Below are 144179 nucleotides of genomic sequence, written 5' to 3'. Positions count from 1 at the left end.
CTTGCATCTATGATGGATGTTTTCTCAAAAATGAAGTGACCCTGTCATTTCAAGGAAAATGACTGAAAGTATTTGTTACCAATAATAAAATTTGACTTTCAACCAAAAGTAGAATTTTGGAAAACTTTATCTACCATCATAAACTTCACAGTTTCTCAATATTTAGGGATTTGTCTAATGAGATTTATGATGATAGAAATTAATGTGGTTTTTGATATTATGTAATGAAATATGTCAACATTTGGAAAATCTTCATAACTCAGTGAACTGATATTCTCCCAATGATTAACGCATGATTTTTAAAAGATCCATTCAGAGTTCAAGATAAATGAATGGAATTCAATATAACAATATGAATGTTAATTTACATGGCTTCAGGCTACATATTATAATTAACATTTAAAAAACTATTAATTGTCAACTTTTGGCATAATATTAAGGAAGCATATCCAAGAGACTTCCAGTAAAGATGGTGGCATAGGTAAACACAGCTTGCCTCCTCACACAACCACATCAAAATTACAACTAAGTATGAAACAATTATCACTCAGAACCATCAGAAATTGAGTTGAATGGAAGCCTGACAACTATGGAATTGAAGAAACCACATCTATCCAGACTGGTAGGAGGGGCAGAGATGCAGAACAGGCTAGGCCCACATCCATGTGTGGTGAATAAAAACTCGGGGGGGGGGGGGAATATTTTAGGAGTGAGGAGTCCTAGCTTCACACCAGTTGCTCAGCCCGAGGTTCCAGCGCCAGGAAGCGCTGGAACCTTAAAATATAAGCCCCCATATTTTCTGGCTGCAAATATCAGTGGAGATTGAACTGGTAGAAGAAATTCTGGAGTCTCAAGAAATTCCTCTTAAAGAACCCACAAATGGACATATTCAGACTCACTCCCTCTGAGCTACAGCCCTGGAGTAACAGCTTGAGATACACCAGTGGCATACAGGGAGAAACTTAAGTGTTTGGCATCAAGGCAAATGCTAGTGGACAGCTTTCTCCCAGACAGAAAGGTAAGCACAGGCCACTGTCCCTTTTCTGAACCCTCCCCATACAGAACCACAGAGCCAGCAGGCAGTTGCCATATCTGAGATTTCATCACCAGAAGCTAATACTGTTTGCCCTGCCCTCAAGATCCCCTGAAGCTCTGTCCCACCCAACTTCTTTTCCCAGGCTTCTTTTCCATATGAATGGCTGGTCTTGGTTCACGCTTCACAAGTTCCTAAATCCTCTCAACAAGCAACAACCACCCTCACTGAACCCCCAGGCCCCATACTTCTTGCTAAGTGGCCAGAAGCCCCACACTAGGTGTAGCTAGTCTAGATTTACAACTTGGCTTCTCCTAGGAATCACTAGGCACAGCACAAGTAGCAGTCATCTCAGATTGCTGTATAGCTTAGGCAGCATGGCCCTGGGAAAAACATAGGTGGAAGCTGACCTTGTCCTGCACCACTGAGGAAACCCCCGAGCCTGTGCACCCAGTAGACAGCAACAGACCACGTTGGAGCACCATCACCATGTCTCCGCACTGCTGATCCTCCACAGAGGGTGGATGTTGGTGGTGACAGCCTGTCCTTGCAGCTGACTGGCCTGGGTAAATCCCTCCCTTTGACCTGTCAGCAGCAATCAAGGCTCAACTACAAAAGGAGGGTATACTCAGCCCACACAAAGGGCACACCTTTAGTACCCAGCTTGAGTAATACCATAATCAATAAAATATAATTAAAAAAAGCACATTCACAATTATATGAAAAAGCAATGGAAATACATCTCCCAGCTTTTAAAAAATGCAGGTATGGACATTAAATGAAGTTAAGAATTGTGATTATTTTTGAATATGTGAGATCACATTTATCTTTAAAATGACACAGATCTTTCTAGTACCTTACTGTGGTCAGAAAGGGGATGAGGCCTAGGGATGAGAGGAACACCATTCACTCTATTTCACCTCCACTGAGTAAATTTTAAAGGCAATAATGAATAATAATAAGTACTTTTTTCAAAACAAAATGCAGGCATGGACTTAAAGGCATTAAATCAAGGTGGAAAACAACACAACTCAAAGGAACAGATTAATACATTTTACAACGTGAGCACACAAAACAATTTAATCACAAAACCATAGATGGCTACCGGCAAGTGGAATAGAAGGTGTTTAATAGTGTTACATATGATACAACATAGATTCCACTAATTCCTTACAATATTTAATCCTTTATCAAATTCTATTTGACCTGGAAGTTACTCTTAGCCAAAAGCTGAGAGGGAAAAGTATCAAAAGAGAAGCAGACAAGGACTGTATAAAGCAGAAACTTGACACACAGAGGCAAAGAAACCATTCCATTAACAAAGTTCCAAGTAGCATTTCAGAGAAAGGCTATTTGTGAGTAATGAGAGAGAGTTACTGTGAAAATCCCCAATAGAGCCTGAAATTCCTCTGGCAGTATCTATGGAGAGGGGATAATAATATTATAACCACTGCTTTTAAGTATGGTAAGCCAAAGTTCACTGAGCAATATCTGCATGTTTCCATGGAGGGAATAATATATGCAAATTCCATGCTTAAAGTCCTCTTGTTTAGAAATCTGGTTTGCTTCATTTTGTCTCCCTAATCTACTTATGTGCAGACCTTTCCTTTTGTTTTAATGTCAAATAGGCTTTAGCATGGACAGGTCTAGTGGGACTTTGCCATTGGTGGAGGCTTAACAGGCCATCAGGAGATTGTAAGTAAATTTCATAAGAAAGCTACAGTCTCTACTTCATGAAAGATCATATATATATATATTTAAATGCAGGGGGTCAGGATATCCCTCCAGTTTGCTAGAGCAATAACCTAGAAATAACCTGCAGGGATTACCTGCAGGTTTCTGATACCCTCTCCATAGTCTACTTCCAGTCATGAGCAAGCCATGTAGACTCAGAGCCCTGGAGTGCTTGGACAACTGAGGTTTTCTGCTCTCAAACAAAGAGTTGAAAATGTTATAGATAAATATGTGTTTGTCTGAACATTGGATTTTATAGAAAAAAAAGTGCATATTAATAATTTTTTACCAGTTTCTGCTTTTTATAGTCCTGAAATTCTCTTTGTGATAGAAGAATAAATTATGAGAGAACAGAAGTATTCCTAATTTGGCAGACTCTAAAAAAAAAAAAAAGAAAAAGGAAAAGAAACCTCTCTAGGTTCAACGCAATTAGAAAACATAGTTAGGACTTAATGAAGACCTGTGTAAAATGTGAGTTTTTGAGTGTTTGCATGTGAATAAGAATAAGAATTACTTCAAATCTTAAAAACCTTGCTGTAAGGAAGCACTATTCTTCCTTGCTGTATTCATGCTTGCTGTAAGGAAGCATGATTTTTAAAAGATCCATTCAGAGTTCAAAATAAATGAATGGACTTTAATACAGCAATACAAATGTTCAATTATATGGTTTCAGATTAAATATTGTAACTAACATTTAAGAAACTATTAATTGTTAAGTTTTGGCATAATATCAAGGAAGCCTATCCAAGAGACTCTGGTCAAGCTCCTCTCACAACCACATTAAAATTACAACTAAGTATAGAACAACCATCACTCAGCACCATCAGATATCGAGTTGAATAGAAGCCTGACAACTACAGAATTAAAGAAACCACACCATTTAGACTGGTAGAAGGGGCACAGACGCAGACCAGGCTAGTTCCACATCCATGTATGGTGGATAAAAATTCAGGAGGGACATCTTGGGAGTGGGGAGTGAGAAGTCCCAGCCTCACACCAATCCCCCAGCCCAGGGCTCCAGTGCCAGGAAGATAAGCCCCCATATTTTCTGGCTGCAACACCTTCAGGGATTGAGTCAGTACAAGAAACTACTGGAGCCCCACCAACAGACTTACTTAGACTCACTCCCTCTGGAGCTCCAGAACCAGAGTAGCAGCTTGAAAGGCACCGATGGCATACAGGGAGGATCTGAATTTTCTGGCATGAATTTTCTGGGGGACAGCTTTCTCCCAGACAGAGAGGAGGGCAGAGGCCATTGTCCCTTTTCTGTACTGCCCAGCCCTCTACACAGCCCAGAGAGAGCATATCTGAGGCTTCATTGACCTGGCTAACACTGTTTTCCCTATGCTGGAGATGCCCTAAGACTCTACCCCACCCAAATTACAGACCCACCCAGGCTGTTAAAGGTAACTTTTCCATATGAATGGCTGGACTTGGCTCATGCTTCACAACTTCCTAAATCCTCTCAAAGAAGCACCAGCTGGCCTCAGTAAGCCTCCAGCCCCCATACCTCTTGCTAAGTAGCCCCAAGCCTAGCACTAGGAGTAGCCAGTTTAGATTCACACAGCTTGGCTTCACCTGGGAATCTCCAGGCCCGGCACAAGTAGCAGCTATCTCAGATTGCATTATAGCTCATGCAGGGTGGCCTCAGGCAGAACACAGGTGGGGGCTGACCTTGCCCCTGCACAGCTCATCCTTCATGAAGGACAGAGGTTGGTAGTCATTAGTCACAGCCAGGCCTTGCAGCTGACTGCCTGAGTAAATCCTTCCACTGACCTGCCAATAGCAATCTAGGCTCAAATACAAAAGGAGGGTGCACTCTAAGGGTTCACCTCTTGTACCCTTCTTGGGTGATAAGGGAGGCTGTGCCACTGGACCTATAAGACACCTACTACATTAAGCCACACTACCAACACATGGACTCAAAACAACTCTACTTAATACATGGAAACAAAAACAAGGAGACTGCCAAAATGAGGACAAAGAAACATGGCCCAAATTAAAGAACAGTTCAAAACTCCAGAAAAAGAACTAAACAAAATGAAGATAAGCAATCTATTAGATGCAAAGTTCAAAACACTGGTTATTAGGATGCTCAAGGAACTTAGTGAGGACCTCAACAGCATAAAATAGATCCAGTCAGAAACAAAAGATACAGTAATTGAAATAAAGAACAATTTACTGGGAAACAACAGGGGAGTGGATGAGGCTGAGAATCAAATCAATGATTTACAGCATATGGAAGCAAAAAAAACAACCAGTCAGAACAACCAGAAAAAAAAAAGAATCCAAAAAATGAGGATAGTATAAGCAGCCTCTGGAACAACTCCAAGAGGTCCAATATTTGCATCATAAGGGTACCAGAAGGAAAGGATAAAAGGCAAGAAATTGGAAATCTCTTTGAAAAAATACTGAAAGAAAGCTTCCCTAATTTGGTGAAGGAAATATATAGGATAGTTCAGGAAGCAAAGAGAATCCCAAAGAAGATGGATGCAAAGAGGCCCACTCCAAGACACATAATAATTAAAATGCCAAAAGTTAAAGATAAAGAGAGAATCTTAAAAGCAGCAACAGAAAAGCTGTTACCTATAGAGGAATTCCCGTAAGATTGTAAGTTGATTTCTCAAAAGAAACATAGACTAGAAGGGACTGGCAAGAAATATCCAAAGTCATGAAAAGCAAGGACCTACAGCCAAGATTGCTTTACCCAGCAAAGCCATCATTTAGAATCAAAAGGCAGATTAAAAGATTCCCAGATTTAAAAACTAAAGGAGTTCATCATCACCAAGCCATTATTATAATGAAATATTAAAGGGACCTAAGAAAAAATGAATCAAAACTATGAACAATAAAGTGGCAATATATACATATCTATCAACTAGAGGGGACCATTCCACATGGCCTGGGAAATGTAGCCCAGCCCCCACTTGGAAAGGCCAGTGGGGAGTGAGGTCTGGCACACAGGACCCATGCCCACGAATAGGTTCTCCTGTGGGGAATCAGGCCTGCATTGTACCTAGGCTGCTATGAGACTTGCTTTTGCTAAATTTCCCTCACCCTGGATTGAGGCAACAAATGTTTACTGTGTATCTCTAAAGTAACTTCCTAAGATCTGTGCTAAACCTCCCAAGTGTGGAGTGTAACCCCTTGATCTGTAATATCCTTCTTTTTGAAGTAATTAGCGACATTCTTTCCTTTGTTTTCTGTAAAAAATAATCACCTACAGTGAACCTGTGCATAGTAAATGAGGACCATCCTCATGTAATATACCCAGAAATGCAACGAAAGCCTGTCCAGGCAGGTGCCAGGGCCCTCTCTCACTTAGAGAGTAGCCATGCTGTTCCTTTTTCTCCACAGGACTTCTGTAGTCCATGTGTATTTGTTCATAGCAGCCACAACACACAGACCCTGCTGGTCAGGGTCTGTGTCAGTCAACAACTGAGTTTAAAAAACAAACTAAGTAAACAAGAACAGAGACAGAATCATGGATACAGAGAGCATTTTGATGGTTGCCAGTTGGGAGGGAGGTATGGGGGAATGGGTGAAGAGTTGAGGGAATTAAGAAGTACAAATAGGTGGTTACAGAATAGTCATGGGGATGTAAAGTACACATAGGAAATGGAGTAGCCAAAGAACTTACATGCATGACCCATGGACATGAACAATGGTGTGGGGATTGCTTGAGGGAGTGGAGTTGCTGCGTGTAGGCAGGCAATGGGAGAAAAATTGGGACAACTATAATAGCATAATCAATAAAATATAATTTAAAAAATAAAATTCCAAAAGTATAAAGTATACAATAATTTCTTTTTAACTCCTATCCAGCCACCTAGTTCCCCTCCTCAGAGGTAACCAATATTACCAGCATCTTATTCTTCAATGTATATGAACAAATGTATATACAGTTTTTATACAAATGATAACATTCCATCTACTCTGTCCTTTTTCTCTAAACTATATCTTGGTAATAATTCCAAGAATTTCAATAACTACATACAGGTTATGCTAATTTATGCTCCTGTTGATAATATATGAAAATACATCTTTAACACTCTCACTAATGCATTGCTACCAAGCCCTGTGACCTTTTCCAATTTTATGAATTAACCATGATATTTCAGTTTAATTTTAATTTTGAGATTGAACAACTTTTCATATATGTTTTAGAGTCATTTATATTTCCCTTTATGTAAACTGTTCATATCCTTTGCCCATTTATCTTCCAGGTTATTGGCTTAGCTATAGGTTTTTTTGTTTGTTAATTTATTTTTTCTTTTTATTCAATTCTCTTTACTTTAGGCCAAATTGAATCTGGAGCTGACGTCTATAACGATAGAATATATTTCGCTGGTCAAGTGAGCCTCTGGCTTGTATTCAGGTGAGTGTTTGAAATTCCTTTTGAATATTCAAGTGGTTCAGTGAGGTTACTTTTTACAGTGCTGCCACTGAAGGAAGAGATATTTATGAGTAGAAAGAGGCTTGAACTCTCTGCTAGTTCAGCCACTAAACTTCATCCTGTATCCTAAAAATGATGTCTGATAAATGATTGAGCCCTGTTGAAAGTAAAGACAGGGATGAGCTTTCGAAAATACATGTATACTGGAAATGGGGATAGTGAGATACTTTTCCCTTTCTCTAAACCAAAACAATCTCAAAATCTTTGGTAGTAGTACTTTCAAACCCCCAAAGCTTTACAATTGTCTCCTCTCCACTCCATTTCCTCACTTTCTGTATCACAATACATTTATTTCCATAAAAACCACAAAGGTGTTCTTTCTCCCTAGCAGAAGTGAGTAGTGGTTTATGGCTGTTCTCTCAGGGCAGCCTCTGCCCCAGACGACGGCCTTCGCACATCAGCATGTGAGCAGCTCGGGCAGAGCTAGTTTTGAGTTGGCCCTTTCAGAACAGCAATAGCTTTTGGTGATGTACGTATTCGAGGTTTTGCTTATTGCCTGTTCTTACAATAAATTTTTTAAATTTTAAATGTTCTCTAATAACATATTGACATGTATTAGTTCTGACTTTTCTCCTGCTTTTCAGAAAAACATATTGTTATAACCACTCATGTTATGTAATGTCATCTTTGTTGGAAGGGTTTTTTTTTTAACAATGCTTCAATATCTTTAATAGTTGCAGGATAATTTAAGCTTTTACTTTCTTATTCAGTCACTTCTTATAAGGTATATATTATATCCTAAGAATCCTGAGTCACCAATTCAAAAGAACCTATGCACACCAATGTTCATAGCAGTGTTATTTATAATAGCCAAGTGCTGGAAACAGCCCAAGTGTCCATCAGTAAATGAGTGGATCAAAAAATTGTGGTATATTTACACAATACAATACTATGCAGCAGAAAGGAGGAAGGAACTCCTATCCTTCATGACAGCATGGATGGAACTGGAGAGCATTATGCTAAGTGAAGTAAGCCAGGCAGTGAAAGACAAATATCACATGATCTCACCTATAAGTGGAACCTAATCAACAAAACAAACAAGTGAGCAAAATAGAACCAGAGACCTGAAAATAAAGAACAAGCTGACAGTGACCAGAGGGGAGGAGGAAGGGAAAAAGGCAAGTCAAGGAACATGAACAGAAGACTCATGGACACGGACAGTGGGGTGGGTTTGACTGTGGGAGTGGGTTGGGGGACAGGGCAGGGGAGAGCAATGGGGAAAAAGGCAGGACAACTCTAACTGAATAACAGTAAAATACAAGAATACAATTGCAAACCTTCAGAGTATACATTTTCATGTGACAATTTACTAGTTAAAACAAAATGGCCAAATTAATAAAAAAAGAGAAATTTTTCTATGTTGTTTAAATTTTCAGAATTGCTATATGGTTGCTGTGTTTATAGTTTGAAAAATAAGAAGCTTTATAGATAAAAATTGGCACTTTGATCATGATATGAATTGCAAGAATTTTCCCATTATTTCCAGAATTCATGTATATTAAAATTTATTTGTTGCCTTTATATTTTGAATGACAATTTGAATGATATAAATTTCTTAGGTTGCACTTCCTCTCCTTGAAGATTTAAAAGGCATTTCTCCAGCCATCTAGATTTGCACATTGTGGTGAAGTCATTAAGTGTGGTATAGATGACTCATTGTTTTTGCCTAATTGTCCAAAGGATTTTTTTTAATTCAAAGTTCAGCAATTGTATTAAGATGTGTGTGTTACCCATTCGTGTCAGTTTTTTGAGACCTGAAATGCCCCTTCTGGGATCTGTAGTGATGTCCCCTTTTCCATTTCTGATATTGGCAATTTGTGTCCTCTCTTTTTTTCTTAGCCTAGCCAGGCCCTATCAACTGTATTGACTTTTTACAAAGAACCAGCTTTTGGTTTCATTGATTTTTCTCTTTCATCCTTTTTAAGTATTTTAAATATACTGTATGTATATATGGGCTTTTATCTTATAAATGAATTGCTTTGTTAACTGTTTAAATCCGTGGCAAAACATTTAGTCAAAATGTTCATCTGTTTCATGGAAATATTGCTTCAGTCATTGTCCATCTGCATTTGTTTTCTTGTTCCTTTTCTCCTCTTCACTTTTAATGATGAATATAGATCCTAGATGGTTTGTTTTTGATTTCTCATGTTGGATGAGTGGGCTTTTCCTAGACCAGTTATTTGCAAATGATTCATATGTTGGAGATACTAGGTCTGTGTCCAAAGTTAGCAGTACCTGTCCCTGAATGGTGTGAGTCCATTTAACTGTTAACGCTATCCAGCCAACAGGGATAGGCAGCTGTAAGATTCACACCATTCAAAGTCTTTCTGATTGGAAAGAGTCTCACCAACAGACTGTTTCTTAAAATATGGCTGGTCATGAGTCTTTTTTTAGTTTTGCCACTCTTCTTCTCAGAACCGAACTAGTGTATGGATGCTTTTGTCAGTACCCCACACCCCCTGTCTCTGTTTGGACATAGGATTTTTGGTTTGTGCTTGGGCATGCTTCTCATCTTGGGGTAGTGTCAGATTTCTCAGGGGTTTGCCTCCCTTTCTGCTTCCTCCCACACACTGTTTGATCTTCGCTGCTTTCAGCAGCCCTTCTATCTATTTGTGGCTTAGGGTTTCATATGGAATCCTAGTTACATTTCTTTAATTATTTTTAATTTTTCAATTATAGTTGACATACTATATTATATTAGTTTCAGGTGTATACCCCAGTGATTATGCATTATATAACTTTGTAAGTGATCATCCTGATAAATCTCATACTTTACATCCCCATGACTATTCTGTAACTAATAATTTGTACTTAATCCCTTCACTTTTTTCACCAAACCCCCCAAACCCCTTCCCATCTGGCAACCATCAAAACTTTTTCTGTATCTATGAGTCCATTTCTGTTCTGCTTGTTTACTTACTTTGGTTTTTAGAGTCAACTGTTAATAGGTATGTATTTACTGTCATTTTATTGTTTATATTTCTTCTCCTTCTCCTTCTCCTTCTCCTTCTCCTTCTCCTTCTCCTTCTCCTTCTCCTTCTCCTTCTCCTTCTCCTTCTCCTTCTCCTTCTCCTTCTCCTTCTTCTTCTTCTTCTTCTTCTTCTTCTTCTTCTTCTTCCTCAAGACCCTTTAACATTTCATGTAGTAGTGGTTTGATGGTGATGAACTCTTAGCTTTTCCTTTCCTGGGAAACTCCATCTGTCCTTAAATTCTAAATGATAGCTTTGCTGGGCAGAGTAATCTTGGTTGTAGGTCTCTGCATTTCATCACTTGGAATATTTCTTGCCAATCCCTTCTGGCCTACCTTTGTTGAGAAATAAACTGACAATCTTATGGGAGCTCCCTTGTAGGTAACTAACTGCCTTTCTCTGACTGCTTTTAAGATTCTCTCTCTATCTTTAACTTTCGGCATTTTAATTGTGATGTGTCTTGGTGTGGGCCTCTTTGGGACTCTCTGTGCTTCCAGAACTTGTATGTCAATTTGCTTCACCAGGTTAGGGTTGTTCTCTGTCACTCTTTTTTCAAATAAGTTTTCAATTTCTTTCTCTCTCTTCTCCTTATGGCACCTCCATGATGTGAATGGGATAACACCTGAAGTTATCCCAAAATTCCCTTACACTAACCTCATTGTTTTTATTCTTCTTGTTGTTTTGAATGGGTGTTTTTTTCTTTCTTATATTTTGATTCTCAGTTTTATCTACCCTATAGTAGGTTCCCTGTAAATTATTCTTCATTTCAGTTAGTGTATCCTTTATTTCTGACTGGTTCTTTTTGTGGTTTCCATGTCCTTTTCTATGCTGTTAAAAATCTCCTAAGTTCACCTACTCTTCCCCCTAAGCTTGTTGAATATCCTTTTATCCAGTGTTTTGAACTCTGCATCTAATTGATTGCTTGCCTCCATTTTGTTTAGTTCTTTCTCTGGAGTTTTGTTCTGTTCTTTCATTTGAGGCAAGTGTCTTTGTCTCCTCATTTTAGCAGCCTCCCTGTGTTTGTTTCCATATATTAGTAGAGATGTTATGTCCCCCAGTCTTGGTAGAGTGGCCTAATGTAGTGGAGTCCTATAGGATCCGGTGGCACAGCATCCCCAATCACCCAGGGTTGGAATTCAGGTGTGTGCTCCCCCCATGTGGGCTGTGTACACCCTCCTGTTATAGTTGAGCCTTAATTGCTGTTAGCACATCAGTGGGAGGGATGTACCTCAGGTAGATGGGTATGAATACTGGCTGGTACCACCATGGAGGATCAGCTGTTCAGGGGTCCGTCCCAGGGAGCAGGATTTACTTCAGCATGGCTCTGGTGCCTGCTGGGTCTGCTCCTTCAATGTGTTGCTTGTAGGTGGGTATTGCTTTGACATGGTCTGAAGCTGTCCACTGGGTGTGCTGGCTCTGGGCCTCCTAAGAAGTACAGGCCAAAGTAATCCACTGCCTGTGTTCTGCCCAGCCCAACCAGAATGAGCTACAAAGAAATCTGCATATGGATGCTACATGTGCTAAGCTTGGAGGTGCCCAGGCTGTCCTGTACACCAAGACTGGCTGCTGCTCATGCCAGGCCTGGAGTCTCCTAGGAAGAGGTATGGGGGACCTAAGGCAAGATGCTGACTGTTTGAGAGATGTTAGGAAAAGTCTGAGCATGACCCTAGATGGGCCATTCATATAGAAAAGATGCTGGAAACAGGTTGGGTAGGCTAGAAAGTTGTGGGGTGGGATCTCAGGGAATCACCAGGGCTAGGTGAACAGTAATTGCCAAGTTGATAGAGACTTAGATATGGAGCCTGCCTGCCAGTAGTGTGGGGGGAGGGCTCAGAAAAGGAACAATGGCCTCTGCCAGCACTTCTGTCTGAGAGTAAGCTGCCCCTCCAGCTCTTGCTCTGATGCATGACACTTGACTTCTTCTATATATGTCCCTGGTATCTTTTAAGCTACTGCCCCAGGGCTAGAACTCAGAGGGAGTAAGTCCAAGTAAACTACCTGGGACTCCAGAAACCCTTTGTTTCACTCAGCCAAAATCCCCACTTGTTTTTACAGCCAGAAGTTATGGAGACTTCTCTTTCTGGCACTGGAACCCTAGGCTGGGTGTGCCTGGTGTGGGGCTAGGACCCCCTCACTCCTCAAGGGAAACTCCATAGCCTAGATATCCTCCTGATTTTTATCTGCCACATGTGAGTGTGGAACCAACCCATTCTGAGTCTCCATCCTTTCTACCAGTCTTGATGTAACTTCTTTATATCTTTGGTTATAGGATTTCTATTCAGCTAGATTTTAGGCAGTTATGAATGATGGTTGTTCTGTGATTTAGTTTTCAAACTGGGACTCTGTATCTAATTCTTCCTCCACAGTTTAGAATGTCATTCTCAAATAAATGTTTTATTGTTTTTATAAACTTGCAACTTAGAGAATGCTCTCAAGTAGTATTATGGCTATTTGAACCATGGAGACTCAGTGGACAATTGTAACCAAGAGCATTATGATGGAAATAGCAGAGCAGGAAGCAGCACCACTTATAAAAAGTTGCCTGAACCAATCCATTCCTAGTTGTGTATGTTGCATGTAACATCTTCACATCCTATGATTCTATGATCAGAATCATCAATGTCTTTTCTACCACCCAATCTTTCCCACAAGTTTCAAATTTGAAGGAAAATAGTTGTTCCTGGCTATTACTGGGATTATAACATAAGAACTCCACTTTCTTTAGCTATTAATTTGGGTGTTGCTTCGAGGTAGTCTGAAGCTGTCCACTGGGTGTGCTGGCTCTGGGCCTCCCAGGAGGTGTAGGCCAAGGTGCATACTCATTACACAGTTCTGCAAGTCAATTATTTTTATGTCTGTACGTCTGTAGCATGGCCTGCTTTACTGTGGAAAAAACAGTGTGAATTCAGGAAGGCCCTGAAATATACCTCTGATCTATGGCTTTTGTAACATTTCATAAGTAAAAATTTATTCCTTCATGTTACTATGGCCTCTTTTAAAATGCATACATTTCTTTGAAGTTAAGGAAGTTGTCATACCATCTTTGTGTATATCACTTCAAAAATGTTTCTAGAGGAACGCTGAGAAAGGAAATAGAGGAAACGGAAATTGAGGAACACCCAAGATAAATATTGAACACCAAGATAAAAATTGTCCACTAACAATTTGATCTAGCTGGACCTGTATAAAAAGAATATAAGTTGTTACATTTTATTAATAGTTAAAATTATATACAGTAGTCCCCCTTATCTGAAGTTTCACTTTCCATGGGTTTTATTACCTCAGTCAATGTCAGTCTGAACATACTAAATGGAAAATTCCAGAAATAAGCAATTCATAAGTTTTATATTGCATGACATTCTCAGCACTGTGATGAAATTTCATGCTGTCCTGCTGTGTCCACCTGTGATGTGAATCATTTCTTTGTCTAGTGTCTCCATGCTGTATAATGCTACCTGCCCATTAGCCATTTAGAAGCTGTCTTGGTATCAAATTGACCATTGTGGTATTGCAGTGCTTGTATTCAAGCAACTCTTATTTTACTTAATAATGGCCCCAAATTGCAAGAATAGTTTAAAGTTTATCATAGGTAGGTATATACAGTAGAAAACATAGTATACAGTTTAGTACTATCCGTGGTTTCAGGCATCCACTGGGGGTCTTGGAATGTATCTGCAGCAGACAAGAAAGGACTACTGTAAACATACCTGTAGGCAAACCAAACCAAAAGTTTAGTATGTGAGCACTTCTTGGTGAGAAGGCAAAATCTTTTCAAATGCTTGTAAGTAAATTCTCACTTTCCTTCCTTATTTTATGGAATTTTTAAGTCTTATATTCCATACTAAATCCAGTTGTCTTTATTGTTTTTTTCCTAGGGCATACTTCTGCTCTCTATAAGCCAAGCCTTTGTGCTTTTTTTGGGGCAGGGGGAGTTGTTTATTTTTTTAATATTCTGTGAAGCAGTACTGGCCATGCCAGCTGGTTAAAGGGTAACTAAAAAGAGCACCACCTTGGGATTTTGCAATATCAACCACACTTAAGTTATGTGAAGTGTGTTGTTAGGATTAGATGTAAGCTTTCCAGTGCTAGGCTGGCATGGATAGTTGTTGCTCAAGGTCAGATTACCCAGTCACTTCATTTTTAGAAATGGATTTATACAAATAAGTTAGCAGGGAAACATGGACATTCAGTATAATCTAAGCCCAGTAAGAATTAATGTAAAAAAGTACATTTTGTATGCTGGCCAGGGTGGCTTGGTTGGTTGGAGTATCTTCCTCTGGACCGAAAGGTCGTGGGTTCAATTCCCAGTTTGATCTGCAGTTAGGGTGTATACAGGAGGCAACCAATCAGTGTTTCTGCTGCACATTGATGTTTTTTTTCTCTCTCTTTCTTTCTCTCTCTCTACCTTCCTCTCTCTCTGAAAGCAATGAAAAAAGTACATTTTGTGCATTAGAAATGCTGTACTTAATCATCCATACATTATGTGTAAATTTACCATCATTACCAAAGCCACAGAGAACATATTGGTTCTCCTTCTCAAAAGTACTCTTAATCCCTTGGTTTATACAACTGGGGTTATGCTGCCAAGACAGTCATTTCAATTTCTTGTCTCATAAACAGAAGCACTTAGGCACAAATACTTGGAATAAGAAGATACCTTGAAATGAATTTAATTAATAGTCATAGCTTTGGAGATGATTAGTTAATAGAAATCATGCCCATACTGAACACTGTTTTCTGAGAACTCATTTACTCAGTGATCGTTCACCTGAGAACATTTCCAGAAATCAATACTTTTTTCTTCTTGTTTGTCTTTTAGTCATTTCACATTTTAGCACTAAAAAACATGAAAAAGAGAAATGATACTAACCAAAGGGTGGAAACAACCCAAATGTCCACCAACTAATGGAATGGATAAATAAAATGTGATATCGCCACACAGTGGAATGCCATTTTACAGTAAGAAGAAATGAAGTACTGATACATGCTAACACATGGACAAGCCTTGAAACACTGTGCTAAGTGAAAGAAGCCAGTCACACATGACTATGTATTGTATGCTTTCTTTTATTTATAATGTCAGAATAGGCAAATCCATAGGGACAAAGGTAGATTAATGTTGATCTAAGGCCGAACAGTGGGAAGCAGGTTGGGAGTGACCGCTAAAAGATGCAGCCTTTTTGGGGGGGGCAATGAAAATATTCTAATTGATTCTAGTGACAGCTGCAGAACACTGTGAATACACTAAAAGTCACTAAATTGTACACATTACATGGCTGACTTGTATGTATTACATCGCAACCCATTAAAAATACAAAAGGAAAATGAAAATTTTCATATTGATGAAATTTTTACAATAACAGGCCTTGTAAGAAAAAAAATGTTGTGTTTTGATATAGAATGTTAATGGAAAATCAATGATAAAATAGAAATTGTTACAAATTTTACAAATGTTTTATCTTGTGAACTGTTTTCACTACTATGATACTTGGTTTAGCGTTTCCCTTGGGGAACCTCAATATTTTTCTCTTAAGGCCTTCAATTGATTGGCTAAGGCTCACCCACATTATTAAGATTATTCTGCTTTACTCAAAATCTACTGATTTTAGCCCTGGCTGGCGTAGCTCAGTGGATTGAGCGCAGGCTGCGAACCAAAGCATCACAGGTTCGATTCCCAGCCAGGGCACATGCCTGGGTTGCAGGCCATGGCCCCCAGCAACCACACATTGATGTTTCTCTCTCTCTCTCTCTCTCTCTCTCTTTCTCCCTCCCTTCCCTCTCTAAAAATAAATAAATAAATCTTTTTAAAAAATCTACTGATTTAAAATTTAATCTCATCTAAAACATACCTGCAAAGCAACTTCTAGACTGGTCTTTGACCAAACATCTGACTACTATGGCCTAGTCAAGGTGATACATAAAATTAACCATTATAGACACTTATGTGAGAAAGTAACTAATTTTAATTTTTTCATTTCATTTTGGCTATAAACAGAATAGGCCAACTCTTGAGGAGAAAGAATCTAGTAATGATACAATCACCATGTTTGCTATTTTGGAACTTGATTCCTTTGCAGAATATAAATTAATGCATGCTTATTACTATAAACTTGAAAAAAGTCAGAAAATAGAATAAATAAACTACTGCCCTCATCATTTTGAGGATTGTTTTTCAAATAGACTTTGTCTAGAATGTTTCATGAATTGGAGAATTAAAGTTTTTATGTAAGAAATACTTAAAATTTATAAAGTGTTTTAAGAAAGCTTATGTTACTGTGATGCAAGTAAATATGTTGTCTACAGCCCATATTGCCACTTCTTATCCAATCTAGGAAGTCAAGGGAAACAAAACAATGACGCTCATGAGGTACTTCTTATGACATCATGGTCCTTATATTTGCAACTGCTGGTCTTGCACTTAACATAAATAATAACAGTGTTTTGCATTTCTTTCCAAAAGTTTTGTAACCTACTCCATTACCCACAAATATTTTCTCCACAAACTTAAACCACTTGGCAGTGAATTTTTGCAATGAAAACATTTTTATCTTAATTATGACTCAAACCACAGCTTACATTTAATCTGGGAACCACATGTGTGCAAGATCAACATTTATTAACTGTGAATACCCTAAATTACAGAGAGTTAGTTAATCTACACTGTTACTGGCATGAGAGTAGTGGAAGGGGAGAGAAGAACACTGAATATCAACACATGATATGTGCTGTGTTCTAAGGCCTACCACATGATTTAATACCCAAAATAATCCTGCAAGGTTCTGCTTTCCCTGTTTTTGATAGATTAGCAAACTGAACCTGGAGAGTTTAACAACATTGTCCAAGGTCACACAGCTAATAAGTAAAGGTAAGTCTTTCTTCGTCCCAGAGATTGTCTTTATCCACAGTAGTCTCTGATCAAAGGAAAAAAGACATTTTTCTGAGCCTCAGCCCTTGGAAGTGATGATCACTTTCCACCTTCCTAGAATCTCCCAAACATGTGTTAGCTCCCGTATTTCAGCCCACATACAAATGCTCCTGTTTCCTGACAGGCATAGCAAAACCTGGGCTGTTGTGCTTCCTTACACAACTTGAAGGTGTTTTGGCAATGGTCCAGAGGCCAGGCTGTCTAGATAGCGAATCTGGTTTCTTTCTCAAAATTCAGTCTTTGTAAAATTCACTGGGTTTTTTAGCAGTAATATCTAAATTTGGCTCTATTTTCAGTCAAAGTTTTTTCATTAGCTGTGATAAGCTATACATAGATTCTTATAATTCCAGACAAGTCCCCATATATCACAAAGCTGGAATAAAACTTTGTGATGGACTTGATGAAGAATCCAATGAATAAAAGATGAGGCCTACATTTTTGTTTTGAGACTGAGTAAATGATGGTGTGATTTCCTGAGTCAGCGACGACTGAGAAGCAGTTTAGTTAAGAGATTACAGAGAAATGTTCCATTTTGAACTTTGAACTGTTCCCTCATACCCCATATGCAATCCCTCCTCACCCTTGTCATTTCCACCTCAAAACATGCCCTGATTCCAACACTTTTCACCAGCCCATCACCACCCTCTGTGTTGGTTCAAGTTCACCCAGGAGAACAGAAATCATTTAAAACAGGGAGGATTTAATGCGGGGAATTGGTTACACAAGTGGTGTAAAAAGTGAGAAGCCAAATGGTCTGGTGAGGCAACTGAGAGATGAACCTTAGGAAGCTGCTGCCATGCCCAGGCTGGAAGCACAAAGGAAGAGGGGTCATGATAGAAGCTGGGGTCATGATAGAAGCTGGATCCCATGGCGATTCCATATTGCAGGAGCTGGAGCCATTCCTCTCCTGACAGAGATGCTGCTGGAGGCAGAGATTGAGAAATTCAGAGATAAAGACAGAGATGGAGAATGACAGAAAGAGAAAGAGAAATGACCTGGCTTCCCTTATCCCCGCTCTCCCTTCTCCAAACAGTGCCGGTAGCCACCCAGAAGTCAGCTGACAAGGAACCTGGAAAAGGCAGAATGTATAGATCAGCCAGCAGAGGAATGGAAGGGAGAGGAGTGGGTCTGAGGGCAAATAGGCCCAGCTGGCACACTCCCTAATCCAAGGCACTATGATCTCTTGACTGGGCTGTTATGATAGCCTTCTCAATCTTCAACCTGCTTTTCACTCTAGTGTCTCTTGCTGTTAGGGTAAGAGTAGGTTACTGTATCAAAGAGGCCCAACAATACTGTGGCTTACTGTGTAAAAAAACAAAACTTTTCTTTCCCTCTCACGGGTTGATGGGGAACTCTGCTATTACAGTGATGCAGAGGCCAGGGTCACTTCTAAGTCATTGTTTCTTCATTTCCTTGAGTATTGCCATCATTTGTAGAGTCAGCTGTTAGGGGTCATTGCTATATCTGGGTGCTGGCTTTCAGGAAGGGAAAAAGTGGACATGCAGGGCAAGGATATCTTTTTTACCTAGTGATTCAAAAATTTCACATATCATTTTATGCACATTCCATTGGCACGTATTAGGCATCTACCAACACACAGCTGCAAAGAAGGCTAAGAAATGTAGTCTTTAGCTGAGCAGTTAATTGTATCCAAGAAGAAAGGGAGATTGAATTTGGAGGATCCAACCTTTCTATAATCTACACTCCAGTCAGCAGCCAGGATATTCTGTTTAAAACATGCCTCTCCTTTGCTCATGACACTTCAAAGGTTTTCTATTGCTGTTATACTTACACCCAAATTCCTTGTCATGGAATACAAAACTCTTCAAGTTCTGACACCTGGCTATCTCTCTGACCTCATTCCTACCACCAGTAGTGGGATTCTTGATTTGTTGCATTTGCCAGTTTCTGGGGGGGTAAATACTCCTACCATGACTGATATCAATCTAATAATGGAAAAGTCACTGAATACAAAGTTGGGAAGAGATGCACGATTTCATATAAGCTGACTTCAGGACATTATTGCCTACCATACTCTCAATTACTTAAATTTCTCCAGCCACATTAGTTTCTTTGTTGTTCTTTTACCACAGTGGTTCTCAAAGTGGGCTTACCAGACCAACATCATCAGTATCACATGGGAACTTGCTAAAAATGCAATTCTTGGGCCCCATCCCAGGCTTCCTGAATTAGACACTCTATATAAGGACCCAGCCATTTGAACAAGCTCTCCAGTTGATACCAATGCATGCTCAGGTCAGAGACCCACTGCGCTAATATACTAAGCTTCCTCCCAACTCAGGGCCTTTATTTCTGCATCCTCTAGTGGACCTAATGTTCTCTTCCTCCAGATTTGTATGTTTTCTAGGTCTCTGGTCAAATATCACTTCCTTGAGGAGGTCTTCCCTCCTGCCAACCACACTCTATTCCCTTCATGAGATATAAGCTGACAGCAGGGAAGTTGCCCCACTTACTTCTGCATCTCTAGCACCAAAAAGAGTGTCTGGCATATAAGTAAAAGGAGATATATGTCAGATGAATTAACATATCATATAATTAACATTAAAATTAATTTTATAGTCTAACTAGCACACAGAAATACAGACGGAAATATGAAAAAGAGAAAAGGTGATTAGAGTCAGAACTTTAGAGGTCATCTACCTTCTTTTTATCAACCCTGTAGCATGAAATTCAACACACATACATATAATAGTTTCATAGTAAGTTATCTAAAAATATTTTAAGAGTGAAAAATCAGCCAGTATTTCTATTTATTAGTTGCTTCTGGTCCTTTCTTTTAGGGGGGTGGGGCGGAGGGGAACAGCCTTACTGAGCTATAACTCATATACCACACAACTCACCCATTTAGAAAGTATACAATTCAGTTGTCTTTAGTATTTTCACAGAATTATGCATCTAGCAATGCAATCAATTTTTGAATATTCTCATCACCTTCAAAGGAAGCCCTATGTCCCTTAGTGGTAACCCACTCTCCCATTTTTTCTCAACCATCCCAGCTCTCAACAACCACTCAATTTTCTGTCTCTCTGAGTTTGCCTACTTTAGACATTTCATATGAATGGAATCATAAAATATGTGGTCTTTTGTGACTGGCTTCCTTCACATAGCATATTTTCAAGGATTATCCAATGTCTTAGCATGGATCATTACTTCATTTCTTTCTATTCCCAAATAATGTTCCATGTATGGATAAACCACAATTTATATGTCCATTCTATCAGTTGATGGGTATTAGGTTGTTCCTAATCAATAATGTTGCTGTGAACATTCATGTACAAGTGTTTGTGTGGTCATCTTTTCATTTTTTTCTTGGGTATATATTCAGTAGTGGAATCAATGGGCCTTGTAGTTGTATGGTTAACTCTACATTTAAACTTTTGAAGAATGATCAGATTGTTTTCTTTTAAAAACACTACACCATTTTGCATTCTTACCAACATTGTGTAAGGGGTCCAATGTAACTGCACCTTTGCCAACAATTGCTATTATCTGCATTTGTATAGGTTTTTGAGTTTTTATTTGAATTTTTTATTGTGGTAAAATTGGTATTTTATAGATCTATATATTGATACATATTCATTATGAATAAATAAATGAATTTAATAATATATTCATTAATAATAAAGTTAGCCCCTTTGCAAATTAATAAATAAAAATAAATATATTATTTATATATTTATAGATATTTATATAAATATATGTTATATATGAATATATATTATATATATTTTAAGTATATGTATAAAATACATATATCAAGTATACAATGTTATCATTTGATATTTGTATAACTACATAGTAATCACCATTGTAAGTCTAGTGACCGTGCATCTTGTACAATTGATCCCTTTCATCCATTTGCCCTTTCCCCTCTAGTAACTGCCAATCTGTTGTCTGTATCTGTGAGTTTATTTTTGCTTCATTTGTACTTTTTTTGTTTTTTAGATTCCACATTTATGTGATATCATGTTTATTCTAACTTATTTCACTTAGCATAATACCCTCAAGGTCCATCCATGGTTTTGTAAATGAGAAGATTTCCTTCTTTTTAATGGCTGAGTAGTATTCCACTGTGTGTGTGAGTGTGTACATGCACACACACACAGGGTGGGGCAAAAGTAGGTTTACAGTTGTGAGTACACAAAACACAGAGTTTATTCTTGTTATTATTTTTTAATTATTGTATTATTTTCCATACAAACAATTGTAAACCTACTTTTGTCCTACCCTGTATATATCACATCTTCTTTATCCATTCATCCATTAATGGGCCCTTAGGTTGTTTCTATATTTTAGCTATGAATACAGGCATGCATATATCTTTACTTTTTATTGATTTGAGAGAGAGAGAAAGAAACATGGAATATCAATTTGTTGTTCCACTTACTGATGCATTCATTGGTTGATTCCTGTGTGTGCCCTGATCAGAGCTTGAACCTGCAAACTTGGTATATCAAAATGATGCTTGGTATATCAAAATGAAACCAACTGAGCTACCCACCAGGACCATACAGCTTTTCAAACTAGTGTTTTTAAATTCTTCACAAAAATACTCAGAAGTGTGATAGCTGGGTCATATGATAGTTCTATTTGTAACTTTTTGAGGAATCTCAATAACATATTCCATAGTGGCTATACCACTTTATATTCACACCATCAGTGCACATGGGTTCCCCTTTCTCCACATCCTTATCAATATTTTTTATTTCTTGTCTTTTTATAATAGCCATTCTAATAAATGTGAGGTGATACCTCATTGTGGTTTTGATTTGCATTTCCCTGATAACTAGCGATATTGTACAACATATGCATGTTGGTCATCTGTATGTCTTCTTTGGAAAGACACCTATTCAGACCCTCTGCCTATTTTTAAATTGAACTGTTTGGTGTTTTCTTTTTGTTGACTTGTGTGAGTTCTTTATATATTTTGGATGTTAGCCCCTTTGCAAATATCTTCTCCCACTCAGTAAATTGCCTTTTCAGTTGGTTTATGGTTTCATTCACTGTGCAGAAGGTTTTTAGTTTGATGTAGTTCCATTTGTTTATTTTTGCTTTTGTTTCCCTTAACTTTGGAGTCATATCCACAAAAGCATCGCTAAATCCAATGTCAAGGAGTTTACCGCCTATGTTTTCTTCTAGCAGTTTTATCGTGTCAGGTCTTACATTCAAGTATTCAATACATTTTGAGTTAATTTTTGTGTATAGTGTAATATAGTGATCTAGTTTCATTCTTTTACACATAACAGTCCAGTTTTCCCAACACCATTTATTAAAGAAACCATCCTTTCCCCATTAGTGTTCTTGGCTCCTTGGTAATAAATTAATTGCCCATATATATGTGGGTTTATTTATGGGTTCTCTATTCTATTCCATTGGTCTGTGTGTCTGTTTTTGCCAATATCATACTGTTTTGATTACTATAACTTTGGAATATAGTTTGAAGTCAGAGCATATGATACTTCCAGCATTGTTCTTCCTCAAGATTGTTTTGACTACTCAGGGTCTTCAGTGGTTCCATAGACATTTCAAAATTCTTTGTTCAAGTTCTGTGGAAATGCCATTGGAATTTTGATAAGAAATGCAATTGTTATCTATACTTTTATTACAGCCATTCTAGTAGTTATAACTTGTATATCATTGTGGTTTGGATTTGCATTTCCCTGATGACCGATGACTTTGAGCAGCTTTTTATGTGCTTATTGGCCATTTGCATATTGTCTTTGAAAAAAATATCTATTTGGATCCTTTGCCAATTTTTAAGTTGGGTTGCTTATCCTTTAAATATTGAATGTAATAATTCTTTATATATTTTAAATAGTTCTTTATCAGACATGATTTGCAAATTTTCCTCCTATTTTGTGCTTTCTCTTTTTACTTTCTTGGTGGTGTTCTTTGAAGCACAAAAGTTTTTAATATTGATAAAGTCCACTTTATTTTTTTTCTCTTTTGCTTGTATTTTTCATGTCATATCTAAGAAACCATCACTAAATCTAAGGTCACACAGATTTATTCTTATGTTTTCTGCTAGTAGTTTTATAGTTTAGCTTTGATTCATTTGAGTTGGTCTTTGATCTATTTAGGTCCTTAATCTGTTTCAAGTTAAATTTTTTGTGGTATAAGGTAGGAGTCTAACTTCATTCTTTCACATGTAGATATTCCAGCATCAGCATCATTTTTTGAAAAGACAGTCCCTTCCCCATGGGATTGTTTTGACACACTTGTTGAAAAATGATTACATGTATAAGTTGAGGATTTATTTCTGGACTCTCAACTTCATTACATTGATCTACATGTCTGCCCTCTGTCAGTTCTTCTGTTCCTTTTAATCAGTGTCTGTTTAGTCATCTACTGGGATCCATGCAGTACACAAAAATATACTTTATTCCAAAGCAATTTTATCTGCATGCTTTTCATTCTATAGTTAACAAAACATAGTCAGTTTCACCATTGTAGGGGAGAGGAGGACTTTAGATTGTAAAAAGCAATGTTCAACTTCAAATGAGTGGAAATGTCTAAATCCAAAAGAAGGAATTAAGTGGTTTCATACAGAAGAACAATAATATTAAAACTATGATTTCTTCATCTGGATCTTAAATGTGTAGCTATCTTTTTCTTAGAGGAAAGAGAGAGAAAGAGAGAGTGTGGAAGCTATATGCAGAATATAGCTAGAATATTTGGAGACACCTATATTCTTGGCATTGTTAGTAAAATGTTTTAATATTTTGATGAGAATTTAGCTGATTAGTGTAGGGAGCCATTTCAGGTGGCGTGGGAATGTAGCCCAGCCCTCACTCAGAAAGGCCAGTGGGGAAGAAGGTTCCGACACACAGGAGCCATGCCCACAGATAGGTTCTCCCATGGGGAATCAGGCCTGCATTGTACCTAGGCTGCTATGAGACTTGCTTCTGCTAAAACTTCCTCATCTTGGATTGAGGCACCAAATGCTTACTGTAACTTCCTAAGATGTGTGCTAAACCTCCCAAGTGTGGAGTGTAACCAGTTCAACCACTTTTTCCCTTGGTCTGCAACATCCTTCTCTTTGAAGTAATTAGCAATATTATTTCCTTTGTTATCTGTAAAAGGTAATCACCTGCAGCAAACCTGTGCATAGTAAATGAGGACCATCCTCAAGGTAATGTACCCAGAAAAGCAACAAAAGCCTGTCCAGGCAGGGGACAGGGGGACCTCTCTCTCACTTAGAGAGTGTCCATGCCGTCCCTTTTTCTCCACAGGACTTCTGTTGTCCATGTGTATTTGTTCATTGCAGCCACAACACACATGGATCCTGCCAGCCAGGGTCCATATCAGATTAGTTCTCCCAACTTTCTGACAAAATAAACTATTCTTCTTCAGAAATTATGATGCCACATTCTTCCACTCACTCCCACCGACTGTTCTCATGTCTGAGGTCCTAGAGTTGCCCCCATATAAATAATTTAGGTTGATGAAAATAACTGCCTTTCTTTTTTCAAAAAAAAGAAAGTGGTTTAATTCTACTCACTGTGAAAATGGAATTAGTCAAGAAGTCTCCGCAGATGTAGTAGGCTTGGACACTATCCTAAAGCGATTTTATCTCAACAAAATCAAACGTGTAAGATATGCTATGGTCAATATTTTCTTTCTGAACAGAGAGAACTTTAAGTGGTAGTGCTCTAGAATCCATCTGTGGGACATTATTTTTCAATAATTTTAATTCAATATTACACAGAAGACTTTTTTTCCAAGTACATTTTCAGTTTTCAAAAGCATGTGTTATTTATAGAAAATAGAATTCATGTTTTTTTTTATTCATTTACACTTAACTCATTAAAAAATTCCTGTTAAACCACTTGGTATTCAAGGACTTTTCAGCTTTCTGAATAAGTTTCCAGAAACTTTCTTAAAGATGTGAAATGGTGTTAAATAAATATGTACATGAGTTTCCAAACCATGTTTATAATCTTTCTTTAGAATGCTGTGACTTTAATTAGTAAAGTGTGCTTTTCTACTATCCATAAAGAGATGAATATGAGAAAATTTATCATTTCTCAATGCAAAAAACTCTAAATTTACAACTAAAAAGTTTTAAATATCTCTAGACAATTCAAAATTATTTAAATATAAATAATATATCTTATAAAAATGTCAGAAAAACATCAGAAATTAAGGAAGAAGAAGTGAATGGATAATTACCAAGCACTTCTTGGGTGTTAAGTACTGGGCTTATCACTTTATATACAAAAAATTTAGGAAATTAATATTTTCATCACATTTTCAAAGATGAGAAAATTGAGGCTCAGACAAGCTAAATAATCTTCCTAGAACCACATAGCGAGAAAGACAAAGCCAGGATTCAAACAAAGGTCTAGTGATTCCTAAGTCCATGTTACTTGTGCTATCCATGAATCCCAGTGGATCTGAGGTTAAGAGGTCTGCTTTCAAATTACTGTACTTTTACCATATAGTGGTACTGTGAATGTGAATAGTCCTTAACTTTGCTAACTATACAATGGGGTTAATAATACCCATCTCATAAAGCTGCTTTTGGAGGAAATAAGAAAATACACACCTAAACATACCTGAGCTAAGTTGAGCTGACTCTTATCTTTAGCCTTGCCCTCGCTTCAATAAATTTCTCATACAATACAGCTTAACACTAAGTTTTAGATTTCATGTCTATTACATCTTCCAAAATTTTCAATGATTCCCCAATCCCTTATACTACAATTAAAAGTTCATACTGATTATGTTCTAAGTCAACATATCCAACTTTATCACCTTTTATTCCCTCAATAAAACATTAACTTCAGTCAGATTAATTTACTCCTACACTCATGAACCAACATGTACACTACACTTTTAAATTTTTTCAGTAAAGTATGCATAATATAAAATTTACTATTTTGACTATTTTTAAGTTTACAATTCATTGGCATTAAGCAATTCACATTGCTATGCAGCCATCTCCACTATCCCACACTATACTTTTGCAAGAAGTGTATCATCACTATACCTTAGATTGCAAGTTTCTTTCCACTTCTACTTATCCAACCTTTAGTCTTCTAAGATTAGATTCAAACCCCATCATCTGTGAAATCTTCCCTGACTGTGTTTACCTGTCTTGTATCACATGTTGAAAGGTAGTTTAGCATAGTGGTTAAGCGTACAGATTCTGGATCAGATTGAGCTAAAATTCTAGTTATGTTACTCTCTACCTATATGACCCTGGACAAGTAAATCAAATTCTTAGCTCCATGTATTTATCCAAGTGATTAAAAAACTTGTCCACACAAATGCCTGAACATGAATACTTACAGCAGCTTTAACCATAGTTGCCCAAAACTAGGGGCAACCAAATGAATGGTGAATAAATTGTTGTACATTCATAAAATAGAATATTTTTCAATAATAGGAAATGATCTATTAAGCCATGACATGGAGGAATCTTAACTGAATATTGCTGAGGAAAACAAACCATCCTGAAAAGATTACACACTCTAGGATTTCAACTATATGATATTTCAAAAAAGGGAAAATGATAGAGACAGTAAAAAGATCCATGGTTTCCAAGGGTTTGCAATGAGAGGGGGAAGGACTCAATAGGTGCAGCAAAGGGCATTTTTAGGGCAGTGAAACTGTTCTGTGTGATACCATAATAATGGATACAAAACATTATACATTTGTCAAAACTCCTAAAACTGTACAACGTAGAATGGACCCAAATATAAACTGAAGACAATGCCACAAATGTATCATAATACATGCAAGATGTTTAAAATTGGATAAACTGGGATTAGGTGAGGGAGAGAAGGAGTATATAGGAGAAACTCTGTACTTCCTGCCCAGTTTTTCTGAAAACCTAAAACTCTTTTAAAAAATAGTCTATTAAATTAAAAAAAAACTAACAAAAAATTAGAAACCAATGATACCTGGGTAACCATAAAATACTTGGAAATTAAATACAATACTTTTAAATAACCTACATGTCAAAGAAGAAATTTAAAGGGATTGATCTGAAGGAGAGTATTTTGAACTGAATGAAAATAAAAACACAACAAATCAAAGTTATTAGATGCAGCTAACTCTATATGTAGAAATTTACAGCACAAAATGCCTATGTTAGAAAATAAGGAAGGTCTCAATTCAGTGACCTCAGCTTTTACCATAAGAAACTGTAAAAAGAGAAAGATGAACCCCAAATAAGCAGAAGAAAAGAAATAATACAGAAATAATAGCAGAAACCAGTGAAATAGAAAATGAGAAAACAATAGTAGAAATCCATGAAAAGTATTTTGGGTGGGGGACATTAAAAAAAGAATTAATAAACCTCTAGCCAGACTAATTAGAAAAAGAAAAAATAGAAAAGACAGAAATTAACAGTATCTGGAAGGAGAGAAGAGACATTAGTACAGAATCTTAAGATAGTAAAAGCATAAAAAGAATACTATGAACAACTTTGTGCCAATAAAGTCTGACAACTTACATGGAATAGGACTGAGACTATTGAAGGACTGAGACTGCCAAAGCTCATCCTAGAAGAAATAGATAACATAAATATAGGTACATCTATTACAGATATTGAATTTATAATTAAAAGCTACCCCACAAAGAAAAATCCAGGCCCAGAAGCCTTCCCTGGTGAGTTCTACAAAACATTTAAGAAAGAAAATCAATATCAATTTTACAAAAACTCTTCCAAAAAGTTGAAGAGAAGGAAATACTTCCCAACTCTAGCATTAGTCTGTCGCAAAACCCAGACACTGATATTAGAAGAAAAGAAAACTTTTCATCCTTTTAAAGTTATGTTTTCTATTTCTATTCTCAGTCCTACAAAAAAAACTCCTTAAAAATCTTGGAAAAATTATTTTTTCTTTAAAAGTATTGTAGAGCTGTAAGGTAGCAAGGAAATTATGAGCCAATATCTAAGAAAACACTAGAATTTGGAGACATAAGCAGAGCACTGATGCACTGACACTACTTTTATTCTGAGGGACCCTGTTGATCTTGGCACATTTGGGCTTTGGTTTTTAGCAGTCTCATCCATGGAGGAATCAAGTTGATACCCAGGGCCTACCCAAGGTGGAAACTTAACAGATGACCCCTTCTCCACTGAACTAAAAAGAAACCTGAAATATGCTTACCCTCTCATAACCAGGGGAATGAAGGGAATGTTGCTTTGGTACTAAGAAAAGAAGGGAGAAATGCTCCTTCCTGAGAGGTTGTGACTGTGGGCTTGCCCTCTCCAAGAATTATAGACCTGGACTGGATTATTCCAGGGAACTCAAAGCCATGAATGTGGACAATTTGGTCCTAAACTGGTGGATGGAAATCCTCACTGAAAGAAGGTACATTCATCCTAGACCTCAAAGAATCCTTTCACATAATATTTTAGTGACAGTAAATAGTGCATAGTAAAACATACACATGTGCACACACACAGAAAAGATCCCATGAGAAAACTGCAGACACAAAAGACATAACAAGCATTCGAATGATCAGATAGAGATTATTTTTAAAACCTGGCTTACTATATTTAGATAAATTTAAAAAACAAATTTAAAACATCAGAATACTCCAAAAAGGGAGTGATCAGATTTGAAAAAGATCGGATGATATTGTAGAGAAATTAATACAATGTATAAATATTAAGGATATGTAAATATAACAGCAAACTAGAAGATATTTTAGAAGAAAGTATGCATAACGCAGCACAGATAGACAAAAAATATGAAAAATATAGAAGAAAAGTTAGGAAACTTGGAGGAGACCCGAAAACCTAATATTCATTTAGAGTTCCAAAAGGAGATGAAGAGCAATACTTGAAGAAATAATGACCAATGATGTTCCAGAACTGATGAAGAGCCTTACTTTAAATGACTTGGCTATCTCACTATAGCTCTCAAATATTTGCAACATGAGCTATTCTGTTTTTAAAATACTACTCCTTTTGCGTTATGACAATTAGAAGCTTCACTTATGTGTTGTTGTTGTTTTTTACCAGATACGTCATTTAAAATACAACTTTCATACTTGATGAATTGCAATTCTTGTCATTTTGGACTAATATTTAAAAAGCATACAAGTTTCAGGTGGGCTATTCCATAATGAGTAATTAACAGTACTTACATCTTGATGATCTGTGGATACGTTAGTGTAAAAAATTTAATGGCAAAGTATGGTGGTGGTATTCAACATTTTCCAGACCAAAATTATGGCAGCCATACTTTATGGCGTAGAATTCTACAATATCGGTTACCCATTTGTTTGTGGTTTAGAGTGAACACAAATTTCTGAAGACAACCTCATGCTTATTCATAGTATTTTATTTCTTTGGCACAACTCCAAGTACCAGGTGGAGTGACTTTCTATACAGGCAGCTTTTTGCATGTTTTAATATTCACTAGAAAATGTCGATGCTAATCCTGGCTCTGTTAATTATTAAAACATAAGGCTCTGTACTTTATTAGTGGCAATGAATAGCTGTATTCCAGGTATTTCTCAGGGGGATTAATCTCAAATTCAGAGCTATTTACTATTTTTTTAAAGGTCAGAGGAAAGAAACACTAAGGAGAGCTACCTAAGACATCTGTAATTGATCCATTTCTCTGGGTACACTGAAATTCACTGCCAAATTAAGGCATACCATACATAGAATCTTGCCTGTGATGACCCAATAGAGAACTTAAATTCTGGTTTTAATAATAACATAGATTTGCTTTCCTAAGAAACTGATTTGCTTTTTGCATTAGGACATGAAATTTATCTAACCTTCCTTCCCTTTTGACTTATGTTCTTATTTTTAACTTATTTGATTTTTGCCATATTGTTTGTATCTTTACATACTTTCTTTTTGGAAACACCATTACATAGATATGTTTGGAAACATTAATTACCTAAATACACACCCAACATCAGACCACCTAAATGTATAAAGCAAATACTACCAGGACCAAAAGGAGAAATAAACAAAAATACAATAGTAGTTAGGACTTTAATACTTCATTATCAACAATGGATAGATTAGACAGAGAATTACTAAGAAAACGTTGTATTTGAATAACAGTATAGATAAAATGATTTGACAGAAATATATAAAATATTTCATCCAATAGCATCAGAATACACATTCTTCTCAAGTATCCAGAGATCATTCTCCCGGGCATATCATGTGTTATGCCACAAAACAAGACAGCACATTTAGGAGGACTGAAATCATACCAAGTATCTTTTCTGATTACAATGGTATAAACAAGAAGTTAATAACAGGAGGAAAGCTAGAAAATTCATAAATACATGGAAATTAAACAATACACTCCTGAGCAAACAATGGATCAAAGAAAAAAATCAAAGGAAAATAAAAATATCTTGAGACAAATTTAAAAGGAAACACATATTAAAAACTTATGGGATCCAACAAAAGCAGTTCTAAGAGGGAAGAAGTTTATAGTGAAAAATGTTAAGTGAAATAAACCAGTTGGAGAAAGACAAATACCATCTGTTCTCACTTACATGAGGAATCTAATGAACAAAATAATCTGACAAACAAAATAGAAACAGAGTCATGGATACATGGAAAGGGCTGAGCTATCAGAAGGGAGGGGAGTTGGGGGGACTGGATGAAAGAAAGTGAAGGGATACACACACACACACACACACACACACACACCATGGAGACCCAGACAACATTGTAGTGACTGCCAGATGGAAAGGGAGCTGGAGGGTAAATGGAGGTGGGCAAAAGGGGGTAGGGAATAGGGATGGAAAGAGACTTTGCTTGAGGTGATGAGTACATGATGCAGTGTGCAGATGATGTTTTATTGAGTTGTACAATTGAAACCTGTACCCCAATAAATTCAATTTAAAAAAAGAAAAAAGAAAGCTCTCAAGTAAACACTCTAACTTTACACCTCAGGAAGTAGAAAAAGAGCACACTAAGTTTAAAGTTAGCAGAAGACAGGAAATAAAGATTAGAACAAAAATAAATTAAATACAAAACAGGAAAACAATAAAAAAGAACAGCAAAATAAGAATTGGTTCTTTGAGCGCTGACTTGTATGGCTCAGTTAGTTGGGCATCATCCTGCAAAGCAAAAGGCCACTGGTTCGATTCCTGTTTAGGGCACATGCCTGGGTTGCAGGCCTGGTTCTAGTTGGGGCACGGATGAGAGGCAACTGATTGATGTTTCTCTCTCACATGGATGCTTTTCTCCCTTTCTTTCTCCCTCCCTTCCCCTCTGTCTAAAAATAAATAAATAAAATATTGTAAAAAAGAATTGGTTCTTTGAAAATATGAACAAAACTGACAATCTTTTAGCTAGACTAACAAGGAAAAAAGAAAAGAGTTGAATATAAAGTTATAAATAAAAAGGGACATTATAACTGATACAATATAAAGGATCATAAGAGACTACAATGAACAATTAATGATATGCCGATAAATTAGACAACCTGGAAGTAATAGATAAATTCCTAGAAACATCCAACCAGGGCTGAATCATGGAGAAATAGAAAATCTGAACTGACCAACAAACAACCTTCGAACAAAGAAATCCCCAGTACCAGATGGTTTTACTGATGAATTTTACTAAACATTTAAGTAAAAATAAAACCAATCCTCAAACTCTTCCAAAAAGTAAAGTGGTGGGAACACTCTCAGATTCATTTCATGAGACTAGCATTACCCTGATAATGAGGCCAGATACAGAAACTACAAGAAGACTATGAGACAGTACCACTGATTAATACAAATGCAAAAGTTCTCAACAAAATACTAGAAGCCTGAATTCAGTAGCATATTAAAAAGATCATATACCATGACCAAATAGAATTCATCTCTGGGATGGTAAGATGATTCAACATACACAAGTCAATAAATCTGAGATACCACATTAAGAGAATGAAGACTAAAAATAATACAATCATTTCAATAAATGCCAAAAGAGCATTTGACAAAATTCAACATCCATTCATATTAAAAGCTATAAAAAAATTGGGTATAGTAGGAGCATAATTCAATATAATAAATGCCATATATGAAAAACCCAAAGCTCACATAATACTCAATGGTGAAAAATTGAAACCTTTTTTTCTAAGGTCAGAAGCAAGATAAGGGTGCCTGTTGGGAACTGCCTGCCTGGTTTCAGAAGCTGTCAACCACCCACCCCCCCATGGCTAAGGCTGAGTGAGTGACCTTCGGACTATAAGCCACTAGGGAGACAAAGCTTATCTGCCTGGCAGGAGCGCCTGGCTTCTGCTCCTTTTACTTCACCCCAATGCTTGATCGGTTAGCCAATGACAGGTAAGATTCCCCAATGGGGGAATGACCTAAGACAAGCACAATCATGTGGAGGCCCCAGGGAAGGACTTGCGGGAATATAGCAAAAGGGGGTGACGGACCCTTGCCCTCTGCTTTGACATAGCCTGAGTCCTCATTCTGTCTGCAAGAAGTCTCCTAATCTCTTGGCTGCCTTACTTTTCCTGCCTGACTTAAGCCTAAAACAACGCCTTAAGCCTGAAACAATGCTGGTGGTGGGTGTTGCCCTGTGCTGGAAAGAGTGGGTTCCCTAGGGTGTTCAGACCTAAGAAAGAATATGTAAAATCCTGTGAAACCTGCTTTGTTTAGAATGCCCTCAATTAAATGATAAAGGTCCAAGCAAGAAGTGAGTTTGTTCCTCAAAGTTTTATGGCTCTTTAGCTATCTGACCCTGACTCAAAATAGGCCCTCAGAGTTCTTTGTCTGTTTGAGTCTTACTGCCTGCTAATGATTAATGAGCTTTACCTGTATTCTTGTGCAAAACAAATCCAATAAAAGCTTGTCAAGGCAAGGATCGGGGCTCTCTCCTCTTGAGAGAGTGGCTAGGCCACTCTGAGGCACTCTCCCCTTGAGAGGGTAGACATGCCATCCTTTTCCTCCACAGGACTCAGCAGTCAGTGTGAATGTATCTCGTCTCATCCATAAAACACCATGGACACTGCGGGCAGTGTCTGTGTCAGGTGCTCACCCTCAGCACTCCTAATCAACATAGTGCTAGTAGTCCTAGACAAAGCAATAAGGTAAGAAAAATAAGTAAAAGGCATCCTAACTGGAAAGAAAGAAGTAAAATGATCAGTTTGCATATGACACGATTTAAACAGAGAAAATCTTAGACTCCATGAAAAAACTTTTAGATGAACTCAATGATTCAGTAAAGTTGTAAGATAAAACTTTACTATATCTAAACATTAACAATGAAGGACCTAAAAAAAATCATGTTTACAGTGGTATCAAAACCAATAAAATACTTCAGGATAAATTTAACCAAGGAGGTGAAATGTCTGTATACTGAAAACTGTAACACATTGATGAAAGAAATTGCAGAAGACACAAATAAATGGAATGATATCCTGTGTTCATGTATTTGAAGAATTGATATTGCTAATATGTCCATGCTACCCAAAGCCATCTATAGAGTCAATGCAATCTTGTCTAGATTCCAATGGCATTTTTCACAGAAAAAAAATTTCCTAATGTTCATTTGGAACCACAAAAGACCCTGAATAGTACAAGCAATTTGAGGAAGAACAAAGGTGAAGACATCATGTTTCCTAAGTCAAACTATATTATCAAACTATACTAATCTAAATAGTATGATACTTTCATAAAAATAGAGACTTAGACCAATGGAACAGAATTGAGAGGCCAGAAATAAACCCATGCATGTACAGTCAACTAATAATAGGGAGCAAAGAATACTTAATGAAGCAAAGATAGTCACTTTAATAAATGGTGCTGGGAAAATTGGATATTAACATGCAAGAATGAAGCTAGAACCCTATATTACACCACTCACTAAAAACAAAACAAAAAAAATGGATTAAAGACTTGAATGTAAGACCTGAGAAAATAGGGAAAAAGCTCTTGGACATTGGCCTTGGCAATGTTTTTTGTTTTGTTTTTGTTGTTGCTTTTTTTGTCTATGGCACCTAAAGCATAAGCAATAAAGCAAATATAAACAAGTGGAACTACATCACTTTAAAAAGCTTCTTCACAGTAAAATGATCAACAAAATGAGGAGGCAACTTACAGAATGAGAGAAAATATTTTCAAACCAGATATCTAATAAGGGGTTAATATCCAAAATATATAGAGAACTCTTACAACTCCATAATGAAAAAACAAACAAACAAACAAACAAACAATTCAATTAGAAAATGGGGCAAAGGACCTGAACAGACATTTTTTCAAAGAAGATATTCAAATAACTAACAGGTATATGAAAAGGTATTTGATATCACTAAACATCAGGGAAATGTAAATCAAAATCACAGTGAGAGTCCTGGCTGGTTTGGCTCAGTGGGTTGGAGTGTCATCCCATAGACCAAAAGGTTGCAGGTTTGATCCCCTGTCAAGGTGCATATGAAAAGGCAACCAGTCATTGTTTCTCTCTCACATCGATGTTTCCATCTCTCTCTTTCTCTCTCCCTCTCTCTCTTTGCCTCTCTCTCTCTCTAAAAACAATGACAAACATGTCCTCAGATGAGAAAAAAATTAAAAAAAAAACCCACAGTAAGATATTACCTCATACCTGTTGAGATGGCTTTTATGAAAAAAGAAAAAAAAATTATGGCTTCCAGTCAAGATGGAGGTGAAGGTAGACACACTTCACCTCCTCACACAATCATAGAAAGAATTACAACCAGATTTAAAAAACAAATAACACCCAGAACCATCAGAAAATGGTAGGAAGTTTGTATGGAAGACCAACAGCAAAGGATTTAAAGAAGCTACATTCATCCAGACTGGTAGGAAGGGTGGAGTCACGGAGCCAGGGTGGAGAGGATGTGGTGCATCACAGAGGTGGTGGTGGTGGCAGCAATGGAACAGATGGTCCCACATTCAGATATGGTGGATAAAAATCAGGGAGGATAACTTGGGAGCAAATGATCCTGGCCCCAGGCCAGACCACACAACCTGGGGTTCCAGCACTGGGAAAATAAACCCCCATTACCTCTGGCTGTAAAAACCAGTAGGGCTTGGGGTGAAGAAACTACTCGATTATCACCATTTAAAGGGTCTGCAAGGGCTTATAACATATGCAAACCCATGGCAGCAGCTGGAAGGATGCCAACCATGTACAGGAGGTAGTTGAGGTGACTAAGAAGCAGGGCAAGTGCCTGGCAGGCCTCCAGAAGCGAGGCAGCGGCATTAGTCCTTCTCCAAGCTCCCCCTCATACACACACAGAGCCACAAAGCAGTGAAGTGGGTTGCTCTACCCTGGCAATTACCTAAGGCTCCACCCTACATAGGCCTTCTCTACATTGGCCATGCTACTAAGATAAGGAGTAAAAGCAGCTGTACCTAATACACAGAAACAAACACAGGGTGTCCACTAAATTGAGGAGGCAAAGAAAAGAAATATGGCCCAAATGAAAGAATAGAACCATACGACAGAAAAAGAACTAAACAAAATGGAGATAGCCAACCTATTAGATGCAGAGTTCAAAACACTGGTGATCAGGATGCCCAGGGAACTCAATGAGTAAGGTCACAAAATAAAGGAAGGAATAAAGGATATGCTAAGTAAAATAAAGAAAAATATACAGGGAAGCAATTGTGGAGGTAAGGAAACCAGGTTTCAAATCAACAATTTTGAACATAAAGAAGAAATAAACATTCAACCAGAACAGAAAGAAGAAATAATAATTAAAAAAAAAAAGAAAACGAGGAGAGACTTAGGAACCTATGTAACAACTTTAAACATACCAATATACAAATCACAGGGGCTCCAGAAAGAGAAGAGGTAGAACAAGAAATTGAAAACTTACTCGAAAAAATAATGAAAGAAAACTTCCCTAATTTGGCAAAGAAAATAGACATACAAATCCAGGAAGCACAGAGAGTCCCAAACAAGTGGGACCCAAAGAGGACCACACCAAGACACATCATAATTAAAATGACAAAGGTTAAAATAAAGAAAGAATCTTAAAAGCAGCAAGAGAAAAGTAGAGAGTTACCTACAAAGAAGTTCCCATAAGACTATCTGCTGATTTCTCAAAAGAAATTTTGCAGGCAAGAAGGGACTGGCAAGAAGTATTTAAAGTGATGAAAAGCAAGGACCTGTAGCCAAGATTATTCTACCCAGCAAAGCTATCATTTAGAATGGAAGGGCAGATAAAGTGCTTCCCAGACAAGGTCAAGTTAAAGGAGTTCATCATCACCAAGCCCTTATTATATGAAATGTTAAAGGGACTTATCTAAGAAAAAGATCAAAATTATGAATATTAAAATGACAACAAGCTCACAACTATCAACTGAATCTAAAAAACAAAACCAAAAACCAAATCAAGCAATCAGAACAAGAAGAAAACCATAGATACGGAGATCATTTGAAGGGTTATCAGCTGGCAGGGGGCATGAGGAAAATAGGGGAAAAGGTGTAGGGGTTAAGAAGCATAACTGGTAGGTACAAATAAATGGGGGGTGGGGCATTAAAAATAGCATGGGAAATGGAGAAGCCAAAGAACTTATATGCATGACCCATGGACACGAACTAAGGGGGAGGTGATTGCTAGAGGAAAATGGGTACTGTGTAGAGTGGGTCAAAGAAGGAAATATTGGGACAACTGTAATGGCATAATCAATAAAATATAATAATAAAAAAGACAAGTGATAACATGCGGAGAAAAGAGAACCCTAGTGCACTGTTAATGGGAATGCAGACTGGTGTAGCCACTATGGAAAGCAGTATGGAGGTTCTTCAAAAAATTAAAGATACAACTACTAGATGATCCAGAGATTTTACTTCTAGGTACATATCTGAAGGAAATTATATCATTGTCTCAAAGAGATATCTGTACCCCCTGTGGTCACTGCAGCATTATTTACAATAGCCAAGACATGGAAACAACCTAAGTGTTCATCATTGGATGGATGAATACAGGAAATGTCACACACACACGTGGTATATTATTCAGCCATAAAATTAAGGAAATCCCGCCATTTGTGCAATGTCGATGAAACTCGAGGGTGTTATGCCAAGCAAAGTAAGTCAGACAAAGAAAGATGAAACTATATGATCTCATTTCTATATGGAATCTACAAAAAATCAAAACTCAGAAACAGAATAGATTGCCAGATATGGGAAGGGGGAGTGAAGGAAATGTGTGAGAGTACAAACTCCTGGTTATAAGTTCTGGGGATGTAATGTACAATGATGTACATGGTGACTATAACAAGACTGTATTATATACTTGAAAATTGCTAAGAGAGTCTATCTTAAAAGTTATCATCACAAGAAAAAAGTAACTATTGAGGTAATGAATGTTAAGTAGAATAATTGTGGTAATCGTTTTACAATATATACATATATGAAATCTTTATGTATAAATCTTAAACTTATACAATGTTATGTGTCAATTATATCTCAGTGAACTGGGAATAACACTGATTATCATTTTGTGAACTCTGTCATTTATGTTTTATTATGATGCATAAATGTGATTATGTATATTTTTTAACAGTAACATGTTCTTTATTATGTTGAGACAAATTCCTTTTATAACTCTCATAGGTTGAGAGTTTTTATTATGAAAGGATGTTGAAATTTGTCAAATGCTTTTTCTGCACCTATTGAGACGATCATGTGATTTTTATCCATCATTCTATTAGTGTGTGGTGTATCATGTTAATTAAGTTGTTATGTGTTGAGTCATCTTTTCATTCTGGGGATAAATCCTACTTGGTAAGAGTACATGGTACTTTTGCAGTGCTGTTGAATAGTTTGCTAGTATTTTGTTGAGGATTTTGCATTTGTGTTCACCAGGGATATTGACCTGTAGTTTTCTTTTCTTGTATTGTCTTTGTCTAGAGTTGGTCTCAGGATAAGACTGGGCTCATAACATGAGTTGGAAATGTTCCTTCTTCTTCAGTATTTTTGAAGAGTTGAAGGATTGCTGTTAATTCTTTAAATGTTCAGAAGAAGTTGTGAGTTAACCCATCTCGTCCTGGGCTTTTTTTTTTATTTGATTACTGAGTCAATATCCTTACTCATCACTGGTTTGTTCAGATATTCTACTTCTCCACAATTCAGTTTAGTAGGTTGCATGTTTCTAGAAATTTACTGATTTCTTCTAGGTATCCAGTTTTTTGGCATGTAACTATTCATAACAGTCACTCATAATCCTTTATATTTCTGTGGCATCAGTTGTAGTGGCCTCTTCTTTCAGTTCTTATTTTGTTTACATGTCTTTCTCTTTTTCTTATTTAGACTAGCAACAAGATTGTTAATTTGTTTATCATTTCAAAAGCACTGAGATTTTTCTATTGTATTTCTATTCTGTATTTATTTATACCTGTTCTAATCATTATTTCCTTGCTTTTGCTAACTTTGGGATTAGTTTATTCTTTTTCTGGTTCCTTGCTTTATTTAAGATCTTTCTTTTTTTAAAGATTTTATTTATTTTTAGAGAGGGAGAAGGGAGGAAGCAACAAAAGGAAAGAAACAATAATGTGAGAGAGAAACATTAATCGGTTGATCACTTGCCTCTTATATGTGCCCCAGCCAGGGACCAAGTTGGCAACCTGGGCATGTGCCCTGCCTAGGAATCCAATCAGCAACTTTTCGCTTTGCAAGACAATGCCCAACCGAGCCACACCAATCAGGACTTTAAGATCTTTCTTTATATAGGAATTCATTGTGAAAAACTTCCATGTTATTACTAGTTTGCTCTATCTTGTAAGTTTTGGTATATTGTGTTTTCCTTTCCATTTGTCTCAATAAAATTATAATAAAGGTCATATATTGCAAACCCACAGCTAACATGATATTCAATGGTGAAAAACTTAAAGATTTTCCTTTAAGATCAGGAACAAAACAGAGATGCCCACTTTCATCACTTCTATTAATACTGTACTTGAAGTTCTAGCCAAAGTCATTAGGCATAAAAATAAATAAAAATAAAAAGTATCCAAATTGGAAAGGAAGAAGTAAAATTATCTGATTTTAGGTGACATCATCATGTATGTAGAAAACTCTAAAGAATCCACAAAAAACTAGATTACCATTTTTTAAAAAAGATTTTATTTATCCATTTCTAGACAGAAGAGAAGGGAGAGAGAAAGAGAGGGAAAGAAATGTCAAGGTGTGGTTACTTCTTGCACGCCCCCATTGGGAACCTGTCCTGCAACCCAGGCATGTGCCCTGACTAGGAATTGAACCAGTGCCCCTTCAGTTCACAGTCCAGCGCTCAATCCACTGAGCAACACCAACCAGGGTACAATTTTATTTTTTATTTTGAGAGTACATTTATCAAAGCTGGGGCAGTGAAATAAGGAAAGGCTTAGGTAGAAGAAGAAATAGGAAAGAGACTAGGTGGGGCTGTTTTGGCTCTCTAGAAATGTTATAGGAAAGAAGTGAGCCAAGTGGGACTGCTGTCAGTTGACTGCATAGTCAATGAAAAGGGGACTTTAGGGACAGGTTTGGGGGATTTGCCTGCGTTGAGCTGCCGCTGTCTATTGCTTTCCTGGTTTCAAGTCTCATTGGTTCCCTTAGAGTTTAGAAGATGCATGCCTCTGTGGGGAAAAAGCGGGGGAAGGGAAAGGCATGGGAGTGCACCTGGGGGGGCGGGAGAGTGCACCAGGCTACCATTTTTAAAATAAAAGATGTAACAGCCAGATGGAAGAGATGCAAAGGGCACAGAGCTTCCATGCCCTCTCTGAGCCACTCTCCCGAAATCTCCATGTGTTCACTACCTGGAAGCTCTTGACTATATTATTAAATGTCTTAAATAAAATGTGTTATTTGATGAGTAAATGCTCGTGTGTACCAATTGGCATATTTATGTATTGTTATATAGTTCCACATACTTATTACTTACAAGTATTATCACATAATAATTACAGAACTACATCGGTCTATATGATCTAGTATCCTACCACTGGTTTAGAGCTTTAACTGAGACATAAAGACAGGAAATACATACAAATTTTTTAATTCTCTTTTTTTGCGATAGCTATTTTGCTGCAGTTGTTACAAAATCATTAAAATGGTCATGGTCATGGGAAAATACAAATCCTTTTGCTGTTTATACTCATTTCTTATACTCAAATCATCTTTGAGCCTCATCACAAATTCCTGATCATTACATCAACTGAAGACATCAGCAATGTCTGACACTTAGGAGCATGTTGAGGACAATTATGTTGCATATTTTCTCAAAATGAAAAGAAGTATGAGTTTCTACTAAGTCTCTACTGAAATGCCTCTAGTTAAAATGATTGTATCAAAATTTCACATACTCAGGAAACAACGTAACAAGTGCCAAATTCATTTAATAAATTTTATTGTCTTAGCTATGGGTTAGGTATTTAGTGAGAGTGAGATACCACCAAATAAGCTCTAATTTGAAAACAAAAATATTAGCTTAATATTTGAAAATGAAACTAGTAAAATCCACACATAATGGAAGTAACAACCTCCTACGGAAATAGAGGAAGAGTCTGTGTAAATCAGTAACTAAGGAGTTTTCTAAAGAAAGTTGAAATGAAATTCATTGAATATATTTATTATGAGTTGCTCCTGGTATTAACCTCATTGAGAAACACAAAACCCCAGGTATGAAAAAAAAGGGACTGGTATTGGGAAAAGAAGGTCATATTGCCATGCAATTATTCAATCCAGCTTAATCTAATCAATTCTACTACTGTTCAACTGAAGAAGGATGTCCTTTAATAAAGAAATGTTTTGCAAGGCTTCTATAGTGGTACAGTAGGCCAAAACATGCAGTTTTCTTAGAATGCTTTCCATCATTCATTAAACATTCATTGAGATTTAGTGTAGGTTTTGTGATAAGCACTGAAAATGTAAAGACCAATAAGACAGTCTCCAACTTCAACAAGCTTACAGTCTAAGAGAGGGCAACAGACAAAACGATAATTGTAATGTAGGTTGTCTTTTGCTATAACAGTGTTTACATACTGGATTAGTCACCAATATACGGAATGCTGCATAAGACTGGAGTGACTTACAATGGGAGAAAATGTGTGTAAATCATATATCTGATAAAGGTAATATCCAAAATATATAAAGAATTCATACAACTTAATAGCAAAAACCCCCAACAATCCAGTTAAAAAATGGGCAAAGGATCTGAATAGACATTTTTTTTTCCAAAGAGAACATACAGAAGGTCACTAGCTACATGAAAAGATTTTACACATCACTACTCATTAGGGAAATGTAAATCAAAAACACAATGAGGTATCACCTCACACCTGTCAGAATGGCTAGTGTCAAAAAGACAAGAAATAAGTGTTGTTGAGGATGTGGGGAAAAGGGAACCCTTGTGCATTAGGTGGGAATGTAAATTGGTGCAGCCACTATGGAAAACAGTATGGAAGCTCCTCAAAAAATTAGAAATAGAACTGCCATATGATCCAGAAATTCCACCTCTGGGTATCTATTCAAAGATAACAAAAACACTAACTCAAAGAAGATATATGCATCCCCATGTTTATTACAGCATTACTGACACAAGCCAAGAAATGAAAACAACCTAAGTGTCCATTGTCAGATGAATGAATAAAAAAGACATTTTATTTATATTTTAAAATATACATATATTATACATATATAGAATAGAATATTATTTAGACATAAAAAGGAATAAGATTGTGATAACAGGGATGACACTTGAGGGCATAATGATAAGTGAAATAAATCAGAAGGAGAGAAACGAATACTGTATTATCTCACTGATATGGGAAATCTAAAATAAACAAAACTCATACAGAACAGATTGGTGGTTGGCAGAGGCAGGAGGTGGGGCATGATGGGTATAGGGGGTCAAAAAGTACAAACTTCCAGTTATAAAATAAATAAGTTATGAAGATTAAATGTACAGATAGTGACTATAGTGAATAATACTGTATTACATATATGAAAGTTGCTAAGAGTATAAATCTTAAAAGTTCTCATCACAAGAAAACAATTTTTGTAAATATTTATAATGACAGATGTTAACTAGACCTATTGTGGTGGTCATTTTGCAATATATACAAGTGTTGAATCATTATATTATATATCTGTAACTAAGATAATGTTTTGTGTCAATTCCACCTCAATTTAACAAAATGAAAAGGAATGCAATGACTTAAAATAGCAAGCTTACTTATTCCCTTGTTCATAGCTCTGTGAGAGACTCTAGGCTCCACCTTCTAAGCTTGACAATGAAGATCAGGTTCAGGGTGGCTCCAGGTGTCCCTTGTCTTTAAATCAGTGGCTGCTTGAAGTATGTGGTTTGCTTCTTATGTCTCACTCTGGGGCCCAGGCTGAATAATCACCAGCCACCTGGGGTATGCTCTACTCATCACTGGAGTACAGGAGAGAAAGCTCAAACTGCCAAGCATATTTTAAGCCTCTATTTGAATTACAAATGCTCACATCTCATTGGCTAAAGCAAAACTTATCAAGCCCAACATGAATAGGGCAGGAAAGTATACTTGGAATATATAGGAGGAAATATTTGCTGAACAATAACCCAAATGCACACATGAGAGGCTCAATGGGAGAGAAAGGAGAGTATTATACTTGTGTATATCAAAATTCTTGGTGTGAGCAATAGAAACAGACTCTGGCTTATTCAAGCAGAAAGTAAATTTATTTAGGAGCTCCTGGTTAGACCATGAAGTCTCTTGGAAGTCTTAAAAACCAATCTTAGAGACCAAGCAGCCAGGAATAAATTCCACAATCATGCAGAACTAGGCTAGAGAGGACACTGTTGTTACTGCCAGTAGCGTCACCCCAAGCTCAAACTGCTCTCACCACTGTTGCTGATGTAAGAGAGATCTGATTAAGATCTCTCAGATAACTCAGATCACTAGGGGGTGAAGTAGGGAGGGTCCACAAGAGGGGTTTGCCAAGGCAATTGTGGGCAGTTTAGGACAGGATTGGCTGAGAAGCTGAATGCCTCCAGAGCCAACAGAAGTAAAAAGAGGACGGGCTCTCTTGCTCAGGAACAGCTCTCTGGCTCTGGCTCTGGCTCTGGTTCTGGTTCTCAGGCTCTTCTTCCTCGAGGACGCCTGGATGATCACACCGCAGCTGCCTGCGTTTCCCAAAGGATGGTATTTTGGATGGAAAGGAACTCTGGGCACAACCTAGGATTGGTCTGGCCTGGCAGAGGGTGGCAGGTTTACTCTTTGGGTGTTCTTGAGGGAACAGGCTCTGAGACAGAAACCTGCCATCCTTCCAAAATTTGTGTAGTTTTTGTATATTATATTGTTTTTAGTGTGTAAACTAACCCTATAGAAACAAGATAACTGAAAACTAACAGAAAAGATAGGAGAATTCAGGAATTAGAGTGTAGCCTTAGTTGATGGTCTTAATTAAAACTATGACTTGATAGACTTAAGTAACTGCTTTTGAATAAAGACCCCTTTCCTTTATCACCAAACCTTTGTCTCTGGAATTTTTGCCTACAGGTCAGTGGTGGGCAGCAGTATCCCAGGGGCTGTTCGGTGAACATTGCTACAACTGCTGGCACTGCTGACTCTAGAAACTGATTAAGGTGCCTTCTCTATTGCCATGCGTTGTCAAAGTTATGCAACAAACAAACCAATCAACCTGAGCCTTTTCATGCCATTAGCTTCTAATTCATAACACGGTATAGATGTCTTATTGGTAGATCCTAGATCACATGCATACTCCTAACTACAGTGGAGGTGGGAAAGCAAGTAGCTTTAGATTTTGCAAACTGTAAACATAACGAGGCAATACTCAGAGTGTTCCGAAGAAGAAAGAAAAGCTGAGTTCTTTTAGTAAAAAGTATATTCTTTAGATAAATCAGTTCTGCCTATTGATCCTCTAGGTTGGACCAAGATGGCAATCCTCTATATGACCAGCAGTCTGGATATATGTCCCTTCTTTCCTTGGTCCTTTAGGGGAGGTTTGATGTATACCCAGGCATTGACGCAGGACTGGAAAGTTCAAAAGTTTAAGTTTCCAGGCTGGTTAAAACAAGAATCAAATTGTTTCCTCATGCCTCAACTTACTTGATTTTAGTAATTCAGCAGATTTATTATAGTGACGTCATTTTATGTCTTCACTATTCCTCATTAAAAACATAAACCAATTAGAAGTAAACAGGAAGAAGCAACCCTTTTTCCCCTCTTTCAGCCTTGCAGTCTCCCTTTTGTATTCTCTATTAGTGGAACATAACAGGGAGCAGCTGGCAAAACAAAAAATTGGTTTGAAGATTCCCAGACACAAGCATCACAAAGCTAAGTTATGAAGGGTGGCTTTGGAGCTGGGGCAATAGCTTAATATTCACACGAGCACACATACAACTTTAGACAGAACCCAGAGGGTAGCTTCAACCTGACCCTGTAGAGGAATTCTGCAGTGTAAATTATGCCTCATAGTTGTTCTCACCTAAGTCAGGAGGATTAGGACTGTCACACTCCTGCATTTATCAGTCCTTGGTTAAAAGCTGGCCCTAAGGGCACATATAATAAATTCCCAGATACTTCCAGTATTTGTGAAGGCTGGCAAAGTGACTCCACTAGTGTAGAGTCCTCTGAAAAAGAGCTGCACATCCTGGTTCTTGGATGTAAAAGCAGAATGAAATTTGGTGTAACGGAAGCACCAAAAAAAAGTTGTAAAAATAGCCAAAAGTACTGGATGAAGCACCAACAATATTCCCTCTGCAGATACAGTGCTAAAAGCTGCCTTATTTCTTTACTTTCTCTACCAAATCTGTCTTTCAATTTAACAGCTGCTTCTTTGGGGAGATGCTGGTCAAAAGGTACAAGCTTTCAATTCTAAGATGGCTAAGTTCTGAGGATCTGAGGCATAATACTGTACTGTTTACTTGAAATTTGCTAAGAGAGTGGATTTTAAGCTTTCTCACGACGCAGAGACAGACAAGGACTCACACAGTAACTACTGTATGTGAAATAATTAACCTGATTGTGGTAGTCATTTCACAGTGGATATGTATATCAAATCATCAAGGTGTACACTTTAAGTGTGTACAAATTTATTGGTCAGTTATAGCTCAATAAAGCTGGGGGGAAAATAATAGCTGCTACTCTGAGGCTACCTGATACATTTGTAATCTGATCTTTTCCTAAGGGCAAAGTCATTTTGTTCAAGTCTTACTATGGCTTTAAAAAAAAATTCTCACCTGAGGATATGGTTTTTAAATTGATTTTTAGAGAAAAAGGAAGGAAGAGAGAGAGAGAAACATTGATCTGAGAGAGGAACATTGATCGGTTGCCTCCTGTACACACTCTGACTAGGGATCGAACCTGCAACCTTTTGCTGTACAGGATGACGCTTCAGCCAACTGAGCCACCCGGCCAGGGTCCTCCTTGGGCCTTTTTATTTTCCCCTCAAAGCCTTTTCTCTTTCTCTTTAGAATTAATATATTTTCCAACACTACAAAGCTACCAAATGTGGGACTTTCTCTATTTCCTTTTCATTCTTTTTGTAAACCAGTTAATTTTATTCTATGCTAATCTCTTTCTGGTAATACCTTGCTAATCACATAAAAAAATCACCAATACCCACTATTAATATTGCTTTCTGAATTCTTCCCTTCCCTTAAAAGTACAAATTATGTACTTGTACTGATATGCCTTTTAATGTATTATAGGCAACAGTATAGTCAAATCTTCAATTTGATTTGAATACAAATCTTCAATTATCCCGCCTACTATGTTTCCTTAATTTCTACATGACTGTGTTAAACCAATGCCACATATTTTAGATTTTTTTGTTCTAATAGGCCACTACTTCTATTATTAATCAGGGTTAGTGATTGTAGCTATTATAACTGTGGATGAAAAAAGGAAAATAACTTCACAGCACAATCTGGTCATAAATTCCTAACTGGGCAGGTGATGGTGGGTGGTCACGCTCCAGGCACATAACTTCTTTAGTAAAAAGTTTATCTTTGCCTTAAGCAAGCCTTCTGCATTGTTTCTGTGCCTATAGGTTAACACACCTTTGAAATAACCGCCCTAAAGAAAGCACATAATCATGTTAACTATCCTATAATGTGAGCCTTGCCTTGCGTTTTCCCACCTCCATGTAATCCTCCATAGTTCCCTTCTAAAATTCAAATGCATAAAAAAAGCTGCAAAACTGTTTTTCTCTGGAGCCTTTCAGATCTTGTTCCCCAGCATTGGTCAGGTTGGCTCAAATAAGCTTATAAAAATTCTCGACTTCTGGCCAAGATAGAGGCATAGGTGGACGCACTGTGCCTCCTTGCACAACCAAGATAGGGACAACAACAATTTAGAAACAGAATAACAATCAGAACTGACAGAAAATTGATCTGAATGGAAGTCAGACAACCAAGAAGTTGAAATAGATCCGTGCATCCAGACTGGTAGAGGGGTGGAGTCAGGCAGCTGGGTGTGCGGCACGGCACGGAGAGCAGAGCATTGGGACTGGGCCCGTAAGGCATCCGGGGCGCGCAAAACTGCAGTGGGTGGACCCTGAGTGCACAAGCGGCAGCTGCCAGACCCCAGGCATGGGGTGGCAACCGGCAGACCCAGTGAGGAGGCAATTGCAAAGCAAGGCACTGCACGCAACCCAGGATCCCAGCACTGGGAAATAGAGCCTTGGGGCACTGATTGAGGACACCTGTGGGAGTTGAGGCGCACGGAGAGACACCCAGCCTCACAGGAGAGGTCCTTGGAGGGTCCCATGGCGTGCACAAGCCCACCCACATAGGAATTGGCACCAGAGGGGCCCAGTTTGCTTGGGGGAAGTGGCAGAAGGGACTGAGGTCCCACAGAGAACAGAGCAAGCGCCATCATTCCCTCTCAACCCCGCCCCCACATACAACGTCACAACCCAGACACTAGGGTGCCCTGCCCTGGTTAACACCAAAGGCTCCTCCCCTTACAGCCAAAGGCGCTACCAGACAAAAAAAGAGAGAGAGAGAGAGAGAGAGAGAGAGAGAGAGAGAGAGAGAGAGAGCGAGCGCTGGCTCAAACAGAAGACCAAATAAAAGCCCCAGAACCCATCCTTTTTAGCCACCAAGAGATAGCCAACCTATCAGATGCACAGTTCAAAACACTGGTGATCAGGATGCTCGCAGAATTGGTTGATTTTGGTCACAAATTAGATGAAAAAATGAAGGCTACAATAAGTGAAATGAAGAAAAAGTGATGGAAAGAAAGCTGGGTCTCACATCAATGGAGTGGACCAGAAGGGAGAAAAAAACAACCACACAGAAAAGAATGAACAAATAAGAATTCAAAAAAATGAGGAGAGGCTTACGAATCTCTAGGACATCTTTAAATGTTCCAACATCCGAATTATAGGGGTACCAGAAGGAGAAGAGGAAGAGAAACAAGTGGAAAACTTATTTGAACAAATAATAAAGAACTTCCCCATTCTGGCAAAGGAAATGGACTTCCAGGAAGTCCAGGAAGCTCAGAGAGTCCCAAAGAAGTTGGACTCAAGAAAGAACACAACAAGGCACATCATAATTACATTAGCCAAGGTAAAAATGAAGGAGAGAATCCTAGAAGCAGCAAGAGATAAGGAGACAGTAACCTACAAAGGAGTTCCCATCAGACTGTCAGCTGATCTCTCAAAAGAGACATTACAGGCAAGAAGGGGCTGGAAAGAAGTATTCCAAGTCATGAAAGGCAAGGACCTACATCCCAGATTGCTCTATCCAGCAAAGCTTTCATTTAGGATGGAAGGGCAGATAAAGTGCTTCCCAGATAAGGTCAAGTTAAAGGAGTTCATCATCACCAAGCCCTCGTTATATGAAATGTTAAAGGGACTTATCTAAGAAAAGATTAAAAAAAACATGTATAGTAAAAGGACAGCAAGCTCACAATTATTAACCACACCTAAAGCAAAAACAAAAAGAAACTAAGCAAACAACTAGAACAGGAGCAGAACCACAGAAATGGAGATCACATGGAGGGTTAGCAACAGGGGAGTGGGAGGAGGAGAGAGGGGGGAAAAGGTACAGAAAATAAGTAGCATAGATGGTAGGTAGGAAATAGAGGGAGGGCAAGAATAGTATGGGAAATGTAGAAGCTAAAGAACTTATGACACATGGACATGAACTAAAGCGAGGGGGGGATGTGGGTGGGAGAGGGTGTGCAGGGTGGAGGGGAGTGAAGGGGGGAAATGGGACAACTGTAATAGTATAATCAATAAAATATATTAAAATAAATAAAACAAAAAATTCTCTACAGGTGTTGACGTTTCTTACGTTAACATAACAACCCTCAAATCTCAGTGTCATAACCCAATAAAGGTTTATGTTTTGCTCTCACCAGTCTAATGAGTGTGGAGGATGTGTTTGTATCATTATTAAGAACTCCAGGGTCCTTTTATTAAAAATTCTTTTATTGTTGTTCAAGTACAGTTGTCTGCATTTACCCCTCTCCACTTTCCCTCAAAGCCCCCCTGTCTCATGTCTCATGGTGCTGCCATCCTTTAGTTCCTGAGAGTTTTCTGTGTTTGGCAGACTAATATGTAAACACCAAAAAGGAAATATAAATCACTGGAAATTTTAAGGGTCAGGCTTAGATGGAGCAATCACTGCTTCTCTCTGCATTCCACTGGCCCGAAATGGCCACATGGCCTGATGTGAAAGTAAGGAAGCGAGGAGATGTGGGTTTCCTGGGTACATAAAAAGAAAATAAGGTGGTGAATATTTATCCTTGTCTCCATCACAGTTGCTTTCAATTTCAGGTGACAGAAAACCCAACTCAAACTACCTTTGTCGGGAAGGAAAATCTTTTCCTCTACCTTCTTAGATTTAGTTTTTTGGGGGCCTGTGAATTAAACTGACAAAAGACAGGCTAGCAAAAGAAAAGACATTTGAATCACATACTATATAGGGGAGTTCATAAAGAAATGTGACTCACAGGGGTGATTAGAATTTGTGGTGTATATATCCTTTCCATAGGTGAAAGGGGAAGGGAAATAAAAGGACACTGAAAAAAAGCATTAGGGGGAAAAGAGGGCACTTATGGGAAAACAAGTAACTTTTAGGAAAGATAAATATGCCCTTAGAGTAAATTGGAGATAAGTTTTGTGACTCTGTCTGCTTAGGTGTGGTGACAATTCTCCTTATCTCTAGTGGTAAGAATCAATCTTTCCTGGTTGTTCCCTGGAAGGAGATTTATGATAATTGAGGGTTTTTTTGTTGTTTTTTGTTTGTTTTGGTGGGGAGGCTTTGCCTTTAAGGCAGATGAGAGATTTCAGGAATTCAAATGCTTTCAGCTAAAAATAATTTTTATGCTAGAGTGGCTTACTCTGGACTCCTTCAGCTTAAACAGAAAGGGAATTTATTGGCCCATACAATGGAGGTCTAAAGGTAGCATGGGTTCAGGTTTGGTTTGATTGGGAAGTTTATGGTGCTCTCAGGGATTGACTTCCTTTCCCTATGATTGATTTGCTCAGCTCTTCCCCTGCCACATGTTAGTCTTATTCTCAGTTGGCTCTCCTTCGTAGAAAAGAAAAAAAGATGTAGCTCTTCCAGTATTTACATTTGAACAGCATATTATCCAAAGAAAGAAAGAACTTCACTTTTGCCCACAAATAAAAATCCTGTGCTTCACTCTGATTTCTGAAACAAAAACTGGTTCAAAGAGAAGAAAGAGTGATTTTCGACTGTTTTAGTGGTATCATTCTTGGGCATTCAGGGTGGTTATTCCACCCAAATTGCATGAGTGAACAAAACAGAAGTTGTGGTATGAAAGCTGGGAAATAAGATATCAATTACAGTCAGGGAACAGTGGAACATGATGTCAAGAAGAATGAATATTATGAAACTCAGACAGTGAGGAAAGGATGGAAAGGGCCAGGCAATACAAGTCAGAGGCAAGAAGCTCTGAAAAATGATGGGAAGGTGTGGATGGTAAGTCAAGAGAACCAAGACAGTTGCATTCTAGAAGGCAAGGGAGGAAGCTTAAGGGTAGGGTAGTCAAATAAATCATCCAAATTATTTCCTGTGTGTTGATTTCATTCTCAGCAGACATCCTCTATAATTTGGATCCTCATGTAAATGGTCCTTTTGAGTGTAAATGTGTTGACCAGAGTTTCTGGTCTTCATGGCAGTTATGTTTTTCATGGAAAAAAAAAGGAATAAATTGGACTTTGTGTTTATTGATTTGTAGTAAGTTTGGCGGCATGAATGAATCATGCCCCTGGATTTAAACTAGCTCTGGGGGCCAACTACTTCAAGTTTCTGTTTCTGCAAACTGAGGACCAGGCTCTAAAACACAGAGTGAAATCTTAAGTTCACTTTCATACTCATATGCTTTGCTAACCATTAGGAGCTACATCTAAAATATAATGACTTAAGAATGCACCAAGATTTTGAATGTTTAGCTTTCCATGTTTGTTATTTTGATTTTTGTGTCTTTTGCTATAAAGCTTATTTTCAAGGCAAGCCAGAAAGGGAAAGCTAGGTAGACTATCCTTGGCCAGCTGGGAAAGAGATCATGGTTATCTGTAGCCATGCCAGGCCTATAGGGGTGATGAAAGTGGCCTTTGGGGAAGATTGATCTGGGAGTGGTAATCAGTAAGGAAGCAACTATAATGAAGAGCAACAGAAAAGAGCTTGGGGCAATCAGAATGGGGAATAAGAAACTAATTCAAATAGGCAGGAATAATGGCACAATTCAGTGACTGAATGTTGTGTGCAGTGATGGTACGTGTGCTAAGAATCTAATAAGAGGCAAGATTTCAAATCCAGATCACTCTTGAGAGCTGGACCATTATTGCCATTGACATTGTGAGGACAACTGGGAGAGGAACCTTTCCTTACAGGTCAGAATACAGTATTTATATAAGCATTTATGCAAGCAGTATCTGGGCAAGTGTCCTTGTAAGCACATTTATCTTAACTTTATTTATTGTTGTCGTTATTACAGACACCCTATGGCAGAGTCAAGGATTAAAGGAAACACAGGCAAAATCGTCCGTTTGAAACAAATTTGGAAGAACTAGCAAATTATTAAAAGAACCTGACTACTTCTTTTTCTTACCTAGTTTATGTCTTCGTGCCTAAGGCACAGTGTTCCATTTCAAGGTGCCTCTCTTCCTAGGCCACCTTACCTTCCAAATCTGCAGAGAACTAGCTATTACACATAGGGAGGCCCTGCAACTCAGGTTCAAGCCTTTAGATTCCGTGCAGCCCTGATTTAGGGATTGCTACACCGGACTGGCTGCCGAGCAGCCAGCAGGCACGCACAGTCGCGCTGGACCTGACCTAGGCCCTCGCTCACGGGGGGCGCGTGGCTGGGCTCCGAAGACTTCGAGGGCCTACGACTTCGCGCACATGCCCAACCCGATTCCCAGGGTCGACGGGAAGAAAGGGAGCCCAGGAACCCGGAGACTGACCTGGATTCTACCCATGAAGCAGTGCGCGGATTCCACGAGAATCCCCCACCCCCACCCCCCTTCCCTCAGCTCAGCTGCCAGCTCTGCAATGGGAGCCTCCGCCGTTGCCGCGGTGTAGGTTTTCGTGCTCCTCCTTTTCCTCCTCCTCTTTCTCCTCCTCCTCAGGGCCCCAGTCAGGCCGATCCGCTCCGTTCACGGTAAGCGCCCCCCGCCCCCGCCCGCCCCGCGCTGCAGCAGGCAGAGGCCCTCCCGCGCGGCCTGCGCCGCCTCATTCCGGGGGCGCTGGGCTGGGGCTGTCGAGGCCGGCGCGGGTCGCCGAGAGCGCCCAGGGAGCGGGGGAGGGGACCGGCTGCGCGGCGGCGGCGGTCGGCCCGCCATCTTGCGCCGGCCTTGGCGTGGGAGGGATCGCGCCGCGGTAGCGGGCTCCGGCCGGCAGGCCGGGGCAGCGCTGGCCACTGCCGCCTGCTCCTGCGTCTCTTCCTCCGCCTCCTTCTCCTCCTCACGGCCCGAGGCCTCTGCGCCTGTTACCCTCAGCCTGGTTCGGCTTTTGTCTCTCGAGCCATCTCCCTTTGGTCTTCCCTTACATTTTGTGCCGATGTTTGGCGGAGACCCGTGCTCCTCTCACAGCAGATCTCCCCGGAGTCTCTTCCGTAGTATGCAAAGACCACTGGCGGTTCCGAACTTTCAGGCGTCGGAGACCGCAGAGCCCAGGTTCCCCGGCCCAGGTGACCAGTCACGGCACGCTCACACCCTCGTTGTTGTCAAAGGGACTTCCCCGCTCGGCTGTAGGCGTTCCGTTTTATTGTCTCCAGAGGAACGGCCCTGAGGGGAAACGTGGACGGGGAGACACAGTTTTCGAACGGAGCTTTCAGGCTTCATTTAGTGAGGCGGAAAGAATGATCTCACTTTGAGGTTTTATCCAGTTCGTCTTGCCTCAAGTTTTAACGCTTTAAAGAAAAATCTGCTAGAGAGGAGAAACGTCAAAGCGAGCCCGCTTCTGCAAGCCAGGGGGAACCCTCGTTCACGGGGTTCTCCTGGCGAGGAGCTCTTAAAAAATTCTGCGCACTTAACGATTTATTTATTTGTTCATTTATTTATTTATGGTTTTCAGGCTTGAACTGTGCCTTAAGAATGCGATGTCTTTTTGGGCCATTAAACAGAACACCGAGGTGGAGGAGGAGAGTTTTGAAGTACCTAAGCCGCCTCTGGGCATTTGTAAGGTGTCCTACATCGGGGCATCGCTGTGCTAACTCCGGCTGTCTCTCAGAAACTGTGCCTGTGGAAGGCCCTGGTTTGCAGAACTAAGGGCTATGTGCTTTGGATGTTTTAAAACATCAGTGCAAATCCTCTTATAATTGTATTTTGCTTTCGTGTCTGTCATTGATACCCGTGAATTTGTACCTCAGAACCGCTTTTGCAGTGGTCTCTAATAGAACTGTTGTGAAAGTGAGGAAAGAGCCTGGGGAAAGTTCTTTACTGAGGTCACGGCCTGCCATGATAGAGCCATTTCTGGAGCCTTAGGTCTTCAGAGTCCTCATTCAGTGCCCAATTCGCTATATTGTGTTGTGTTTTTTTAAGAGAGTGTGGTGAGTGTGGGGAAGAAGCAAGGAAGCTTCCCTACAAAATTTAAGATACACCACCCAATTGCCCCTTCTTTTACATCGTTATTTTTAAGAATTCATTTCTGAACCTTTCAACCTATTTTTATTTTTCATGTTAATTTTTTCTCAAACGTCGAGAAGTTGAATAGCGCATAGTTTTAATGGTTGTTACCATTTTGCCACATTCATCTACCTGTTTCACATTCTCTTAAGTGAACATTCTCAGAGTGCACTGAAGATATCATGACAGGTCATACCAAAGTATACTGTGTGTGTCAGTATGTATATCATAATATTAAGGCCAATTTTCTATATAACTACAATACCACAATCATGCTTAAAGTTAAGAAGAATTCCTAAAATCTGTATTCACATTTTTCACGTGGTCCCCCAGATGTCCTTTTTAACCGTTTTTTTTGGAACCAGTGTCCAATCATGCATTACATTCGTTTGTGTTAGTTTCTTTTTTTTTTTTTAAGATTTTTTATTTATTTATTTTTAGAGAGGGAAGGGAGGGGGAGAGAGAGAGAGAGAGAGAAAGAAACATCAATGTTCGGTTGCTGGGGGCCATGGCCTGCAACCCAGGCATGTGCCCTGGCTGGGAATCAAACCTGCAACACTTTGGTTTGCAGCCCACGCTCAATCCACTGAGCTACGCCAGCCAGGGCTAGTTTCTTTTAATTTTTTAATTTAGTGTTGTTCCCACCTTTTTTGTGTGTGAGACAACATTGACCTTTTGAAGAGACTAGGCCAGTGATCTTGTAGAATAACCCACATTTTGTCCCTGGTCTGGTGGGTCAGTTGGTTGGAGCATCAGAAAGTTTGAGGGTTTGGTTCCCCATCAGGGCACATGTCCAGGTTGCCAATTTCATTCCCCGCTGGGGCTCTTACAGGAGACAGCTGAATGATGTCGCTCTCTAACATCGATGTTTCCCTTTCCCTCACCCCTCCTCTCCCCAGGATCAATAAAAAAAGTCTCGGGTGAGGATTAAAAAAAAGAATAATCTACATTCTGTATTTTTTTTTTTACCGTTTCCTACTCTTTGGTTTTATCTATATCATACAGTGTATTTTACATTATACATCAGGAGGTGCATAAAGTGGGGTTATCCTATTAGTAATCTTAAATTTGATCTGTTGGATAAGGTGGTGATGATAGCCTCTTCACTGTAAGGATGTTCCTTTGGCAGTTAGCAAGTACAGATGGTCCCTTGACCTAGGGTGGTTCAATTGAACGATTTTTCAACTTTACTATGGTTCAAAAGCAATATATGTTCAGTAGAAACTGTACTTCAAATTTTTAATTTTGATCTTTTCTTGGGTTAGTGATAGGTGGTTTGATATTTTCTCATGATGCTGGACTTTGCTTAGCTGTAGGTGATTGTGTTGCAAACCCTTCCGAGTGAGGTACCCAAACCAAGGTTTAGTTCACACCAGTAGGAGACGGAGTTTCGAAAAGCAGAGCAGAAACTTGATGTGATCATGGAATTGAGAAGGGTGAGCTTATGCTCTAATGGGATCTCCCTCCTCCCTCCCCTGTAGAGAGCCTTCTATATTTAGAGGCTGTGGTGTGTAGTGATTAAATTCTTTTAGACACACATAATTATTGTGTTGCACTTTGGTCCTTTTGCATACAATGTCCTGTCACCATTTTGGTCTTTGTTCTCAGCCCTCTTAATTTTGTGGTTATCATTCCTTTTTAGTTTGTGGAAGCAAGTATAACTTGTGACGTAGTTACATCTCGTAACTTGTGATGTATCGAGTGATGTTAGGGCCTTTTGGAAGATAGCCTAGTGGCATAAGTGTTCTGAGCCACATTTAAGGTAGGCTAGGCTAAACTAGTATGTTTGGTAGATTAGGTGTACTAAATTCATTTTTGACTTAGGCACAGTGATGTCCAGCCTTTGGCTGGCAGGCCACGTGCAGCCCAGATGCCTGTGAATTTGGCCCAACACAGAATTGTAAATTTACTTAAAACATTATGAGATTTTTTTATGATTACATGATGCAGTGTATTTAATGTGTGGCCCAAGACAACTCTTCTTTCAGTGTGGCGCAGAGATGCCAAAGGATTGGACACCTCTGATTAGGGTATTTTCAATTTGGGATGTAATCTCATTGTAAGTCGAGGAACATTGTAATCTATGGGGTGATATTTTGTCCTTTCTATTTGGTATGAATTTATCTGCAGTAATCTGATGTGACATATTTGGAGCAGTCCTTTTGAAATGGGTGTTTCGGGGTAAAGGAGGGGAGCAAATTTGGAGGATAGGAGTAACATGAAGTTTAGGGATCTTGGAATGTTACATCAGAGCCTGGGATGGTTAGGGGAGAAGAAGCAGAAAGTAGATGCCAGGAAGATGGTCTTCTTTGAAAATATGCTTAGGGTTCTTATACAAGTAGTGAGCTGGGATAAATAGAAAGGTTCTGAGGTAGTTTGATGTTGGAGGGCTACAAATCTCAACATCCCCACTTCAATCCATTCTTTTCCAGTTAGGCTATCTAATCCAGTCCTGCTTCTTTGGTCCAGTGTTTTACTGCTCAGCATTGGCAGTGCTAGTAGGGGAGAGAAGGGCACAGGAAAGGAATAAATAATTTTGTGCCTTCCTCTCCCATATTTACTTGTTTTCTTTATTCAAGAGAACATTTAGAATCATACCAAGATTTTTGTTACTGTTGTTTTTTCTATATGAATTGGGCAAGGGGATGTACCTAAATGGAAAAGCACTTTTTGTAAGTAGAAGGTAAACCAGAGTTTTAGGTGACAGGGAATTAGAGATTATTGATGACGTAACTTGTTATTTCAAAAATAACTTTGAAAAGATGAAAAATATTTAACATATTTTAAAATAAATATTAAATTAAATAAATTAATATTTATTAAATTAAATACATATTTAATTGAATATGTAATCCCAAACAATTTATCTTTTCCTGCTTCAGAGGACTCAAAAATATTTGATTTTTCAGTCAAGATTTTTTTTAAGATATAAATGACAGTTTACTCCATAGCTACCAAAATTGTCTGGAATTTTTATTTATTTCTACAAAGCAATTTTCTTTTAAGGACTCTTTTAAACATTCAGAATGCCATGGAAAATAGTTACTGCTTTTTATCATCTATATTGAAAGGAACTATTTTATTTTTTTAACATTTTAAATTATTTTGTATAATTTTATATGATATACAGAAGTATAAAGGGATAATGTCAGACAACTTATTAGAAATTTTAATAAGAATTTGCTTAGAAAAATAAAAAAAAATAAAGCATCATCTAATTACGTACCACCCTTACAATGAATATGTGTCACATTTGAATGCTTGCATCTTGGCAAGCATTCTTATTACAATGTAGTACTTTATTTTTTTTTTTAGATACTAGATTTCTAAAAAAGATTTTATTTATTTATTTTAGAGAGATGGGGAAAGGAGGGAGAAAGAGGGAGTGAAACATCAATGTGTGGTTGCCTCGAGCACACCCCATACTGGGGATATGGCCTGCAACCCAGGCATGTGCCCTGACTGGGAATCAAACCGGCGATGCTTTGGTTCACAGGCCTGCACTCAGTCCACTGAGCTACACCAGCCAGGGGAGCATGTAGTACTTTAAAAAAAAACACAACAACAACAACAAAAAACTTTTTGTATCCACACAAAGAACATCCTCCTTTATCCTTCCTACGTTTAGACCTGTGCAAAAGAACATTATATTTAGAAGGTAAGACAGAATTCTCTAATTAGTTCCAAGTCATTTTTTTGCCAGTATAGGTTATGACCCTTTTACTGAATGTATCTACCTCCTTTAGTCTTTTTATATTACAACTCTCTTACAGTTAATTTATTCAGGGTTTTTAAAATTCACTGATGCTTGAGAATGCATTGAGAAGAATAACTAGTTTTTCTTAGAACAGTAAGAATCATCAAATATGTTTGAAATGATATTATGTGCAATTGACTTATTTTGCTTTCCACTTATGAAATTTAATAGTTCTATCCTGTTCTACCTGTTATTGCCAACAAAGGAATATTTCTTCCTGGATAACATTAAACCATTCTAAACTTAAAAAAATTTGTCACAAGTTGTATTTCTGACAGTATTTTAATATTATTCTGTCACTTTTACTTTATTTTGTTTTTTTTTTTAAGATTTTATTTATTTATTTTTAGGGAGGGAAGGGAGGAGAGAGAGAGAGAGAGAGAGAGAGAGAGAGAGAGAGAGAGAGAGAGAGAGAGAGAGGGAGGGAGGGAGGGAGGGAGGGAGAGAGAGAAAGAAACATCAATGTGCGGTTGCTGGGGGTTATGGCCTGCAACCCAGGAATGTACCCTGGCTGGGAATCGAACCTGGACACTTTGGTTCCCAGCCCATGCTCAATCCACTGAGCTACACCAGCCAGGGCTTATTTTGTTTTTAAAGATCTTATTTATTCATTTTCAGAGAGAGAGGAAGAAAGAAAAGGAGAAAAACATCAATATGTGGTTGACTCTCGAGGGCCCCCTACTGGGGAACCTGGCCTGCAATTCAGGCATGTGCTCTGACTGGAAATCTAACCAGCTGGCACTCAGTCCACTGAGCCACACCAGCCAGGGCAGGAAGAGAGAGTCTTTATCACCTGAGATGGAGAGTTGGTAATGAGATGAGTTTGCATAAAGAGACCTAACTAAAATAACCCTTATCTTTCATTAGTTCCCTCATATATTTCCTAGTTACTTCCCTATGATTTGTCTATCAAAGCCCAAATCCCCTTTCCTTTGTTAAAATTATATATAAGCCACTGAATCTAACTACTACTTTGAGTTTTACTTCTTTCAGTGAACTTTCATGTATATAAACATCAATAGAAATTGTTGGGATATTCATGTATACCTTCAGAAGAATACTGTGCAGAAGGAAGTAATAGTGGCTGCCTTGCTGCACTCAGCTCAGTTTTGACTGACAGTGGTAACCAGAGTTAAAGGTCTGCAGCCTGAATCAGGATCAGCAGGGAGTTTTACCTGGATGTAGTGCAAAGAGAGATACCCCATACCCTGTTGTGAAGAAGGGTTCTTTTTAATTAGATGTTTTTAATGATTGTGTGCTGATTTAGATTGATTTGTAGATTTAAGCAGTTTGCTGAATGAAGCACAGGTTTCTTTTTTTTTTTAGGGAGATTATTTTGCTAGCTTTATTCCATATCATGTTACAAGAAAACAACGGTAACTATTACTTCATTCACAATACAGACTTAATTGGTAACAAATATACAACATGTATTATTTTCTTTTCTTTGCTCTATGTCATTTTGAAGTATAATTGTTAAAGGTTTAATAGTTACTGCTAGCATGCTAATCTTAGACTAAGTTTGAGTTAGTTGTACTTTATTTTTATATGCTATATTTATTTTGAATAGAAAATTTCACTATTTGAAGTGATTATATTAATTTCTTATCTTGTATTTTCTCTTTTACATTAAATTAATCATATCTGGTTTTGGTGTTGCCAGCTTCTTGGTTAGGAGTGCAACCCCCAATTAAATGTTATATTTATGATGAGAAAAAAAACAACAAAGATTGACTTTTTAATGTGGTTTCTTTTTTTCTCATTTTTTAAATTGTTCAGTTACAGTTGTTCCCATTTTTCACCCATTACTCTACCCTGCCCTACTCCCCGTATCTCCCACATTCAGTCCTCCCCCATTATCTTTGTCCATGAGTCCTTGAATAAATATTCCTTGACTTGACCCTTCTTTCCCCTTCTCCCCTCTCTGTTCTCATCACTGTCAGTTTGTTCTTTATTTCCATATCTCTGGTTCTACTTTGCTCATTTGTTTGTTTTGTTGATTAGGTTTCACTTACAGGTGAGATCAAATGGTATTTCTCTTTCGCCACCTGGCTTATTTCACTTGGCATGATACTCTCCAGTTCCATTCATGCTTCCCTTCTTTCTTTCTGCAACATAGCATTCCATTGTGTAAATGTGGTTTCTTTTATTGTTTCATTGGATAACTCTAACTTTTAGAGTTTGAGGAGATAGAGAACTTAGGCATTCACCATATTCCTCATATTCACTTCTGTATTCTATAGAGCAAAGGCGGGTTTTTTATGAAAAGTTATAAATACTTTATCCAGTGCTAATTTTTATGCATTTTTATTTATTGATTTTAGAGTGAGGGAAGAGAGAGACATCGATTTGTTGTTCCACTTATTTATGAATTCATTGATTGAGTCTTGTATGTTCCCTGACTGAGGATCGAACCTGCAACCTTGGCATATTGGGATGATGCTCTAATCAACTGAGCCACCCAGCCAGGGCTATTTTTATTCACTTATGTGTTGGTATTTTTGAATTAGATGTTTTATTTTATGAGACTAGTAGTATATAATTTAACCATGTTGATAAATTGTGTATGTGTTTTGTTTATATGATGCCTTATAAATTTGTCATATGTGTTTTAACTAGTTTATAAGTGTTTTTTTAAAAAGATGAAAATATGGCAAGATAGATTTGACAGCTACATTCCAGAAGGCATATAAAACTAAAATTTCATCATGAGAAATATGGCTGTAATGAAGATTGTATATAACAAAATGATTTCTAAATACTCAGCTGATAGCTTGTAAATTCCATTATAACACAATTGTGATCTGCCCTTAAAGTTCTTTAAAATAGCATTTAGTCCAGAGTTAAAAAGCAGAAGATTTATTGAGTGATTTCTGTGTGCCAGGCACTGAGCGTGTGTTATGCATATTATCTCATTTAATTTTCATTGTAAATCTATATTATAAGATATATTTAGTACAGCAAGGCACAGAGATTAACTAACTTTCCCAAGATCATACAGCTAATAAGTGGTTGAGTAAGAGCTTGAATCTGGCATTTATTCTTCAGCAAGTTTTACTATTTATGGTTAATAAACATTTAAAGTATACAGTTTTTAGAAAACAAGTAGAGGCCACTGTGTTCTGGAAATGTGGAAAATTGGTTGAATTGTTTTTCTCTTGTGATTACCATGTTAAGCTGTGCACAGTTAGATCTGTTTGGTGTTTTGTAAAAAAAATTAATATAGTTGTATACTATTTTAAAAAATAAAGTGTACAATTTACAGTGAAGTATAAAGTACAGAGCTGAATTGAACCTTAGAGATCATTCATTTGAACTAAGAACTTAGACCTGGAATTGTAAGGTGACTTAACTGAAAGTTGTGGCAGTGCTGGGGCTATCACTTGGTTCTTCTGGCTACTATGCCTCTGCTCTGCTCTTTTTTATGTTCAGATGCTATAGTTGTGGTTTGTGGGAACTGCTTAATCTTTTCTTGAATCAGAGAATTAAATAGGACTGCATCTAGTCCATAGCACACCTACGTTATAGTATTTGCCATGTACTAAATCAAATGCATTACCTTTATTATTCTACACAGTGACATTGCATCTGGTTATATCTGTCAATGGATAAAAGTAAATTTGACAAGCAATTAAAATTTAAAGCCAAATTTCCATTGGCTTTTAAAAACTTTTTAATAGAGAAATTATTTAAGATATAATTTATTATTAGATATGTAAAAGCTGAAACAAAAAATAAAATAGTAATATGTTTTCACAGTCTCAAAGTGAATGAATTAAAAAATGTTTGATAGGTCAGTTACTTGGAATTAATTTTTCTTCTCCATAGAAACACGTGTTTTAAACATAGGCGTGATATTTCTACCTGAGTCAGTAGATTAGGTAGAGTGTTCTCTTTTTCTGTCTGTCTTGGAGCCAACTCTGAGCTACAGGAGCTGCAAAGATCTTTTGGAACTTTGAGATTCCCACTCCGTATCTTTGCTGGATAGTCCACTTCAAATGGCAGCTGATTTAATCCTTCATAGAATTCCATGCCTTACCACCAAAATTCTGAAGTAGTGACTTCAGAGTAGTTTTCATGGTGATGGTTTTGGCATGCCCCAGTGGCTGAGATGCCAAAGGAATTTATGAAACTATTTGTTTCTTTATTAACTAGGATGAAATATGGCAGTGATTCTTTAGACCATCATTGTCTAGTAGAAATATTCTGTATTTGCACTGTCCAGTACAGTAGTCACCAGCCATGCGTATGGCTTTGATCATTTGAAATGTGGCTAGTGAAACTGCATTTAAAATTTTATTTAATTTTAATAAATTTAAATTTAAATAGTCACATATATCTAGTGACTACTGTATTACATAGTACAGCTTTAGGCCGAAATTATGGTTCTAATTGCGTTTGAGGATTTCTAACTTTTTAGGGTATTTTTGAGTGTATCAGTTTTGGTCTCTAAGTAGCGGCTGTGGTCCTAAAGATGTTAAAGTTGGTTATCTCTATAGTCATAGACGGCAATATCTTGTTCATATGGATAGGTCTTTATTAGTTGAATATTTGTAAATTGAGTATTAATTTTAGAGTTTTGCTAAATGGTATTTATATGATAATTTAACAAAAAGATTATGATTAATCTCTTAGGCTGTGTAATTGCAGCTCTTAAAAAATATTCTATATTCTTGGTATTAGTAGGTCCTTTTAAAATTCTTATTTTAAATAAAGCAATTCAGATGTGTTTTTAAATGATGATTGTAACAGCATTTGTTTTTCAAGCCCAAAGAATTATAGACATACTAGACTGTAAATTTCTGAAGCCCAAGTCTATGACATTAATCTGCTTTTTTCTAGAACTTAGAACATTACCTTGCATACAGATGGCAATGAGTAGTTATTTTTGAATGAATCTATGATAAAATATATCCAATTAGTTTTCTTTTTCAACTTATTGATTAAAAACCAGAGAAATATGAACTAAAATTTATTTAAAATTGTGTTCTTATGGAAATAATTTCATTTATATCTTAAACAAGAATAGGAAATAGTAAAAGATTAGTATTAGCATTTGAAAATTCAGACTTACTTAAACAATACGTGATGGAGGTGATTCCTCATTTTTACAAAAGAATGTTATTTAAAATTTTATAATTTAATAATTCAGACCTTATTTAAGTAGTAATTGCTTAATAGGATCACCATTTTACTTACTAAGTTTTGGTTCATTCAGGACTGAACCAGTTATGTAAATGAGTTATATGTATATGTCAAACATAATCAAACTTAAAAAATGAGCTTTTTATAGGAAAAAAAGATGAAATATGTGTACATTAAATTTAATAAAAGCATTCTTATATTAGGTATTTATATTTTATAGGAAAGAAAACTAAGATATAACTTGTTGCATTATCTGAAGTCACTTGGTGAGTTTGGAGATCAAAATTAGATCCAAGAATTTCTGAATCCTAAGTTTCATGTTCCAATATTTGGCATTACATAAAATGACTCATAAAATTGGCTGATATCATGTCATTACTTAGATGACAATTTACAGAAAGTCAGCTCTGCATCTTGATGGGCAATAACCTTTTCAACCAAAAAGTAATTGTTGCTGCCATGACTGATACTATTATATGTGGCTTATATATTGATAACTTTGCTTCTGGAAAAAGGATAAGAGGTAGGCACATTTCCTTAAAAACTCTTAGATTGTTAAAGTAACAAACACTCACATAAAAACAAATAATGGAAATTAAAAAGTGAGCAAAGTAGAAATGAAGTGTTTTCTCCCTATACTCAGTGATCACTATTATCAGTTTGGTATACATAATCATATGCATAGACAAAAAATAATTCTTTTTTTTAAAGATTTTATTTATTTATTTATTTTTAGAGAGGGAAGGGAGGGAGATAGAGAGAGAGAGAAACATCAGTGTGTGGTTGCTGGGGGTCATGGCCTGCAACCCAGGCATGTACCCTGACTGGGAATCGAACCTGTGACACTTTGGTTCGCAGCCCATGCTCAATCCACAAAAAAATAATTCTTAAAAAAATCATAAAGCTATTATATGTCTTTAATTTTTTTTTCCAAAAATATATCTCAATGTACAGTACTCACCCCATATTTGAAGTTTCATTTTCTGTTGTTTCAGTTACCTGTAGTTAAACACAGCCAACATATTAAATAGGAAATTCCAGAAATAAACAATTCTTAAATCTTAAATTAAGCGCCTTTTTAAATAGCATGATAGAATCATACCTTTCAGCTCCATCTCACCCTTGGAGAATCATCCCTTTGTCCATTGTATCTGTGTTGTATAGCGCTACCTGTCTTGTTAGTTGCTTAAGTAGCTGTCTCAGTTATCAGATCAGCTGTTGAGGTATTAGTGCTTATGTTCAAGTAGCCCTTACAGTACCCTAATGCTGTAACAATGCCCACGTCATTCACTTCACTCATCTCATCACATAGGCATTTTTTTATCTCATTTCACAATGAGATAAATATATTACATGATATTTTGAGAGAGAACGTCCATATTCACATAACTATTACAGTATATTGTTATCATTGTTCTATTTTGCCAGTTTTTATGGTTAATCACTTACTGTGCCTAATCTATAAATTAAATTTTATCATATATATAGGAAAAAACATAGTATATGTAGGGTTTTGTGCTGTCCTTGGTTTTAGGCATACACTGGGAATTATACAAAGGTAAGGGCATTATATTGACAGCAGCATTGCCCTGTTAAAAAGAATGAAAGAATTAATCCATTGTCTTCTGTATTAATTTGCTAGGGCTGCCATAACAAAGCACCATAGACTGGACAGTTTAAACAATAGAAATTTATTTTTTCACAATTCTGGAGGCTAGAAGATGAAGGTGCTGCTAAGGTTGGTTCTTTTGAGGGCCATGAGGAAAGGATCTGTTTCAGGCCTCTCTCCTTGGCTTATAGATGGCCATCTGCTTCCTCTGTTTTCAGTTGGTCTTACCTTTGTATATGTATCTGTGTCTTGATCTGTTCTTTTTTTTTAATCCTTACCCTAGGATATGTTTGTTTATTTTAGAGAGAGAGGAAAGGGGGTTGGCGGGGAGAGAAAGAAAGAAACATTGATGTGAGAGCAACATTGACTGGTTGCTTTCTGTATGTACCCTGACTAGGGATTGAACCCACAACTTTTTGGTGCACAGGACAGTGTTCCAACCAAACTAAAATACCTAGTTAGGGCCTGATCTCTTTTTTGAAGGACACCTGTCATACTGGATTAGCTGTCACCCTAGTAACCTAATTTTAACTTAATTGCCTCTTTGAAGACTGACTCCAAATATAGTCACATTGTGAGGTACTGGTGTTGAGGACTTTGATACATAAATTTTGGAGAAATACAATTTCAGCTCATAACATATATTAACTGGAAATAAATGATACTTTTATTATCAGTATACTAGTATTTCCCCTATTTTTTTAAAATTAGGCATTGCCTAACTTTGCCTCATTTCCTAGTCCATAGATTACTATATACTGTGTACCTACTGCCTATCTAAAGTGTAGAGGGAAATATACTCTCAAGGAGCTCAGTTTGGACTTCGACATATAATATTTTTAATAATTTGATTTGAAAAACTTTATATAGCTAGTAGTGTAGTATAATTTAGAAAAGCAAGATTATGTTAGTGACATTTGGGAAAATGAGAATGCCTTGCTTTTTGGCAGGTGGCCTACTAAACATTTAAATAATGTTAGGTCAGGAAATGATTTGTGACATAGCTTTATAGAAGGGAAATTACCCTGAATGGAATAAGCCTCATTTTGTTCCCTTTTTTTTGTATAGGGGATCTCTGGGCTACATTGGAAGAAGAGTTGTCTTGGGCCATACATTAAATACATTGTGACACATAATCACAAAAAGATCTCATAATGTTTTAAGTAAATTTTGTGTTGGGCCAAATTCACAGCCATTCTGGGCTGCGTGTGGCACACCAGCTACAGATTGGACACCCCTGGTAGCACCGCATTCCTGCTTTGCTCTGTGCCTGGCATTCCTGAATTTAGTTCAGTTTTTCTAGTATATCTACATCTATTGCCTCTTATTCTTAGTTTATTTCCTTTTTATTAATACTTTTTTTTCAGATAATTGTTCAGTGAAATCACTTTTGTAGATATAATCATATTCCAGGAATATAACTGAAATTCACTTTGCAAATTTCCTGTCCACTGTAACTACTGTCAACCGTTACCTGTCTATCTCTATCTTTATATACCTATTTATCTACATGTTGATAGTTATCTGTCATCTAAGAGAGTAAGTTTTGAGTTTCTTGTTGTTGTTACCATGTACTAACTACAACTATAAATTCAGAAATTGCTATTAGGATTATTAAAGTAGATCTTAAATATCATACTATATATTAATTTTTTTTTTTTTTTTTGGAAAATAAGGTTTGCTTTCCTTTTGAGAATTAGAAAATTGAAAATGGCAGAACTCTTTATGGAATGTGAAGAAGAAGAGTTGGAACCGTGGCAGAAGAAAGTAAAAGAGGTTGAGGATGATGATGATGATGAGCCAATCTTTGTTGGAGAGATATCAAGTTCAAAACCAGCAATTTCAAGTAAGCATTTACTTTTTAGTGAAGCCAAGTTTTATAAGGTATTGTTTCTAAAGGAAAAAATTATGAACTGAGTTATAGGTACATATGATCTTATTCTTTTATAAAGAGTTGGGAATGAACAGCTGGTTGGGAGGTAAAGAAGATTTTTAGAAATAGGATAGGGATGTGATTGGGCACTTGAGGAAGGCAGTAAGAGGTTAAAATATCAGATCTAAGAAAAAGAAACAGACTAACATTAGCTGATGACATTGGAGGTCTTTCGTTACTAGAAATCATAATTTCTAGTGGAGCCAAGTATCCTATTTTTTTATTTATCTATTTATTTATCTCCCCCGCCCTCCCCACTCAAACTCAGAAGTGGGAAAAATGGGTTTAGAATACTTTGTTTAAAATGTCAGAATGTACTAAATGAGTTTGTGTGTCTCAGATAGGGATTCTCAAATCCAGGCAACTGCCTCATTACATTGTCATCCATTTATAGATAAAAAATGTGTAGGCAACGTAAGATTGATTTCATAGTTTCTGGCCTGTATACCAATAGGTACTTCTGACCATACCCATTATCCAGCAGCTTGCATTTGTTGGGTTTGGTTTTTTCCCCCTAAGATGGCTTCTAGTAGCACTTAGTTGTCTTTAATTTCATTTGAAACAATTTTGTTAGATTGTATTGTGACAGCTGTCATATCAATGTGCATTGGGAAAAAACCTTACCAAAATTGGTGAATTTTCATGCAGCCATTTTAATATTGAAAATGGAAAAAATATGCAACATTTTGGTATGTTATGCTTCCTTATTTCAAGAAAGGTTGCGTTATTTCAAAAACTCAACTGAAATGCAAAAAAAGATTTGTGCAGTGTATGGAGAAGGTGCTATGACAGACTAAATGTGTCAAAAGTGGTTTGCAAACTTTCATGCTGGTGATTTCTTGCTGGACAATGCTCCATGATTGGGTATACCAGTTAAAGTTGATAACAATCAAATTGAGACACTGATTGAAACAATCAGCGCAATACCATGTGGGAGATAGCTGAATACTCAAAATATCCAAATCAATAAAGTTACTGGTAAAAATGAAAAACGTGTCTTTTTCACTTCAATACTTTTGTAGATACTAGATTTCAGTTAGAGTAATTGGATTTGACATTGTTATAATGTTAAAGGGCAGTGCTACCAGTTAAAATGTCCACTCAAAAATGTATAGAAATACAGAGAAATAATGTACAGATTTTAGGTTTTCTTACCAAGGCACTACTTAGAAATGTGGTTAAGAGAGTATTTTTAAATTTTTGGAAAGCCTGGTTTTTGTTCCTGTTTCTCCTAAACTTATGACACTTTTATTCAGTTTTATTAGAGGGAGAATAACTTAACCAATTGAATTCTCAATATCATTTCCTCTGGCAAATTGATAATCTCTCATGGAAGTTCTAAGTGAAATGCCACTTTGTTATAAATTGAATGATACTTGTTGATAACAGAACATAATTATATATTCTCTCTAATTATTGTTTCTAGTCATGATTATTTTATACTGGAATATTATTATATTGCAAAATTGTTACTAAAACATGATAGTTAAGATTTAAGTTGAATTTATTCCAATTGTACATGATTTAACAGTGTTTGACTAGAACAGTGTTTATTAGCTTTAAAATAATTATGTTAAAAAGTATATTGACTCCAATAGAATTTTTTTTCTGGACTGTTAAGATGTTGAATTAAAAAGATTGTGTTGTTATGTGTAAATCATAAAATACGTTAACATGGAACATAGATTGAATGTTTATAAACTGCCAGAAAGGAGGGTAAAATCTTGTGTTTTGTAGAAAACAACCTCCAATAAGTACTGTAGTGATAGTTCCTTGATGGTTTGGTAAATAATTGTGAGTTTCTGAATGAATATGGTGTTAAGTTGTTGGAGCAGATTCTTTTTTTTAAATAAGACATCTGTAGTGCTTAGATATAGAACACTGCATTGCTGTTATCAGAAAATAACCCTACTTTTGTGAGATCTGGTTCTCTTTTACTGAGGGAAAAAAAGTAAGTTTTAATGATGTTTGGTGCGTTTGTGCTTTTGTCTTTTTCTAACCAACAATTCTAGGCAAATCCCCACACTTCCAAATCCTAGGCTCACATTGACTTCTGGTATAGTGGTAGATTGGAAACTCTTTAAGTTATAAGATACTCTGGTAAACTGTAGGTTCATTTTAGTTTTCAGTCTCTGATAGGTTCCCTTTCAGAACTCAAGAGTAATGGTGCAGATAATCCAAAGAGACCTTTATAAGGAGACACTTAAAGCTTTTAGGGATGTGCGTGGGATATGGAATTTGGACAAAGGTTTGATTTTGAGTAATAGGAACCTGAGTGTATGTACAGCCCTGTCATCACTCAAAGACATATACTTTAATTATAGGTCATATATGAATGTATTTTTGGAAAAGTTTTACTCATAATGAACTGTTTCTTTGCCATACAGAAGGTTTGACTTAAGTAGTCAGGTTTATCAGACTTTTACTTCTGGCATTTGGATTTTACATTATAGTTAGAAAGGTTGCTCTAAGTCTTTGAAACAGTTAAAGCTTGGAATCTTGTTTCTTTAGTAGATAAATATATACATATGTTTAAAATGAACTGTATTCTTAAGTCACAAACTTACATGTGTATATTCCTTTCAGGAACCTCTTTTCAATTAATAATGTCTATTACCTTAATATAGATTTCATTCAAACAAATGAATTTTAAAATAAATATAATTTTTTATAGATATTTTGAATAGAGTAAACCCCAGCTCATATTCGAGGGGAATAAAGAATGGCGCACTCAGTAGAGGTATAGTATTATTTTATTATTTTAATTTTAAAGTGAAGTATTTTGATATCATTGATTATATAGAAATATATTCAATATATTGTGTAATTTTGAAATACAGGTATTACTGCTGCATTCAAGCCTACAAGTCAGCACTACACGAACCCAACATCAAATCCAGTGGCTGCCTCGCCAGTAAATTTTCATCCTGAATCTAGATCTTCAGATAGTTCTGTTACTGTTCAGCCTTTGTCTAAACCTGTAAGTGTTTCTGAAACTACACAGTCAGCTCAGGAATACATTGGATATTAGTTATCAATGTCAACCATACCCAGTTAAAGTTCTGGACTATCATGGGTAGTCAGTCATTCAATAGAACCATAATCAGCATCAGGAAATGTCATATAGTAGCTCAACCAATACCCAAAGTAGTAACTGTAGGAACTAACTCCCCAACCTGTTCCTAAATCAGGTAATATGCTTAAGTTAAATAGGTATAGTATTAAAAAATGTGCTATCAAAATATGAATAAAAGTATAATCAGTAATGAATATTGCATAATGGCAGGCTGTTTAAGATGATAAAGTGGGCCAAGTGTTCTTAGTTCTTAATTGGGAAAATTCTTGAGAGGCTATCATAGCTTTTTATTCTGAAATCATACTTTCGTAGTATAAAAAATTCAAAGCCCTGACTGGTGTGGTTCATCACATTGGGCATTGTCCCACAAAGCCAAAGGTCACCAGTTTGATTCCCTGTCAGGGTACATGGCTGGGTTGTGGTTCAGTCCTTGGTCAGAGAGCATACGAGAGGCAACCAGTTGATGTTTCTCTTGCATGTCGATGTTTCCCTCTCTTTCTCCCTCCCTCCCCCTCTCTCTAGAAATAAATAAATAAGATTTTTTTAAAAACCTCAACAAAAAATAATTGTTAGTATTTATCAAACTGTTAATATGTGTAAGGCTTTGTGCTAAATGCTATCAATATAAAAATTAATCTAATTTAATTCTTAAATGTCCCTGTGAAGTAAGCAGTGTTATTATCCCTCTTTTCTATTTGAGGAAACTGAGGCTCACAGATGTTAAATAATTTACTCAGCATCACACAACTGGCAGATGACAGTTTTGAGGTTTTAATCCAGACTTACCCATAGTTCATATATATTTGCATATATACATACATACATATATACTCATGCATATGCTATATATAAATGTATACTTTAAAAAATGGGAGCATTGCCTTAGTATGACAGTTGCCAAAGTTCTTTTTTCAGGCCCTGGAGATTCCCCTGAGACTCTTTCATGGATTTTGGAGTCAACAATATTGTGATCATAATACAAAGACACTATTTGCCTTTTATATTATGTTGACATTTGCACTTATGATGCAAAAACAATAGTGGGTAAACTGCTGGTGCCTCAAGACATTGGTATCAGGCTGTACTAGTAGTTTCTGTTTTAGTCACCACCATGCACTCACAGTAAAAAATATTGCAATCATACTGTTTCCTTGAGGATATATTGAGATGTTATTAATTTTGTTAATTCTCCACTTTTGAATATGTGTCTTTTAAAAATATTTTGTGTGATGAAATGGGTAGTTTGTGTAAAGCACTTCTTTGAACTATGATGTATCTTGAAGAAAACTGCTTGTGTTGAATTGGGAGCTAAACTATCCACTTTTAAAAAATAGAAGAACATTTTTACTTGAAAGAATGACTATTTGTTTCTCCATATCAATGTTATCACAAACTTGTGCTTCAAAACCACACAAATTTCTTATCTCACAGTTTCTGTGAGTTAGGAGTCAGGTCATAGCTTATCTGGATCCTCTGCTTCAAGATCTCACAAGACTGCATTCAAGGTGTGGGCTCTGAGGTAGCAGTGTTATCTGAAGCTTGACTGGGGAAGTATCTGCGTCCAGGTTCTCATGGTATTGGCAGCATTTGATTACTTGAGTCATCATAGCTTTTTGCTTCCTCAAAGCCCACATGAGAAAGAGAATCTTGGCAGGGTAACATTAAAATCTTATGTAATGTGAGCACATACAAAAAGTCATGTATAATCTGTTGCCTTTGCTGTATTATTTTGGTTAGAAGCAAGTTACACTCAAAGGGAATCACACAAAATATGAATACCAGAGGATGGGATCGTGGTGGCCACTTTTGAGTCTGGTCACCGCATACAATGAGTTATTTAATCTTGGTATTTTGGCAGACATTTCCACAGAATTGAAAAGGGCACCTGCCACTTAAAGAAAAAAAAATTAATAGTATTTTTTGTGAATGGTAAAATTTGAGCTTTCAAGCAAATGATAGAAATTTGGAAAACTGTGTCTGCCACCATGATCTTGACAGCTTCGTTAAAGACTTTTCTAATGGGTGGTGGTATTAATGTTTGTGATTTTTTGACATTATGTAATGAACTCTGTCAAGATTTGGGAGATCTGCATAATTCAAAGAAACAGTGTTTTCCACGTGCCAGTGCATGATGTTAAAAAAGTCATGCCTGAAAGAAAGCTTCATTTGCTCTGGTTGGGTGCCTCAGTTGTTTGGAGCATCATCCCCTACATCAGAAGATTGCAGGTTCAATTCCTGGTCAGGGCACATACCTAGGTTGTGGGTTTAGTCACAGCTCTAGGCATGTATGGGAGGCAGCTGATCAATGTTTCTCACATTGATGATTTTTTCTCTCTCTCTAAAATTAATAAACATATTCCCAGGTGACAATTAAAAAATTTTTGAAAAGAAAGATTCATTCAGAGTATAAGATACATTAATAGATTTTAATGAAACAAAGTACAAAAAAGTTTAGTGATAGGGAGTAAGATTCTACATTCCAAAAAACCTGTAATACCAACTGTTGAGTTTTGTTGTAGTATTGTGTACTCAGTTATCCTGAATTACATAAAAATACTCCCTTTTTGAACTATATGTATATTTATGAAGCCATATTGTCTTTATATTTTCAACCAAAACATTTCCTAACAGATTAAAGAAAGAAGCAGATAGGAGACTGTAGCAATTTTTTATTAAGCTAGTCATTAAAGAGATTTGCAGATGTGTAAAACAATGTCACTATTTTCTCTAATTTTTTTGTATTTTCAAAATAGTCATTTTCTTATCAAAATTACTTATGCTAATCTATAATGGGTTTTTATTAAAATTAATATTTTTTTAAAATTTCTGTTTTACTATTTAATATAATAAATATCAATAGATATATCCCACCTAAATAAAAACTCTTTTGGGTCTTAAGTAGTTTTTAAATGTGTAAAAGGGCCCTGAAATCAAGAAGTTAGAATACTAAAACAAAAAGTTACCCAAACATAGATTTTTTGCTGTAAGTCAAATTAACTCATTGGGGTTTAGTGTTTTTTTTTTTTTTTCATGTTTATAAGCTATTTGACATTGGTCTTAGAGAAATAGTAAATTTTTTTTATGTTCTTTTGACATTAAGGGAAACAACTACCAAAGCCACCTGTACCTTTTCTTGTAAATGGGTTTAATGCAAGAATTGAATCCAAATATTTTTAGTATGAATAATTTATTTTTTGTGTATTTCATATCATTACTATAAGGTAATCTACCTATGTGTTAGCACTAAAAGTTGGTATTTCGAGGTGGTATCTTTTATAGAAGAGTTATTAAATTAATTTCAGTTTACATAAAAATGAAAAGAAAGGCTATAGCCTTTTAAATGCATAGCTAAATAAACTCAACTTCTACTTATATTTTGAAGATGTTATATATCGTAAAAAATAGGAATATCTTTGGGCAAACACCTACCCTCTACCACCTCCCTTCCCCTTCTGAATCCTTTTCTGTGGCTTCAGCATTCTGAAATAATGATTAATAATGGTATGAGCCCTGGACTAGTATTTTAAAGACTTAGATTGAAGCCAGAGACTTAAATGCTGATTCTGCCCTGCTCTTAACTATTGTCGAAATCTGAGACTCATTTTCTTCATTTATAAAATGAGAGATTTTACCCAGACCACTGATTCTCAATCTTGGATTCAGAGATTCCATAGACTATATCTGACGCTATAGAAGATGGAAGTCTACCAAAAATATGAAGATTCTTTGCTATTATTAGTTGGAGTCAGATTAAGTCTGGTTTTCGAATGCTTATTGTAAGCTGTTGGCATATGGCGGATAGAAAAACCAGAAAAAGAAGCTTTATTATTCAGTTTGATAGAGACCATCTTTATAGCATTGGACTCAAAGAGAAAAAAATAAAGTGAGGGGTGGTATGTTTGGTGCTATAAAAGTTAGAAACTGGAGTTTTCAAAATTACATTGTTTTATTTCTGTGGGCAAAGTTTTAAATCAAAGCACCTTAATTGGTGTTACCCAACCCTGGGGAACTTAAAAGGAGACATTTTGCCAGTTGGTCTGAGTGGGTCTTGAAATGATACATTTAAAAAAATAATCTCCAAATGATTCTAATGTGCAGTCAAGGTTAAGAATGACAGATATATTGTGGAATGAATTGAGAATCCATTTTAAGGGAATTTACTCTGAATTTTGGAAGCCAGTCTTCTTTTTTTTTTTTTAAGATTTTATTTATATAATTCAAGAGAAGGGAAGGGAGGGAGAAAGAGAGGGAGATAAACATTCATGTGTGGTTGTCTCTTGAGCACCCCCTACAGGGGACCTGGCCTCCAACCCAAGCATATGCCTTGAACAGGAATCAAACCAGCCACCTTTTGGTTTACAGGCTGACACTCAGTCCACTGAGCCATACCAGCCAGGGCTGGAAGCCACTGTTGTTAATAAATTATATTGTAGTTGTTCATTTTATATCATGTTGTGTGTGTGTGTGTTTATTTTTTCATGGAATATCTCTATACGTCATCATCTCTTTAAAGTCTCAGGTAGCAGGGATCTGTTATCACTTATAAAGTCAGTGTGATATAGCCTGAAGACGTAGGGCTTGGTAACCAGACCTGAGTTCTAATTAGAGCTCCATCAATAAGAAGTTAGGGCTGTTTTGAGAATCTTACATATCAAAATCAGTCTCTAAATTTATAGAATGGGGGTATAATAGTTGGTTTTTATTAGTGCTGTTGTGGCAATTACTTGATTTAATTCATACATGTACAGTGAAGTACAAGTACATTTGAAACACATGTACTGTGTAGTACAAGTATATTTAAAGTGAAAGTACATTTAAGTTTGAAAGGTAAGTAACTGAAACTCAGAAGTGACTTGCTCAAGGTTACATAGTTAAATAAATGTGCAGATATTCTAAATCTCAGTCTATTGCCTTATATTGTATTTGATATCTTTCTGTACTGTTTTATAAGACATTGAAATTCCCTGTTAAGGATTATTTTAACCAGTTATTGTTGAATAACATATCTGTTCTCTGAAATTATGGTACTTAATTAACCAGAATTGTTTCCTAGAAAATGTTATCACTGTTAACTTTATATTTCTGTTAAAGTACTATTTTGGAAAACGTAATCGAATATTTTCTATTCTTTGAAAGGCAGGTATTTAGAAAAAATATTTATCTTGAAGTAAGACTGTGCTTGGTTACAATTATGCCATTTGGCAGTATTGATGATTTTTATTTTTATATTTATTTATTTATTTATTTATTTATTTATTTATTTATTTATTTATTTATTTTTGTACAGCTTGTTAAGGCTCAAATACAAGTATTTTCCCTTCAGGCCTCTGATACTAGGAGTGGTTTGGGTTACTTTAATGCTTGTTTCTATACCTTTAAAAAAAAACAACAACAGCCATCATTTATTTAGTCACAGATCTGCAATTTGTACAGTGTGTGGTAAAGAAGGTTCATCTGTTTCTCTTTTAATTAGTTCATCGCAATTTCATTGCGATGTAATTGACATATTATATCAAGGTGTCAAACTCATTTTCACTGGGGGCCACATCAGCCTTGTGGTTGCCTTCAAAGGGCCAAATGTAATTTTAGGACTGTATAAATGTAACTACTTCTTAACAGCTAAGTGAGAGCTCAGCACTGCTCCTGGGTAGAAACAAGGTGTCGGGTCGGATTAAACAAGGTAGAGGGCTGGATTCTGCCCGTGGGCCTTGTGTTTGCCACCTGTGTATTATATGAATTTCAGATGTACAATATAAAGATTTGATATTTGTGTATTTTATTGATTATACCATTACATTTGTCCTTTTTTTTCTCCCCTTTCTCACCCTCCGCCCCACACCCCCATTTCAACATACCTCCTCCTTAGTTCATGTTCATGGGTCATACATGTAAGTTCTTCGCCTTCTCCATTTCCCATAGTATTCTTAACACCCCCCCATTTTGTAGCTACCATTTATGCTTCTTATTCCCTGTACCTTTTCCCCTATTCTCCCCCTACTCCCTTCCCACTGATAAACCTCCATGTGACTCCGTTTCTGTGATTCTATTCCTGTTCTAGTTGTTTGCTTTGTTTTTTTAGGTTCAGTTGTTAATAGTTATGAGTTTGTTGTCATTTTATTGTTCATACTTTTGATCTTCTTTTTCTTAGATAAGTCCCTTTAACATTTCATATACTAAGGACTTGGTAATGATGAACTCCTTTAACTTGACCTTATCTGGGAAGCACTTTATCTGCCCTTCCACTCTAAATGATAGCTTTGCTGGATTGAGTAATTTTGGATGTAGGTCCTTGCCTTTCATGACTTGGAATACTTCTTTCTAGCCCCTTCTTGCCTGTAGGTTTCTTTTGAGAAATCAGCTGATAGTCTTATGGGAATTCCTTTGAAGGTAACTCTCTTCTCCTGCTACTTTTAAGCTTCTCCCTTATCTTTAATCTTGGATAATTTAATCATGACATGTCTTGGTGTGTTCCTCCTTTGGTCCAGCTTCTTTGGGACTCTGAGCTTCCTGGATTTGTATGTTTCTTTCCTTTGCCGGATTGGGGAATTTTTCTTTCATTATTTGTTCAAATAAGTTTTCAATATCTTGCTCTTCCTCTTTTCATGCTGGCACCTCTATGATTCAGATATTGGTTTAAAGTTGTCCCAGAAGTTCCTAAGCCTCTCCTCATTTTTTTTTTTAATTCTTGTTTCTTCATTCTTTTCTGGTTAAATGTTTATTTCTTTGTTCTGTTCCAAATCATTGATTTGAGTCCTGGTTTCCTTCCTGTCACTATTGGTTCCCTGTACATTTTCCTTTATTTCACTTTGCATAGCTTTCACTTCTTCCTCTATTTTGTGACCATACTCAACCATTTCTGTGAGTATCCTGATTACCAGTGTTTTGAATTCTGCATCTGGTAGGTTGCAATCTCATCATTGCTTAGTTCTGTTTCTGGATTTTTTTATCTAGTCTTTCATTTGGGCCATGTTTCTTTGTCCCGGTGCAGATGTTATGTTATAAGGGGCAGAGTCCTAGGTATTCACCAGGGCAGGGCAAGCCACTTTGCTACATTGTGGCGCTGCATGTAGGGGAGGGATCAGAGAGGGAACATTTTCACTTGCTTGGCTCTCACCCTGCTTTCAGTCACTTCCCCTGCTGCCCAGAAGTGAATTGGGCCCTTCTGGTGCTGATTCCCGGGTAGATGGGTTTGTGTACATTTTAGTACCCTGTGGGTCCCTCCAATGGACTCTTCTGTGAGACTAGGAGTTTCTCCTGCTGCTTCAACCCCCACAGGTTTTTACCACCAGAGGTTTTGAGGCTTTATTTCCCTGCGCTGGAACCTGGGGTACGTGGTCTGTCTTGCTCCCCTGTTGTTCTTCCCTGTTTATCTGCATGCAAACGTGGGACCATCAGGTCCACCAACCACCACCTTGCTGTGCATCCTCTCTGCCCCAGCTGCCCGACTCTGCCCCTCCTACCAGTCTGGACGAATGTTTTTTGTTTAATTCCTTGGTTGTTAGACTTTCCTGCAGTTTGATTTTTCTGGCAGTTATGGTCGTTTTTTGTTTTTAAGATTATGATACATGGAATGATCCAGAAGTCACTCTGAGAGCTTACTCTCCTTCATGATGGTCTTTAATAAATAGCATTAGAATGTATTTTGTGTGTGTCAGTATCTTTAATACATAACAGTATTGGAATATACGAGGTCTGTCCAGAAGGTATCCAGCCATGTAATATAAAAAAATAGAGACATTTGTTGAAGAAGATACAAGGTATAAGAAACATTGTATATAGGACAGTGATGCCTCAGTCCCCTTCAAAGTAGGCACCTTGGGACCCCACACAGTTCTCCCAGTTGCCGTCAGCTGACCCATTATATTTTCCTGAATCTCATTAATGGTCTGAAATCTCCTCCCTTTGAAAGGTGATTTTAGTTTTATGAAAAGCCAGAAGTCACAGGGCACCAAATCTGGGCTGTAGAGGGGCTGAGTCACCTGGGTGATGGATGTTTTGCCAAAATACTCTGTACCAGATGTAATGCATGAGCAGGTGTGTTGTCATGATGAAGCTGCCAATCACTCCTTGCATCCCTGTGAAAGCCTTGTGAATCATCTGAATAGTTTTCACAGAGGAATGTTCAAGCTTTAACACAAATTTGATGCAGATTCATTGCTCTACTTGCTCAGTCATTTTAAATGCAGTGGTCACACAGTATACATATCCTCACTAAGAGGTGTCTACTACCCCCACTGACTAGTACAGTGAAGTCATTGTCCATGCATACACATTCTAGTCCACTCTTCTTGGCTGCCAGGTTACATCGATGCCACACAAACTGTTCTTGTTATATTAATAATGGCTGGACTTTTTCTGGACAGACCTTGTATTATATTGACCACACTTTTCATAATTATTTATACTAAACATATATGTGTGTTAATATACATTTATATTTGACCACATAATGGTTCATCTCATACTTTTTACTCTTCTTGAGATCATTCTGCTAGCTGGAAGGTGTGAAACTTCCTTTGAGCCCTAATGTCTCCTGCTGGTCTAAATCAGTCCTATATACATCTTCCATTTTAAACCCTATCTGGCTAATTTTCTTGTTTGTTCATCTTGCCAGTCAGACAGTTTTTGTATTTGCTCTATAAGATGGGAAATTCCCTGACCCATCATGGCTTTTTGAGCGATGGTGGGAAGAGTGGGGAACCCATTCTTTTTCTTCCTGACCCTTGGCCTAACAGATTTTCTAATAAAGATGATTCTGAAACTCAGACTGTGTGATATATTCATCCCTAACCCTGATGCATAATACTGCATATTGATTCGCAGTTTGTTTGCCCTGATATTTGGCTCTGTGGTTGATAGAGTTGCAGAAGCTTTTAAATTTGTGTTTATATTAGTATGTTTTTCTCTGTTTTTCCTTGCATTTATCCAGAGTTTTGCTAAAATATATTATTTGTTCTTTGAAGGGAATACTGTTTTTAGTAACTCTCTGATGTATAATTAACCTTGTTGATTTAAAATGGGCTTATATGTTTTTTTTTTACCTTGAAAAACATTATACTAGAACTTGTCCCCCATTTTAATTAGCTAGTCAGGAATAAGCCACCTCTAGGTTTGCTTTTAGGTTTAATAGATGATAATTTTGGCAGAGAGTAATAATTACATTTATATTTTGTAAGTTATTAGTAATGAGTTATCAATGATTTCTTATATTATTGCATACAGTTAAATATATTTTTATAAAAGTTTATGAAACAAAATAATTATTACTTGAATGAATGTAATATTCTTCCTCTGGAATATTTTAACAGGGTTACATAGCAAACTCATCACGAGTTGCATCTAGTAATTCTACAGAGTTACTGTTTGACTTGACCCAGGATACAGGATTATCACATTTCCATGGTGGACCAACACTTTCTTTAGCAGGTTGGTTTCAGTACTTTTTCAAAAAAATTAGAAAATGAAACTTGATGAATATGTATATGGAGTCAACTTTCTGTTTTGAAGTCCTTGTTTTCATCTTTAGTTTTTTATATAGTAAAGAGGAATGCTGCTAATCTTGAATGCCTTTCTTGGGTAATTTTAAATCTCATTTAATAATAGAATATTTCTTTCTTTCTTTTAATTAAGTAGGCTAATTGACTTTGAAATTGTTATCACTCACACTAAACATGGACAGAAAAATCTGAAAATAATTTTAGTGTGTTAGAGAAGTCCTTTGATAACCTAAATACTCGATTAAACAAACTATTCATTAGCTTCTATGATGACTAGTGTGAAAAAGTATTATAGTTGATTTCTTAATTAGATTAGTGTCTTTCTATTCATTTAATGACTTAAATGTGGTAGTTAAATATGCTTATAAAGTGCTATTATAAGTGGCTGTAATAAATTTGTATGTAGTCAAATAATAAGTAAGTGACTTTTAAAGGAGTAATGAAATTTCCCTATTGAAGAAGAGCTTAAAGTTCTTTGATTATGTACTATAAAAAAGTTCTCCATTAATCTAAACTAAATTAATGTGTTATGAACAAATTTAATCTAATTGAAAATTCCCTGTAATCAAGGCAGATATGCTTTATTCATTAGCAATTTTTATATATTTCAAATATTTAACTAAATAGAGATACACAAGATTTTTAGGACTTTTAGATTATTTTTCAATAAATATAGAGAATTTACCAAGCCTACCCCAATTTTTGAATAGTAATATTAGTGCCTAAAATGGTTTTCTCTTTAAATAATATTTAGTTGATATTCACTTCTTTGGGTGTCACTTCCTTGTGACACTTGTAAAAATCTAGTTTTTAAAATAGGTAGGAACCAAAAGAAAGAAGGAGAAAAAATAGTTGTTTTAAGTCTGGTTTTACAAAACACATGGACTTTATTCATAGGGAAGGTCTGAATTCTTGAAACTTCTTGGAGTAAGGACAGTGGCTCCTACTCTCTGTTTTCTACTGCAGAGAGAGAGACTTCATTCACCTGGAGCGGTAAGTAGGATGGTTTAGAAGATGTAAATTTGAAATGTTATTCTTAAGATTTTTGTAGTCTTTATTAAAAATCTTTACAGTTCAGTTTTCTCATGTTACTAAAATGAAGTTTTTATTTTTCTTACTTAATGCATCCATTCTCTAGACCTGGAATCAGCCATTTGGAGATAAATTTTTAATTCTTGCTATATTTTAGTTGGGGCCTTTTGGAGGGCAAACAAGATAAAATGTGAAAATGCTCTATGAGCTTTAAAGGATTTGAAAACAAATAGTTGTTATGAATGATAATATATGCTATATGTTCAGTAGTGTGATTAACCGATGACTGTCAAGTGATCACAGATGCTGGAGATAACATTTGATCTTAAACTTGAATGAGAAAGGATTTTTACTAGCAGAGAAAAGAGCTGTTGAATATAGGAAACAACATAAGCCAAAGACAGTGGAGATAAATAAGTTGAAAGGTCAGAATGAAAACTCTTAAATGCAGAGGGATTTTATTTTTATGTTAAAAAATTCTTATAGTAAAATAGTTTATTTCTGTTGTCCAGCCTGTTGTATAATCAGATGCTTAATACAAAATACCAGCTCTCATTGGCTTTTCAAGTAACCAGATCATCTTACAAGAATGCTACTGTGGCCCTGGCTGGTGTGGCTCAGTTTGAGCATCATCCTGTGGACTGAAAGGTTGTGGGTTCGATTCCTGGTCAGGGCATATACCCAGATTATGGGTTTGATTTCTGGTTGGGGCACGTAGGAGAATGCAGCCAGTTGATGTTTCTCTCTCTCATTGATGTTTCTCCCTCTCCCTTCTCTCCTTTCCTTTTTTCTCTAAAGCAATGAAAAAGTGTCTGCTGGTGAGGAAGAATAAATAAATAGGTAGATAAATAAATAAAAAGAATGCTACTGTAATTACACAAAATCTTTCCCAAGTAACCATAGAATAGCCATATTAGTAATCGTTCTTTGAGGGTGGGAAAAAAATCATTTTTATGTCATCTCAAAGGATGAGACAGGAGCCTACTAGTCTAGTAGTCGCTTAATTTTCTGACGTTTCCCTTTATTAAAAAGCTGACAGGTGAATCTATTAGGTTAATTTTTCCCCCTCAAAAATAAGACAAGACATAAAATACTTTTTTAGTAATGATAATAGCTGTCATTTATTAATCTTGCTTTTTATGTGACAGATACTGTATTAGATGCTTTAAATGCACTATCTTTTTTGATCTTAAAAGAACTTTGTAAAACAAGGTATAATAACAACAGAGGAAACTGAAGCTTAGAAAAGTTAAATAAGCCAAGAATACATAGTCAGTGGCAGAGCCTGGATTTGAACTCAACTTTTTTTGACTTAAAAGTCTATAATATTTTTTCTCATTTTTAAATCATTTTTTTTAAATACAGTTGACATAGCTTATTATATTAGTTTCGGGTATACACCCCATTGATTAGACATTACTTAACCTATTAAGTGATCATCCCGATACATCTTGCACTGTACACACTTAGTAGAATATTAGCTACATTCCTTGTGTTGTACTTTACTTCCCATGACTATTCTGTAATAACCAATTTGTACTTTTTCTTTTTAAGATTTTACTTACTTGTTTTTAGAGAGAAGGGAAGGGAGGAGAAAGAGAGAAACATCAGTGTGTGGTTGCCTCTTGAGTGCCCCCTACTGGGGGCCTGGCCTGCATTCAGGCATGTGCTCCCACTGGGAATCCATCCAGTGACCCTTTGGTTCCCAGACTGGCACTCAATCCACTGAGCCACACCAGCCAGGGCCCAATTTGTACTTCCTAATCCCTTTACCTTTTTCACCTACCCCCCTAAACCTCCTCTCATTTGGCAACCATCAAAATGTTCTCTGTATCTATGAGTCTGTTTCCATTCTGCTTGTTCATTTATTTTGTATTTTTAATTCAATCGTTGATAGATATGTATGCATTGCCATTTTATTGTTTATTTTTTATGTTGTTTTCCTTCTTTTTAAGAAGACCCTTTAACATTTCGTATAATACCAGTTTGGTGATTTGGTGATACCGGTCTTTTAGGGTTGTGGTTGTTGTTGTCATCGTCTAGGAAGCTCTGTATCTGTCCTTTGATTATAATGATAGCTTTCCTGGGTAGAGTAATCTTGATTATAGGTCCTTGCTTTTCATCACTTCAAGTATTTCTTGCCAGTTCCTTCTGGCTTTTGAAGTTTCTATTAAGAAATCAGCTGACATTCTTATGGGAGCAAATCTGGAATATTTCTAATATATTTACTTTATCGATTTCACTTTTAGTGTACATTTGGGAGCATTAAAATATCATGTGCAGGTTTAGAATTCTTATTACAAAGTATAGTTGTGTTATTTTCAGAAAGGACTTTTGCCTGGCCTAAATATCCTCACTTTCCTTGCTAATGCTCTAAATAAAATCTTTTAGCTTTAAGGTGATGATTTTTAAACTAAAAACTCTTTTTAGGAATGAAATCCTTATACAAACAAAATTATATGCAATAGTTTAATAAAATATATAGGACAGTTTCTCTGTTGGACATGCCCAGTAGTCCCTTTGAGAAGACCATGAGGCCCTGGGAACATAATTTAAAAACCTAACTCCTTTTATCAAGATAAGTTGTTTTTACCCTGTGTGGTGTGGCTCAGTTGGCTGGACATCATCCCACAAAGTGAAACATCTCTGCTTTGATTCCATCTCTGGTCAGGGCACATGCCTTGGTTGTGGGTTCAGTCCCTGTTCGGGGCACATATGAAGGGCAAATGATAGATGTTTCCCTATCACATTGATGTTTTTCTCCCTCTCTCCTTCCTTTATCCTCTCTCTTAAAGAAAACAAGGATTAGTTGTTTTTACTTTGTACATAGGAATAAGTGGGGGTAATATAATCTAAAGTCATGAATAGACCACTTCTTTGTTAGGTGGGAAACTAACTTTTCATTGAACATTTTAAGTTGTTAAATAAAAAGCTTCTAAAGGGTCTCTAAATTTTTACGAAAATATTTTTAACAAACTTTAAATAATTTAATCATCAAAAGATAATTCATTTGTAAGAACTCAGTTCAGAGTATTCTCTGTGCATTAATTTTTTTTCCTTGGGATATTTTGGTCTGGCTTCTTTCATCATAGCTGTTTGTATATTTATTTGAAACCATATTGAGTATTTTCTTGTATAGAAAGATTATTTTATGAATTATTTGACCTATGTATAGTCCATAATAGATGTTCATACAATTTTTTTCTATGTCCCCTTACTTGATCACATTAGTATTATAATTTATTGTTATTTTTGTTATATTTCAATTAAAATACCTCCAAACTATTTTACTTAGTATTTTACTTAATTTACCTCCAAAGTATTTTTACTTAGTTGTAAGCAATATTCTAAAGTGTTTAAAAATATTTTTCCTACTGTTTTAATTATCATAGGTGTGAATGAAAGTTCATTTTTATCAAAACGTCCTTCTACTTCCGAGGTGAACAGTGTTAATCCAAAAAAGCCTAAACCCAGTGAAAGTGCTTCTGGAGCAAATTCCTCAGCTGCATTTCCTTCAGCTAAATCTCTTTCAGTGACATCTCCCCAGGCTATGTCATCAAAAGGTAAATATGAAATGTGGCATATAAAAAAGAAATGTATAGATACAGTTTAGAAATTATAGTAAATTTACAAATTGGTTAGTGGTTATTTACACTTAAAAAGTGATGAATTTTGAATCATGTTTTGAATTTATTTTAGGTACAAATACCTCATCAAGTCAATCTAAAAATGGCACGCCTTTTCCAAGAGCTTGTCCAAAGTGCAATATTCATTTTAATCTTTTGGATCCTTTGAAAAATCACATGAAGGTAAAACTTTTTCAAAGTTTGTTTTTAAAAAAGTTTGCAAATCCTTAGAACTATTGATTGATTTTTAGTAAATAATTGTTCAGATATTTAGTTAAGAAAGCTCATGTTGGAATTTCCATATAACAGGTAAAAATTTATATTCATAATGATTATCTTCATATAAGATTTTAAAATTTCTTCTGAATCATTAAATTTAAAAAATTAAGTTCATATACATAATAATGTATGCTTGTTCTAATTTTAAATGAAAATAAATTAATCAGATTAGTTTATTTACTAGATTATGCCATGCTTCAAGCTTTTTAAAAAAAACAGGCATTTTATTCTGTGTTTAAGGTTTTATATAACAACAGTTTCTTCAGTTACATTATTTTTGTGTTTATGCTAATATGTACATGTCACAATACACAACAAAAATCAGTTTTATGTTTAATTTTCAGCACTCAAACATAAACTCCAAATGGTGGAGCATTTCATATGAGATAATTATTTTAACTCAGTTCAGAATATAGTTTGTGTAATTGTTACAAAATAATTCAAGTTTATTATTGGTACAGGAAGCTCTCAATTAGATTTTAAGAAATTTTCAAGGTACAAATAAAATACAAGGTTTAGATAACACTTGACTTAAAATATTTTAGTAGATATTATAGTATTTTGTTTTTTCTTTATAAAGAGATACTGTATCCTAGGCCCATGTGGCTCAGCTGGTTGGAGCGTTGTCTGATAAAAAATGTGGGTTTGATCCCCAGTCCTGGCGTGTGTGGGAGGTGACCGATTGGTGTTTCTCTCTCACATTGATGTTTCTCTCCCTTCCTCTCTCTCTAGAAAAGCAATGAAAAAAAGTACTCAGGTATGGATTTAAAAAAAGATAGCCTGTATTCTCCTTGTATGGCCAGTATAAATGTCAGGAAGGGGTAAAAAAGAAGGGGGGGGATAGTGTTGAGGAGAGCCCCCAAAACACCCCACAATTTATTTATAAAAATTGTATATTTATTCTTACATGTTTAAACTTCAGTCACCTTCAAAGTACTCTCCATGTGATGCAATAAACCTATTGAGATGTTTTTCCATTGCTCAAAACAGTTTTTAAACTTGTTGATTTTGATACCTTTTAATGTTTTTGTTGTATTTTTGTTTCATCTTTTCCACATCTGCAGAAGTTTCCCTTTGAGGATATTTTTCATCCAGGGAAACAAAAAAAGTGGGTGGGGCAAGATTGGGTGAAAGTCAAGAGTGGGACACAGGAATCATGTGATTTTTGGTCAAATCCTGCTAAACACTCAGCACAGTGTGGGCAGGTATGTTGTCACCTGCCCACAGGAAGAACAAGTCATCTATTTGCCACAACTCAGGATGTTTCTTCTGCAAATTATGATGCAACCTTCTCAGAACTTTCAGATAAAAACTTTGGTTGATCGTTTCATCTCAAGGAACAAATTCCAAGTGCACAGTCCTTCTCACATCAAAGAAACAAATGACCATTGTTTTTATGTTTGACCTCACTTGTCATGCTTTTTTGCATTATGGGGAAACAGCTGTTTTCCATTGGCTACAATGCTGTTATGTTTTGGGGTTGTAATCCAGTTATGACTTTGGGGAAAAAAAATCAGGGTCAGCCTCCACCTGCTCCTTCAAAGAGTGACACATAGTCAAGCAATTGTCTCTGTGTTCAGGCGTGAGCAGGTGAGGCACAAATTTTGTTGAGACTCATTTCATGCTCAAGTCTTCAGATAAAATTCACTGATAGGACTCCACAATGCCTCAGTCAACTCGGTAAGTTCATCAGTAGTCCAGCCGTGGTCTTCCGAGATGGCTCTACAAATCCTTACCACATTTTCTTATTTTGGCTGGTTGAGGGATGCCTGGAATGAGGTTGATTGTCAGGTCCACATTTCATCTTGTTTAAAATGGGAAAACCATTCATAAACTCGTGTTTTACTCAGAGTAGCTTCTTTGTAAGCTATCTGTAGCATAACAACCATTTCCATCACATTTTTCCCTAACAAGAAACAAAATTTTACTGCTGCATGTTGTTTGTGTAAATCATCCCTCATGAAATGGGCAAACATGTTGAAAGAGTCTTCAAAAAAAAAATTCTTGAAGCCAAATGCAGCCTCTCACAATGCCACCTGTACACTGATACAGATAGGTTCCTAGAATGCTCACCTAGCAGAGGGAAGCCTGTAGCACAAGGGGCCTGCCCTTAAGAAGATAATTCCAGTTTTTGGGGGTCCCTCTTTATATAGCTTTGTAGTTCAGTATGTGTCTTTCACCTTTAGAATGTACATGTTTTGCTGACATTTTCTAAGATCTATTACCATTGGATCCTTTTGATTGCTCTGATCTACTTCCAAATGTGTATATGTGTATCTTCTCTCTGAACTTGGCTACTTTGAAGAGTGCTTTCATATGTTGTGGAGTCTGGATTTTATCTGGCACTTAGTTTCAATGAAAATATTTTTAGAATTTGGTTGTTGTGGTTTTGGGTGAATCCCAGGAGAAGGGGAAATGATGACTTATATACGATGATCATATGGGAAATTTTATTTTACTATTTAAACATGGTACCCACCTTTTTTGCTCTGAAAATCCTACCTAAATTTTTAGGTACTAACAAAGCAGCAGAACATGGTCTTTCTACTGGGAGAAATGGAAATGTGAATGGTGTTTAGACGATGTCTGCTATTTGTCAAATTACAGTATATGGAAGTAAAGTATTTAATATTGCAGTATTTAATAACCCAGGAAAAGAAATTATAAAATAGGGGTAATGGTGAAGGGCTAAGGCTGAATAAAAGAGATGACCAGTTGATCTTGGACTATAGCTTAGCCATGCCATCCAAAATTTACCCTATCCTACAAAATCTTAAATCTAAGCTCAGTTCTTATTTCTTAAGTTGCTTTCTTGCCTGTGGAATATTTTCTTTAGGATATTTTTCTGTCCTCTCATTTATTACATCCTTTAACCTACTTCAGTTCACCTTGTTCATTCTTAGTTGTCAGTGGTTTATCGTTCAGCTATTTTAAAGGTATATGAAACCTTGTTTAAAAGATAACTTGTTAACTGATGCTACTGATAACATCATTTGTAGTAAGACATATATTTTGAGTCCTCTTTCTAATTGTTCTAGTAAATTTACTCTGAACCATCTTTTTCTCCATTTATCCTTAAAGTCAAAAACAGTGTCAGCTGCACTTGAAAAACAATTTAAATAATGGGGGAAAGACGAGAGGGATCAATAATACTGTGAATGGTATTATTTTAAAAAGCTGATTCTAGCTTACTTTTCTGTTAAAAAAATAGAGGAACAGCAAGCAATTGATCATCTATTTTACATATCATAATTAGTGAGCTTTTAGGGTAACTTTAACTTTCATAGACGTACCAAATTAAACATTTTTAAAGAATATAAACCATGCAGCACACTCTACTATCCATTATTTTGTAGATTTCAGAAAAGAATCATGTTTCAGATACAAAACACAGTAACTTCTACAGTCCGAAAGCCAGATTCTTTGTTTGAGTATGTAAGATTATCCACATTTCTAATTGGGGAGACTATCCTGTATTTCATAATTTTTGTGCATTATAATTTTTTTCCATTGTTGGCTGAGTAAACTGTAAACTCTAGTAGAACTGTAGATAAGGTGGGGGGTTTGTCTATCAAACTGATGCTACTGATAACATCATTTGTAGTAAGACATGTATTTTGAGTCCTCTTTCTAATTGTTCTAGTAAATTTACTCTGAACCATCTTTTTCTCCATTTATCCTTAAAGTCAAAAACAGTGTCAGCTGCACTTGAAAAACAATTTAAAAAAATGGAGGAAAGACGAGAGGGATCAATAAGGACGTGATGTAATGATGAAAGGGTCAGTTCATAGCTATGTACCTAATAAAATAACTCAAAATTTTAAAAAATACCAAAAAAAGAGAAAAAACCAGCATTTTTAAGAAGAAGCTTAGTCTGGCAAAAGTCCTTAGAAATAGTCTGACTTTCTTAAGTTTGAGCTCTAAAATATTATGTGTCTGAAGAAGAATCTGGAAACAGAACAACCTTTCTCATTTTCTTCTTTTTGTCGTGGCTTCATTTGAACTGTATTTATTCTGAGTAGACTATAGAGGATCAGATTGTATTAGAGAACTAATATATTTATTCTGATTTAGTTTATGGGTGCAACCTTAAACAGAAATTTTGTCTGTCTTTGTGGGTTCATTTTATTCAGTACTTTCCCCTCTTTTTGATCTATTTTAGATTTTGTGGGGGTTTTGGGGTATTTTTTTCTTCATAGGTTTCAAAATTGACAAGTGAACAAAATAAGAGCAATAAGGAAATGTTACCAGTCTGTTTTGGATCAAAGGCCTAGATTCATTCCCACATGACATAGAAAGTTTCACCAATGACCTAACATTTCAGTGTGACAGGAGAAGTAGTAGATATTGTTATCTTAGAAATGGAGTACAGTTGCTTTTAGGTTTTCATACATTCTGATGTTGCTGCTAATTTACTAAATAACACATTTGGGAAGAGTTTGAATCAGTTGGTTTATGTTGTCAAAGAATTACCTGGATGGCTGTTAAAATATATATATATTACAGGGGTCTACATCTCAACGTTGTGGTTTATTGGTAGGAGTGGGCCCAGGAATTCATTAGTATTTTGATAACTCTTTTGGTTTTTGTAATACAGGTCTTCTTTGGATTGCTCTCTGAGAAAAAGTGCTGTAGAGAAATTTTACAACTAAAAACTATGTACATAAATGAATTAGTTATATCTTGTTGGGGATAAAAAGCTCATCTATGAAAGTGTTCTGCGTTAAAACCTGTTTATGTAATATCTTGATTTTACTTAAGAGCAACTAAATTTTCTCTTCAGATATTTAACCATTCTAGATAACAAGATGTAACTGTTGAAGTTTTCAAGACATAATTGAAGCTTTTTTTTTCCCCTATACATTTTATACCACCTTGAGCCTGGGGAATGAATGGCAGGTTAGCTGTGCTCAATGTCCAGTTTCAACCAGACTTATAAAATTTACTGTGTCACTTAATAATTAACACATACATTATAGCACATAAAATTACATTTTCTTTCTGTACTCTATTGACATGGATATGAAGTGAATGATTTTTAGTTTAGTTTAGTTAATTTAAGTATTTAAACTATTATTAAATACATCTGAAAAGGTTAATTGCAAGGAAAAAACTTTCAGATCACTAGCCAAATCCTGATTTGAAGATTTTTCTTTATTTGTTTATTAAGATAATAGATGTTTATTGTTTGAGTTTTTTGGACTATGTATAAGCACCACAAACTTTTAGTGAATATTTTTCCAGATATATTACCAAGCATAGTTTTACATGGTCTGGCCTTAGATGTAAACACAGAATCATTTTTAAGGATAAATAAGGTTTTTATTTTTCCTCTTTCAGTATTGTTGTCCAGACATGATAAATAACTTTTTGGGACTGGCTACAACAGAATTTTCAAGTACAGCAAATAAAAACAAGACTGTTGATTCAGAGAAAGGAAAGTTGATCATGTTGGTTAATGACTTTTATTATGGAAAGCATGAAGGAGATATCCAGGAAGAACAGAAGACTCACACAACCTTTAAATGCTTCAGTTGCTTGAAAATTCTTAAAAATAATATTAGGTATGTAAATACTTATTTTTATTTGAAAATTGAAATGCTGCAAATACAGATGCTGTCTTTATCTTGCATTTTTCTGTGCCATTCTAGATTTTAACACTTTGTACTAATAAGAAAGCCAGGTTCTTCTCTTGTTGAAAAGCTTTTGTCCTTGTATTTTAGAGTTGACTCCTGGATCTAGTTGTATTTCTTAAGATAACTTAAGAAGGGATGAACATTATTTCAAAGCAAAATTAACTTCTTTTCCCTATGTAATCTGTGACCTAGTAATTTTTATGAGATAGTTTTTATTTTTAGGTGCTTTTGAATTTTATTTATTTTTATAAGAACCACTTTATGCTTTGTCCAGTTTGACCACCTCCATACTAATCTTATTTAACACTCAAAATTTTCAATTGATATGTATAGTTTTTAGAACATTTACTTTGCAGAAAAAGTGATCTTCTATAGAAAAATTCCAGTTCTAGGAAGAATGTCTGCTTTATTGTAAAATTTAACTGCTTTAAAAATTAGTGATTTAATTTTCAGTCAAATTTTAAAGATTTTATACATGTATGCTTTAAGTTTTAGAAATGCTTACTTTGTAATCTTTGAGTTACATGCCAAACTACAATAGTAGCTATTATAAATGAGTTAGTAACAAGATATACTGATTGATATTTTTCATTGGTTATATAGCTTTATATGTATATTAGGTAAGGTATTTCCTACAATTTTATTATAAAATATTTTTAAACATTCAGCAATGTTTTAAAAACTTTATAATGGCCAGCTGTATACTTACCACCTTAATTCTGCCAGTAACATTTTACTGTACTTCTCTTTATCACATATCTATTCATCATTCCTTCAAACTATTCTTTTGTGTGTGCTTTTCAAAGTAAGTTGTAAACATTGTGTACTTGCCTTTGGTGAGGGGGGTGTGTGTGTACACAAACATATGTATGTATGTCTTTTTATGTTTATTCTTGATAACTATTTGCATTCTTAGGGATCAATAGATTACTTCTGGACCCAGTATTTATTATTTTTCCGTGAGTTCCTCTTGGGTTCAAAAAGAAACATATAGAATAATCCTGAAATACACTTATCAAACTTTAATAGTCATCAGTAGGTAATGGTTAAACAGAAGAGTATTGTACTTTGTGTTATAACACTGAAACAATATCACAATAGAACTAGGTCACAATATCCATATTCTATTTTAGATAGTAGTACCATACTATTTTGCTAGTAAAATAAAACAGGAAAATTATGTTCACCGAACATATTTTTTATGTTCAACAAAAAAATATGGTTCACTGACTTAGTTCCTTCTTATACCTAAATATTATGTTGGGAAGTTATTTCAGCAATAGTTTTTTTTTACTTGAAGATTAGCCCATTTAGTGTTAAACATATGAAAGTAAAACATTTCTTTTTTGTTATTGTTTCAGAAAACTAGTTACATATTTCTAGAATATCAGAATATATAGCCATTTTAAGCAGTGAAATTTCATAACATTCAGGAATTGAGCATTTTTTGAAATGCTGATTGTTTAGTAACTGTAAGCTAATGAAACACTTCATAATCAGAAGTTTATATGTTAAATAATATTTTGCCTTAATAGTAAAAAGTGGAAAGGCAAATTGATTCTTGTAGAGAATAATACAAAGCTGATTGGTCTAGGTTTCCACTCTGTCCAAGAACATATTGTGGTATGGTATTTATTTCTCCTTTGTCGAGTGTCACCAAAAACACTTAGGTTTATTTTATTCTGTGAACATCCTTGCAAGAAGTTTGGCTTTTTTTGTTTCCCTTATTTCCATCTGTTTTTTTAAGTAGTAGAGCACCTGATAGGAGCTCACATAATAATTGAGAGAAAGCTTGCTAGTTAAGAGATTGTTTTATATAGGTAACACTTTAATTGCTTAAAGTTGTTAGCTGCAATTTTAATGACCTTTTCTCTGTATGTAAATACTTAGCCAAAATTAGGGTTTTCTATACTTTTTTTAGAGCTGTTATTAAAATCAAAACAGGACAAAAAGGTATTTCAAGCCATGTCATGACCTATCCTAAGAGAAGTAGTGTTGTGGAGGTGTGAAAAAGAGATAAATGTGCTGACCTTCATGATGATTGCTATCCAGATTGATGACATTATTTTGTTTTAAGATTACTTCCTTTAAGGACTCGGTGAATAATTGTTAATAGTTACCCTAGTCTAAAAACTATTATTTTGGTCGAATACTTTTGAACAGCAAAAAGCTTCAGTAAGCTCTTTTAAATAGGTGTTCCCATTTATATCGCACTCTTTGCTGTTGAAGGTCATAGTTCCCACTCACAAGAAGCCTTTTAGGGAAGCTGAAATAGCAGAATGTAAAACTGAAAAATGGACGTTACCTATAAAGGGCACAGTCTGCAAGTTAAAATGAACAGTCTGTGCTAACAGTAAACCAGTATCATTATAAAACAAAAGGTTCTTGTAATTCTAGGCATTAAAATTGCTATTACATGCATTTAGAAACCAAGACACAAGTAAAAATACCAGTAATTTCTTTTTTAAGCAGCTGGAATCTATTGTATGCCTTCACCACCTTAGAAGATTACTCTTATGACTCTGTAGCTGTTTTGGTGGTAGGGTATCCTTCCTTTCAATATTTTATTTAAAAATGTAAATAGTATTTCATGTATGGAAAAGAAGTCCGCTGTTTTACCTTCAGAAAACATTTAATCTGAAATTATTAGAACAAATTAGTGATATTTCAGATTAATTACATTAATGGGAAAAAAACGTTGTTTACTTAGCCACATAATGAAAGTGACTAAAGTGCACACTTTCCTAGAGGAATTTAAGGCTTTTGAGATTTTATTTTGAATAATATCTCTGTATTCTAAGATTCAGATATTTATTTGTGAGATTTTTGTTTTTAAATCTGAATTTTGCACCTGTTGACAATAGGTTTATGAACCACATGAAACACCATTTGGAACTTGAGAAGCAGAGCAGTGAGAGCTGGGAAAACCACACCACCTGCCAGCACTGCTATCGCCAGTTTCCCACACCATTTCAACTGCAGTGTCACATTGAAAGTACACACACCCCCCATGAATTTTCTAGTAAGTTGCATTTTCACTTAAGTATTCGGTATTATTGATTTTGACAATAATAATTCTGAGAAAACCTTAAGCCTGTTAGAAAAATGAGAAAAACACTGCAATTTGAGGGCAAAATCAGAAGTTACATTTTAACTAATATAAACTTTTAAATAAAATTAGTTACACAATTAAATTCACTCTTGTAAATAACTAAGGTAAATAACCTATGCATTACATGTGTGGGGGCGGGGGCTAAATTAGGAGCCTCAGATCATAGTTTTCAAATGTGAAATCAGTGCACATTATCTAAACTTGAGTAAGAAAAGTAACTGTGATGGTAGTTAAAAAGCATAGATTTTGGAGCTAGACCACTTGGATTACAGCTCTGCCTCTTAGTACAGCTGTGTGATCTCAGGCAAGTTACTCTTAATATTTGAATAATGGGGATCTATGCTTCTTAATGTTGTTGTGGGAACTGAGTTAATGTAAGTAAAGTGGTTAGAACATAGTTAACTGTAAAACTAACTGTTCACCATCACCACCAATTCCAGTGTTGTTACTGGTCTTGTTTATAGATGCATAAAATGAATTTTATATATAAAATTTTGTTTGCCTTCAAGAGGATACTTTATTTCACAATTTTTAAAAAATTTCTAAAAAATTTGAAGTATAACTGACATATAACATTTTTGATTAGTTTCAGGTGTACAACATGATGATTCAATGTCTGTGTGTTTATATATCTAGAAATGATGTAATGTCTTTCTCCCTCACACTTTTAGCCATTTGCAAAATCTGTGAATTATCATTTGAAACAGAGCATATTCTCTTACAACATATGAAGGACAATCATAAACCCGGTGAGATGCCATATATTTGCCAGGTATATACATATTTTATTGTGTACTTAGTGTTTTTTTGGTTTCTTTCTTTTCCGTCATTTTGGTTACAAGATTTAAACCTATTAGGTCAAGAATCAGCAAGTTTTTTTTTTCTGTAAAGACAGTAAATGTTCAGGCTTTAAGGGTCATTACTGTCTCTGTTGCAATAAATCAACTCTGTCATTATAACACAAACTCAGCCATAGACAATAAATAAATTAATGAATTTGACTGTGTTTCAATAAAGATTTATTTATGGACACTGAAATTTGAATTTCATATAATTTTCATGTGTCATGAAATATATTTTTTATTTTTCTAACCATTTAGATAAAATTGGTTACTAAAATTAAAATTCCTCCTGTAAATAATTTATTAGTAAAAAGTCCTGTGATGTAATTCATGCAATGTATGTGGAATCAATGGAGAGCTGGAATTGGCTCACAAGCCATTGTTTACCCACTCCTATACTGGACAAAGAAAAGCCCTATGGGAAAAGACAAACATATGTATGGATTTATCTCACCATATAGGGAGGAATATAGATATACAAGAGAATATGAAATGATTTTAGATACAGAGGGCCCTACTAAATGCTTTGAGATTAGTATTTTTCCAGAATTTGAAGGAACAGAAAAACAAGGTAAAAATAAATTGCCATTGCTGTAGCTTGGAGACCATTTATAATCTAAAGGAGGATGCTATTGTATACAGCAGGGAAAACTTTATAGGATAAGAGGTGTCAGAGCTTAATGATTCAAGTCAGGATAGGAGGTGATAGTTCTAATAAAAAGAAGGGGATCTAGTTATATTTTGGGAAGTATTTCTAAACTTTGAAAGATAACTTTTCTGTCTCAGATTATCTTCCAGTGCTTGCATTATGAGATTCTTGGTTGTAGAGGCATCAGAGCTGAATTAGTAGTACATAATATTCTAAACAAATAACTTATTGTTACTTTGTAATTGTATATCATAAATTTTTTAGTTAAACTAAACATTCTTTTTATCTGTAGGTTTGCAATTATAGATCATCATCATTTTCTGATGTAGAAACTCATTTTAGAACATCCCATGAAAACACTAAGAACTTGCTATGTCCATTTTGCCTCAAAGTTATTAAAATTGCAACACCCTATATGCATCATTATATGAAGCATCAGGTGAGATTACCAGTTCTTATTTGTTCATGTTATTTCAGCAAAAAGATAGATTCTGACTTAGAGAAACATTGGTTAGATTTGTTCTATAATGGAAGCAACATTGTTCCAAATGACACTATCAATATGCAGTTTGTGCTGAGTTACAATACTTAATGAAACTTCCACTTTGCCTTGCTTTTTTTCTGGTGGTGGTATGGCTCATCAATGAAAATTCTGAAAGATAGCTAGAAATAGGAAACCTAGAGGTTGAAGGAAAAAAGGGAAGGTGGGTGGAATATCCAGAAGATCAGTTATTTCAGGGTGTAAGAATAGGTGTGGGGTTTTGAAGATAGGTAAATAGGAGTGAGGGAAAAGATGAATTTGAACTGAGAAGATTGGGGACTTAAAATCTGTTTTCCTCTTTCTCTTAGTACTTAATTCTACTTTCTAGCCCTTTTATTATGAGAAGACATGTTGTCATCATTGCTGTGGTAAAGGAAACTGTAATAATGCTTATCATTAAATATATGAACACTGCCCAAGAACTATATTTAGGTCATAACTTGTTTTGTGGATGACTTCTGTCAGTTAGTTCTGCTATGTAATTATTGGGACCTAGCATTAGTGCTTATACCCTGCTCTTGAATTCTTATTTTTTGCTCATTGGTTCTTTCCTGAAGCAATTAAAGCATCATTTGTTTGGCTTGAAATCTTTGAGGTAACACTGAATTTGTTCTTTAGTGCTTGAAAGAGCACCACTGCCTTTGCCAATCCCAGAAGTCAATGTATTTACTGAATCTGATCATGTAACCAAGTTTTGACACCTCACTAACCAGCTCATTACATTTTTTATTATTGATTAAATTGGCATGCCAATTTATTCAGCATCAGTTGCTCAATTTGCTTTCAGTTTCAGTCATTAAATAATAATAAAATTGGCTTGTGTTTTTCAATTGGGAAAGATCATAAAAGTAGAATTTCCAAATGAATTTAGAATCACCTAAGTTGTGACTGGGATGCTACCCATCCTTGAGATGTTTTGTCAGGGTCTTTCTGTTCTAGAGTTCCTCAACAGTGTTCCATTAGGTGTTAACAGATGTTTCCCCCCAGATTGTTACTGGTAAATAAATTTGGTAAATCCCTAGATTTATGAAATTAAACAGTTTTGTCTCTTTTTTTAATCACAGGACTCCTCAGAGCTTTTAATACGCTAATACATTATAATTCTTTAAGTAAGGGATGTAATTATGTATTATTCTCCAAACTTATTTGGCCACTGAATCTTTTATTTACAGAATACTTATTGATCTTTCTTGAAAAACAGAGTTTGGGAAACACTATTCTTGGTATCTATATTTCAACTTTGGCCTTTAATTTTGAAAGGGAAATGAGATATAAGACAGTTAATTCTATTTCATTATAGGGCTTTTCACATAACTTTTTCAATAGCTTTACTAACCTCCAGAGTAAGATGCAGATGTGGGAAGAACGATAGTTATGAAAGAAATGTGTGAGCCTATTATGTAGGCTATGTGATTTATAATAAGTTTTTATACTCTAAGAAAATTGGATGCCCGCTTGTCTTTTTTGTTTGTTTGGAGTACTTATCTGGTAGATAGCCAGTAGTAGAGAAAGGGCAATCTGTTAATATGAAGGATCATAAGGCACCCTTAAAGTAACTACAATTTATATAACTGTTTACAAAGGATTGGACAAACCTTAGCTGAGCAGGGCTATAAGCTTGTAATTGAGATAACACATTATTAGTGTGATATTAGACAGTAAGAATTATTGACTCTATGGCTTATTTTATTGTCATAGAAGATTTGGGTTGTAACTTTTCGTTAAGACGTCCTATTAAGACTTGGGTGATTTTAGAGCTAACAACCTAGTTTGTATGACTTTTAAGGATAGTGAAAGTGATTTAGGATGTGTTCAATATGCTCATTAAATCTTTAATAAAAACAAGCAGTTAAGATATATAATCACTTTTGGCGGAAATAGGTACTTTTCATACATTATCTTGTTTAATCCTTAGAATCACCCTGTGTATCTTATTATTTCCTTATAGATAAGGAAACAAAGTTTTAGAGAAAATGTCTTGCCCAGGGTCACATTACCTAATAAAAAGCAGAGTTAAATTTTGACTTCAGAACCTAGCCTCTTGCTCTACCACAGAGTCAGATTTCACATTTGGTATTAAGTCTATAAGGGCAGAAATTACATATAATCAGAATTATTCTTAAGTCCCACAAGTCTCCCAGACAATGTAATATGCTTGTCAAAAAGTTGAACATAGACCTTTATTTATCTACCCTTGAAATAATCACTGTTTCTTTTTTTTTTGAACATCACATCATTAAAATATGTACTGTATCTTTATCAGCTGTAGCACATTGAATTGCATACATACATGAGAGATATTTAAGACTTGTCTCCAACTAAGGGAATAATAGATTAATGTATTCTATCTCAGGATTTTGGACAAATGTTCACTGAATGGAATGTCAGACATTTTGAATTTGTTAAATTGTATCTGCTGCTCATATGCATTTTCTCTGTCAGTCTCTTGCTTCCTGCCTCACTGTCCATTTATTTAACAGATGTTTATCAGTTGCTTTACTGTGTGCCAGGAGCCATTTTAAGTATTTTATACCAATGAACAAGGCACAGTTTGCACCCCCTGGAATTTGGATTATAGTGAGATTATAGGAAAGATAATACTTGTGTGTTTATATTTGAAGGTATACGCATGCTAGCTGTTGATAGGTACTTGGGAAGGCAACATGGTGGATAGGGAGTGTGAAGGTGCTGGGAGTGGAGGAGAAGTTGCTGTTTTGTATAGAGAGTGGTCAAATAGAGGCCTCTTTGAAGGAAATAAAAGAAGTAAGCCACGTGGAAATCTAGGAGAGGTAACATTATCTAAACAGTGACATGAGTGTATACCTAGGACACTCAGAACAACAAAAGAGGCCAGTTGTGGCTAGAGCAGACTAAACTAATAAAAGGACCAGTAGGAGATAAGATTGTAGCAGTAAAATGCAGGCCAGTTCATGTAGAACCTTGTAAACCAGAATCAGGACTTTAGAAAGCCCTCAGAGGATTATAAGCACATGAAAGATCTGCCATGTTTTAATATCATTGGCAACTATAGGAAGAGTAGACTATAGGGAGGAAAGAACATGAGAAGATAGGAAGTTATTGTAGTAGCCTAGGTGAGTGGCTTGGACCAATATGGTATCAGTGGTTGAGGTAATGAAAAATGGAGAGATTATGACAGTTTTGAAGGTGAAGCTAACAGGTGTTGTTAATCACTTTGGTTTGGGATGTGAGTGAAAGTGACCAAGTTTTTGTCCAAAGAATGGAGTTTTGATAACACTGTCGAGAATGGAGTTTTCATATACTGCCTGTCATATGGGGAAGACTGAGGAAAGAACAAATTTGGGGGACAGGGATATAGGAAGGAAATCTAGAATTCAGTTTTGTCCATGTTGATTTGAGGTGTTTATTAGACATCAAGTAACGATGTCAAGTAAGCAGTTGGATGGATGGTATTAAAGCCATGAAACTGGATGAGATAACCTATAGAGAGAGAAAAGATTTCTGAGAACTGGGTTCTGGAGAACTTTCTTTCTGATATGTTGTCTTGGTATCTGTTTCATGGCCAAGTTTTCTTTTTTACCTCTTCTTCCTTGAGCCAAATGTAAGTGAATTTCATCAAGTTGCCTACACCTATTGTATATATAATCCAATGCACCACACTTTTAAAATAGTCTTAATATGCAGCTTGAATAATAATACAAACACATTCTATTTATACTCGTATGTTGCTTTGAACTTTTTAAAGAACTTATGAAATGCTTACTGTGTACCAGTAATTGTGCTAGGTGCTTCTTGGTATATTACTTAATTTGAATTTTATAAATGATTAGTTATATTTAAATAGTAACAGTGATTTATCTGGCAGATTGCAACTTCAGAGAAAACATTCTTTTGTATTTTGTTTGTTTATATGTATGTATCCATGTACATATATAATTTTATGTACATATACACAATTTTTAAATTAATGAGAGCATATAGGTATAGATTATAGCTGATATTATATAGTAGAAAGAACACAGGATTGGGAAGCTGACACTGTTACTAACTAGCTATGGGGAAATGATTTAGATTTTTCTTGGGTCCTGTTTCCTGTCTATGGGATAACGGCAGGATTGGGTTTGAGGAGGGACTCAGTCAAAGTTCTCAATCAGTAAGTATATTGGGAATAATTGTTTTGATTTATCCCTCTATATTCACACTGTTCAGCATAGTAGCCATTAACCATGTGTGACTTTAAAATTAAATAAATTAAAAATTCAGTTCTTGCACTGGTTAGTGTGGCTCAGTGGATTGAGCACCAGCCTGCAAACGAAAGGGTTGCTGGTTCAGTTCCCAGTCAGGGCACATGCCTGGGTTGCAGACCAGGTCCCCTGTTGGGGGTGTGCAAGAGGCAGCCACACATTGATATTTTTCTTCTGCTCCTCCTTCCTTCTGTTCTCTCTAAAAAATAAATAAATAAAATCTTTTTTTAAAAAATTCGTTTCCTCAGATATACTTGACACATTTCAGATACTCAGTAACCACCTGTGGCTAATGACTACTATATTGGACAGTATGGTTCTAGAATATTTTCATCAGTGCAAAAATTTTATTAGGCAGCACTGCTTTATATAACCCTTTTTTCTTTCTTTTTAATATAACCATTTTTATAACAACTTTCTTTGAAATGTCCCATTAAATATTTGAATTTCCTTTACCAACTTTAAACCAATTGGTGAGAGCAAAATTAAAAAGAATTTACTTTTTTTCTATGATAAAAACAGGTAGCATAGCTTATTTTCAAAGTATCTTGTGTCTAAACATTTTAAAATTATAATTAAAGGAACCTTCCTACCACTATTAAGAGAATTTTGATTAGAACCTATTGCTACAACTTTTAATGTTCAAGAAATACTGATTTCTGTATAGTAGCAGACATTTTTTGAAACCCAAATACTAGTGCAAAGAGTGCTTTAGAAATGAAATAATAGTTTGCTAATACTTAGGATGTGAGATATAAAGTACTATTTTAAGAATTGTTTAGGTTGCATTCAAATTAAGCCAGAGCAGTTTTAGGACACAGGATTTGTGGTTGTAGAAAATTATTTTTCTGTTTCCTAAACAGAAAAAAGGAATACATCGTTGTACAAAATGCAGACTGCAATTTTTGACATGCAAAGAGAAAATGGATCACAAGACTCAGCATCATCGAACATTTATAAAACCTAAACAGCTAGAAGGATTACCTCCTGGAACAAAAGTGAGTTCAAATATGTTACATTTTATCATTTGGTGTGATAATAGAAATAATCTTCTGCCTGATTTTATCTCCTGAATATAATACTTTAAAACATGATTTCTGATTTTTATTAAGACTCTAATTGCAAGTTTTATCAGTTTTATGTTTAGAAAAAAATCTAACTATCCTTTTTTTGGTTGGCAGTTTGTGCTATGCTAGAATGATGCTCCTTTGTAAAGAGTGCAACTAGATGTTGTGTTCCCTGGACGAATGGGTTGTGTCGATATTATATAATCCTTTTTTGAAGTGTTCTTGGCAGTGTCTGTATCAAGGTTATCTGCTAAGGTATTTGAAATCAGGAATCATGGCTTATTTATCTTTGTGTCCTCAGCATCTGGTGTAATGTTTTGAATGCCATAGCTTCTTAGGTGTTTATTGAAGTTGTTATTGCTGAGTCTACTCTCAGAGAAACGAATTCTGCTGCTGGATAGCATTTGTGTATTAAGTGAGCAAACACATGTCTGACTACATAGTGATGATTGTAATTTACCCTCTGTTTTTTCTGACTTCTTTATATACAGTCAGCTCTTGAATATTTGTTCCAGTGGAGGGAAACAGAGGCATGGATAATCCAAAGTGAAATAATCCCCAAAACATTTATATTTGGCTTTGGGTACTTACCTTTGAATGTGGGTATGTCTGTTATTTGAATTAACTAAACAATATAAAGCAATGCTCTGAAGACCTAGAGCAAGAGAAGCTATCCAGCATCCTTCCCTGCAACCCATTCATTCCATGCTGGGACTAGACATGCATAACACGAATGTAAGCAGTGCAGCCCTCTCTCATATTTTCCTTTATTAATTATAATAGCAATAATATTAATAATGATGATACTAAGTGTTTTTTATAGCACCTTAGAATTAGGCCTTCAGTATATTTTTTCTTAGGTACTATTATTTCATTCATACAGCAATTTGGTGAGTCAGACAAGGCAGATAGTGTCTCATACTATAGATAAAGAAGCTTAGAGAGGATAACTTATTCTAGGCCACATGGCTAGGAACAGTAGTATGCGATTTAACCTCAAGTCTTTTGATTCCTACTCCAGTGCTTTTGTATGATACCAAAACATGTTTTATAGGACTTCCTATAAGTTGTTTCTAATATACATGGGGGGAGGATAGTCATATGATTAACAGGAAATGGTGGTAGCCATTTGTGTTTTCCATTGTTAACCAATTAATATAATTTTTGAATACTAAATTGTAAACTTTATGTTAATTCTCTTTAAGGAAATTCTAAATATTATTAAATTCTCCATGAAGTATATTGAATTGATGTAACCTCTCCCATAACCTTTGTAAATATAAATTCTGCCAAATGAATTACCTGGAAAGAGGAGATCACATTTACTGTGGGTAATGCAGGGCAAAGGGTAATGTAGGCCTTTCTAGCGTTATTTTTTGGGATTTGAGATCTAACTTTTGACCTCTATGTGATATTTTTAGTTATATCAGGACATAGAAGTAGCTATGGAATATGCTCTTTATTATTCATATAATTCCTAATTACCCATTAATAACAACATATAACTGATTTTAATACAAATATATATTACAAGTAAGTAAATATCACATTTAATTTTATTTAAACATTTAAAAGAAATGGAATACTTATCCAATTATATTTATACTTACTCTTTTCAGAATACTTGATATTTAACTTATTGTTATATGGTAATATTTTAATACTAATGCAAGGATTAATTTTCTAAAGTAAATATTATCTTTACTTGTAGGTTACTATTCGAGCTTCAGTTGGACCTCTTCAGTCAGGATCTTCAGCTACACCTTCTATTAGTGCAAACACTTCTACCCTTCAGGTCTCACCTCCAAGGACAAAAAGTGTAACTGCTAAAAATCCCACAAAATCTAACACAAGTAAACTTAATACAACTAAATCTAATGCAAGTAAACCTAACTCAAGTAAGCCTAATGGAAGTAAATCTAAATTGAAATCAAAAATCTCTAATGTGCAAAAAAAACAAAGCACTTTGGCTAGTAGCAATAGAAAAAGTAAAGTCAATACAGCTTTGAGGAACTTAAGGTAATCTTTTATTCCTGATATATAATACTAATATCTTAAATATAAGAATTAAACTTTTATTTAATATAAGTATATTCCATTATACAACTCTTTCATATATTTATATGCTATCATGATAAATGCTAAGCAATAAAAGTTTTTTTCTTTTTACTACTGCTGTTGAACACTACTTACTTACCATGTTTTTCCTTTAATATTCATGTATTACACTGATATTATTATATGTTGTGCTTATTATATCTTATGGCATTTGAATTGGTTAATTTTATTCCAGTGATAAGCATTAATTATTGTGGGATTGTTTATACTTAGTCTAGCTGTTGTTTCATAGCAAATTTTTTAAAGATTTTTAAATTTATTTTTAGAGAGAGAGGGAGAGAGGGAGGAAAAGAAACATCAATGTGTGGTTGCCTCTCACGCGCCTCCTACGGGGCACCCGGCCTGCAACCCAGGCATGTGCCCTGCCTGGGAATCAAACCAGGGATTCTTTGGTTCACAGGCCTGCGCTCAGCCCATTGATCCACACCAGCCAGGGCTGTTCATAGCAAATTTTAAATTTATAAGTCTTTGTTTACATACGTGAATTTTAACAATTTGACTTTAATTAACAGAACTTTAATAAGGCTTTCCTTTATTATTTTTGTTTTAAAATATATTTTTATCATTTTCTTTTTTTTTTATCTCCATAAGGTATCGTCGGGGAGTTCACAAGTGCATTGAGTGTTGTTCTGAAATAAAAGATTTTGCAAACCACTTTCCTACATATGTCCATTGTAGTTTCTGCAGATATAACACTAGCTGTAGCAAAGCCTATGTAAATCATATGATGAGGTAAGATGAGTTAAACATTTGTAATTGTCAATTGAATTATAATCCAGCAAGTTTGGTTTTTGAAAACAGTTATTCTATTAGAAACCAATTTTTTTTCTCAAGGAACTAAAAACATCTAGCAATAGAGAATTTCTAGGATAATGCTGGTTACTATTTTCCAGCAAAGTAACTCATATAATTACTGTAACTAGAATTATAAGAGCATTTAGACTAAAGAAATTAGAATAGGTCTGATAGGGAAATAGATTTCCTATGGGAATTATTTTTCCTATGGAATTTTCAAAATTGGTTATTTTTAAAGATAAGAATTTAAATGATTTACATATATTCACCAAACAAATACATGCAATCTCATGAGTATTATTCTCTTCAAAGCAGTCACTTTGAGAGACTCTGAGATTTTCAGTGGTGCTAGGAACTTATTTTGAGTCTTTTTCTCCCTCTCTCTTTCCATCTGTCTATCAAGCTCTTTATCCTTCCATTTAGTCAATAAAATGACAGACTATTCTTTTTAAAATGCCATTGGTGAAATATGTTTCATTAATTCACTCAGCTTAGATTATTTGAGTGCCTAGTATTGACTCTATGCAGAGAAAGCCTTCACTGCCCACTTTACTTTCATTTGTACCTGATTAGTAGAAGCATCTTTCAGGGTGGATTTCTAATTTTAAAAAATAAATAGTAAAAATGTCATTTAGATATAAACTGGGTTGATTATTCAGAGTGAGGTGGTTTCATTAGTTTTAAAAGTAGAATTAAAGTTTAATAAAAGTGATTTTCTTGTGGATCATAACATGACCTTTTTGTTACTTTCTGGTTATCAGCTACTCCTTTCAAGGATTCTCCCACTCTTCTTTTTTTATGTATTATTATTATTTTTAATTTAGATTATTTTATTGTTGTTCAATTACAGTTGTCTGTATTTTCTTGCCTCCCCCTTGGTTTTGTCCATGTGTCCTTTATAGTAGTTCCTGAAAACCCTTCTCCCACTTTTCTTGATGGCTTCAGTACCTCTTCCACAATTTTCCCACCTTGATTTAGTGTAACTTATGGTACCCTGACTTCTTTTATGCCCACATTTCACATTAACTTTTAAGCTATTGTACCCTCTTTCTTACTGTGTACCATTTTCATCTTACCATATACACTGTTTCTTTCTTTTGAATTCCTACTTCCTATTACTTTCAGGGCTGTGACTTTTTTCTAAAGTCCAGCAATACTTGTCTAGCTTTATAGTCAACCTCACCCTCAGGGTCATCTATTTGGATTGCTGCATTGTTGTTGTTGTTTGTTATAGTTATAGAATCTGTCACCTTTAGTCATGTTCACCAGGCACAAAGGCTTCCTCTTCCAAACTTTATGCTCAGCTCTAGGCTACCAAAACGGTACTTGATTCAATCAACTCTCACTTTAACTTTGTGATTTTTAACTTCAGTTGGGTTATACCTCTTTATGTACAGAACCTATTTAAACCTTCTTCAGTATGCTAAAGGTTTTATTGTATTTTAATATTAGTTGTTAATGTGGTCTACAAACTATTCAGTAGAAGGTCATCCTTTTAATCAGTCCCTTCAACATCAATATTTTTCCTGTTACCTTCATCCACACATTGATCTTAGAAGTCAGTGATGCTCCACTCAAAGTTAACTCTTTCTCTTTTCTTCTCTGGTTCTTCCACAAACTTATTCAGTTAACTTGCTGCTTCATCTCTCCTCTCAACCAGGTTTCTTTTGCTTACAAACATTTTCAGGCATTTTTTTTAAGATGAAGGAGATTTGTCCCTACTACCTACATTTTTTATTTCTTGTCGTTTTCTTATCATTTTACATTTGTAAGAAGTTTGTTACTAGCTTATTTGTGATTTATTTCTTTACTCATAAATTTGAGTGTCATCCCCACCTGCCAACAAACCCCTACCACTTTAAAGATTATCTGTCAAGTACTTATGTACCACACTTACTCATTTTTTAAAATTCTTACTACTTCATGACTTCAGAGTTTTGATATTGTTGTCACTCACTTTTGAAACTGTTCTCCTCAGCTTCTGTTGAACTGTTACCACAATTTTTCTTCCCTTTTGAGTGCTCCTCGGTTTCATTGCCTTTTCTTCCTTCAACATTTCTTGCCTCTTTACATTTTCTTTGCTGGTAACTTAACCTCAAAAGGTACACTTTTACCTTTCAGAGAGAGAGAGAGAGATTTGTTGTTCCACTTATCTAGGCATTCATTGGTTGATTCTTGTATGTGCCCAGACTGGGGATCAAACCTGCCAACCTGGCATATGGGGACAACATTCTAACCAACTGAGCTACCCAGCCAGGGCACCATTTATTTATTAATTACCTTTATGATTTGGGCAAGTTGCTTGACTCCCAGTTTCCTTTTTTTAAAAAGAAAGTTACTGTGATTATTCCAGAAAATTTTAAATTAAAGTGATTAATAATATGATTTGCACTTAGGAGGCATTCAAGTAATTATATCTATTATTTTTTTCTAAGCTGTCAATATTAGGTATTGTGGATAAAGTCCTTGCCTTTGATTTTCACAATTTAGTAGGAAAGATATATTTACCTAGCTTAATGTTATAAACCATGAGAATGACCATGAGAATATAGAGGAGGTTAAAATGAATTCTTTAAAGAAGAAGTAAGAGAAGGTGTCCTATAAATAATATTTCATTTAGGTTTACAAGGGTGACTTTTAAAATTTCCAAGGAAAAAATTGTTTGTATAATTATTCCTATAAAATAAATAAGACAGAGTACTGAATTTTTAAAGATATGCTTGAGTTTATTATATATTTTATGTAGATTGGTTGGCTCTAAATAATAATCACTAGGACAGTTGGCTAATTGTGATAGCATCCTAGCTGGTCTCCTGTACTCCCCACCTACCCGCCTTTTTCCAGTCTTTCTTATGTTGCTTGAGTAGGCATATTCTGTAAGGTCACTTTTTTTGGCCTAACACCCTTTGCCTTCCTGATTTTAATAGGATGAGGTTCAAATTTTCTAAGAATGTAAAACTTTTAATATCTAGTTTCTAACTACTTTTTCAGCCCCTTTAACTCCTATTTTCTTGAAAATTCCTCTCTCAGCCTCTTTGCAGCAAGGCAGTAGGGACCTTCTTAACTGAAATGAACTAAATGGTAGCTTGCTTCTTCTGTACTTGAAAGTACAGAACTTGTTATGTGTCACTATTGGTGTTTAGCTTGTGATAATTATTTATGAATATGTATTCACTCGTTTAACAAATATTTATTAGGCATTTATTTTGTGCCAGCTTCTGTTTGACTCCTTCCATCCCCACACAGTTCAAGTCTGAACTCTAAAGCAGACAGTTTGCCTTCTTTCCTATTGTATTGGGTTGGCTAAAAAGTTATTTTTTTTCCATAAACTAAAAGACATATTTTTCATTTTCACCAGTAAATGTACTGATTTGGATATTTTAAGTATGTTCGCTATCTCCCATGTGGTATAATGTTGATTATTCTCAATTAATGTCTAGATTTTATTGCTATGAACTTCCACTGGTCTACCTGTGGAGCATCGTCCAGTGAGAGATCTCCATCATGAAACTTCGCAAACCACTTTTGACACATTTGATCAGTCACAGCACCTTCTCTATACGCACTGCACAATTTTTTTTTGCATTTCAATTGCGTGTTTACCTTTCTTGAAATAATAAAGCATAATATGCAAAACGTGTATTTTCTTCCATCTTCAATGTTAAAATGGCTACACAAAAATTCACCAATTTTGGTAAGATTTTTGTCCATCAGGTATCATGATAAAATCTTACAGAATTGTTTCAAATGAAGTTAAAGACAAAGTGCTAATAGAGCCATCTTGCAGAAAAAACCAAATGAACTTTTTGGAAACCCAGTATCATTAGCCTCTAGACTAGTGTCTTTAAATATAGTAGGTATACCATCTATGTTGTTGGATATTTAGGAAGTTTTTCCCTTTGTATTTCTTTGGAAGTAAAATTCTTACACTGAATAAAAGCATCATTAAGAAAATACAAAAGGAGTTTTTTCCCTGTAGTCTTATTGAGGTATAATTTATACACAATAAAATTTACGTGTTCTTAGGGAAGAGCTTAATGAATTTGGGTAATTACATAGTCGTATAACCAGGTGGAGAATTTTTAAAACCTAGATTTTAATGTTATGTTTTCACTATGTTGTAATTAAAATCCTAACCTTTTCCTTCTTTTCTTTAAATTTATTCCTATATTGTTAACTTCATCTAGAGCTATTTGGAAGAAGGGTAGTTTTTATTTGTTAGCAAGAGATTCATTCTTAAAATACAGAAAACTGTAAGTGTGCAATTTCTGTATAAATACAAATCAAGAAGCTGTATAAGTTTGTTTTTTTATCCTCACCTGAGGATATGTTTATTGATTTTAGATAGGGAGTTGGGGAGAGAGAAACATGAGTTGGTTGCCTCCTGTATGTGCTTCAGCCAGGTCTGGAACCACAACCTAGGCACATGCCCTGTCAGAATCGAACCTGCAACCTTTTGGTGTATGGGACGACGTTCCAACCAACTCAGCCACCTGGCCAGGGCTAAGTCTTTTTTAATAGATAGAGAACTTGATTAAAACTGGGTTCAGATGATTGAAATTTTAAAAGTACCAATGTTTTAATAAGGTACAAGTTACAGACAGAAATGGAAGATATCATAAAGGCCCCAAAGTATAAGTTTTTCCCTTCTATTCTCTTACTAAATAGATATATGAACCAAAACAGTCTGAGTTTAAGAAAAGAAATAGGGTTATTTTTTTAATAACTTAGTTTGGTTCACATTCTTCAGCAGTCATAAAATTCGGGACTCATTCCTCTGAGGAAACAGTTGTGTGCTTAAATTTTTGCATATAATTTTAATGTTTACCAGCCCTGTGATGTTTTCTTTTAAAAATACTATTTAATTATTTTTGTGGCAATGTCTTGAATTTATAAGCTCTTGAATAGAAGTTATCCCCTGATTGAAGAAACGACTATTAGAAATTTTCCGAGGATATTTTCTGGGGATTATATTCAGTTATTTCTTTTCTCATACATACATGCTGTGCTGTTGATAGTTACCTTATATCTGAGAGTGACCTGGTTAGTTGGCTACTCTGGGACTGAGGGTGTTTTGTATGCAATCTAGGGCTACTGCTTCTCAAATTTTTGCTTGCATAAGAATTACTGAAAAGGCTTGTTAAAAGACATTTCTGGGCCCCACTGCCAGAGATTGGTTCAGTAGGATTGAGGGAGGGAGGACACAAGATTTTGCTTTTCTAATTGAGCTCCCAGGTGATGCTGATTTTAAATCCATGGCTCCACTTTTATATTGTGTTAGACTAATGCTGTCTTTGTAGTGTAGGGAAATATTCCTTACCAGATTTAAAAGGCTTTATAAAAGCTGTAACTGGTTACAAAGCTCAATTAGTGGTTCTGCTTTATTTTTTTAAATTACCTCTACTAGTAATTGCAGAGAACTCTCTAAATGTTTGATTTTATAGATGGTAAGCAGTGGCATTTAGCTGAGTACTATTTACTTCTAAAATCATTTAGATTCTATCCCTCTTCCCCCACATGAGCACATTAAGATTGGAAAATGATTTAAAAAATACTGATTGTCCTTTTTTTTATCCTCACCTGAGGATATGTTTTTATTGATTTGAGAGAGAGAGGAAAGGTGAGAGAAAAACAGCTGTCAGTTGCCTCCTGTATGCACTCCAACCAAGGATGCAACCTGCAACCTAGGTATGTGCCCTGACCTAGAATCAAACCCGAAACCTTTTTGGTATACGGGATGATGCTCCAACCAACTGAGCCATCCTGCCAGGGCATAATGATTATTCTTGACAGTTGTTCATATTATAACAAAAATATTAGCAAAAAAATTAAAATTGTTTTCAACTCTTAAATACTAAATTAATTTGTGCTTTATTTTCTAATAAAACTATTTCCTTTTATGCAACAATGAAATTACTGTTAATATAAGCATATGCTTAGGCAAATTGTGTCATTAGAAAATAAATAGGTAAAATAGAATATAAAATAAAATATTGAATTACACAGGGATGACACATTTAATTTGCATCATGATCTTTTAATCATAACTAGAAACTTCAGTATGGACTTGAAATACAGCTATAAATTAGTATGACTATTGTAGAATACAATTAATAGAATCTGTTTTGTCTCTCCAGCTTTCACAGTAACCGTCCAAGTAAAAGGTTTTGTATTTTTAAGAAGCATTCAGAAAATCTCAGGTAATTAATTGATTTTTTTAAGTCTTTCTGTTGAAAAATGGTATGACTTAAATTTTTAAATAATCCTTAATGAGATGTAGTCCATATACCATGCAGTTCACACACTTAAATTGTACAGTTGATAGTTTTTAGTATTTCACTGAGTTGTGCAGGCACCACCACAGTTAAAATCAGTACATTTTCATCAGTCCAAAAAGAAACTTGTACCCATTTGGTCATCCCCATTTCCTTCCAACTCCTCCATCCCTAAGTAACCACTAATCTTCTGTTTGTATAGGTTTGCCTATTCTGGACATTTCATCTAAATAGAATTATGTAATATGTGATTCTTTGTAATTGGCTTCATCTGTTTAGTATGTTTTCCACTTTATCTGTGTTGTAGCATATATCACTACTTCATTTTTTGTTGCTAAATAATAATCTGTTGTATGGCTATACCATAGTTTTTTTTTATCCATTAGGTTATTTTAATTTTGAGGCCATTATAAATAATGCAGCTGTGAACATTTCTGTACAAGTTTTTGTCCAAGCGTGTCTTATATGTTAACTGTGCTGAGTGTTTGAGAATCTTCCAGGCTGTTTTACAAAGTACCTCAACTATTTTATATTTTTACTGGCAGTTCCTCCACACCTTTGCCTACATTTGTTATCTCTGTTTGATTATAGCTACCCTAGTAGGTGTGAAGTGGTAACTCACTGTGGTCTGTTATAACTTTTTTTTTAACCTGATGTTGGGGTGTCCCATTTGGAAATCTAAGTGATTGCTACTGGATGTTATATATTGATAGTTTCATTCATTGTATCCTTAGATTACTGGTATGACTAGCCTATATTCTCTTGCTGAATTTGTTTCAGTGGTACAAAGTGATGTCAATATGAAATCATCATGCATTTAGGCTGTAAAATGAGAACAAAAATTTAAAATTGTGTCCTTTCCCCTGTACTTCACTCCAGCACTCCCTTTCTCCTTTCATTTGCTTAATTTTTCTCTAGATCATCTTTCCTCATCTGATATACTGTATACTTTACTTTTTTTGTTTATTTTCTGTGTCCTCCTACTAGAATGTGTGTGGTGTGGATTTTTGTCTACATCAAACATTGATTAGTGCACTCAGTAAATATTTGTTGAATAAATTAAATTAAAGTATGTGTTGAAAATCATTTATGTGGACAGTAGGTCCCATCTATGATGTTGGACCAGTAGGTCACAGGGAAATAAAATTTGATTGACTTTAGAAAGTATTTTAGGGCTAGTTTTAAAATGTTTACTGAATTCAGTGAAATGGAGTAAACTATTAGATGTTGCCTTTATTTAAAAGTTTTAGAAAAATTAAAATAGTCTTACATTCAAAAGATAAGATTTTAGTTTGACTTTTTTGGAGGGGTGATTTTTATCTCTCTGTTGTCAAGCTTAACTGTTCTGTTTTAAAGTGAGTTACATTATTTTAAGGATCTGAGGTTTTTCTCAATTTGAATACATATTAAGTTAAAAATTGGTCAATTCTGTGAATGGAATATAGCATACTTACAATTGTATAGAACAGTGGTTCTTGTAATTCTTTATTGAAAAGGAATATTCATTATTTAGCTCAGTGTTATGCATCTGTCATGTACATAGTGTACAACTCCTGTAGAGATGAAAGTGGTGAAGTCTTAGAACCAATCTTCAGGTAATGTACACTTCATTGTGTGGGAGATATAGGTGAACTTAAATAACTAATAATGCAAGGAAGATTTTAATAAGTGCAACAGGGGTTATTTATTTCAAAGGGAGAGATTACTTGGAATAATCCGGATAGGTGTTGTACTTAGCTTTAAAGCATGAATATTGTTTATACCGATTGATAGAAGAGGCACAGCAACTTCTATCAGCAGCTTTCAAGTTGGAAGAAATAGCACGAATAAAGGTACAGAAATGAAAAAGTGAAAGGCACACAGATTTAAATAGCTAGTAGTAAATGAGTGGAGCGTGGAGTTTATATAGTAAGTTTGAAGTCTGGGGCAATAGTTTTGAGCTTAGAGATGAAAATAATAAGGCTAAGGAGTTTAGGCTTAATTTGGAGGGCACTGGAGAACCTTGGATGTTTTATATTAAATCAGGTGATACAGAAGGAAGGTTGAATTGAAGATATCCTTCCTCTCACCTTCGACAGTAGGGTGAGTTACAGATGCGTGAATTTCAAAAGTATAAAAAAGTAAAAGTATCCTTTGTTAAATTGACAGTAATAGTGATGGCATTACATGATTTTTTTAACCTAAGGAAAAACAATATTTTAGCAGGATTTTAAAGAATCTTATGGACCTGTAAAAGCAGGAGGTACAGCCAGAACAAACAAGGGAAACAGAAAACCATTAGTTACTGACATGGCTTCTCTCTAGTCTAACCTGCTAAAAGCAGGATGATCTTATCTTTATTATATACTCTAGACTTGGGTTCCATTTTCCTTTCTCTGTGCCCACCAGCATTCTCTGTTGATGACCCAAATATAGTATTCCAGCCTTCTACATTTTTCCAGATTAAGAAATTTTATTATAAATCCCAGTTACAAATCCCTGTTTAGAAAAGGCTTGATTTGGGCATTCTACCCCTGTCCAATTAACTATATCCAGTAGAACAGGCATTTAGCCCCTACTTACCATTAAGACCACTTTGAGTGTCTGCGAGGGCAGTTTGTTAATGGATAAGATTATGTAGTTAATCATTAAAGTTACGTATTTATGTCTTAATTTTCCTTAAGTTTTTTAGTTTAACTTAAAAGTATTTCATTTAGAAATCAAGTACATTTCAATCACTTTTGATGAGGGCCTTTAATTAATGTTTGATAAAGTTTATTTAAGTTGATAGACTAAGGTTTTTAAACAGTCTTATTTGCAATTCAGTTTCCTTTAAACAACTTAACATCATTTTTACATTTAACATATATATTTTTACTTTTAAACAGCACTTCACATGCTTTACCCAACAAGTTCCCAAGTTTTTCACTCTTACAAATATAATAAATTAAACAGATAGTGGCTTTCTAAGTTTTCTGAAACATTTACATACTATTGCAGGCTTAATATTTTAAAATATCTTTCAACTAAAAATCAAAGTTTTAAACACATTTAATGAGAATCTTAAGGCCAGTGTTACATACTAGAATATGCCATTTATGTTTAAATATTTCAAATAGCAAATGCTACATAGTTTCATCTAATGAGTATAAAAACTATTCCTAAATGCAAAAAAAAATGTTTCCTAGGCTTTTTGAAAATTTATAATCATTACATATTTCATTTAAGAAGTACAGCACTCAGTGTTTGGTGAGGAAACAAGTAGTTCAGGCTCCAGCAAGTGGGCCAGTGTACAATGCAGGGATGCTGAGGAACTCAAGTGTTGGACTTTATAGTGAATTAACTACTTTAATTAATTCACTGTTAAATGAGAATAATAACACCTTGGGTAGTTATGAGAATCAAACAAAATAATAGATAGAAAACTTTTAACACATAGTACATAATGATGGCTACATCATGATCTGTATATTTTAAGCCTTAATATTTCTGTTGTAATTTTTTTCTCACCTAAGTAAAACACTAGATGTAAGCTTTGTTAGAGCACAGACTTTTTTATTTTTCATTTGTATTCACAGTATAGTACAATACTAGCATAGTGTGTATAAGGATAGTCTTAGTAAATATATATTGAGTGAGTGAATACTATTGCTTTACATTGCAGATGGGCAGATGCACAGGTGGATTGTGACTGGTTGAAGTGACACAAGTTGTTGGTGGAAACAACACTGGGCTGTAGGTCTCTTGACTCCCAGCTTTTAGCAAATGGTCTGAGAAGTAAAAGTTGATAAAATAAAGAATAGTTTCTGTAAATAAATGTTAGCATAATTTGAATATGGCTATGTTGTTTTCTAGAGAATCAATTTTATTATACCAAGTTTATATAACAAAAATAGGATTGACAGTTTGACACAAAAAAGCAAATTATAGAAAAATAACTATTGAACTTACATAGATTTTCATAAAAGATAAAAAAACCTTTTTCTTTTATACTGTTTGCTTTTTTTTTTAATAGGGGCATTACTCTAGTGTGCCTTAATTGTGATTTCCTAGCTGATGTTTCTGGCTTAGATAATATGGCTACGCACTTGAGTCAGCATGAAACTCATACTTGCCAAGTTGTAGTAGAGAAAGGTACGTGTATATATAATTGTGTTACTTTGGTTTTTGATATTTATTTCAATATTTTTGGTCAGTCACAATATGGGTTCTGTATGAAATCATTATTCTCATCATATTTCATATACTGTTTTAAATATAAAACTTTTTTTCTAATTTCAGTTTCTGTTTGTATCCCAACTTCTGCACATCTTTCTGAGTAAGTTTAATTTTTATTCAGTGCATTTTACTTTGATGGACTTTAGGACTACTGCATTTTGAAATGTATCATTAATAGAAATGAAAAAATATTAAAGTATTTTGTTTTGTTTTTTTTTAAAGCTGCTTGTTGAAATAGGTTCCTGCTCTATGGAGCTCGTGACCTGGTTCAAGACAAGTTGGAATTTCCTAAGTTCAAAGTTCTGAGATGTTTTCTTACACAAAGGCAGTTAAGCAGCCAAGTTCATGACACTAGCTCTCATTATTCAGCTTTTTTCAGCTTCAAATGGGACTAGATTCTTATTCCACCTTATCTTTGTGTCAGGTTGACATATCTTAACATATGTTGTTTTCTCCAGTTGGCTTTTTCCAAAATAACTTTTGTTGCTGTAGTCATTTCTTACTTTGCTTAAAATAATTTGTTTTTCACTGCTGTACTTGCCTTTAGAATAATACATTCCAAATGATATGGCTGTTTGTCTTTTTTCTGTTTTGTCTGCTTTCTTAATTTCTTATAAGTGTTTAGGCCCAATGATTGTCTTTTTCTTCATTTGCTGTCTGTCATTGTGCTATTTTTCTTATTTTTCAGATGCAGAAGCAGCCCAGAGATTTCAAAAAATGTCCAGGGTACACCTGGACAGTGTCCCCCTTCGATGGACACAACTGATGCCTGTTCTCTCTTTCCAAGGAATGTGAATAATTTCACAGTGGGACCTGCTCTAGGTTGTGGTCTCAAGAAATCAGATCTTGGGGAGACTGCCATATGTCATGGCTGGCCTCCCATAAGGTTGATGCTAATTTAGCCTGAGGTGGTCTGTCTCAAAGCCCACCAAATTGAGCACAAATTTCCACTGGGGACTTTGGCTCTTGATCTTAAGCTTGTGGGTCATTTCTGGCCAAGAAAAGCCCTTCAAATCAATGCTTCAACGTTCAAGTTGAAATTTAGTCATTTTGGCTGCTGCCCTTTAATCTTCCCCTAGCATGAATGTAGTCCAAGGAATATAAAAGCTCTGGTTGTTATAAAACCATGGTTATTTTCATGTCCTTGGAACAACAGGTCTCCACAATTATGTTCCAAAATTCCAGTTATTTTTACTGTCATTTAAAAAATATTACACAATTCTAGCTCTACAGTTTTTCAACAATACTGATTCTCAGATTTTTTATTTTTAATAAATTAATTTTGATTGCTTTATGTTCTCCAAATTTACTGATTTTATGATGTCTGTTTTTATATTCTTTTCTATCCTTTAACACTGTTTAGTGTTTGCTTTGTTTTAAGACTTCCAAGAGATTTCCTGTAGTTCTCTACAGATTCTCTATAGCAACCTACTTAGAACTTTTTAATTTGGCTGTTGTTTAGACCATTAGGCATTATTGTATCCTCTGACTACTTCAAGATTATTATTACATTATCTTAATAATCATGAGTTCTAAGATGTAAAGGATTAACAAAACCTCTTGCAGATCATAAAACAAGTTTTAAAGTTACATATCTGTCTGGTTAACACATACTATCTACTTAGTCATTAATGTAGTTCCTTTGGGTAAAGGGTAACATTAAAAAAAATACGGGAGCCAGTAATGTATTTGTTTCTTTTATATATTTTTTTTTCACATATACATGAATATTTTTTAAAATTGACATTTAAAAATTTTAATTATATTGCAGTTAAATCACTAAACAGTTTTGAAGTTATTTTTTCTTTTAAAATTGTATTGTTTAAATGTCTCAGGAATTATTCATTAATAAATAATTTCATATGAATTTTATAGATTTTACTATATAAATAGGTTATTGCTTTGTTTTGGGAAGCCTTATTATTTGACCTGCTGATTAACAACTGTATCTACTTAGAGCATCTTCCATTTTTCCCTTCAGCACAATTGGTAGGTCACTATTTATACTATCCCAATTTCTTGAATTTTCAAGACAGGCAAAACACCTTTTGTGATCTTAGTTGCTATAAGGATAGACAGACTCTGAAAGTAATTGCTCAGTAGTGCTTTTTACTCTAAAATTAGAACTATTTTTCTTTGAAACAGACTCAAAGTCAGTTTAGATGAGTTTATGAAAGGTGTTCCTTGCAATTAATTATCAAGAAATTTTAATCCATTAGTGGGGTTTTTTTTGTTTTGTTTTACCAGATAACCACTCTTGGTATATTTCCATTCAGTATTTTCTATGAATAGTTTTCATATACAAATTTCTCTCTCTTTTCAACTTAACATTATAACTTGAACATTTATTCTTAACAGTCAACAATTTGGTAATATCTTTTTAAAAATCGGGTGTTATTACATATACCAGTTGTAGACCATTTAGCTTATTTTCTGTTTTTCAAAATTATAAGTTATGCTGAGATAAACATTCTTTTATGTGTGTCTTTGCTGGCTTAGCTGATTGTTTTTATAGGAAAGAATCTTAGAAATAGAATAACTAATTCTAAAGGATCCAAACTCTTAATACATTATTTAAGTTTTCATTTTGATTTCTACAACTGTTTGAATGTAACTTCATAAAAGAGCTCTAGAAAAGCAAATTGCCTGGAAGAATTTACTTCCAGTTTTAAAACGTTTGAGACCTAGACTGTTTAACATTTGCTTTAAGCAAGCACAGAAATCTTTTTTATTTTTTGCTGAAATATTTTTGTTTTAATATTTTATTGTTTATGCTACTATAGTTGTCCAACATTTCCCCCCCTTCATCCCTTCCTCCACCCAGCCTGCCTTCCACTTCCATAGTCAGTTCCCACACTGTTGTTCATGTCCATGGGTCCTTCATATGATATTCTTTTAAGAAACATTCACAGGTATTTAGGGAATAAAGGGCTATTTTGTCTGTAACTTACTTTCAAATGGCTCAAAAAATAATAGTAAATAGACACATACTGATATGAAGAGAGAAAGAATGATTAAGTAAATGTGGGAAAATGTTAACTATTAGGAAACATGGGTGAAGGGAATACAGGAGTTCTTGGTACTATTCTTGCAACTTTCCTATAAATCTGAAATTACTTCAAAACAAAAAATTATAAAAAGGAGCTCAACCCATACATTTTAAACTTCCAAATTAATTGCTACTGTAAATTAATGATTTTCAAAAGCTCTGAAAGTGGCTTATAGGTGGATGGTGATATACTATTCTTTATTTACTTATCTGTTTCTAGGAAAAATTTGTCATTCACTTTTCCGCACAATTTTTTAAAATATTTTAAAATTTTGCCCAGAAGCATCTTTCCATTGTTAAAATAAGTTCCTTTTTTACTTATAGGTATTTGTTTTACCTTGGTTATAGTTCAGAAATAGGATAAATAACATTCTTTATATAACAGTATAGGAGTACTGCTTTGTATTTTTCCATAGAACATTATTTTATAGTATGATCAAGCTCATTGTCTTGTTCAGACTTAAAGTTCTGTCACTTATAACTTTTTTAAAAATTGGTTTAAATTAAACACTTAAGATGCTTAGTATAAAACTTGCTTATTGTAGACAGTTGGTGGAATTTTAATTTGGTGCTAATAAGTTTTAGCTTGAGTCTGATCTGATCAGGTTATTCTAAATAGTTTATTTACCTGATCAGAAATTGCTATTTCATGCATGTGTGCTTTTGGTTATGCCTGAATAAAAAGTGAGATTGGGTCAGTTTGAGTCCATCACCATTCTTAGAAACAGTGACTCCTAAACCACAGAGACACGGATGCTTACCCTATTTTGTCACATTTTGGTAAAATACTTCACCTCTTTGGGCCTCGTTTATTTATTCGTGACTCTTTCTTGAGCATCTACTTTGTGCCTGGCTCTGTTGTAGGTGCTAGAGAAATGAACTAAATTCTCTGTCCTCATGGGACTTATGTTTTAGTGGAAAGGTAGATAATAAAAAATAATTAAAAGTATAATATATTCGGTGGTGGGCAATACTATGGAGAAAAATGAAGTTAAGGAGGGGGGATAAAAATACAGATTGAGAGTTTTTATGCTGCCATTTAAAATTTGGTGGTCAGGGAAGGCCTCATGAGATGAAATTTGGGTAATGACCTGGAGGAAGAACTGCAAAGAGACTTGGTTTGGGTGCCATTGATTGAACAAGAGGGAAACTAGTAGGAGACGGGGCCTGCAAAGTAATGTGGGTGATGTAGGATCTTATAAATCATTTTAAGCCATTTGGCTTTTAATATGAGATAAGAAACCATTAGAGCATTTTGAGTAGAGGAGTGTTTTGTACCTCAGTAAAATTCACAATCAACAATAAAACCTTAAATATAGAAAAGTGTTTATATTACTACTCTAGCTGCTGTCTTGACGATTTAACTGTAGAAGAACAAGGGCAGAATCAAGGAGCTCCCTTCATTTTTCGGACTGTAAGACACACTCCCCTGCCCAATTTGGGAGGAAAATGGGGGTGCCTCTTATAGTCCGAATGTAGTTTACTTGGCTCGCTGTTGCGGGGAGTAGGGGGAGGGTGGCCTATGTTATTTATGTTATTAAATGTTTTACCACATTTTTTGCTTCAGAAATATTTTTCCGATTTTCCTCTAAAACCTAGGTGCATCTTATGGTCCGGTGCGTCTTACAGTTAGAAAAATTCGGTAATTAGGGACAGACACTGTTATAATAATCCAGGAAGGAGATGATGGGTCCTCAAGCTAAGGTGCTAGCACTGTAGATTATATGAGGTTTGACTTTGGATATATTTTGAATTCATTGATGATTTGGATGTGAAGTGTGAAAGTATTAAGAATGATTCCACAGTTACTGGTCTGAACAACTGGAAAGATGGCATTGATATTAACCAAAATAGGAAAGACTTGGGAGGAGTAGATTAGGGAGGGAAGATGAGGACTTTGATTTTGCAACAAGTTTTAGTTTGAGATACTTATTAAAAATTCAAGTGGAGATGTCATTGTCATTAACCTCTTTGAATTTACGGGAGTATTCTAGGCTGTAAATAAAATTTTAAATTTTAAATTGTCATTGGAATGAATGCGGATAAGGCTGAAATTCGAATAAGGTCTGTGTTCTGAATCACTGTCAGTATCCTCGTTATGATACTGTAGTATAATTTTGTAAGATGTTATTGGGGGAACTGAATAAAGGTACACGAAATCTCTGTATTTCTTACAGCTGCATATGCATATACAATTGTCCCAAAATTAAAAAAGATTCAGTTAAAAAAAAAACTCATAACTCGTGGGACTGTATGAGATCCCCAAGGTGTACAGTAGAGAGAGAGTACAAGGTCTACAGACTGAGTGAGCTCTGGCACACCTGACAATAAAAGGTTGGGGAGATGAAGAATTAGCAAAGGAAACTGAAAAAGAGTGGCTAATGTTATGGGAGGAAAACCAAGGGTAGTGTCCTTGGAGCCTTAGTTTCCTATTTGTAAATGTGAATGCTGACTTCTTCTAGAGTTCTGAGATTCTGTTATTCATTATGGTTATACCTACATGTTCTTTTGAGAAGATAAATTCAGAATGCCACATATTTTATCTCTAGTAACAGAAACAAGGATGCTTTCTGACCTTGAGAAAATTAAATTGTTCACATTGTTCCTCAGCACATTTAACTGTCTACAAATACTCTTACAATTTATTACATTTTTATAAAAGGAGGTAACTGAGTGAGTGTTTTCAAGCTGTTTTATAGACCAAATGTCAGTTTATAAGTTGTCGTTGGGGGGGGACATTTCCATAGTTAAATAAGTTTAGGAAGTACAAGTTAAGGTTAAGTAGATTCTTTAATATGAGATCTTTAGGACCTTTGAATCTAAGAAAATATTTATTTGTCCTTGGAGGGGTCATGCTCTGGATGATCATTTTGGGGTTATTTGTATAGAAGTGATGGTTGGAATTGTACCTAAGGATGAGATGTACAAAACTGAGCAGCTCTGAATGGTAAATATTTTAAATTATTTATTTATTTATTTTTTTAAAATTTTGTATCCACTTGAACTTTCTGTCTTGGTTAATAGCATTACCCTGACTCAAGGCAGGCACTCGGAGGCTCATATTTGCCTTTCCCATTTTCATTTATCCAGTTGGTACTTACATTCTGTTAGTTGTACCTTGTTTATCATCTGCCTAAACTTTCTCTTCTCCATGACATTGCTGCTGCTTTACCTCAGACAGGCATTAACTGTCTCTAATCAGCACTCTGACTAGAGCCTTTTCTAATACCATCCTTTTCCTGTTGCACAAATCTGATCATACTTTCCTATGTTAATAGTTCTTAGAACAAAGTTCTTAGCATAAACATTTTAGCATGGCCGTCAAGACTTTTCCTGAAGTAGCTCCTGCTGTCTCTTCAATTGTGTCTTCAAGTTATTCTTCCTTGTTCCCTGCATACCAATCGTATGAGATCACTCAGGGTTTCATATCATTACCATCCTATTTTGTATTCCTTTGCCTTTGCTCTGTCTTGAATCCCCTTCCCCTGTTTGGTAACTCTTGGTGCAAGCCAAGTTCACTGTAGTGTCTTCACTGCCTTCTTGCATCTCACTTTCACAGTGATTTGGTCCTTTCTTTATATAGCCACTGAGTCATGTAGATGTCTTTTTTCTAGTACCTTTCACAGTTCTGTAAACATTTCCTTCAGTATGTTTCTTTGACAGTGAACTTCTTGAAAGGAGGGATTGTGTCTTAACTTTCGACTAGAACTCTTAGCATACTACCTAAAATATGTGCAACCCAGTATATGATCAGTAATGGTACACTAGATGTTTTATTGTTATTTATTAGTATGATGATTAGTGTCTTAAATTTTATTCTGAATGTCTAAGTGGAAGGTATTGAGAACTGATGACTTTACTACTACTGGCTTGTTGTACAGCCTCTTTCCAGCTTTTTTATAGTATGTGTACAAATATTCTTAGGTTGAAAATTAAATTTTGAAAATCAGCATTGAAATTTTTGGCTTTTCAGTGTTATTGGAAAGAAAGAATGGGTCCTGGATGAAATGAATCTGAACATTTTTCTTCTATAGCTCCTCTCCCCATCCTATGGTATGTTTATAGTGTAAATGAATCTTCAAAAGAACACACTAAAGTAATTGACCCAAAATATTCATTTTACATGTATCCATGAATTGGTCATCTGACCTGGAGAAAAATGCAAGTAGCAACACTTACTCATTTTAAATTTCAGAGGGAAAGGATTGTTCTTAAGAAATATAGCAGAAAAATCTATTTCAGCAGGTTTTTACACAGAAGAAAAATGACTTACTTGCAATCTTGATCTCTAATGGTTTGTTTTTGAAATTGATTATCAGTGAGTCCTTCTGCTCTCTTTACACTGAAATCTTAAATAGTGTTTGTTTTAAATGCTGTACTATGTTTTTCTAGAAAAACTATTATAACATTCAAAGGTAAAAAGTAAAATTGTGTAATGGCAAGTCGTTAGCTCAGAACTTTGAGCTTAGCAAATTTCACTGTCTTCTGCCAAGCAAATTGAGTATCTCAGGTGATGACTATTTCAGCAGGTATCTTTAATGAATAAGAATTACAGGTAAAAATATTTTTTCTTTTTCAAAAGTTAATGTATTCATAGTATATTATAATTTGTTAATCTTAAAGTATGCTTTTGTAGTTATAAAAACATAGTGTACATTTTAGTGATAAATGTGATAACTCAATTCAATTTTATATAGTGTTTAATTTTTTTACACTTTTTAAATGTTTTCACTGGTTATTACAGTTCTGTTCCTTACAGACAATACCAGTATGATTAAAGTCCAAACAAAATTGACATCCCTATCTTGATAGACCTCTTAATGCTAGTTATTTCAATTATTTAATTATCATTTATCAGTTTCTTAGCCAGTAAATAAAGAGTAATAAAAACCTTTGTTACCAACTTCTATTGCAGAGATATTATGAAGACTCAATTTCTCCAGTTGAAATGCAATAATAGTAGCACAAGCTTAATAGCTTTCATTTTCATTGCTGTGTAAAATCAATTTATTAGAATAGCTATATCTGAAAATGGTTAGCATGATAATATTTTATAAGAATACAAGGTCTTTGGTAATATTTTCAACAGTGGGCTGAAAAGGAAAATGCTTTTATAAAATATTTTTTTATCTGTTTTGTGACCAATTTGTTTCAGTTTTTCAGACTGAGTATAAGGTGATTAAATGCTTAGAAATAAAAGCCAAATACAATTTACAAGCTTATTTTAAAACTTCATTAATCCAGTATGTACATTTTGTTTCATCAGACTCATTTTCATGTTTTCTTACTACTTTACACATGTTATTCTTAAAACTATTATTTTCCCATGTAAAGTTTTTAAAACAGTGACATTGTACTGTATACTTCACATTATTTCATCTTTATGAATATTATTCACAATTAAATACTTGAGAGAATTACAAATCTTTAACCAACAATGATCGACTTTGTGCATTTTTTAAATTTTTATGCAAGTTTTATTCATTTTAATTTGTTTAGTAAATTAGTTCTGATTATTTTAATATACTACCAATATAGTACTTATGCAAACCATGACATGCTCTTTTAAATTTTTTGCAATTTTAAGTAATAACAAGTAAATAAGTAATTTTATACAGTTAAATTATTAATATTTAATAAGGCGTTAGTATTTTATAGTCACAATTTTTTAAATTTACCCTCAGAGAATAGATAAAGAAGAGGGAGGGGCATTTGCCAATTCCATATTTCAAATACTATGAAAAAAGCTTTTAGCATGGTTGACATTGTATCCTATATATTTTCATTTGTTTATGAAATTTAAGTTAGTATAGTTGTTACTAATGTTAAATGTGTTAATACTTAAGTATAGCTATTAAACCTTCACAATGTTATGAAATACTCAACTCTGTATTAATGGCATTTCAGATCAGGTAAGCATTGTAATTATGTAGATTAAAATTAAGGTTAATATATAATATTAGCGCCCTCACCAGTGTGGGGCAGTTGGTTGTAGCATTGTTCTGTAAGTGAAAACTGTTGGATCAGTTCTGTTCAGGGCGTATACCTAGCCTGTGGGTTCAGTCCCTGGTCCAGGCACATATGGGAAAGATTCACTTAATGTTTTGCTCTCTCCCTCTCTCTCTAAAAAGAATGAGAAAATGTCCTCAGGTGAGGCCAAAAATATATATATATATATAGATAGATAGATAGATAGATAGATATAGATATAATGTTAGCAAATAATATTTAGTCATCAACATCTGAAACAAAATATTTTGGAAAAGCTAGGTGTTATATTGAATTGATTTTTTAAAAAGATTTTATAAATGACATGCCTTTGTTAATGTAATAAGTTATAATTAGTATAGTTTAGAATTCAAGAAGTTTAAAAATTGTATAGTTAATATTTGAACTATGTTTATGAAGATTTTTAAAAGAATATATCCTCCAAAATTCTAAATTTCTGATTTTGTCATCTCTAGGTTAATTGTAATAGATACTGAAATGGGATTATCATATTGAATTTCACCACAGACAAAATATATTCTGTCAGTTTTTAAGTCCTGTTATAGTTAGTACTGCTGCATCTTACATATATTAACCATATAGCCTACTTTTATTTTTTAAAGAGTGTTTTTTTTAAACTTTTACCAATGTGTTATATTGTTGACTTTATTTTATATATATTTTTAATTGAATTTATTGAGGTGACATTGGTTAACAAAATTATCCAGGTTTCAAGGGCACAATTCTACAACACATATACATTGTATTGTGTGTTTATATCACCCCAAGTCAAGCCTTTGTCCATCGCTGTTTAAATTGTACTTAGCATTGAAACATTTCTTAAGTGCTCACATATTTAGAAAAGGAAATACATATCTATTTATTTGTTAAGCACATTTATTGAATCTGCTGTTTATTATTTTTATTAAATGCATTTTGTTTTTTTAACAAATTTACAGATGTCATTTACTATTATAGTATAAAATGTACATTATTTAAATTTATATTTTAATTATTTTAAGCATGCAAGAAGAACTGTATAATATTTTTCCATTGTAATTATAAAATATTCAATACCTATTTTGTTTTCAAGATTAAAAAGTGAAGCTCCTCCCACTAAGGAACAAAAACCGGTGTCTGAGGTAAATTTTGTCTTATTTTATACCTTAAAGGTTTATATAGTAGAAAATATTGTTGGTGTGGTTTTTTGAAAATATTTTAATTCAATGTATACATCAGTAATTATTGGCATGTTATCAAGAAATAAATTGAGATTTTGGATTTTATGTTTATTGGCTATAAAAATATCTAATCCTAAGTAAAATTGCAGGGTGGTTTTATTTTGACAGAGACATTATGTATTTCACTGGCCTGGATTTAGTTCGTCTAGTGAGTAATGAAAATAAATTTAATTGACTTAAAAATTCTGAAATCAGTAAAACCTCAAACATTTGGTACCTTGGAAAAGTAACCTTTCCATATGATATAATTTGCAGAGGCATTTAGACTGTCAAAGATTCAACTAATTTTTTAAGTGGAAATATTTTGGATATATAGTTACTACACTTTAGCTATCTTAAACAAACATTGTGACCCTAAACTGGTGTGTCTCGGTTGGGCATCATCAGGCAAAACAAAATGTTTCCAGTTCCATTCCAGTTGGTGGCACATGCCTGGGTTGGCGGGTTCAGTCCCTGGTAGGAGGTGCAGTCAATCCATGTTTCTCTCTCACATTAATGTTTCTCTCCCTCTTTTTCTCCCTCCCTTTCCCTTTCTCTAAAAACAGGTAAATAAAATCTTAAAAATAAAATAGGCACTATAAATATTATACTCAAGATTATTATTGAGTTGGCCAAAAAGTTGTTTTTTTTCCATAACATGGCTGTAGTAGTGCTTAGTTGTCTTTAACTTCATTCAAAACAATTTTGTTAGATTGTATTGTGACAGCTGTCATATCAGTGTGCATATTTTTAAAAGCTTATCAAAATTAGTGAATTTTTGTGTAGCCATTATAATATTGAAGGTGGAAGAAAATACGCAACATTTTTGGCATATTGTGCTGTGTTATTCGAGGAAGGTAAAGACGCAACTGAAATGCAAAAAAGATTTATGCAGTGTGTGGAGAAGGTGCTGTGACTGATTATTGAATGTGTCAAAAGTGGTTTACGAAGTTCCATGTTAGATTTCTGACTGGACGATGCTCCATGGTCAGGTAGACAATTTGAAGTTGATAGCAATCAAATCTAGATATTGAAAACAATCAACATTGTGCCATGTGGGAGAGAGTCAAATACTCAAAATATCCAAAACAATAAAGTTATTGGTGAAAATGAAAAATGTGTCTTTTATTTTATAGAAAAAACAAAATGGACTTTTTGGTCACCTCAGTATATAAATGTTATTTATTGGGCAGTCTAATGGGTGAGAAATTTCTAATTTCTAAATTTAGAATTAATTTCGCTCAAGTACTTACTTTCTTGATGTTAATTTTTTAAATACAGCTTAATATTTTTTTCTAAGTATAATAAAGTCAGGCAGGTTCAGCATTTATCTTTTGAATAGCATTTCTGTCTTATACAGTAAGTGAAACCTAGGCAGAAGTAGCAGCTTTCTTCCAAGTGGCTTTTTATTATACCACAGAAAGTTTTCTTTTGTTTGAAAGCTTTTTAACTATAAATAAACTTCTCTGATAGATACAGGATATATTGGTCCTCTGTTTATTCTTGAGTAGTTTCAGTAGTTTGTGGTTTTTAAGGAATTGGTACTTAATCTGAGATGTGTATAGAGTTGTTTGTGGTACTCCATTATTCCTTTAAATGTCTGTGGGTTCTGCAGTGATTAAACCTCTCTTTCATTCTTGATACTGGTAGTTTTTGTGTTCTTTTTTTTCTTTCCATAATTTACAGAGGCAGAATACAGTGTTACTGTTTTTGCTTTAGTCAATTTTTTTTTAAAGATTTTACTTACACACTTTTAGAGAGAGGGAAGGGGAAGGAGAAAGAGAGGAAGAGAAACATCAGTGTGTGGTTGCCTCTTGCCCACCCCCCACTGGGGACCTGGCCCTCAACCCAGGCATGTGCCCTGACTGGGAATCAAACCGGCGACCCTTTGCTTCACAGTCTGGTGCTGAATCCACTGAGCCACACCAGCCAGGGCAGTCAGTTATTTTTAGAGCAATTAAAAACTTAAAAATAATATTACCTATACCTTCATTTCTACCATTTCCATTGTCCTCCATTTCTTTATGTGGCACTTCTTTTCCGTGTAGTATCATATTCTTTTGGCCTTAAGGAACTTCCTTTGCTCTATTTTGTATACATTTACTGATAATTCTTCCATGCTTATATCATTAAAAATATTTTTTTCATTTTTGAAAGATTTTTTTGTGAGTATAGAAGGGTTGACAGTTTTGTTTCTTTCAGCAGTTTAAAAAATCATTGTCTCTTGGCTTGCATATTTTCTGACAAGATGTCTTAATTTAATTTTATCTTTGTTTCTATGTATGTATACAATATGTCACATTTTTGGTTGTCCTCAAGATTTTATCTTTATTTTCTCTTTATTCTTTATTAGTTTGAACATGATATGATTAAGTTTGGTTTGTTCACTTGTTTATTTATGTTTATCTATTTTTGTATGTATTTATTTTTTGCATTTATCCTGATTGGTGCTTTAAACTTTTTCTGGGGTTTCAGTTTCACATGTGTTATGTCATTTGATGTTAGTACTTGTTCTTAGGTGCCTGTTCTGTGGTTTTCACTCCCCCAACCCCCAGCACACACAATTTTTTTCTTTGTGTTTCAGTTTGGGTAATTCATATATTGTCTATTAATTTAATTTTCAGTTGTGTCAGGTCTGCCGATAGGCCCATCAAAGGCATTTTCATCTATGTCGTGGTTTTTTTGTTTCATTTTCTAGCATTTGCATTGAATGTTGTCCTCCTTTCCTACCAAAGCATTTAACATATTAATTTTAGTAATTTCAAATTTCCACCCAGTACTTCCAGCAGGTGGGTTGTATCTCAATCTGGTTCTGCTAACATTTTTACTCTCCTGATAGAACATTCCACACCCCCCTTAACCTCAGCCCTTTTCTGTGTGTCATAATATTTGTTTAAAAGTGATATATGTAGGACTCAGATAAAAGTATTTATATCTCAAAGTGGGCTTACCTTTTCTTATGTTAGGTCATTAGTGTGGGGCTTGGGATATATAGTGGTGAGTTGATCTGGATTTTGATTTTCATGTTGCAGTGGTTACCCTCAATGTACCACAAGGTTCAGTTCCTCTGGTATTTATTTGAGACTGAAGCTTCAGGGGATGTCTCTCTCTCTACACTCTTGTTGCCTTTCTTCCAGCAGTAGTGTTCTTGCCTGTTATTTGATGTTTGCTAGCCTGGTGGTGGGTAGTGGTAATGGGGTGATGTTCTCTTATTGCTCTAGTTTAACCTTATCCTAAGATGGCTCAGTGTCTCTGGGTCTTGAAAGTAGGATTTTTTTTCTTCCATCCCGCAGCCACAATCAGTTCCTGTGCCCAGGGGTTGACATAGTTTGCCTCTCTTTTTACAAATATGTAAAGTCATGAACATAAGGAAAATTTATGAATCTGTTATTTCATAACATCATGATTGGTTTTTTCCTGAGGCATTCACACTTGACTAGAAATAATCATCAAACTTTTACTTTCCTTTTATTTGCTATTTCATCTGTGTCAAGTGAAACCAACCATTTCATATATAAACCAAATTTGTTAAATTTATTTTTGTTAAAAGAAAACCAGCTTATGTTAAAAATGTAGTAGGCCAGCCCTGGCTGGTATGGCTCATGGATTGAGCACTGGCTTACAAACCAAAGGGTCACTGGTTTGAGTCAGGACACATGTCTGGGTTGTCAGCCAGGTCCCCAGTTGGGGGCATGTGAGAGGCAACCACACATTGATGTTTCCCTCCCTCTTTTTCTCCCTCCCTTCTCCTCTCTCTAAAAATAAGTAAATAAAATCTTTTTTAAAAATGTAGTAGGCCATTAAGTAGGGTTAAAGGAAGCTGTATTCACTGGAAGGAGATAGTGGGTATGTTGGTCCAGGTATTTCTTTTAAGTATATATGTGATGTTGATGGTCCCTTGTTTAAGTTCACAAGTGATATGGTGGGTACTTTGAGTTAATCTTCAAGATTTTTATCAGAGTCATTGCAGTAGAGTCAATGTCACGCCCTGGTAATATTTTATTGTTATCACTATTTAATATGTATAGTTTTTCATTTCCTCTTTAAAAGTTCTTCTCATATGCTAGATGGTATTTGGAATTCATATTATACAGTGACTTCTACAATCGCCCCTTTTCTACTACTCTGTATGCTCTGTATACTGAAATTCTGTACTGCTTTTATTTCTTAACTCGATATATCATGAGACTCTTCCACTCCAGTGTGATGATTGGTTAGTTTCATCCTAACTAAGTAGGAGATAAGAGAAAGGGTAGATATAGATGCCAGTCTCTTTTCTTGCTTCCTTCCTTAGCTATTAAGGAACACTGGATAGGATATTCCGGGAATCGTAGTATTGGGAAACAAAGATTAATACAATCATTTCCCTATCCTCATGGTGGTCAGAATCTAGTAGGACAGTTATATATGAGAGAATTATAATACAGTAAGAATAACCACCATATGTTAAGTATTTCAGGTATAGGCGGTATATATCAGGTATAGGATGCCATTACTATGTTTTTATCTCTTTTTCTTAATATTCATCCCTCAATACAAGCATACACATAAAAATGCAGAATAGAGGTTTCCTGTTGTTTCACTAATGAAATGGCAAATTAGCTCTAGTCTTTACTTCTATAAGAAATTCTCCATAAAGAATTCCTAAGGTTTTTGTTTTTGTTCTTTTTTATTTGTTCGCTTTTAATTTGTAACTTTTCAAGATGATTAAGAGATTCAGAAGTTGTAAAATTTTTATTTTTAATCAAATTAAAAGCTAAAAAGTTGTGCTACAATGTTTATCATAAAAGCACTTGTTCATCTGGCACACCCTTTTCATCAAACTCTTTAGAGGTGGCCATTTTCTGCTTGTTTAATAAATATGTATTAATTAATAAATATATTTAAAATTTATACTAAGAATTTTTAAGAACAAATATTGCATCTAAGAAACCAAGTGGTACATTGTTCAGAAGAAAAACACAGGCAATATTTGGTCAAAATTATATGGGATAGTAATGAATTTGTCTTGAAAAACACCATATTCCAGCTGTTTAAAATGATGAAGTCTCCAGTTGATATGTTAGAATAAAATTAACATAAAATTTAGTTAGATGAAGAATTTTCTTCTAATCTTGAGGAGAAAAAGATAAACTGAAATTAGAAATTTTCAAAGCTAGTGAATATAAGCTTGAACATGAAAATAAGGTGCTATTTAAAGTAATTTTAAGAGTTTTTTTATCATGGCCATCTGTTTCTAATCAAATTAAAATGATTTTAATGGAACATAGGCCCATCCAATGACAAGATATAGATTTTCAAGTATTTGTTTCACATGATGGGCAAAGATTTTCAAAGAATGGGCTTTTTAAAAAATAGTCTAAGGGTCAGTTGATTTATTGTGACTGGCTCATTTATTCCAAAGAATCCTTGTTTTTATTTTGTCTCCCATGCATACTTTTAAGGAACGTTAACAATAGAATCTAACATTTGCAGCTCAAAAAATGGTTTCCAAGACTGGAAAAATTTGAACAGAATTTGTGATCACATAATTTTATATTTCTCATGATGCTCTTTTAAATTGAAGTATTTTAAAAATCAGAATCAGTATGCAAAAACCTGTTGTATTTCTGTATATGTACAACGAACTGTCAGAAAGAGAAATGAAGAAAACCATTTCATTTACAATTGCCTCAAAAATAATAAGATACCTAGGAATAAATTTAACCAAGGAGGTAAAAGGTCTGTACACCAAAAATGGAAAGACATTAAAGAAATGGAATAAGACACACATAAATGGAAAGATATTCTATGCTTGTGGATTGGAAGAATTGAAATTGTTAAAAATTTAATTATGTATACACATAATATCAATAAATTGCAATATAAAATCATTATATTTGTGTCTTCTAAAACTGATAAACAAAATGGTATTCAGAATTTTAAAATACTAGCCACAATAGCATCCTGGAAAAAAAATGTCAGTAATCTTAATTTAAAAGTATTTAACATTGAAAAGATAAAGAGAAAATTTGATGTTGAAAATATTATTATTGTGTTTGGTTCCATTAAAGCCAGGAAAGTAAGGTGATAATAAATTCTGAAATAAAATGTTTAAATTTAGACCACTCTTGTGAGTTCAGTACACTTGCTTTACAGTTTTCAACTACTTCCTGCATAGTAGCCTTTCCCTGGGGTTCTGGAAAAATGGTATAGTAGAAAACACAAGGAATCTATCTCCTCACCTAGACAGTAATTGTACCAGTGGAGTCTGTCTGATATAAGTGTTTTTGGAACTCGAGTCTTTTGAAGGCATGCGTCTTCCAGGGGAAGACTTGGACAGTAAGTTGTCATCAGTTTTGGGCAACTTAAGCATTTAGCACAGTAGTAGCTATCCATTGCCCACCTAGCCACATGGCAGGCATCTGTGCACATGTTCCTGGAACATCTTGTCCACTGCTTATGGGAGCTTAGGTGGGCAAAAGGACCCAGTACCCCAAATAATGGGAGCCTGTTCTCTTATCACAGGTTGTTGCTTGTCACAGAATTGTAGACCAAGACGTAGGCAGTCGTCATCATTGCACCTACCCATTGTTACATGCCCCTCCCCTTCCAGCTAAAGTAACTTTCAGGGGATATAAAGGAACAGTGCACCTCCCCCCTTTATTTTTGCTTTTCCCCTTTCAGGAGTCAGGCATTAAAGATTAGGACATTCAAACCTGTTGCATCTATAGTGAAAATTAGAAAGTGATTATATATACCCAGGAAAAGGCTCAGAAAAGACTGAGAAGACCTTAGTGTTATAACTCAGGCAGATCCTCTGGATAGAGACAGCCTAAGCAACAACAACAAAACAATAAGTAAGAAGAACAGCAAATGCTGAAGAATAAGAAGAATCTGATTGCCAGAGTTACAACATTATTAGATTTAAATGTCCAATGTTCAACAAAATAGTCTCAAGACACAAATATGCAAGTATGGCCCATCCAAAGGGAAAAAATTTCAACAGAAACTGTTCCTGTAAAAGACCTAATGGCAGATACACTAGACAAAGGAATTAAAACAACTGTCTTAAACATGCCCAAAGAACAAAAGGAATATGTGGGAAAAGTCAAGAAAACTGTGTGTGAACAAAATGGAAATCTCAATATAAGAGAAAGCCTAAAAAGAAACCAGAAAAAAAATTGGAGTAGGAAAGTATAATAATTGAACATGAAAATTTCACTAGAGGGATTCAAAGGCAAATTTGAGCAGACAGAAGAATCAGCAAACTTGAAGATAGGACAATGGAAATTAATGAGTTTGAGAAACAGAAAGAAAACATATTCAAGAAACATGAACAGAGCCTAAGGGAGCTGTGAGACACCATCAAGTAGACCAGTACACACATTGTGGGATGCCTAGAAGGAGAAGAGAGAATTGTCCAAGAGCATATTTGAAGAAATGAGTGAAAACTTCCCAAAGTTGATGAAAGAAATGAATATAAACATACAGGAAGCACAATCAACTAAGATGAACTCAAAGAGATCCTCACGGGAAACAAATTATAATCATACTTTCCAAAGGTAGTAAATCTTGAAAGCAGCAAGAGGGAAATCAATCATCGCATGCAAGGGATCCTAAAGATTTTCAGATTCCGCATCAGAAAGATTGAAGGTTAGAAGGAAGTGGGCCAATATATTCACAGTCGTTAAAAAAAAAAGAAAAGCTTAAGAATGCTATATTTGTCAAGATTGTACTTCAGAAGTGAGGGGAAAATTGGGACAGTCTCACATAAAACCTGAGGGAATTTGGGATCACTAGACCTGCCCTGTAAGATACACTCAAGGAAGAAATTGCAAGTTGAAATGAAAGGATACTACGTGTTAACTCAAAGCTGTGTGGAGAAATAAAGATCTCGATAAAGGTAAGTCCATGGGCAATTATAAAAGCTAATATTATGTAACAATGGTTCTTAACTGTGTTTTTTGTGTTCTACATGGTTAAAATATGAATATATTTAAAGAAAAAAATTACTAGTGTCAAAGTTAGTTTTACCCTAACTTTGATTTGTATTTCCAGATCTTGTTTTCTACATAATTTAGGAGACTATTGCATTTAAAGAATTATTAGTCTATGTTTTGAGGCACACAATATATAAAGCTGTAATTTTGTGGCATCAACAATTGAAAGGGGTGTGGATGAAGCTGCAAAGGAGCAGTTTTTGTATGTTATTGAAGGTAAGCTGGTATCAGTTTAAATTGAAGTGTACTAACATTATGGTGTTAAATATAACCCCCATGGTAACCACAAAGAGAATTGCTATGCAATATACACAAAGGGTAATGAGAAAGAAATTTGAACATTTCACTACCAAAAAAAATTGAAACTACAAAAGAAGTCAATAATACAGGAATTAAAGCCAAAGAAGCTCTAACTGAAAACAAACAGCATAATGACAGAAGTCCCTTCTTACTAGTAATTAATGTAAATGTTACTAATGTAAATGTTAATGTATTAAAGTCTCCAATTAAAAGACAGGTTGGGAAAAAAACATAATCCAACTATATACTGTCTACAGGAGACTTATTTGAGATCCAAAGACAAAAATTCAAATTGAGGGAATGAAAAAGATACTCTATGCAAATAGTAACCAAAAAAGAATAGGGATAGCTTTACTAATATTGGACCAAACAGATTTAAATCAGAGAATGTTTACAAGTGAATAAAAAGGATGTTATATACAGGGGTGGGCAAAAGTGGATTTATAGTTGTAATACAAATAATGCATTAACAAATAATAATACAAGAATAAATTTTCATGTACTAACAACTGTAATCCTACTTTTGCCTACTCCTGTATAATTAAAGGTTCAGTACAGCAAGAAGACATAGTATATGACAGTTATAAACACACACCTTAATGGCAGACCACCAATATATATGAAGTAAAAACTGACAGAATTGAAGGGGAAAATATATTGTTGTATAGTAATAGTTGGAGACTTCAATACCCAACTAATCATAAAGGACAGACCACTCAGACCTGAGTAAAGAAATAGAAGACATAACATAATAAACTATCTAGATCTAACAGAAATGAAACACTCCATCCAGTAACACATTCCTCTCAACTGCACATGGGACAGTTGCCAGGGTAGAACATATGTTAAGCCACGAATTGTCTTGATAGATTTCAGAAAACAGATATCATGCAAACTATCTTCTCTGACCACCTCAAGATGAAATTAGCAGTTAACAAAAGGAAAACTGGAAAATTCACAGGATTATGGAAATTAAGCAACACACTTTTAAAACAACAAATGGATCAAAGAAGTATTCACAACAAATGGAAATTAGAAAATACTTAGGTAAGAATAAGAACAAAACATAATATAGTAAAACTTATGGAATATGTTTTACAAAAATAGGAAAGCTTATCCTAAAATTCATATGGAAACTCAAGGGACCTCAAATAGCCATAAACAGTTTTAAAAAGCAAAAAAGAAACCTAGAGTATGCACACTTTCTGATTTGAAAACTTATTACAAAGTAATGGTAGTCAAAATAATGTGATATTGGCATAGAAAGACACATAGACCAATGATTAGATACTGACGAGAGAGCCCAGAAATAAACTCACAAATATGGTTAAATAGTTTTTGACAGGGTACCCAAGACCACCTTTTAAACAAATGGTGCTGGGAAAACTGGCTATTCGCATGCAAAATAATTTATTTGGACTCTTACTTGACACCATATGTAAACATGAACTCAAAATGTATCGAGGACCTAAATGTAAGACCTAAATCAATAAAACTCTTAGAAGAAAACATAGAACAAAAGCTTAATATCATTGGATATGGCACTGAATTTTTGCATGTCATGCCAAAGGCACAGGTAACAAAAAGAAAATGGGCAAACTGGACTTCATGAAAATTTTAACATTTTATATTTCTAAAGGTGCTATCCACAGAATAAAAAGGCAACTCCCAGAATGGGAGAAAATATTTCCAAACCATGTATCTGTTAAGGGATTAAGATCCAAAATTATAGAGAAGTGCTAAAACTCAATAATAACAACAAAAGCCCTGATTTGCTGGAAATATCACAAAGAACACTTTGTAAAGTACATGATTGTCTAACCACTATGCTGTCCATCAGAAATTAATACAAAATAGTATTGAATGTAACTATAATTGGGATTTTTTTTAATTTTAAAAAATGGTTAAAGGACTGCATAGACATTTCTCCGAAGAAGATATAAAACTGGCCAATAGCAGATAAAAAGATGCACAAGATTATTAATTATTAGGGAAGTGCAAATCATAACTACAGTGACATACCACTTCACACCGTTCAGCTGGCTACTATCACAAAAAAAGAAAACAGATGTTGATGAGGATGTAGAAAAACTGGAACCCTTGTGTGTTATTGGTGAAAATGTAAAATGGTATAGCTACTGTGGAAAACAGCATAGTAGTTCCTCAAAAAATTATATGATCCAACATATAATTTTGATCCAACATATTATTTGTATGCCTATTTTCATAGTAGCATTCACAGTAGCTAAAACATGGAAGTAACTAAAAGTCCATTGATGGATGAATAGATAAATGTGGTAAATGCATTCAATGGAATATTATTCACCCTTAAAAAGGAAGGAAATTGTGCAATATGCTGCAACATGATGAATGTTGAGAACATTGTGCTAAGTGAAATAAACAGTCACAAAAAGAAAAATACTGTATAATTCCACTTGTATAAGGTGCTTAGAGTTGTCAAAATAATAAAGACAGAGTACAGTGGTGATTGCCAGGAGCTGGGTGGAGGGGAATTATTGTTTAGTGGGTATAGAAGCTTCAGTTTTATAAGATGCATAAATTTACAGGGATGGTTGGTGGTGTGGTTGTACAACAATGTGAATATGCTTAATATCACTGATCTGTACTCTAAAAAATGATTAAGATGGTAAATTATATGTTGTATATATTTACCACAATAGAAAAATCCCAAAAACTTATATATAGGGGTACACATTTTTCTTTTACTTCAGAATACAATATGGCTTGGTATAGCACTAATCTCAACATAGTTATATCTCAATTATTGAGACTGCTATATGTTTTGAGCTAGGAAGTGTATTACAATATGATTTTCTTTTGTACACCTCATTTTATTTCTGGAATTGAAAAATACATCTTTGTATTCATTTGTTTAATTTTATATGCACCTAATGCTGTTTTTTTTAAATGTGATTTATTTGCTGTTTTGGAAGTATTCGTTCCAAATGTTCACACACTCAAAAAAGTTACTGGAAATATCTGATGATCTTTTCTCACACCTGCTTCAGTTTAAACTACTTGCTCTCTAAGTCTGGTGCATTGTTTGTTGTGTTAGAATTTTCCTTACTTTCTTGTGTTGGATGTCCTGTTTTCTGAACCATGAATTATTCTTCCCATGATTTACTCCTTATTTTGATGAAATGTGTACTTCAAAAGGGATATATCTTTTTTTCACTCCTTGCATCTAAAACTGTGTTTACTAAAATGATAATTTGGGTGAAGTATATAGAAAACAATTTTACATTGCAGTTTTGAAATTACTATTTTTGGTCAGTTTGTTGCCATTCTTGCTTCAGTTCTTTTCTTGTGTTTAGGTTATTTTTTCCCTAACAACTTTAATGATTATCTCTCTCTCTCTGCTGTTTTGAAGTTTCTTACCGACATGTTCAGCCATCATCTTTTTTCATTCATTATGGTAGGCATTAGATAAGTCTTTGTAATTGGGATATTTCTGTGTGGGGGTAAGTTTTTTTGTATTATTTCTTTGGTAAATTTTCACTGTCATTTTCTCTGTGTTTTTTTTTTTTTAAACTTCTATTGATCTGATATTGTACTTCCTCTATCAACTCCTCTAATTGTATGGGTTTTTTTTTTGCCTTCTGTCTTTCGTCTTTTTAGTTCAGTCTTCTAAAAAATATTTCCTAAAATTAATTATTTTAGTTCTGATATATTTAATTTTGAAAAGTTCTGTAAGTTTTTTATTATCTCTCCATTCTGTTTTCAGTTTTTTTTGTTTAATGGATTAATAACATCTCATACTTCTCTGTAAATATTAAATATGTATTAGGTATGTATTAATAATGTATATTTTCTTTTTTTAAGATTTTAGTTACTTATTTTTAGAGAGAGGGAAGGGAGGGCGAAAAAGAGGGAGAGAAACATCAATTTGTGGTTGGTTGCCTCTCACACAACATCTACTGGGGACCTGGCCTGCAACCCAGGCATGAACTCTGAATAGGAATCAAACAGGTGACCCTTTAGTTCACAGGCCAGTGCTCAGTCCACTGAGCCACACCAGTCAGAGCTATTTTCTTCTGTTCCCAATCATGTTTCTTGTCTCCAAGACCCCTATTTTATTCTTTTTTGTTGATTTTGATCCTTCTGATGTTAAAGGATGTCTTCAATTGTGTGGTGATCCTTAGCTCTTAATACATATTAAAGAATGAAATACTAAAAAGTTAATTGGAAACCCTGTGGTTTGGGATGGGGGTACGGCTGTTTTGCAGCTCCAGAGGGCACAATTTTATTTTTTAATTTTTAAAAAGATTTTATTGTTTTTAGACAAGAGGGAAAGGGAGGGAGAAAGAGAGGTAGAGAAACATTAATATGTGGTTGCCTCTCACACATTAGGGGACCAACTGGGAACCTAGCTCACAACCCAGGCATGTGCCCTGACTAGGAATCAAACCAGCGACCCTTTGGTTCGCAGGCCGGTGCTCAATCTACTGAGCCACACCAGCCAGAGCCAGAGGGCACTATTTTAGTACTATAAAAAAGTATTGATATTTACCATATTAGAAATTAAAATTGTGAAGTTTAAAAAATATTGTCACTTAAAAAATAATAAGCCCCCCATAAGTTACATAAATAACAATTTCTGAAAAATAACTATTTTCCAAAACAAACTTAAAAGAATAACATTGTATGTCTACTTAAACAGAATGTTTCTGTATTTAGTCCCTTATGATACATTGTTTTGGTTGAAATATATGAAGAATATCCAGCTTTATCCAGTGCTTTGAAAATCTTTTCATGCTCTGGCTGGTGTGGCTCAGTGGATTGAGCGCCAGCCTGCAAACCAAAAGGTCGGTAGTTCGATTCCTGGGTTGTGGGCCAGGTCCCCAGTGTGGGGGTGTGTGTGAGGCAGTCACACATTGATGTTTCTCTTCCTCTCTTCCTCCCTCCCTCTCTCTAAAAATAAATAAATAAATATCTTTAAAAAATAAAAAAAATTCTAATCTCACAAGGGTACTGGTACTTGATGTGAGGTTCCAGCAAACCTGCAGTTCACTCTTCAACTTCATGATGTTAGCCAAAAACACACTAAGTCGTCATCTGGTTTGAAACATTCAATAACAGGTCAACCAGAAACAGACACCCAATTTTCATGACAAATAATGGTAATGCTGTGTTAGCTAGTGGAGCCACTTTCTGTGTTTCTGCGTGGGTATATACAGCAACACAAATTGGAATAGAATGGAACCTGTCCCCTGTTGTCAGAGTCACCCCAAAGGAATGGAAAGATTAGTAATCATCACAGCTGGTATAACACAAATTGGAATAGAATGGAACCTGTCCCCTGTTGGCAGTCACCCCAAAAGAATGGAGAGATTAGTAATCATCACAGCTGGTATAATAATTGTCTCAAAATCAACTCACAGTTGATGCCAAGTGAAAGGACTGTGTACCCATTAAAATAGGGAATGATTGATAAAATACTTTTGAAATCTAAAAATAAAAAACAAAATAAAAAATCTTTTCAGATAATTCTGATTCCTCTCCTTTGGTATTACATCAAAAGTAGATAAGTGGAAGTTTTTTTAAAGATTGATTGCAATGTGATATCTGTCTCCATATATCTAAATTTTTTGTACTTTGTTACATTAAAATCTATTACTCTGTTTTGCACTTGGATGGAATCTTTTGTACATGGATGATTTTGGCAGGTATTGGTCATGTGGAAAATACTGGTTCCTTGACTGAGTTACTTAAATCTTCCAAGTGTTAACATGTTCCATTATATTATATCAAGTAATCACGTTCATTAAGATTATCATTAATCTTATCAGTGATAGATACAAGTTTTCCTAAAATTTAATTTTTGCTTGAATTTTATTTTTGGCAATAAGTACTGTCAGCTTTCTTTGGTGGCACAGACTCACTTTGTCAGTCTTCAAGAAAATGTCTACTAAATTGCCAAGTCTAAATACCTATAGTTTGACATTTATTTTTTAAAATTAAAATAATGTTAAATGGAAAAATGATCTGGCTAGGTTTAGCTCACAGCTCAATCACAGATGTAAGTATTGTCAGTATGCAATAACAGTGCTTTATTCATTCATCCTATTTTGTCACATAGGCTCTTAAAAAGACAAACTCAAGGATTGACATATAATAAAAATTGTATAACAATCATAAAATTACTGCTGATGTATGCTGATAAAGAATACAATAGTTATACAATTTCGATTTGGTGCCACTCCCTTGATTGGTGTTGAGATGCCAGCATAATTTACCCACCACTGTTTTTGTTTTAATTTCATGTGCCTCCTGAAGGTGTTTTAGAGGTCCCAGTTGTCTGTGAAGCAGTCTTGGAGAACTGCTGACATGAATTCATATATGTAAAGGTCATCTCCTGGATTAGTGTGCTGTACAAACTGCACAGTCTGCAAGGGAATTGTTTGGACTTGATCATAAGAAATCAGGTGCTCAGCTGACTGATTCTTTGTTGGGGAATATTCGCTCAAAATCATTATGGGAACTCTTTTATTTGGGGCTAGTAATTTTCTCCAAAAAGGAAATCTAGATTCCAGTTGGAGGTGGTAGGATGAAGAATGATTCCTCTAGCTGTGAAGTTCAGGGATCCAGGTAGGAGAGAGACTGTGGGTCGGTCCCTTTACTCAGTTTATGGTTTTGACTAATTTATTATTTGTTTTGTTTTATTTTTTTCTCAGTATCTCATGCCTGTCCTTTGCTCTTCTTAGCGTTCACAAGTTTAGACTGTCTCCAGTTCAGAGTTAACTAACCTCTAGCCTTTGTGGTAGCGTTAGGATAGGTACCTGTAGAAAAAGCATTTAGATTTCTCATTAGTCTTTGTGTTTAATTTTTACCTTTTATGTACTGAATGTTGTACTGAATTCCATCAAATATCAGATTTCTTGGGTTGCTTTGGCAAAATGTTTCTCTTATACTTCCAACTTAGATGTTTTCTTGCAAATTCCTCCACAGTATGCAGTCAGTTTCCACTCCTCTGGCCACTTTCCATTTAAAAATTTGTTGAAACCTCTTTGACAGTAAGTCTGCTTTGGTGTTTACTTGGTGTCGATGAGAGAAAATGTTTTATTTCTTTGCCCTCATTTTAGCAAGGTTTTGGGAGAGTGAAGAAATAAATGTATGGGATTAATACATTTATCAATTTCACAGGCTTGGGTCATCACTTACAATGGTTAAGAAATTCACCACTTGTGGCATTGTTTTAGGTTTTCTACTTAACCTGTACAGTTTTATTTTTTATTTGTAAAAATGGAGTTTATGATGTCTAGTATGAGAATGAAATGAGATAGTGAATGTAAAGTTCTTAACATATTCTATGTATCATGTGTACTCTGATAATTGTTATAAACTGTTATGCTAGGCAGTATGCTGGCTTACTGAGGTTTTATTGTATTCCTTCCTCCTCATGAAAGATTTGAAATAAGTAAAATATATAATTTGTTATTTAATATTACTTCCACTTATTATGACTCCAAATATGAAATGATAATTTCAGAAATGTTTTTAAGTGTCTGTACTTAATGTTTGTTTTTTTAAAAAAGTGTGAATGCCACTTGTTCAGATTTAAATTGTGTTTAACTAATTTTCTATTCAAGTGAAGTTGACTTTTAAACAACCTGGGGGTTAGGGACACTGACTCCCACACAGTTGAAAGTTTGTGTAGAACTTGACTTAATCCAAAAAAAACTGCAGTACAGTTGTCCTAGATATCTGCAGGGGGTTGGTTTTAGGACCTCACTGCCAACCCAGTGGATGCCAAAGTCCATGAATGCTCAGGTCCCTTATATAAAATGGCATAGAACATTACATACAGTTGGCCTTCCATGTCTGTGGATTCCCAACCGCAGATTGAAAATACTGTTTTTAACCCGAGGTCAGATGAATCCACAGAAGCGAAACCCAGGGATACAGAGTGCCAACTGTATATTTATTGAAGAAAATCTGCATATAAGCGGACCTGCACAGTTCAAACCCGTGTTGTTGAAGGAACTGTGATTGTAATTATGGCCCATATTTGAAACAGAGTCTAAGGAAAGCAGGTATTCTTATAACTGGATAACTCTTTTATGACCTTGATTCAGAAACTTGTGGTACAAAGAATTTCTTAAAGAATTTTTTAAATTGTACTTTTGATAATGAGAATTATTCTAGTATACTTTTGATTAAGAAACTATTTTTTTTAGTTCCTTGATGTATAAGAATGCACACTTAAATTCCTCCAGAAAGTTTAATATCATAAAAGTAGTTTAAGCTTATCCATGAATATAAAAGAAAATTATCATTAATCATTTCAGGAACTTGCAAGACCTATTATGGCGGAAGAAGAAACAGAAACATCAAATTCTGAAAGGTAAATATAAGGAAAAACTGCATCTCTTGAAACCAAATATATAAATGGCATTTGTTTTATATCATTTTAGTTAATCAGTAAAGGACTGTTTAAATGTTTGTAAATGGTATTGTTTTTAGTAGTGGCTTTTAATTTTAAAAATTTTGAAATTTTAATACAACAGGATTATATTACAGATCCTTAGTTTTTAAATACTTTTATATATGTAGAGTATAAAGTTAAAATTTTTAAAGTACATACTAGTAAGTAAAATGTTAACAGATTTTAATTGCCCTTATTGAATGAAAACAGTTAAAAGATGCTACAAGTTACAACATAAGGAAAATTATTGCAAATAGGTAATTGTAAAATCTTTATATATAAATCATTTTCAGAAAGATTTAATGGTACTTACATGGTACCCTCCCAACTTAAAAGTTTCAAAATTTAGGAATTGGTTTTTAAACACTTAATGCTCAGATAGGACACTAAAGAATACAAGACATTTCCCAAACTTTTAGTAAAATAATTCCAACATTCTAATTAGAAATTTTTTTCAGATAAAGATAATTTTATTATACCTTTTTTATGCTGTTCAATTACTTTTAAATCAATTTTTCCATTTCTCTTTTATTCTGTATATTTTACAGTAGGTTGCTTGTTAAAGCTGTTAATAAGCAATTTATGGATAAAGCCTTATGAAAGTGTTCCTTAGAATTAGCTAGAAAAATGATCTAGCCCTTTCTTCACATAGCATTTTTCCTAGAACCCTAAAAGGGAGGAGGGAAGAATTTATTAATATTCAACTCAAGAGAAAAAGCAGACTTGTCACTTCTCTGTTATTTAACATTTTCTGTAAATTGTAGTTAGTCCAATAAGAGCTGGACAAAGTAACAATTATACAAATTTAAATGAGGAAAATATAATTTTTTAAGATGATGTAATTGACCTATAAGATCCAAGAAAATGAGCTAAGAATCTTTCCTATATACAATAACATGTGATTTCAAAATATAATGGGAAAAAATGTTAATTTACAATATTAACAAAAATGAGAAATGTGCAAGATTTAAATAACAAACATTTACTGGGATAAAAAATAATATTAATAGCTTGCATGATAAGCCATTTTCCAAAATAATTTATAGGATATGGTTTGGAAACTAACAAAATTAAGATTCATATTTTTCTTTTTATTAATACCATAATTTATTTAATTATTGCCCTGTTGTTAGACCTTAGGTTGCTTCTGTATTCACTATTGAAATACTGTTTTAACGCATGTCCTTGTACAAATATCCTTTGCATTATTAAATTATTAAATTTAGGGAGAAGAGTTGTAGAATATAGGCAGTTTGCTCTATTAGATAATAAAGTACATTGTTAATCTATAATTGTTAAGACAGTCTGGAATTGGCTCAAGAATTGTCAGTCTAAAGATAGATCATAACAAAACATATAGTGAAATGGCCTTATAAATATAATTTAGGAAATAGTAAATAGTTGACACTGTTGCTCTTTGAGTTGTCAATTCATTACAAAAAAAGCCTAAATTCTGGGTAAATTAATGTAAGAAATAAGACATATGTTATCATTAAATTTATTTTTGCTAAAATAAGCATTGTTACATCTGGATAAGAGGCTGGAGATCCTTTTAGAAATCTATTTCTAATGTTTTATTATTCACTAAATAGTTTCTCTTAACACATCAGAATAAAAGTAAACACACAGACAAACTCATAAACATATGTGTACAAATGTACACAAATCTGTGTATTTTACATTTTATTTTTAGGGATAGTTTTGTATTTCCTTAAATTAGGCTATTAAAAATTAGGGAAATGTTTATGAATGCTTATCTGATTTTGTATATAGAAAGATATTGTAGCCATAAAAAGATATATAAATCATAAAAGAAAAATAGGTGTTTTCCATATACATTTATTCCTTATGTAAAGTACTCTCAGAAATTAATAAGAATGCTTAAATTTTAACTAAAATCAAGCAAGGATGTTAACACATAAAAATAATAACCAGGACTAAAATTAGTTGATAAACTCTACAGGTCTACTTTTAATATGAGATTCTGGAGTTTTTCACTCTCTTGACTAAGAAAATATCAACCTCCTAAATTGTAACCTCATGACGAGGACTGGGAACCTGGACTTTGTTTTCCTTTTTGATGGGCAAGTAAGTCCATCAAAAAATATTTAGAGCATGTCTTTATTTTGATAATGTTCAAAAACAATGTATTATATGAAGGAATAGATAATGAAAGGCTTTATTTTTTTCAGTCAACATGATAAAGCTTCTTCTTCAGAAGAAAAAAAAAGTGAATGTGATGCAAATTCATTTGAAGCCCCATCAGCAACAAAAAGTGAAGAAAGCATAATAGTTTCAGATAAAGAAAAGGATATCTGTCTTGAAGACAAGGAAACTGGCTCAAAGAATATCTTCAGTTATGATTCAAATATTGGTGAGGATAAAGTGGAAAAGGAAAAACAAATTGAGCACATTTGTCAAGAAACAGAGCTGAAAATGTGTGAAAGTTCAGAAAACATAATTTCATGTGATCAGATTAAAGATCAAAACTCCAATGAAGCCAGGTTTTCTTCAAAGAATATTAAGGATTTGCGGTTGACATCTGGTGATGTTAGCATTGATCAGTTTTTGAGAAAAAGAGATGAACCTGAATCTGTTAGTTCTGATGTTAGTGAACAAGGCAGTGTTCATCTGGAACCTTTGACTCCATCAGAGGTGCTTGAGTATGAAGCCACAGAGATTCTTCAGAAAGGTAGTGGTGATCCTTCAGTCAAGCTTGATGAAGTAGTATCTGATCAAACAGATGATGTGCCTGGGGAAAATAGCCCTAGCACATCTGAGACAACAGTAGACCTGGCAGATGAAAAAGAAAGAAGTTGAAATTAGTTGTCGTTCTCAGTTTTAGTGTACAAATGGTAAGAGCATTTGGAACACTGCTGTCAGGTGAGCTCAGTGGTGCTTTAGAAGAGTTCAGAAATAGAAAAATATGAGGGAGGTCATTCGTACACCTTCTCTGAACAACCTACGTTATTACAGAAATTAGTTCAATAATAGCATGATGGTATGGATTTTCAAGAGGTTTTAAAACATGAACAGGATTTTAATGAAAGTTTACAATAGAAAAGCTTCATTTAACAGTTCTCAAGGAAATGGAACTTGATTGCCAATATGAATTGATTATTAGAATATTAGTTACATTTATAAAGCATTGAAAATTCCATCAGTCCTAAGCTAAAAATCTATTACTTATATGTCCTTCTCAACTTAAGGGAAGAAAGTTGGAAACCACATACCTTTTGGGAATAATTGATTTAAAATAATGGCTAATTGGCATTGTTAATGAAAGCTTTATTTTGGGTATGATGCTGGTAAATGCTTCAAGTGTGAAATTAGTGAAGCTATTGAGAATTTGAATGAACATAAACTTATTTTGGATTTAATATAACATTCCAGACTATCAGAAGCATGTAAACAGAATATTTGAGTCCATGTACCTCCATACAAGTGTTAGCCTGCCAGGCTGTAAGCTTACCTTAATTAAACTTTCAGTGAAAGTGAAATTATTAAAATATAAATTTATATTTGTGTTTTTTGTCAGTGTGAGCTGTGCAGAAATCCCTTCATGAATTAGTTGTATAAAGTAGAAATCCATTGTTGAAACTTCTGTAGCTATTATGCTTTTAATATTGTTTTAATGATCTTTAGAAATAGACTCATAAAAATGGTCTGGATACCAAACCAAAGTATGATATAATATAGATACTGTAAAGCAGCAAACTGAAAACATGTCCTGGCATGAACTCAGCCATGTTTCAGTGACTTTTCCTTTAATTGTAAAATAGAGACTTCAAATGGGACCTAAAGCAGTGATGTGAAAAATTGGTTTGGGATAGTTAGTCTAATTTATCCATAAGATGGCCACTAAGTTGATTTTTAGTTGTTTTTTATCCTCTAGGAAATAAAGATCTAGAAATCAATAAGAATAACAGTAGTCTGCTTTGAAGTACTAATAAACTTTTATTTAAAATGCTACATTTTTACTTCTTAAAACGTGCTTTGAATTCTTAAATTTTGTTTCACTGAATATTAAATGTTTTAAATGTCTATTAAAATTCTGCTGTATATAGTTTTTGAGTAAATATTTGTAATAAAATTCTGTCCCTGAATAATTTTATTTTTCAGAAAACTGCTTGAATCAGATTACCTGTGGCGCCTTTAGAAACTGTATGCTTGTTCAAGGAAATTTCATGTTAAAGTTAGTGGTAGGGTTTCATTCTGTATTCTTTAATTTGATGTATGATATATTTTAAGTCAGTGAAGTATAGGGAGAAATACTGCTAATATTTACAGAGAATAGATATGTTTTCTAAACCCTTTCACTTCAAGAGAAATATAATTTAATATTATAGTTTTCTATCTGCTCAATAAATTAAAGAGGCTAAATAGGCAAAATATATTAAGTTATTTTCTTGAATATGGGGGAGGGGTGGGAAAACAAATATTTTTATCTTTCCTGCTCCCAAAAAAAGACAGGGAGAAAAGAACCTATTTGCTCTTACCCTTCACCTTGTTGAATCATAAATCTATAGAGCAGAAATGATTTTGGGAGTAATTTAAAACTTAGAAGAACAGGAAGTAAAAGAAAAAGTCTTTGTGATTCACTTTCAGAATCTCATTCAATTAGTTGCCAAGCCTATGCTACA

At 34.9% G+C, this 144179-nt stretch overlaps 1 protein-coding gene and 1 pseudogene across 2 annotated transcripts; both read left to right on the top strand.

Annotated features, from left to right (window-relative positions):
* The first annotated feature begins 51550 nt into the window (after positions 1-51550).
* ZNF280D (zinc finger protein 280D) lies at positions 51551-143645 on the top strand. 2 transcript variants are annotated; one of them, XM_045822724.1, is made up of 20 exons: positions 51551-51677; positions 65330-65499; positions 68261-68326; positions 68427-68566; positions 77971-78088; positions 82584-82754; positions 82891-83000; positions 88437-88660; positions 91597-91754; positions 92516-92616; positions 93628-93774; positions 98963-99097; positions 100878-101185; positions 101876-102016; positions 108217-108279; positions 112349-112467; positions 112615-112651; positions 122682-122730; positions 139400-139455; positions 141729-143645. In XM_045822724.1, exons 2-20 carry the CDS (start codon positions 65364-65366, stop codon positions 142354-142356), a joined length of 2907 nt encoding a protein of 968 aa, XP_045678680.1. In that variant the 5' UTR covers positions 51551-51677; positions 65330-65363; the 3' UTR covers positions 142357-143645. The 2 variants fall into 2 exon arrangements, with proteins under 2 accessions (XP_045678680.1, XP_045678681.1); XM_045822725.1 differs by lacking the exon at positions 51551-51677 and adding an exon at positions 52591-52695.
* Positions 134494-136359, top strand: LOC123808320 (annotated as a pseudogene).
* Positions 143646-144179: the final 534 nt, after the last annotated feature.

Source organism: Phyllostomus hastatus, unplaced genomic scaffold (assembly GCF_019186645.2).
Source record: "Phyllostomus hastatus isolate PE091 unplaced genomic scaffold, TTU_PhHast_1.1 phas_scaffold_501, whole genome shotgun sequence".
Taxonomy (NCBI): Eukaryota; Metazoa; Chordata; class Mammalia; order Chiroptera; family Phyllostomidae; genus Phyllostomus; species Phyllostomus hastatus.
This window is presented reverse-complemented; position numbering and strand designations above follow the sequence as displayed.

Coding starts and splice junctions, on each gene's coding strand:
- ZNF280D (XM_045822724.1), top strand. CDS start 65,364: ATGGCAGAACTCTTTATGGAATGTGAAGAAGAAGAGTTGGAACCGTGG. Junction 65,500..68,260: donor TTCAAAACCAGCAATTTCAA/GTAAGCATTTAC, acceptor AATTTTTTATAG/ATATTTTGAATAGAGTAAAC. Junction 88,661..91,596: donor ATTCTTAAAAATAATATTAG/GTATGTAAATAC, acceptor TGTTGACAATAG/GTTTATGAACCACATGAAAC.